Consider the following 144,179-nt stretch of genomic DNA (forward strand, 5'->3'; position numbering starts at 1 on the left):
ACATCAGTGAACACAGTGATGGCATGACACCCCAACAGAGCAGCACTTAGCTTTAATCAGTTTAACCTTGGGGGGAGGGGCTGAGCCTCGGCAGCCAAGGGCTGTGCCGTCCCAGGGACCGGAGTGATGGGGACTCTGAGGGCCTCAGCTGAGCCATCCTGGGAAGCTTTCATGCCCTCCGCAGCCCCTGAGGTCTGGCCGACAGTGACAGTGACCCTCAGCCAACGGTATCAGATACCGGGTTAGCACATCATCTGACCTACGTTTGATTCTCAGGAAAATCGTTGTTTTCCCTCGCGTTTTTTAGGTAAGGGAACTGAGGCTTGGACAGGTGGGCTGACTTGGTAAGTAGCAAGGAAGAGGCTGGTCTGGGAGCCAATCCAGCTCTTTGTGACCTTAAAGCCAGAGAGGTTTATTTATTCTCTGCCTTTATATCCATTACTGCATATGATTCACAGGTTCATATGTTTATGAGTAGATACTTTCATTATCTCCATTTTGTAGAGAGGGAAGCTGAGGCTCAGAGAAAGGGCATGATTTTTAAAAAAATTTTATTGAAGGGCATGATTCAACTGAGATCATCTGGCTAAAGGTAGAGCCAGGCTTGAACTCAGATGCCAAGTCTGACCTCTTTCTATAACAAGAAAGCATTTCCTTGCAATTCAGGTGTCTATGCAGTGCGTTTGGCTCTCCTTCCCAATGTTAAAAGCTTCTAGGCTTCCACCTTGATTCGCTCGATGGGCTTTGGTATCATACAGACAGGTCTTGGCTTCAAATCCCAGCTCGGGCAAGTTGCTTAATGAGAAGTCAAACTAAATACATGAAAGGCATATCTATTCCATGGAGAAATAGTTTTTAAAAATCCAACTGGTCCAAAGAGCTGATTTCATGCCAGAAACTGGGCAAAGCATTTTCTATGTATTAATTTAATTCTCACAACAATCCTTTGATCTGGGTAGTGTTTTTATTCCCATTTCAATAGAATTCATAGATGTGGAAACTGAGGCACAGAGAGGTTAAGTGACTTGTCCAAGGTCACCCAGCTCCCATCTGCCAAGGCTGGAATTTGCAATCACACAGCTTGGTCGCAAAGCCTGTGCTCTCAGCCACCACGGCTTAAAATCATGCTGTGGAACTACATCCACTAGCATGGAAAACTCCATGAGCTCAGTTTACAAAGTAGGTTACAAATCAGCACAGATGCCCCTATTTATTTGAAGTTCGTATGTAACGCTACAGTTTTTGAGTGCTGACTATATGCTGGGTGCTACTAGAGTATACTGTTTAACTTAATCTTTCAAGCAGCCCTGCTAGGAGAGCGCTACCACGAACAGATTTAGATGCATAATTGAAGACTCAGAGGGGTCTGTCACCGGCTATGGTCACAGAGTCCTGAGAGTAGGAACTGGATTCAAACCCAGACACTCAGCCCCAGAATGCATCCACGTGGAGGCCACCACTGACTGATGCCCACAGAGCTCCTTCACCGTGGCCCGTGGCTGGTGGCTGTGGCCTGTGGGTGCACGTGTGGCTCTGTATTGTCCCTAGAGACTCATGCCCCTCCCCCACCCTGCTCCCACTTTTGCAAAGTGCTTTTCAAAATATTTAGCAACACACAGTAGGAAGATGGTGCTGGCCGCCCCACTGGGCTGATGCCGGGCTGGGGGCAGTGAGGGAGAATCTGGGGCAAAGGGAGGGATGCTCGGAGGGTTCAAAGCAATGCTCTTTGCCCACCTGCAGCTTTTCACTGCAGCCGTAGTTCTTCTCCCCCGAAAGCAGGCAGGTGCCAGGGTTTCCTGTATCTCCCCAGGAGCTGCCTCCAAGCTCTGATTCCCAAGCCCCTCCAGATGCAAAGCCCCAGGTGGGAAGACAGAATCTGGAAGATGCTGGGATCATGAACAGCTTCGGAGAAGCAGCAGAGGGGACATGGGGTGGGGGGCGTGGGCCGGCTCAGATGCCCGGCCCTCCATGTGCAGGCCAGATGCAGGACGGGAAACAGGAACCACATCAAAGTGGCAGGAGCCCCAGCCAGAGTGGGAGGGGGCCAAGGAAGTGTACAGCACGGCGATAAAAACCCAGGCCCTACAGAGCCACCACCGTCTGCGGGCACGGAGCCCAGGCCAGCAACAGGGACAGCAGTGATGTTGGCAGGTCCAGGACGGCACTGAGAACCCGGGCTCGTTGGTCAGCGGGTTCAGCACTGCAGCAAAGGGACCTGAGGGGCCATGCCCTGCAGAGGTTAGGAGCACGGGCTCTGGACCCAGAGGGCCTGGATGCAAATCACAGGTTGACCAGTCTCTAGGATTGTGGTGGTGATTGCACAACTCTGTGAATATATCAATACTAAAAATACTAAATTGTGTACTTTAAGTGGGTGACTTGTATGGATGTTATATTTAAAAGCTGCTTCATAAATTCCAAAGGGCTGGACAATGGCTGTTATGATGACGATCACAGCACAGTGCTCACATGCATGTGCACACACACTCACACCCACATGGACACATGGGCTGCCTGTGTGCCAGACCTGCGCTACTCCCCTGCTGGATTCTCCCCATTTATTCTTCACCTTTGGGAAAACACATCTGCTGCCAGGTCCTCCAGGGAGAGGTCCCGAATAAATACACCAACCAGGAGGAATCCCTCCTTCCCACTGAGGCTCTGGTGGGTCACATGATGTGGACTCTCTGGGCCCTCCCCAGGGCAGGGACAGCTTTCCGACCTTATCAGGAGGTGAACAGCTTTCTCGCCTTGGTTCAGGCTGCAGATGACAGAGGGCTGAGGACAGTGGTGCCCAGATGGGGGACTCCCCAGAGCAGTCAACATTCAAATAACGTTGTGGTGACTTAGGTGGGGCCATCTCCTCCTCTCTCTCTCTTTCTCCCTCTCTCTTCCCCAGTTTTTGTGTATGTCCATCTCTGACCTTCTGATCCTCTCCCTATCTCTCCCCGCTTCTCCCTTCATTAGCATGTTGATCACCTCATAGCTGTAAGATGGCAGCTGTGCGTCCAGACATCACATCCACGTTCCAGGCAGGAAGGAAAGGCAGAAGGAACATTAAGCAATGCCTCAAACTATTTTCCAGATATTTGTGACAGAGACACAAATCAATAAATATTTGAGTGCTCCTTCTTTTACCAAAGAATCCCAGAACCACCACAACTAAAGAGGATTATATATTTTGCTTGCTCCATTTTCTCCTTTTTTTCCTGCTCTAAATGGAGCGCCCAACCTGTTCCTGGGCTTCTGTGAAATAGACGTGGGAGAATAGTTAGAGGTAGAGGGATTGGCGAGGCAGGAGGCACAGGAAGGGGAGAGGGAGGGACTAATTCAGCTTGGGAAGTCTTGGCAGTTGTGACAGTCCTGGTCCTTCAGCCCTGTGTTTCCACCAAACCTGCACTTAGGCCACCCACAACTAGCATTTTAGTTCATTCATTCATTCTCTCACTCCCCCATTGATTCCCTCCCTCACTTCAGCAAGAACTAAGGGGCTCCTCAGATGGTGATGTGACTGCCTTGGACTTGTCAGCCTCCCTGTGAGACTGTGGGCTCTTTGAGTTTCTTTAAGACTGGGGGGTCCAGGGGACTTCCCTGGCGGTCCGGTGGTTAAGAATCCATGCTTCTAATGCAGGGGGCATGGGTTCGATCCCTGGCCAGGGAACTAAGATCCCACGTGCTGCACAGCGTGGCCTAAAAAAAAAAACAAAATTGGGAATCTAGTGGACTGCCTGTTCTTTAGACAAATGAAAGAATGCAGTGATGTGCCATGATGCTTTCCAGAGAAGGATCTTGGGTAAGAAAAGCTCAAATAATCAGAAATCTCTGGGCCAGAGGTGATGGAGATAATGAACATTGCTTTCTCCATGACCCCTTGATGTTGGAATCTTGCTGTGATACCCTGGTCTAGTTCTCCTCCACGGTCAGGACCCATGAAGCCTGACTGGACCTCCCCATAGCACCTGTGCTGTTACAGAGCCTTGAGTGATGGAGGCTGGTGGACATGCTTCCACATTGGCCGGGCTCCGCCCTCCCCCAGGATCTGCTGAGCAAGTCCTTGCTTGTTCCCCATTTGTTAATTCCCACCTTCAGAGTCAGGTGCGTCCCTCGAGAATGGCAAAATAAGCCTGATAATTACAGTAACAGCAATAATAACACCAGTCATTGTGCACTTATCATGTTCCAAACTATCATAACATGCTAAGCACATGGTATTTATTTTTCTTTTTAATCTTTTCTTTTTAATCTTCATACCAGCGTTATGCAGTACATGCTATAATTATACCCATTTTGCAGATAAGGAAACCGAGGCTCAGGGAGACCAGATAATACAGCCAATAAGTGGGTGGCACTGGGACTTAGCCACAGTGGTATCCACCATCAAGACACACACCTTGGTCCGCACGCTCCTACCTGCCCTCTAGCGTCTGCCTTGTGCTGGGCTTCCCTCCCTCTTTGTGTAAATTAACTTACTCTAATGTGTGGATGACTGCTAAGCTCAACTCATCATAAAAATATTTGCCTTTTAATTTTAAATGCTAGTTCATCCAAATGCATGCTTAGTTGGTGGAGTATAGCGTAGCACCGACCAAACAAAAAGGCACCTCCCGTATGCCTGTTCCCAGGGGACAGACTGGGGGTGCTGAGGAAGATCCGCCGACTCCCCTTCCATCTACAACCCCTGTTGCTGTAGAGACGGTGAGAACATCACCTCCAGCCCTGCCCTGTGTTGTGAGTAAGCCCTTCCAGGCTCTTCCAGGGAGACTGTTCCTCTCCAGCCCTAACGACCAGCCTGCTCTCTGCATTTCCAGGTCTTGTTTGGACTGGAACAATTTAAAGTCCTCTCTCATAATTATAGAGGTTGCGCAGGCGGGGGCTGCACCTCCGGGCGGCCACCAGACCTGCACGTCTCCGCTGCAGCCGGCAATTTCAGTAATGATAGTCATGCCTGCCGTTTATCTTTGGGGTTTCCAGAAATACAGGGACTTTTCCAGACACTTGTGAGTGTCTGTAACATGAGTGATTCGGTCCACGTCATTCTCTGAGGCTGTGAGGACCACCCCCTGGATGAGCCAGGGCACTTTCAGTGGCTGTTCAGGGAATACCAGACTCAGATGGGTTCAGACAATCGATGGGGTAAAGGAGACTCAGAAGCTACAGCTGGAGAAATTAGTTTTCCCAGGACTCAGGAATTTCCTGAGATGCAGGACTTTCAGTTTTATTTATTGATATTTAGTTTTAAATTTTTATTATTGAAGTATAGTTGATTTACAATGTTGGTTTACAATCTCTGCTGTACAGAGTGTACAGGTGACTCAGTAGGACTTTCAGTTTTAAAACCAAGAAATTCCTGGACAAACCAGGATAAGTTGGTTACCCTATTCCTGGTGAACCCAGGGAATTGAACATGTGTGTTTGTCTTTGCTCCATCCAGAGACCATGCTAAAAAGGTTAACAAATGAAGTTTTTTGGTGTTTTTTTAAAATTTATTTATTTATTTATTTATGGCTGCATTGGGTCTCCGTTACTGCACGTGGGCTTTCTCTAGTTGTGGTGAGCAGGAGCTACTCTTCGTTGCGGTGCGCAGGCTTCTCTTGTTGCGGAGCGTGGGCTCTAGGCACGCGGGCTTCAGTAGTTGTGGCTTGCGGGCTCTAGAGCGCGGGCTCAGTAGTTGTGGCACGTGGGCTGCTTAGTTGCTCCGCGGCATGTGGGATCTTCCCGGACCAGGGCTTGAACCCGTGTCTCCTGCATTGGCAGGCGGATTCTTAACCACTGTGCCACCAGGGAAGCCCACAGATGAAGTTTTAAATAAAGGTATAAACCTAAAGAACAATATGAATAGACGAGAGGACAACAGCAGTTGAAGGACACCCACAAAATATTTGAAAATGGAAGTCAAATGGATGGGGATGACCCACGTAGGCCAGCAGAAAGGCTGAATTCTAAGAAGCATGGCCCAGAAAATTAGGCTCCCTAATTCTAGCCCCTCTCTGGAAGGAGATGGGAGATCAACCCTGCAGAGATTAAACCTGAGACTCCAAAACCAGGGATGCCAGCACAGAGAAAGAGGGGCAACCCTGTTGCGAAAATGGTATTCTTAAGTGCAAGACAGTGTGAGAAATGGTGAGCCTCACGCTCCTCCCATCACGGGGACCACCTCCACATCAAAACCAGAAACCGCAACACACAAGCAGAAAACAACAGAACATAAGGAAACAAAGACAATGCAGAGAGAAGAAACATGCCTAAGAAAAAACCAAAAAACATGGCTAACATTATCACAGAGAGAAAAGATTGAATGGGTGAAACAAGAAGAAAGTGCTATCTAAAAATTTTTTTTCAGAGAAGGAAGAATGCACTCTTGTAAAGCTGTAAAAAGAGCGTCAGTAGAATAATTGAGAAATAAAGGTGAAGAAATACCCCCAAAACTTGGCATAAAAATATGGAGATGGAAAACTAGAAGTAAGAGATAAGAAAATTAGAGGCTCCATCCTGGGACCCAAATTCCAACTATACTTCCATAAAAAGAAATTATCATAGCATTAAAATTTTTCAGAAAATTGGAGATTAAAAAAGACACTTTGGGCTTCCCTGGTGGCGCAGTGGTCGAGAGTCCGCCTGCCGATGCAGGGGACACGGGTTCGTGCCCCGGTCCGGGAGGATCCCACATGCCACGGAGCGGCTGGGCCCGTGAGCCATGGCTGCTGAGCCTGCGCACCCGGAGCCTGTGCTCTGCAGCGGGAGAGGCCACAACAGTGAGAGGCCCACGTACCTCAAAAAAAAAAAAAAAAAAAAAGTTGCCTCCCTTGTATCTCATACCAGGCATCTCCTAGAGAACCTGTTTCAATCACACAGGAGTGTAAACCATGAAGGAGGAAAGCGCAGGATCCAGGAATTGGCGGCCCATCGCAGAAGGGAGGTGAGGGCAAGTCCCAGGATGTTGTGAGGGGAAGTCCCAGTGCTGCAGCAGGCCTGGAAGCCACTGACTGGGAACCAGGAGGAATAACTGAAAAATAATGAGCAAACAAAAATCACCCAATAGATTACCTGATATGTTCGTGCTGAGAAAAGTTTTAGAATTCTTTTGGAGGGTTGGAGAAAGACACATGATGGATACAAAGAAAACTAAGCAGATTATTTTCTTAAGGCAATTATAAACTCCAGGAAAAACAAAAGGTTGTGTCAGAAAGGAAATGATGTCATACCATACTACACTGGGTAGAGGTAAACAGTATTTACAAGGCCAGAATCACATAAACACTAAATGTTCATTTTGCCAAACATTTGGATCAATAGATCACGAGGATGTGGGATGTCTATATATGGAAGTGGTGTTAGGTTTTCAATTGTCGTTTTCCGTGAGAGGTCAATGGTTAATGTCTAAAACAGGAAATCAAGAAAGAACAGGGCGAGCATATTATTTAGAAATACAGAGGTTTATATGAGAAGAAAGGGCTAAAAGAGTAGAAAGAAAAGGTAGTTTCTTCTAGAAGGTACTAATGTCCAGATTTAAGGTGCCCATCAAGTACCCAGGACAATAAATTTCAAAATGATGAATATTGATCTGACTCCCCACTGGGAGTTGGAGCCAGTGCTGAAGAGGCGGGTAGAGCACAGCTGCTCTTTACTATAAACCTTGTGTTAGAGTTTAACTCTTTATGTACCTCTGCACAAATAGAAATTAAACTTAATGAGTAACAAAAGGATCGTTTTCTATGGGTAAAAAGAGGAATAAGAGGAATTGACTGGTATATACATTGGCAAAGCAAAGGGCGGTGGTACGGTGCTCAGCTTTCAAGCACAGCTGGATTTAGCAGCTCAAGTGACGTCACCAAGGGCTAGAGCAGCCAACTCAACCCACTTTGGGACGATCTCAGTTTTAGCACAGGGATGTCCACACTCCAGGGAAAGCTGTCTGTCCCAGGCACACCAGCACGGTTGGTCACCTTAGCAAGAGCCCAGTTTTTCTGTCTCTCTTCTCTGCCTTCCTCGGGGTCAGCATCTCGCTCAGATTCCCCAAGGTGTCCCCTCGAACATTTGTGTGGTCATCCCATGCCAGGTGCCCACCACTGTTAACTTGTTTTTTTTTAAAAAAACCCTCTTACTCCAATTTTATTTTAAATCTTCCTATTTTTTCATGTGTTTAAGTTTTTTGTTAAGCCTCCCACAAAACGTTTTTGGGAAGCAGTGCATCTATAAATCCTAAATAAATAATCACTCTCCTTCCCACAGCTGTCCTGGCGAGAGCAGCGTTCCCGGCAGAGCTGCCAGGCTTCTCGATGGGTCAGGACTGATGGAGCAAGTGAATTCTTTAGCCTGAATGATCGGGTTTGTTCCTCTAGACTGGTCAGTGAGCAGGACATTGCCAAGTCCCCTCTTCCTGCTGTGCCTGGTAAATGACCAAGGAGGTCACTTGTTTTGGTTTTAATTCACCCACATACAGGTTTGGGCAATAAGCTGTCTCCCCGGATTCTGGTTCAAGTTCTCACATGGTGGCCCCCACATTTGTGACGTTCAAGGCTTGGGGCAGACGCCAAAAGGAACAAGAAACAATCTTTGGTCTGTGGGAGTAGAATCATCTTGGTCTCCCCTTTCTTGGGCAGGGCGAGTGCCTTCACGGGTGGAATAGTGCCGGGAATGGGAGCAGGGTTTCGAGCAGGACAAGCCTGAGTTCAAATCTCCGCCCTTAGCTGTGTGACAGTGGCAAGTCGCTTAGTGTCTCTGGGCCAGAATCCTTTTCTCTGGTCCCCAAAGTGCAGGGGCCGTCACAGCACCTCCCTTACAGCATGGACTGGAACAGTGGGTGCAATTGCCCAGACCAGCTCCCGGCTCACAGGAGGTTTGCAGTGCACGAAGCAGCAGCTAGCAGAGACCTTTTCTCTTTTGCATCCCTGGTCCTGCCCCTGCCCTTAAATACTTTTGAGTGACTGTGAATCCCCCTCAAAAAATTAATTCAAACTAGCAAACTCAAAATTCAATTGAATGGCTCACCAGCATCCGTAAAGTGAAAACAAACAAAAAACCCCAGATATATCAAATGTAGGCGAGGATGGGGACTTCCCTGGTGGCGCAGAGGTTAAGAATCCGCCTGCCAATGCAGGGGACATGGGTTCGAGCCCTGGTCCGGGAAGATCCCACATGCCATGGAGCAACTAAGCCCATGAGCCACAACTACTAAGCCCTCATGCCACAACTACTGAAGCCCACGTACCTAGAGCCCATGCTCCACAACAAGAGAAGCCACTGCAATGAGAAGCCTGCACACCACAATGAAGAGTAGTCCCCGCTCGCCGCAACTAGAGAAAGCCCGTGTGTAGCAACAAAGACCCAACGCAGCCAAAAAAAAAAAAATATATATGTTGGTGAGGATGTAGCTTCAATCACCTTGGAGAGCAGTCTGGAAGAATAAGCTAGAACAGACATTTCACAGATCCTGTGACCCAGCTCCGCAAGTCCATTCCTAGGAGGAAACCCAGCAGAGACATGCATGGACATATGCAAGAGTGTTCACAGCAGCATTTTCTTATTAGACAGAAACTACCAAATGCCCATCAACAGTAGAATGAAGAAACAAATTTGCTATGTTCACATAATGGAATATTATACAGCAATGAAGAGGAAACAAACTACAACTAAACACAGCAAGATGGGTAAGTCTTATACTGTTTTGTTTGTATAACTTGCTAAAATAGGCAAAACCAACCTATGGAGTGAGAGTTGCATGCAGTGGTTACTCTGGGGGGCCGGGGTGATGACTAGAAGGGCAACTCTGGGGACCATGATGCTATTTTTTGATTTATTCCAGGTGCAGAAATTGTCACTCTGTGTTCACATTTTGCACATCCTGCATAGATATCATAGTTCAGTATAAAACTGAAAGTAACTACAGTCACATAATCTTGATCGTGTTTCCCGCATCTAAGGGCTGTGGGGACCAGGCTGATGGTGGCTCCCCAGCATCCTGTCTCAGCTGAAATGTCACCTCCTCTGAAAACCTGTCCCAAAGCAGCCATTGGCACCACCACAGCCCTGTGAATTCTCTACTGACCCTGTCACTGTCTCTCTCAGGGCTGCTTTCTCTGGCTGGTGGATGGTCACTTGCTGGTCTGGTGCCGATGGTTGATTGTGTCGTGCCTGCCTCGCCTCCCAGCCTGTGAGCACAGGAGAGCGGGATCCTGTCCATCTTCCTCCTGCTCTATGTCGTTTCCGTAACAGCGGCTGGCACAGAGCTGAAGGAGCCTTTGTGAGTGTTAGATGCTGAACGGACTAGTCAGATATCTGTCCACAGAACAGAGGAGTGGAACGTGCGTCATGGTTACATCCAGTGAGGGGGAGAACATTGGATTGATGGGTCATTTGTTACCTTTTCCCGTGTGCTGTTCTTTATTTCCAAATCTCTGATCAGGAATGACCAATGTTAGCCAAAGCAGCATTCTGAGGATGAGCCATAGGCGGCCAGAGACAGGCTTAAGGAATGACGCTGAAGACAACCACCCCGAAGCCGATGGCGGGGACGGAAGGTCACGGCTGGGCAAAGGCTGGGAAGAAATGCTGCCCAGATGAGTCTGCCCCGCACCCCACTGCTCACAGGCCCCACCTGGCTGAGGACACACGGGCAGGAGCAGCGGCAGGTCCGCGTACACATGTGACTCCCGGCGGGTGTCATGAACCAGGCGTGCCAGGCTGTGCCGCCACCGTCACGCCCGCGCACACAGGCCTCCAGCCTGCCGGACTATTTATACCCCTGGAATGTCACCAGGCCGCCGGGAAGCAAAGACCCTTGTAATGCATCAAGGCCACGGCCGCCGCCCAGTCTCAGCCCAGGGCATCTGAGAAGCCCCACTTGGTGTTATCAGCAGACCCCTCTGAAGATAAGGAGCCTCCGCTTGGCCCACTAATGGTGTTATTTTAGGGACCTCTCAGAAGGACAGGATGAGATGGAGGCCCGGGTCATCTGTCATCCTTCCCTTCATCAACACTCGAAACAAGAATGGAACAAAGACCAGTGCTTGTTTGGAGAGCTGGAGAGGCCACCGAGCCAGAAAATCATCCTCCCCAAAGACACCCGGGAAGGAATTTGCTCAGAGCGACACTCCATCCCCCTCAGAGCACCTCTGGGCGGCCCACCCACCCCCAGGCCAAGTGGGTTGCCAGGTGGAGGCGCAAAGCCGTTGCTCCCCAACTCTGGGCTGGACAAAAAGGGTAAGATGATTTCTGCTAAGACGTCCTGAAATAGAGAGATCTGGATCTGGATTTGGTTAGGAAGGGTCAGAGCTCAGATATGCAGTTTCTCTGTTGGCTTTAGCAACTGAAACCATTTTTAGTCAGCATTTCTATAACGTGATTAGGTTCTATGTGCACCATCAAGGGTCAAGGGCAAAGATGTGGGCCTCTGAGCAAATGCTGGCCACGTCTCCCCGCCCCGCCCCGCCCGCCGGACCTCCACCTTCACCGCCACCATCCCAGACCCCCACCCCAGCTCACACGCACAAACTTTTCTCGGGAATTATTCAGTCTGTTGCTCAGCGGCTTGTTTGTGCCATTAAATAAAGACACGAGTTTGGGAGAACATGGATCTCAGGCCAGAGTCATCATTCCTAAACTCCCCCAGCCCCTTCCTTTCCTAGAGCAGGAAAAGCAGAAAAGACCACAGGGTTTGGGATGAAACTCAGAGGGTCACTTCACGGCTCCATTAAAGCACACTCCTGGGTACACCTGAGAAAACGTCTCACAGATGATCCCGAAACGCTGCCCAGATGCCAACGGGGCCAATCAGGTGGAGCCAGCAGACACCCTGATCTAACCTTGATCGGAAAGGGCGAGGCCCAGGGGGCCAGGGTTAAAGCCCTCCCCAAGGCCCTTCAGCCACCAGGAGCAGAGCCCGCGTCCCCTGATTCCGGGCTTGTTAATAGCAATACAGGCATTTATTCATCAAACTGTGTCAAGGAAGCCCCGCTGTGCGTCAAGACTTGGGTTGGGCATGGGGACACCACAGCGACCAAAACAGACAAAATCCCTTTGTCCTCTGGAGACCAAGACGGACAACAGCCACATAAATAAGTAAAAACATTCAGTTTGTCAGGTGGCAATGAGCTTTACGGAGGGAAAGCAAGCAAGGAAGAGGACAGGGAGGGTGGGGGGTGGGGTGGAGTCACCAGGAGGCAGCAGAGGAAGGCTCAAGGACGAGGCAATTTGGGGAAAAGATCTGAAGGAGCTTAGGGAACAGCCTGCAGCCGTCTGGAGGAACTGCATTCCTGGCTGGGGGGCGCAGCAAGTGCAAAGGCCCTGAGGCAGGAGCGCACACCTGGGATGTGGAGACCAGCAAGGGGGGTGCTGCAGCTGGAACAGAGTGTGTGAGGGGAGGGACGGTAGAGTGGGGTGACGGAAGCTGATGCTGGCCCCCCGAAGATGGCCATGTCCTAATCCCTGGAACCTGCGAATGTTACCTTACGGAAGGTGACGTACGTTGGTCTGTATCAACCATTTTCATTCACAACACTTCTGACACCAAATATTGGCGGGGGGTGGGTGGTTTCTCCCCACACCAACCAGTTCTCCAAATCTCTGGATACCAACTGGGTGTCCTACAATTCAATTCAGTTCTGACACTATCCCCCTGGAGTTAGCACAGACCCTGAGTTTAAGGGCTCAGGCACCAATTGCAAATCCCAGGTTGTCACCTGCACTTTTGACCGACTGGCTATAAATCAGGGGTTTCCACACACCCCTCCTCAGGTTTGATAATTTGCTAGAACAGCTTACAGAACTCAAGAAGGCGCTTTACTTACTATTACCCGTTTATTATAAAGGATACAACGCAGGATCGGCCACGTGAAAGAGGTGCTCAGGGAAAAGTGCAGTGGGAGAAGGAGCCCGCGGCCCCCAGGCCTTCCCAACCGCCACCGTCCCTCACCTCCATGCAGTCACCAACCTGGAAGCTCTCCAAACCCTCCTTCAGGTCAGGGGTGGGCCTGAAGGTTTCGATCCTCCAATCACAGAGTTTCTTGGCTCAGTCAAGAGTCACCTCATTAGCATAAACTCAGGTAGGGTTGAAAGGAGCTAGTTATGAAAACTAGACAGTCCTAAAACTCCTATTCTTCCCAGCACTCAGGAAATTCCAAGGCGTCTAGCAGCTCTGTGCCAGGAATCAGAGACCAAAGACCAAATATTTATTTTTTATTACGTCCCGCCTTGCAAAAGGGACTTTGCAGATGGGATTGAGGATGTTGAGATGGGGAGATTTTCCTGGGTTGTGTGGGTGAGCCCGATGCAACCACAGGGTCCCTGGAAGACAGAGGGAGGAGGGCTGGACAGAGGGATGTGAAGAGACCTAAAGATGCTCCCCTGCGGGCCTTGGAGATGGTGAAGGGGCCAGCCCTCTTTAGACTTCAGACCTCTAGAACTCTAAAGCAAATTTGTGTTGCTTTAAGGCACTAAGTTTGTGGTACACTCAGCCCTCTGTATCCATGGGTTCAACCAGCCACAGATCAAAAATAGTCGGAAAAAAATTCCAGAAAGTTCCAAAAAGCAAAACTTGAACTTGCTGCATGCGGATAGCATGTACATTGTATTAGGTATTTTAAGTAATCTAGAGATGATTTAAAGTGTACGGAGGATGTGTGCAGGTTACACGCAAATACAGAGAGGGGTCCTGGACCCAATCCCCCGTAGAAAATGAGGCACGGCTGTAGTTTGTTACCGCGGTCACTGGTAACGGGGAACTTGGTCGGGGCGAGGGTCAGATCCTGTAGGTTCTTTTTGGTTCTTTTACTCTGAGCAGGGTGGGAGCCCGCGGGGGGCTTTGAGCAGAGAATCCTTGTTTAACAGCATCACTCGGCTGCCAAGGTGTGCTCTGCTTACATCATCTCATTTAATGCTCCCAACAACCCTAAGAGGTTATTATTGTTGTGCCCACTTTATAGAAGAGAAAACTGAGGCTTGAGGAGCTATGCAGTGTGCCCAAGGTCAATCAGCTCATAAGAGGCTCCAAGTTCATCCTTTAATGGGGCATACAAGGTCCTTTGTTTAGTGGCCCTGCTCGCTGTAGGAGTTTCCCCTCAACTGTCCCTAAAATAAACGCCCAGCTCTCTTCCCTCCCCCGTCACTGTCTCCTGCAGTTGCCTTTCCCAAGAGGCAGACACCACCAGAGGTCAGACTCCTGAGCGCCAATCCAGGGGCTGGACATCACTGGGGGGGTCGGGGGGGGTCTCTAGGAGGCCGGATGCGGGTGCTCCAACCCCATTTCCTTCCCTTCCTCAGCTGTGAGTTCTTAAGTAAGTGGACCCCACCCCTCAAAATCTCCCCATAACTCCCAGGCTTCCGTTGGCTTGATTTCAGTTTCCGTAATCCGGTGGTTCTCAACTGGGAGCGATTGTGCCTCCCAGGGGACATTTAGCAATATCTGGGGACATTAGTGGTTGTCACAAGAGGGGGATGCTACTGGAGGCTAGAGGGTGGCGGTCTACAATGCACAGGACGGCCCAACGGCAGAGAATGCCCGGCCCCAAACGCCGGTGGTGCCAAGGCTGAGAACCCCCTCACTTAGCCTCTTCCCATCACAGGTCTCCCGCTGGCCTTGGCTTTCTCCCCTGGGGTCTGTCCTCAGCTCCGTGGGCTCAGGGCCTCCTACCTGGGGTTTCTGCACACTTGGACCGCACACCTGGCTAACATCTCTTCGGCTGGTGCTAATCCTCCCCCCAGTGCTGGCCAGCGTCTGGTCTTTCCCTTGACCGTGCATTTGCTCGCCAGCTCTCTTTGCCATTGCACGCGTGCGCCATCCAAGAGAGGGGCGCCTCATCCCCCCACCCCCGTTCACAGCATACCCTCGGTGCCCAGAACACTGTCCGCAGCCCGTATATGTCCCACATGTCCTTGTTGAACAGGGAATGCGGCAGAGGACGTATCGGACCCTGGGCCTGACACCAAAGTTCTTGTTCTGTCCACTGGGCACAGGACTGGCTACGGAAGCTTCAGGACCTGGAGGAAACGCAGGGCCTTCTGGAGCACAGAGCCCCGGGTGACTGCCCAGGCCACATGCCCTCGTGGCGGGGGGGCGGGGGCGGGTAGCTGGCACCATTTTACAGCACTGGCTGCTGATGCTGGGACATGACTTGTGGCCACACTACAGTGCTCACAGCACTAAAGTAGGGCCAGCCCAGGGCCTGCGTTCCATAGAGTGGGGGGCTTGAGACCCTGCCCCACTCGGCCACCTCCTCCGTCACCAGAGAGCCGTGGCTGGGAGAGAGCTGTGGTGGGAAGGACTGAGTGCCAGGGAAGGCAGCGCTGTCCTCCTGGGCCAGGTGCACTTTGTCTTTGTCCCAACAGCTGTCGCAAATCCATAGTCTTTGGAGAGTTCTGTGTTTTTCCTCTTCTATTTTTATTTCCTCAAATCTAAGACCAAGAGAGGCTGGGGCCAGAGTCTCGAAGGGGTCTGAGCCAGGAGGACCCGATCCACAGGCAGCAGGGAAGCATGTCTAGGTCATGGTCAGTATCCCTAGAAGGGGTGGACGGGCTCCAACCTGAGTGCAGGGCTGGGGCCCCGAGAAGGACTGGGTCCTGGGAGGGAGGGTAGGAAGTTGCCCAAGGTCCCACAGCTAACAAAATAAGTTAGTTAGGCTTTGAGCTGGCGCTGATCCCAGGCCCCTTTGCCCAGCATGCGCTCCCTCTGTGGCACGAGGATTCACCTCCATCTCAAATAAATATGTGTAAGAGGGCGGCAGAGGTCTTCTCCCAGGGGAAGCGAGCGTGCTCTCAGCTGCCTCCGTGTGTGACCTTGACCGGGTGCCACTTCCCATCCCAAACACCAGGTAGAGGGGTTTGAGTGCTCACCCCACCTCCAGCCTCTGCAGATGGGAGACGGGAAAGGCTCATCTGGGGCAGGAAGACTAAAATGCCACGTCCTCCTTGAAGCCCTCCCTTATTCCCTTACCCACCCCCCAGCTCTTCCCATCAAGGCCTCTCCTGCTCTTAGCACGTCCTCTGACCCCACTGCAAAGTCCCTCTGGGGCCCTCAAAGCCTTTGCCTCGCTGACTTCATTCCTGCCTGACTCACTCTGCTCTGGCCACAAGGGCGGGCTTCCTTGCTGTTCCTCCAACCTGGCAAGCAAGTCCCACCTCAGGGCCTTTGCACATGCAAATCCTTCAGGCAGAAATGCTCTTCCCCATGGGCACCCCTATCGCTCCCCACTCAGAGCCCTTCCCTGACCATGCTTTCCAAGAGCCTCTCTGCGGACACCACCCACCCTTCCCTGGCTCACTCTTTCTTCCCAGCACTCATCACTAAATGGGTCACCCCTAGCCAGCTTGTCCATCAGGCACAGCAGACACCGTGCTCGGGAACCACGGTCCTTTAAGGAGCCCACAAAAAATATTTTAATATCTTTTGAAATGAGAAGATAAAAAAATATGATGAAGCCTGGTTAATATTCATCTCTATACCAACGCAATCATGAAGGAAAATCTGTATTATTTTATATGGAGGAAGAAGCCCACGCAGCCGTGGTGCGGTACCAGGTACTACTTGTTTCCTGTGCCCTCGAACATGTGCTTCCCTGAGCGGATGCTTTGCTCCTGTATCTCCAGCGCCCACAGCCTGGCACACAGAGGATGCACAAGGAACTAGTGAATGAGCAAATGAATGAATGAAGGCTTCTGGCCAAAGAGGAAGCCTGTGCAGCCCTCAGAGACACCTTTGCACCTGCGAAGGTCACTGTGGCTCAGCCATCCTTGTTTATGGTCTGCCCGCTCCTCCAGAGCTGACACGGCCCGGTACCCTGTGCTGCACCTGGCTGCAGCATGACTAGGTGAAGGCTCAGAACTGGGGAGAAGCTGGGCTGGGCTCCCAAGCCCCCTTCTAGTCGTGGCATGAGACAAGGAGCTGCGGTGCTCACACAGCAGCACGGACGGCAGCCAGGGGCATTGTGAGGACCGACAATGCTCTGCGAGGTCCCCAAACTCTGCAGCGGGAAAGCGGGGGCAAGGCCTCAGGAGTGGGACGTGTAGCTTCATGAGAGTGGGCTGAATGGTGTTGCCCCAAAAGATATGTCCACATCCTAATCCCTAGTACCTGGGAATGTGAACTTATTTGGAAAAAAGTTCTTTGCAGATGTAATTAAGGATCTCAAGGCGAGGAGATCATCCTGGATTATCTGGGTGAACCCTAAATCCAGGGACAAGTGTCCTTTTAAGAGACATGCAGAGGAAGGACATAGAAAAATGGAGAAGCCATGTGAAGGCAGTGGCAGAGATTGGAGAGGTGCAGCCACAAGCCAAGGCTGCCAGCAGCCACCAAAGGATGGAAAGTCCCTCCCCTGAAGCATCTGTAGGAAGTGTGGCCCCAATGACACCTTGAGTTTGGACTTACAGCCTCCAGAACTGTGAGGATGAATTTCTAGTTTTTTAAATCACTAGCTTGTACTTTGTGATGGCAGCCTCAGGAAATTAATACACTCAGCTTCTCCAAAAGATCTGGACAGAGGGAAGGACTCAGAATATACATGTGAGAATTTTCTAAGCAGATGGCCCCAGTGACCACTGCTGACCCTCCCAGGCTCCCAGCAAGGTCCACACACTACCGTCACCAAGCAATGAAGCAGAAATCAGAGGTCATGCAAGCTATACTGTACAGCAGGCAGGGCTGGCGGGCCCAGCCAGGGGGAAGCTACAAGTTCGGCAACACACTCACAGATGAAGGCCCTGAGCTGCTTGGAAGCAGGAGGGAGACCAAAAGCCTGAGCCTGTGGTCCAGGAACTTGGCATGGATTCAGGGATGGACGTAGGGAATTGGGGAAGGTCGTTTGGAGAGGAAGGGCTGGGGGCCGGGCATCCCCACATTTTGTGAGCAGACCCAGGAGACTCTAACTCAGGGGAGCATGGGATCGAGCCCAGGCTTTGGGTCCCAGTTCCAGGCCCAGCAATTATTAGCCGGTGACGTTGAGTAAACTCCTTCACTTCTTCAGGCCCTCTCAGCACGGCCAGCAATGACGTCAGACCAAGTGGTGGGAGCCGTGGTCCCTGACAGAGGTGCTCTGTGAGTGGGACAGGGAGAAGAGGCACCCGCGCAAAATGCTCCAAGGTAACAGTGAGCGAGAGAGGTGGGAACCAGGAGAGGGCAGGTGAAGGCCAAAGGCCAAAGGCCAAAGGCCACCTGCGGTGCTGCAGCCACAGACACGCCTGCCTACAGGGGTCCAGCTGGAAAGGGGAAAGTGAGCCAGACATGAACAAAAGGCTTCTCCTCTTCCCCCAGAGTGCGTGGCTCTTTCAGTCCATCCTTTACTTTCCTACTCTTAATAGAGACATGGGTACAAATCAATAAATACCTACAAGTTTTAAAACAGCAACTGACATTCGCACCTTCATGAGACAGACAATAGGGAGCAGTGGAGACTGTGGCAACAACTGCTCTCTGGCTCCAGCCGGGAGCTGCCATGCAGGAATGGGGCCCAGGGTGGCCAGATCTGCAGACTGCTCAAGGGAAGGCAGAATCTGAGGGTTTTTTTCACCCCAATCTTCTGAGTTTCAAGAATGTGTTGGCAACGAATTCAACCATGCAGGAGGAATAAGATACGTCTACAGGCTGCATCTGGCCCTCTGGTTTGCAGCTCTGGTCTTCAGCCTGGAAACAGAACAAAAGCTAGATCACGCATCAGGACAATGACAGGAGGGTTTGGAAATCACAGGGGCTGGAACTTGTTAGAAGCGGCTGCTTCATTTGAGGCAACAGGGCAAGAGCGAGCAGCCGGCCAGGGAATGGGCCCAGATCCTAACAACCATCAGGTGACCTCGGCGTGCGCTTCAAAGCGGAAAGGGACCCAAGACGCTGCTCCATGCTGCACGGCTGCGTGCTGCTGCATGCACAGCGGGCCCCTGGCTACCTTCACCAGGCCCGCTGTGGGCCATCTATGGCTCAAGCCGGGAGCCAGCAGCAGCCCCCAAGCTGCTGAAATAATCTGCACTGGACAGTGTTGGCTCCAGGGTCTGTGCCGCTTTAAAGTTTTGGGTGTACACTCCCCCTACCCCCACTACTATTTCTTTTTCTTTCTTGTGCCTCTATTTTATTGGGATGACTAAATCTTTCAACTATGTTAGCAGTAAACACAGCTAATTTACCCCCTGCCTCTTTGAAACAGCTGCTGACAGCTGCACTGTAATTCAATCAAGGATCTTTGTAGTTGAGCCTACCAAATTCACATTTGTTGTTTGGTTCCATCTCTCCTGCCCGGAGCCCCACACAGCTGCATCAAATATTGACGAGCGTCCCTCTCTCCCCAGGGCCTGAATGATAAACAGCGTGTTAACGGTGGAGGCCAAGGCAAAGAGTTCTCAGCACACCAAGGGAACTCCAATATCCAGGCGCTGAGAGAAAAAACAACACAGACATACACAGGCCCAAAACCAGAACCCTTTTTATTTTGTCTATTTATACAGCATTTTCTCTGAGGACTGCTCTATGCAATGGCTGAAGGTACATCGGTCTGACCATTAATAAATAGTCTTAAATAAGAAAATAAACAGGTTGGAGGGAAGCGAGTAAGCTCATCGTCCTGAACAAGAGATCGGAGAGGGTCTAAAATGAGCTTCAGACGGACATAAATAATTTCTTTGTTTAGTAACAACTATTTACATGCTTCAGTGTACAAATGATGCTAGCCAGATGTCGGCTGGGGTATATGTGGTGACATAACTTGTACCAAGAGGGAATCACAGCAAAATCCCCAGATCTGTCAACAGACAAAACAAAATGTAACAAAAACACCGACTCTTCCCCACTGACCAGGCAGAGTGAAGGCTGCAGCCCAAGCTACTGAAGAAGAAAACATAAAAGAAAATGAAAGCAGGGTCCCTGTGTTTCCAGGAACCAACTTAATCAACATGGAGAAGCAGTTTCCCACTAGACCAGATCCCAGGGGCCACAGGCCTCACCGGCATAACCCTGTTCTTTGTTCACAGAGAGCCTGGTCGTCTCCAAGGCTGCACTGCAGCTGGAGGCTGGGTGCACACCATTTAGGGGACCCACCAGCTAAGGCAAGGGAGGCTCATGCCCAGAGCCACGTCAGAAATGGCACCTTCGGGTCAGGACACTCTCCCGACAGCTTCTGGAGCCTTCTGTTTGAGATTCACATCTGCACACCCTGCATCCAGCAGACCTCCCACTGTGTCACCTTTCCCTTACTTCAAGGGGCCGATTCTTGCGCAGAGTCCTCAAAAAGGGGTCTGCGAACGAAAAGAGGTGACCACGGAGGCCCTCATCAGAGCCCAGACTCCAGGACGCTGCTATCGATGACCAAGGGAGGAGCTGGCTTGGGGGACTGACGGTCCTCCTGCCCACCCACCCCTGTTGAAGGCTAGCGTGCTTCTGAAAGTAGGGCTATGGTGGCCGGAACTCAGGATCAAGCTGCAAGTTCTGTCCTGAGCTGTCCGCCTCCATCTGCCAACCCTCACTGACTTCCTACCATGGGGAGTGTTGGAAAACCAATTCCAGGCGTCTGCCGGTGCTTCACATGCCTGTTTTAATTTCTGCCACCACGCACTCGGCTGAATGATGGACTATTTATTCTTCAAGGTCAACTCCAAGCAGACAATCTCCCCTCTCCCCTGCTGGCCAAATCTTGGCTTCTGGGTGAGTTTAGGTAAACAGTGGGCCTCGGCAAGCCTCAGAATGAAACCGGAATGGCACGGAGAGGGGGCCTCCCCTCCCTCCGCCGGCCACAGCTTCTGTTTATGAAATCAGAGTAAACCAAGAAATGGGGATAAATTGTTTAGGAAAATATATCTCTACCATCCTAACCATTTTCATTCATTCGTTTTATTGTGACATTTATTACAGGGACTTCCGCGTCAGTCTCCCTCTCGCACAGAGACGAACGTGCCCACCCCTGGCTGCGGCCCCTTCCCCCCCGCTGCTGGTGGCCGGGCTGAAGGGTGTCACCATTACCCCTGGGAATGAGTCGGTGCACAGCTGAGACTTCACAGCCAGCGATCGGGGCAATTTTTCTTGATATATGTTTTCCCTGTTAGGTTTTGCCTGCAGCAGCTTGTAGGATCTTGTCTGTAGGATGCCAACGAAAAACGGATCAAAAGCCATCTGCCTCTCAAACTCCTTAACACTCCTACAGCGCTGCAGTTGGAGAGAGGGACGGGAAGGCCTCGCGAAAGGCAGCTGGTCTGCGGGCTCCTCGTCGAGGTGGTGGGAGACGCTGGGCGGTGCGAGGCCCAGGATCTGGAAAAACGTGGCCCCGAAGCGTCTGACTTCCAGGAGGGGCTAGTGGCAACCACAGGCCCGGACAACCATGTTTCTGTATTTCTTCAGGATGACGTTGGAACTGTCATCGAAGTAGAGCACGGAAATGGCATTGAGCTGAGTCGGAGCACAGCAAGGCTTGGGCACCGTTTCCGGGTTGATGAAGTGCACCTGGAACACACACCAAAACGGTGGCAGTGGTGAGACCCGGTGAGTCACTCCTCCCTGGCCTCAGTATTTCTAAAAGGAACAGGTACTGCTTGGACAAAAGTCCCCGCAGGTGACACTCACCCGTCACTCCCAGTTCTAAGCGCTTGATGGGTAACTAACTCAGTTCTGGGGTTATTCTTGATTCACAGATGAGAGAAGCAAAGCATAGAGGGTCACACAGCACACGGCTAGGAAGACACTTGGGGCCAGGTGTTTGGGGGGGCTGTCCTGTGCACGGCAGGATGTTTGACAGCATCCCTGGGCTACACCCACTAGAAGTCGGAGGCACTCCACCCCACCCCCACACCGTGACAACTAAAAATGTCTCCAGACATTGTCAAATATCCCCTGGGAGGCAAAACTGCCCCAAGTGGAGAACCACTGGGCTAGACGAGGCTTGGCCCGCAGGCCGATCCCTGCTCCACCACCCGTTTTTATGAATAAAGTTTTATTGGCACACGGCCACGCCCATTCATCTACACAGCATCTGTGGCTGCTTCTGCTTCTGCATTACACAGCATCTATGGTAAAAAGGTACAGTACAGACTTTCAGCTCTCGAGGTTGAAAATATTTACTATCTGGCCCTTTCCAGAAAAAGGATGCTGACCTCTGGACCAGACCTGTCCTGTCCAAGAAAAATATCATGCAAACCACATGTGTAATTTAAAATGTTCTAGTAGCTACATTTTAAAAGGTGAAAAAGAAAGAGGTGAAATTAATTTAAACAGTATATTGACTCTAACCCCAGATCTCAAAAAAGTATCATTTCCACATATACTTAGCCTAAGAAATCATTAATGAGATATTTTACATTCTTTTATACTAAGTCTTCAAAACCCAGTGTGTATTTTGTAGTTGCAAAACATCTCGATGCAGACTGGCCACGTTTCAGGTACTCAAGAGCCACACATTTCAAGTACTCAAGGGCCACCACATGAAAGTGGTTACTGTATTGGATGGTGTGAGTCGAGTATATTAGACTCTTCTGCATCTTGAGCAATAAAAATGAGAGGAAAAGAATTTGGGCAAACACTTGGGTGGACGTCAGCAAGAAAGGAGAAGGTCCAGAAGGTAAGAATGCAGAAAGAAGTCAGCCAGTTGCCCAGGTTTATTGTTCCTTCTGGCTCGTGGGCTCCTACGCACCTTACAGGTGGTGGGGCTCGGGGACAAACAAATTCAAACGTCGGCAGGGGCCACGCAAGTGCCATGGAGGACCAAACTGGGCCAGGAGTCAGACCATAGGGGACAGTGAGGACTGGGGCAAACCAAAGGGAGATGGACACAAGATGCCCAAAGCCAGTGCGATCAGATGTGCCGAGTGCTCAGGACAGGCCAGCTGTCAGTCCTGTTTTTTTTTTTTTTATGAGAAACTTCCAGGTTTCCAACACACCACGTGGGCCAACCGAAAACCCTGTGGATGACCCTCTACCCCCAAGCCCCAGTCTATGACCTCCCACATAGTTCAGTGCGCTTTTTAAACTGTTTTTTATGTTTAATCTCAAACCTTACAAATCTAAACCTTCCCCCATCTCCTCCACCCTTGAATAACGTTTAAGCGAATCCCAGATGTTAGCTCACTTCTCTGTATTTCACTAGGACTCTCTAGAAAGCAAGGATTCACCTCCTTTTCAAACATGACCTTCGTTTCAGAATAATCAAAGGGCTCATTCTGATCCTAGAGCTTTCTGGTGAATTGCAGATGGAGAGGGTGTCACAGGGCGGCCGGGCTTCTGCTCCGTGGGCCATGAAGGCAGGGCTCAAAGAAGGGTGGAGGTGTGCTCCTGGCAGCCTGGGAGACACCCCCGTCACTCTGGTCCTCGGAGCAGGACAGAACAGGGGGACACTGGCACAAGGGACAAGTTCAGGCCAAGGAACAGGCTGGGGTGACTATTCATTTCCAGCCTGAAGACCTTCAGTCCTGAATAGGGCTTCAGAGTTTACTGCTGTGGGAGCGGGGGTCCTGGCAAAGCAATGCTTAAAAAAAGAGGCCTTCCCTCAAAGGGCAGAGCCTGATCCAAATAAACGGAACAGGGGAGCGAGAAGTAACACACGGGGCAGGGACAGGGAAGAGGGAGGCAGGTTACTAAGCAAAAGAAGCACAAAGCTCTGCAACAAACAGACCCGCGGTACAGAGGAGATGGGCCTGGGTAGTGAGCTCTCCATCACTAGAAGCATTCAAGCCAGAGAGGATGACCAGTTGTCAGGGAAGGCCCAGATAATGTTCATAGCAAGGAGGAAGATAACCAACGTCTCTGAACCTCAGATTCTAAGCTAAAGAACAAAGTCTCTAACTCGTATCACTCTTGTTGTTGGTGTAGTAAAAATAACATCTATTGAGTGTCCTCTGCGCTGGAGCTTTAATTGCATCATCACACCGAATCCTCCAATGACCCCGTGAAAGTTCAAAGAGCCCCACAGCTACCCCCTATCTCTCTATCCTATTATCCTGTTTGCCATCTTCCTGTCATTTCCCTCTCCCTGGAGTTCCTGCATTTGTTTACTTGACTGTTTCCTTGCCTGGAAAATGAGGCTCTGAGTGCAGGGACCACGTCTGTGATGTTCCCTGTATGCTGTTCCCTGCAGCGTCCCCAGCTGCCAGCGCAGGGTCTACATGTAGTAGATGCTCAATAAACACCGTTGAATGGCTGAACCACAAAGTTCAAGGCGAGGAGGCAAAGCCACGAGCTGTGGGAGGGGATGAGCCCTCAAGCCTACCCAACCTGGAGGAAGCCCAGACGTTGCAGGGCCTGTGGATGTGGATGCTGACAACCAGGAACAACGGTCGCCTGACAGAGGCAGGGCCAGGGCGACTGCCGTTAGGCACAGCAACCTTTACCCACGATACCTTTAGAAGCCCACGAAACTGTTCTAACTGCTTTTAAAATTAGGAGAAATAAATGCACTCTAGGGTTGAAGACACACACGAAGATTATAATGCATGTTATTAAATATAATTTTTAGTCTTGTTTTATGGAGGTAGGGCCCACGAAAGCAAAAGTGCCCTGGGCTCCTGAAAGCCATGACGTGGTCTTGGCCAGAGACCTGCTGTGGCCCCAGCTCGGAGACGCACGAGGCGGGATGTGGTGGCTCTGCTGCCCACACCCCGGCCGGCGCGCAGGCCACTCACCAGTGTCTGCACGATGGCATGGTTGGTGGCGTTCATGTAGGAGTTCAGAGGGAAGGCGCACTCCCCCTCGCAGTAGTAGGCGGCGTAGCCTTCGGGCGCTATGATCCAGTCCTGCGGGAGAGAGCGGAGGACGAGGCGGGGGCGGGCTCAGAACCTCGTGGAAAGTGGGAGCCGCAGGGTCCTGCCCTCTAGGCCGAAACATTCCTCCTGTGGGCCAGACTCCGAAGCTCCCAGAGGTCAAAGGCACGGCCCACCTCCTCCTGTGCAGCTGGGGCTCCTACAGAGGCAGCCTTTCATGGTCCCAACAGACTGCAGAGTGAGGGAAAGACCACCGGGGGCCGGGCTGAGCCCAGAATGAACACTTGCTCTTCATCGGAAGGTGGCATGGAGAGGGGTGATTAGGGTGGCATCAACCTGACCCCTACTAGGTGGTAACCCTTGGGCGGTTTGCTTTAAACACAGCCTCCAGGCCTCACTTCACCCACCCAGGAGAGAGATGACAGTATAGCCGACCCAGCACAGTGCCTGGTACACGTGTGCGACTCAGTCAAGGACGCACGTGGTCGGGTTAGCACAGAAATGTTGTGCTAGCAATACATAAACCCCTCAGGGACTCAAGTGCATTTGGGGGCTCTGTTCCAGCACTAGAACGTAAGCACGGCCTGGCACCTCTTAGACCACGGATGTTGTCATAAGAGTGAGGACAAAATCACAGGAGGACTCCAAGCCAGCTGTGTGCACAAGTGCCCTGGGGGTGTATCTGAGGACATGATGCCCTGGGAAGAATCTGGACCCTCCCACTGAACTACAAGCTCAATGAAGGGAGAAAACAAAACCAGTGGCCCTGATGGTCTTATGACAACACCCTGTCCGGGGCTATCTGGGCTCCATGAGGGCAGGCACATTGCTATGCCCAGGGCTGCACCTCTAGTGCCTAGAAAAGGGCCCAGAATGTCATAGATACTCATAAATAGTTGAGATACTCTTTCTCTAGGATTCATCCCCTGCCCTTTGCCGTGCTCCAGTCAAATGATTCCAGAGGGGCAGCCACAGTCCTAGGACATGATCCCAGCCCTAAAACAGCTGATTGGTTCAGGAACAAGCACCTGACCCGAGCTGGGCCAATCAGCACCTTCTCTGGGAATTGGAATCACAGACGAGGGAGGGAAGAGCAGACAGGGCAGAGGGTGGAAGGCCGCCCTCCAGGCAGCTGGATTCCAGCACACGGACTCAGCCATGTCTGAGAGAAGCAGTCAGTGCAGGATGGAAATGGGGTTCACATGGAGAATGAGGTTCAGAGTCCACATCGTTTGGGTTTCTGGTTCTAGCTTGAGTCTCAACCGTGTTTCTGCTCTTGGGTTTCATGAGGCATCCCTGGAGCCTCTAGTTAGGATGCGATGCTGGAGTCTCAAGAGATGAGAAACACGGCTCACTGCACATGTGGGACCCAGCCCCACCACCGGGGGAGCCCACACTAGAGGCCTCACACATCCAGGGCCGATCCAGCCACCGCCGCCCTTACCTGCCAGCCCAGGTCCCGGAAGCTGACGTACAGCTCGTGCTTCTTACAGGCCTGCCTCTGGTCGCTGCTGCTGTTTTCTGAGGAGCAGCACCGGGGAGAGGAAAAGGAAATACACACAGATTAGAGTTTCCTCAGTCTAACACAGTGGTGTGATCCCAAGCAAACTCTGAAAGCTGGAGGGTGACCTTCCTGACACAGAAGCCGTTCAAGCACCTGTAGCCTCAAAACTCATTTCCATCCCCAGCAAACGACCTCTGTAAGGGAGGTACCAATGCCCCCGTCTCTCTTACGCAGTCTTAGCTCTCAGCTCTCTCTGGATCCTTCTGTGGACACTGTTTTCTCTTGTTTGGATGCTGACATCTGCGTGGATTCCGTGTGGGAGTCCATCTCCATCCACATCCCACACACTGGCTGCAAGAGCCTGCTCAGAGGGGCTGCTTCCACTCAACCTCACCTTGTGAGGCCCGCCCGCCTCACGATGCTCAGCCCCGTGGAGCAGGCAGAAGGAGACGCGGACAGGGCCTGGGACAAAGCCCCACCATCGAGAAGAAATGAGAGGGCCAACAGTCAAGTCCCCCTGACCTTCCAGGAAAGCACAATACTGAGGTTTCCCTGAGGAACGAAAATGATGCACTGGGGTTTTCCAGAAGTATGTAAAGTTTGTAGGAACTTTGGGTTAGGAATTGAGCCCTTGTAAACATGTAGAAGTCTGTTTCTCTCTCTCTCTGTGTCTATGTCTCTCTCTGTCTCTGACACACACACACACACACACACACACACACAGCTGCTACTGCACAACCTTCCCTGAAGCCAGAAGCTAGAGGGATTCATTTTTTTTTCTTAACCACGACCTGTTCCTCCTCCGCCAAAAACTTCCCAGGGGCTTCCTATCAGCTTTTTTGAACATCCCCAATTGTACACGTATCTTTATATCTAGAGTTCAGGAAAGCAATTTTTTAAAATGTACAAACCAATGAGGAAAGGACACAATTGATTACGACAGAATTGCATGTGTCTTTCTAGGAGGGATTCTGGCTCCTAGGAGACACTCAGCACTAGTGAGAGGATCTCAGTGAGGGGGGCACAGACTCGGGGGGAGGGAGCACCCACCTTCGGGTATCTCGGGCCCTCATCACCTTGGTGCCTGGTATGTCATTCATTCATTCATTCATTCATACAAATTGTTCATGTCTACAGGTTTGCAGATGCTGTTTTGGGCAGTGGAGCTACAAGTGTGAACAAAACAAAGCCCTGCCGCTGAGGGGCTGCTTATCTTCCAGCGAGAGAGGCAGCTAATGACCAAGTGAGGAAATGCCAATGACATTCCATCTAGATGAGCACCTGGCGGAGCCCAGGGAGGGGAAGGGGACGGGAGGGCGGGCTGAGGGGCCTGTGCCCTGGGCGCTCACCGGGGCCTGCCGAGGAGGTGATGTTCCTGTAAGAGCCAACGGAAGTGAGAGGGCGGGCCAGGGAGGAATCCAAGGGAGGAGGTTCCAGGATGAGGACGGAGCGGGATGGAGAGGAGGGTTAGGACGTCGGCAAGGACCAGGACAGGAGTGGCGGTTGGCAGAGGGACGGGCAGCAGGCACTAGAGCCTTCCAGCAATGAGGAGGCAGCGCTGGGGTCAGCGGCCGGCAGCGTGGAGGGGGGAGGTCTGCTTCGCTGGATGGAGCTCCACGGCTCGGGGGTGGGGAGGTTAGGGAGGGTGGAGCAGGAATGCGGAGTCCTGGGCGCCCCCTTCCCCACTGTGGGACCTAGCCTGAGGGCCTGGAGATAGAGAAAACCAGCTGCAGGGGTCGTGGGGCTGCTGGAGGGCCAGGCGGTCACTGATATACGAAGGTCAAGGTCAAGGGAACCATCAGAGGCGAGCCCAGGAGCCTCCCGGACCATTCACTGTGCCATAGGGAAGGCACAGGCACTGAGCGGAAATCCAGGGAGGCCTCCACGGCTGTGGCCGTGCCTGTGGCCCCAGGCGGCAACCCCACAAGGCTTCTTCCCCTCCTTCCCTGTAGGGAAGCAGAAGGTAGAAGGGAGGTGGGGGGAGCAGCCCTCAGCCCAGTGATGTTGTGTGAAGCAACCTGAACAAGACAAAGGTCTGAGCACGTTAGCCTAGGCCAGGCATGGGGCAAAGAAGCTGTGCGTGGAGGGCCAACACTGCTGGCTGTTTGTTGCCCTGAGTAAAGAAGGATCTGAAGCTCTGTGTGGGCTCAGTGAGAAGAATGTGCCAGGATTGATTAGCAATGTCTGCCATGAGCAGAGAAAGGGCGAGTAGGGACCTTACTGCCGCTTTTCCCAACCCTGTCTGCAAACAAAGCAATGATACGCGGCTTCATGTTGAAGCCCAGGGCCCAACAGACCACGGACAAGAGCAGCTCATGAAGCTAGTTGTGGGCATATCAGCATGGGGTGGGCCCTGGCCCTGCCATCAGGGACCTCAGACACCTGGGTCCTTCAGGCCTCCTTGGAATGTGGCTGCTCCAGGAAGAAGTGGTTGGAACTCCTATTTCACTCTGACCTCTTATGAGCAGAAAGACGAGGAAAGGGGAGAAAAGAGATGCTCAAGGAGTAGAATCCTAGGCCCCCTGTCCCTCCTGCCCTGCCCACCCATCCCAGGCCGCAGCAGGCAGGCAGGAGTGGAGAGGCTGCTGCTCATTCACCTCCACAAGCCCGGCCAGAGCAGCTGACAAGTCACAACCGGTGCTGGGACTCAGCTCCCACCCCCATGGGTCATCGGGTGAAAATGGCTAATGGCTAGGGAGTTGGGTCCAGTCGTGGATGAGAAGCAAGTGGAAGGGAGGCGAGGGACCCAGTTTCTCACCCCAAACCACACGGTCTGAAGAGCAGTTGAAGGCCTTTGCGGGGTGGGGCTGGCCTGCAGGACGTGTCTCTGCAGCACACAAGGGCTGCCACGGGAGAGAGGATTCTACTCGTGTGGCCCTGCAGCAGGATTCCCAGCTCATCACAGGAGGCAAAGCACTTCAACCGGGCATGTGTGTACAAACACACACTCAGAGATTCCGGTTTACTAAGCCTGCAGTGGGGCCCAGGCTTTGGTATTCTTTTAAAATTAAACTTCCAGGCAGGGTTTAGGTGAACTTCCAACAGGGCCAGGAAGTAGAAATCCAGAGCAAGGAAGTAGATCCCAGGCAAGGTAGAACAGCTGCCACGTGAGATAGTGAGAGCTCCGTCCTGTGGGGTTACGTAAGTGGAGACTGATGGGGGTCTGGTGAGGATGCAGTGGGGGAAGCTGAGTGTCTAATTTTAAGATTCTGAGACCAGTCCCTCCCTTTCACTACCTCGGTTAGACCGTCACACCTGACAGACCTCCGAGCCCCGCGAGTCTCTGTGGGGATGACGTTTGCTAGCTCTTCCTGCCTGATGGATAGAGAAAAGCCTCTCACAAATCTTCCTATTCCGACCCTCCCTGAGTGCCCCACCCTGCTCCCCACCATCCTCAGAGCAGCCAGCAGGAGCTTCTTATCAACCCCACCCCGAATCATAGCTGGAAACTCCGCAAAGGCTTCCAAATTTGCTTTGGATGAAATTCAAACTCAAGATGTGGCTCCCGAGAGGACACTTGACTGTGCTCACTCCCCAGCCCAGCCACATGGTCTGCCCCCCTCCACCCTGCCTCCCAGAGCTGCCACGAAAACCCCCTCCACCTGCAGGTCCCACTGCCTGCAGCGCTGGCCTCCAGCCCACCCGGCCTGGCCCCTGGGGCACCAGCTCGCCTCGGAGCTCTCAGCTGGCAAGTCTTCTCTGAACCACGCCCTTCTCTGAACCACGCCCTCAAGAGTCCCTCATCACCACGTTCCAACTCCCGGGCCTGGTGTCAGTGTGGCTGTGGATGATGGCAGCCTCCTGCCCATCCTGAATCATCTCTGCACCACAGCTGGGCTTTCACTGGTGAATCCCAGCCGCCAAGAGCCCAGCGCAGAGGAGGCTCCTCATACAAATGAAGAGATTCAGTTGGGTTTTAATTTGGGGGATCACAGATTCCCTTTGAGCAGCAGCCTAAAAAAGAATGGATGCACCTGCCAGAAAAGAATCTAAAGATTCTTTTAGATTCAAAAATCTCTGCACACAAACTCTGAAGCCACACGTACCCACTAGAATCCACCCAGCAGGATGCCCGGCTCTTGAAAACGTCACCGACCACAGTAACTGTAATTTTCTTTCTCCTCGAAAAGGAAAATGAACAGAAATTTCGAAACTGTCCAGGTAAGGCAGGAGAAGCCATTGACAATATAAGTGAATTTGCGGGTGGCGGCCCCTTTCCCACCTCGCCATCCCCCTTCTACACACCCCCATGTCCCCCTTCCAAGCTTCCTCCGACCAGCCCCAGGCCTCTCCCAGCTCACGATGAGCCCAGAGCCGGGACGGCTCCACGGGAAAATCGTACCAGCCATATTCAACAGGTGTTAAAATGTGCCATGAGTTTCAAATGCTTTTCACTAGAAGAAATAAAATTAAAGACGCAGCAAACTCCGCCCTTTTCCTCCTCCCCACTCCCCGGGCAGCAGCCTCCCTCCCTCCGGAGGCTGGTGTGAAGTCTTCCCTCCATTTATCTGTAGCTATTGTTTTGTCCGCTTAGAAATTTACATGATTGGCATCCTGTTATACTCATGTTTTGCTACTTGCATTTCGAAATGAATTTATGACACAATTTATACCCTGAAGATGGTGAGCTCTGGGGAGGAAGGGATTCTGTGGGTTGTGCTTCCTGCTGCCTTGGTTCCAGAACCATCTGTCAAGCACATGCGTGGATTCTGAGTCCCACCCCAGCTGGGGTCCCACTGGGGGCCCCCTGTGGGCTCCTCGGGGTGGGGGCGGGTGTTCATGTGTTAACCCTCCCGCCCCGAGGCGTACCTGCGACGTTGGCCACCCGCAGGGCTTCCTGGTTCTTGGGTGTCTTGGAGCGGTTCTGGCTGCGCTGCTTGCCCCCCGTGGAACGGGTGCTGCGGAGGTGGACCTCGGTGGCCTTGAAGAAGGCCACCATGAAGGGCTGCTTGTTCTGGGGCCCCTGCCGCCCGATCAGGCCTGCCAACTTGGGGTTGATGCTCTGCCCTAGACAGGAAGGAGTCAAATGCACAGAGGAGCGGTTACAGGAGAGGCGATTAGTGGGAAGGGCCGCACAGACGCCGTTTCATCCGAGGCTCACGATCCATCCGCGCGCCCACCCCTCGTCCATCGCAAGTGTGGCCTCAGCTCTGACCCTACGCCAGGTTGCTTTAGGAGCTTGGAACACGGTGGGAACCACAGAGAGAAAACTCCCTGGCCCCTGGGTGCGCCCACTGGTGGGGAAGGCGGCCAGGAAACACGCAGGGCAGGGAGCCCGTGGTGATACGTGTGTGGAGACAAACGGAGGAGGAGAGGGGTAGGACGCTGAGGTCTGCAGGAGGACTCCAGCGGGTGGAAGTTCCACTCGCATCTCATTGGCCAAATCAGGTCATGTGATCCGCCTGTATTCAAAGGGTGGGGTTAGTCCCGCTTGGTGCCCAGGGAGGTGGGAACAGTCACAAGCAGCCCCAGTGACTGCCATCTTCTTCGTGGAGGGACCTCTTGAGCAGAGAGGTGGGTAACAGCGAGGGAGGGAGCCACATGGATGTCAGGGAAGGGGGCACTGCAAAGGCAAAGGCCCGGAGGTGGCGGGGGGCAGTGAGAAAACTGGCCTCATCTTGGAGCAGAGACTAAGGGTGCGAGGGCCGGGGGAGTTCAGGGGGAAAGTGGTGGGCACAGCAGGGGGCAGAAGCAGCGCGGGGTCCTGGGGGCATCAGCAAGCCCTTTACCTTTATTCCGTTTACGCCCGCAAGTTCATGTCCACCCAGAACCTCAGGATGTGACCTTATTTGAAAATAGCATCTTTGTAGATGTAATTAGTTAAGATCATACTGGATTAAGGTGGTTCCTAATCCAATGACGGGTGTCCTTAGAAGGTCACGTGAAGACACGGAGATGCACACACACACACACACACACACACACACACACACACACACACACGGCAGCCGTGTGAAGACAGAGCCCAAGGAACACCGACGGCCACCAGAAGCTGGAAGAGGCCAGGAAGGACTCTTCCCTGGCGCCTTTGGAAGGAATGTGGCCCAGGACACCTTGGTTTTGGACTTGCAGCCTCCTGACTGTGACCGAATAAAGCTCTGCTGCTTTAAGTCCCAGGACACACACCCTGTCTGCATGAAGTGGAAACCACGGGGTGTTCGGCTGAGGAGTGGGCAGCTGGAATTGTTTGTAAAAGACCAACCCAGGCCACTGCTGGAGACGGAACTGCAGGGGGCGAGGCTGGAAGTGCGAGTCCGGGCAGAGGCGACGGAATAGTGCAGGAAGATGTGACAGGGACTGGACGGGGGCCAGTGAGGGCAGAGGCGGCCGGAAACCCTCAGACCCTCGATCGTTCGTTTTTAAGTCCATCTTTAGAATTTATTTTATTTTCACTGTCTTGTTTTGGAATAACTACGGATTCACAGGAAATTGTGATAAAAATGTACAGGGAGGCCCCATGTACCCTTCAGGAGGTGGGGAAACCCCGGCGGGGGGTAGGGGTGGGGAGAAGACCTGGGAACTGGAGGGAAGAGGACAAGACAGTGACTGAGCAGCTCCTGTCTGAAATCCCCACCGGACACACGAGGAAAACGGGCAGGGGACAGCAGGACATCCCAGCCCGGGCCTGGCTCCTGATCCAGGGGGAGAGACAGCCTAGGAGCCAAGACGCGCTCTGGCCCAGGGCCCGCCTTCCTGGGTTCACGCCCCACCTCTGCCACTCAACACACAGATGCTCCTCCCAGCAGAGCTCTGCACGCCGGAAGTGCTCACTAACCACCAGCTAAGGGCAGCGGTCCAGGCCGGAGTGGAGACTGGACGCATGCACCCCGGGGAGAGTGTGTAGCTGGACAAGCAGCGTGAGGACTGAGCCCAGATGCCCTGTCTCCACCTGAGAGATCTGGGGAATGCAGCAGAGGCTGTGCACGAGTGCCCGGCGGGGAAGGTTCTGGAAGAAGCTTGAACAGGAGGAAGGGGGATGCCGAGAGGATATGGGGCTCTGGGTTCTGGGGGAGAAGGCGGATGAAGCAGTCATAGCGTCCTATGCTCTGCGGGCAGGTCGAGTGTGACGGGGGCCTAGAACAGGCTACCAGCTCCAGCAATGATGAGACCATTGGCCAGTGTATACTTAGCATCACATCTGGTGGTGATAAGTATTCCAAAGGAAGGTAAAGCAAGAGGACAAAGAAAGCCCATCTCACTCATGACAAAACAGCTCAGAGAGGCTGAATAACTTTGCCCAAGGACACCCAGCTTGGAAGCAAGGAAGCTGAATCTGAACCCCGGTGAGGCTGCTTAACCACAACAAATATGGTGCCTGCAAGCTGGGTGAGAAGAGTCAGGTCAGCGAAAGCAGCGCTTCTGAAGGCCCTGGGCCCATCCACATCTGGAATCAGCTTCACTTGAAGCCCTCCAGACAGGCCAGATGTCCCGAACCCAGCCTCCCAAGGACCAGATCAGCATCAGGGGGTTCACTCTGGTTGTTTAACAACAAATGTTTAAAAGAGCGAGCTCTTCCACTCACCACTACTTTCTTTACCTTAGTCCCTTTTAATGCCGGCTTTCCTGCATTCTTTAGCGGGGTTTCCTCGAGTTCACCCACCTATAATTTGAATGATTCTATAAAAGAAACCATTAAAGCCGAGCCCTTAGGAATTGTGTCCCCCCTGGAAGGCTTTTAGGGCAAAATAAAAATGCCTCCCTGAAAACCTGATGCTGTTCCAGATCCAGTAAATCCAAGCACTGCGGGCAGTCGCTGTGCATCTGAGGGAGGGTGTCTGGCTCGCTCTGGCCACTGTCAGGACAGCCATGTCCAGGGATGCACAGCCTCAGCTGAGAAATGGGCAGTCAGAAAGGAAAGAAGAGGGTCTTCAGGGGTTGAAACCCACATCTGCCGCCGACCAGCCTGTGTGGGCTGAGAGAGGGGAAGTCACGTGCTGGGGCCTCCATTTCCTCATCTGTGAAATAGGGATGATGCCATTCGTCTCACCCATGCCCTCTTTTTCTTCCTACCCAACCCAATTTTTATTTAGGCAGCTGTGCCTTAGAGTGACTCCAGCCTGGCCACAGAGGGCAGGACCTGCGGTCTTATACGTGGCAACCAACCCTCCAGCTACAGCGACTGGTTCAGGAATGGGCACATGACCCAATTTAGTCAATGAATGGAGCACAGTTATCCTGGAAGTTTCCAAGTCCAGAGCAGCCCTCTCTTTCCCTGGACAGGATTGAGGGAGGAGGGATGGAGAGAGTCCCAGAAACAGCTACCATCTGGCAACCACGAGTAGACCACATTTCCACATGGAGCTGACCTGCTGGAAGGAAGAGTAGAGAGACAAACAGACACGTGACCTCTGGTGGTATCACTGAGCCACTGGATCACACCATTCCTGAAGCTGAATTCTTGCCCCAGCCAGCCAAACGAATAAACCCCTTTGATTGTTCAGTCCGAGTTGCCAGTTTAGGGTTGTCCTTGCCCCTTTTTTAGAGGCTGGAGAACTGGGGGACAGGGTAGCAAGCCATCTTGGGTCTGGTAGAGAGCAGGCACTCACAGGGTAGGTATGGATCATTCCCCTTCTATCACCAAGTATGAGAAAAGGTGAAAGCTTTCAAGGTAAAACTGACTGTCACCACAGCAGACATTCACCTTCAACAAAAAACAGGGATATGGAAAACTATAGTGAAATATCACTTCGCTCCCACTAAAATGGCTAAAATAAAGGCAGACAAAAGACAAGTATTGGTGAGGATGTGGAGAGAGTGGAACCCTATTACACTGTTGATGGGGTTATAAAAATGCCACAGATATTTTGGAAAACAGTTTGGCAATTCCTCAAAGAGTTAAACGGAGAGCTCTCATTCGACCCAGCAATTCCATCCCTAAGTACATACCCAAGAGAACTAAAAACATAGGTTCACGAGTGTTCACAGCAGCATTATTCATAATAGCCAGAACGTGGAAACAACCCAAGTGACCATTAGCTAATGAGTGGATAAACAAAACATGGTGTATCCACACAATGGAATATTATTCTCCATAAAAAGAAACGAAGTATGGATCCATGTTACAACATGTATGAACTTTGAAAACATTATGCTACGTGAAAGAAACCAGTCACAAAACATCCCATGTTGTATGAGTTCCAGAATAGGTAAATCCATAGAAACAGAAAGTAGATTAGTGGTTGCCAGGGCCCAGGAGAAGGAAGGGAATGGGGTGAGTGCTAATGGCTAGGAAGTCTCTTCTGGGGATGATGGAAATATTCTGGCATCGGATAGCGGGATGGCTGCACAACAAGGCGAATGTACTAAAAAGCACTAGACGGGGGCTTCCCTGGTGGCGCAGTGGTTGAGAGTCCACCTGCCGATGCAGGGGACACGGGTTCGTGCCCCGGTCCGGGAAGATCCCACATGCCATGGAGCGGCTGGGCCCGTGAGCCATGGCCGCTGAGCCTGCGTGTCTGGAGCCTGTGCTCCGCAATGGGAGAGGCCACAACAGGGAGAGGCCCGCGTACTGCGAAAAAAAAAAAAAAGCACTAGATGGTACACTTTAAGATGGTGAATTCCATGTATGTGAATTATATCTTAACTTTTGAAGTACATAAATTACAAAAAAAACAGGAGTAGGAATGACCCATCAACCACACCCCGGGGGATAGTGTTTGTTAATAAACAGTATAAGGATGTCCGTCATAGCGCCCGGCACTCTTGGGCTCCTGATGACCATTTACTAAATGAACAAACATCTCCTGTGCCAACAGTGGACCGAGAGCTCACAGCCCGGCCAACCCTCTCCGCGGCCCCATGGGGCAGACATCGTGATGTCACTTTTCAAAGAGGAACAAGGCTCCCGCGATAAAGGCCTTGCAGCGGGTCAGCGGTGGAGCCAGTATTCGAACCCTGTTCTGCTGGAAGCCAAAGTCTGAGTTCTCAGCTTCACACCAGTGTGTCCTGGGCTGCCCCATGTGCTAAAAAGGGGTCAAGGTTCCCCAACACAGGGTGGGAGCTGCATGTTAACTCGGAGGCTCCCCTGGCCCAGGACCACATCTCAAAGAGCCACCTGGAGGTGGAGAGGAGACAGCTTTCTCCCAGGCTGGTCTTCACCTCCCTGGTATTCCTTGAAAGGTCAACTATGCGACCACGGTCATTTGGAAGAATGTGGAATGAAGGACCCTGACCTGAGTTCGTGCCCCCGGCTTCCTCTTGGGGTGGGAGGGTTATAAAAACTCCGCCTGGTGTCTGCAACCGGAGCAAAATGCAGAGAAGAAAGTGGGCCCTGCTGCTCACAGCCCATTTGGGGTTCTAGAAGATGGACTGACCTCCCAGCCATCCCCGGGCACCGGGACTGGCTGCAGAATCTGCGGGTCCCAGCGCAAAGTGGAAATGCAGGACCTCTTGACCTAATGTTATTAAAAATCGCAAGACGGAGACAGCAGAGCATCAAACCAAGCATGGGGTCCTAGTACAGGGTCCTGTGCGGATCACACACCTGTCCCGTCATGCACGTATAGACACACGGAAACACGTGTGCGCAATTCCTCATAACTGGGATGTGTGTCCCTGCTGATTCACATAAACCTGGGTTGGGGGCAATGTACTGTGGGCATCTTTCCTCGTCAATGGAACACATGTTGATCTCGTCTCTTGCGGCCGCAGAGGGGCCTCACATCTGGAAATCCCTTTGCCTCACCCTCTTCCGTCCCAGGCTTGAACAAACAACTTGTTTATTCATTTAGCAGTTCAGTCAACAACGATTCATGAAGCCCCCTCTGTGTGCCAGGCACCGTGCCAGGTGCGGGTACAGCAGCGAACAGGGTGACAGCCCCCAGGAGCTGACCAGAGAGGGAGATGCGCTCACGGGCAAGGGGGTGCTGGTCAGGGGCTGGGTCATGCGGGGCCTCGGATCATGTTCTAGGTCTGGCAGGGGGACGTGGCCAGAGCTCTGTGATGAGAGGACCACTGGGGCTGGTGTGTGGCGAACAGATAGGGTGGGGAGAGAGGAAGCCGCGTGGAGGTCCAGAAACCAGCCCCCTCCCACCACGTCCTCCTCTGGACCCCCGTAACGCTCAGGGCGGCCTCTCGGGGCCCTGCACACACGTTGTCTTCCTCCAAAAGCTCAGCAACTCAGGGCAGGGATGGTCCCTTCACCCACCATCCCTGCACAGGTGAGAGTCTAAGACGGGGCCCAAAGCACGTTCACCAAGCAGGCGATCGCAAACACAGCCGGCCTCTCCACCTGGCACCGGGCGTTTGGACTGATGATCCTCTGGGGTGCCGTGGTGGGCACTGTAGGCTGTGCAGCAGCATCCCTGGCTGCTCCCAAAAATGCATCCCCAAAATGTTTCCCGACCTTGCCAAGTGTCCCTGGGAGGCAAAACGTCCCAGGTCGAGAGCCAGGTGTTACATAAACCCTTCCTAAAGTAAGCCAGGCAGCACAGACATGCAAAGATAAGTTACCGTGGTCAAGTTTTTCGCTGCGCAACCCACAGACAATGTGGTGCTTTATTAAGACAGGATAATTAAATGAGGGGGGCACAGGCATGAAATACCAACCAGCCACCTAAACAATTCACTCATCTACTTACAAATATTCCTGGCTCACATGCCCCGAGCCCAGCAAAGCTCTGCGCCCTGGGGGTTACCACGGGGACAAGACAGGTCCGGGCTCTCGTGGGACCGACAGGAGGAAGGGCTGCCAAGTGAGGAGCAGAACATGATACAGTGTGATTCCACATGGGAGAAAAGAAATGTGAGGCATATACCAACCTATGTGGATATGTATCTACATAAAGTTTATTTCTGTCTTAATACTCCCACAAAGGGCAGAGAAAGGTTACACTGGGGGAGAGGATGTGTGGGTTAGCTGAGAGAGGAATTCCTTTTCGTTTTATGCTGTTACAATATAAAGGCTTCACTTAGCACTTGCAAGTACTTGTTTTGATTATTTGTATTTAAACCTCCAGAGCAAGCCACACTGAATAGGGAGCCAGGCCAAACGTACTAGGCAGAGGGACTGAGGTGGGTGAATTCATTAATCTAGGCAGGAAGAAAAGATACACGTAATATTTTAACATAGGTCTGTATCTTCGAAAAAGATTTCTATTCTAGACAAGGATTAATAGGTTAGAAAAACCCTGAAGATTTGCTCAAGGATGGGATTAACCGATTTTGCAAATAAAAATACAGGATGCCCAGTTAAGTTTGAATTTCAGATAAATGAATAACGTTTGCAATATGTGGGACACGCTTATATTAAGCAATTATTTGTTGTTTATCTGAAATTCAAATTTAAGCGTGCATCTGTATTTTACCTGCCAAGAGGTGCTCCTTAAGTCAGGATAGAAAGCCTTTCCTGGCCTATGATGGTCACTGACCCGGCTATACTGTAGCAACCATGATGGGGTCTCCGGCCCACCCAACAAGTGGGTAACAACTCTGCTGATTTCTTCATCCTTAGGATTCATGGCTCGCCTCTAGCAGAGTGAGTGTTTTGCTTCTGTTCCTGTTTTTTGGCTTTTCTTAAATTTTAGTTTTCAAATTAACGTCTAGTAAAACTGGCTTTTATTTGGTATCCAGATCTGTCCGTTTTAATGAGTGTATTGGTTCATGTTAGCACCACTTCTCTCAGGATACAGAGCAGCTCCTGCATCCCAAAGAACTCCCTCGTGCTGCTTTACCTCAGTGCATCCAACCAGGGGTGAGCCCGCCCCCACCCAGGGGACATTGGCAACGTCTGGAGACATTTTTGGTTTTCACAACTTGGGGCAGGGGTGCTACTGGCATCAAGCGAGTGGAGGCCAGAGATGCTGCTAAACATCCTACAGTGCACAGGACGCACCCCGTCCCAACACACACGCAGAGCACGCCAACAGTGCCGAGGGGGAGAAACCCTGCTTTCTCAGTCACCCCCTCCCCGACTCCCTGACTCTCAATGACTAACCTGTTCTAATCCCTACAGCTTTGCATTTTCTAGACATTTCATATACATGGACGCACTCTTTTTCGTCGGCTTATTTCAACCCGCGTGTCTTTGAGATTCACTCGCGGTGCTGCATGTTTCACGGTCCACAGTGTGGATGCACAAAGTCTGGTGACCCAGTCACCTGCTGAAGGACACCCGGGCTGCTTCCAGTGTGCGTAAGCATGAACATCATGACAGACGTTCCCGTACAGGTTTCTGTGTGGACCCGCGAAGCTGAAACATTTACTGTCTGGCACTTTAGAGAAAGAGTTTGCTGACCTCTGCTCTAACCAACCCCAAATCCACTGAATTCTAGACTTGTAAAGAATACCATAAAATGTCCCAATGAGATAAGATGCCTTTACTGTCTATTATTTGCCAGTGAAAGTATTCCTTGCAGAGAGGGTTCTGCCCGTTGTTGGTTCACAGCGAAGATTATTGAGTGTGTGCTCTGTAACAGGCACTGTGCAAAGCCCACCCCCTGCACTGCTCTCGGGCAGGACTACTGGCCCCACATTTACAGACGGGGAAAGCTGGCTCGAGGCTACGAACTTGACCCCCAAAACTTTGCCGAGGGAAGGTGGATGGAAATGCAGAAAGGAGAGATTGCCCAGGCATGGATGTGGGCAGCCTATGGGGTAGGAAGGATCCACCGAGGCTCTGAGGGGAGGTCCTTCCCAGAGGCGAACCAGGTGGGCAGGGGTGTGGATACAGGACTCTGGGAAGTTGAGCTGAGGACAGGGTCGAGCCAGTGCATCAGGCCACCACTGGCAGGCCTGGGTGGCCCGGGCAGAAAGAGCATGCCCAGTCCAGAAGAGCCCCGGAGCAGGCAGGGAGCACAAATGGGGCCTCTTAGGGAAGGAGGGATGTAACTCGCCCACAGGGAGGGTGGCATCTTGGTTTTCTTGTGGTTTCTCTGTTTTCCAGGGCTAGAGCCATCGGATGCCCCTAGGAGGCCCACAGCATAAGAATGTTCCTTCTTAACTGGGCAAAACGCATTAATTCCAGCCACTTCTCCTGATGGACCAAGGCCTGAGTGACAAGTGAGAACGCAGTTAATACTTGTGACATCCACCTGGCCCAGTTACCCAAGGCCACCGCAGCCGCCACTGCCCACCGGCCCTGGAAGGTCCCATCCCAGCCTCTGGGTCACCAAGGCCTCTTCTTCGCTCTCTTGCTTCGGCTTCTGGACGAACAGGATGTGAAGCAATCGCGAGGGCGAAGGCACCTGGGAGCCAGCTGCGCCGTGGGCGGGATCGCTCACCGATCTCGGCTTTATGGGGCTTAGTCTCCGCAGCCTCCATGGGCGAAGGCTCGCTCCCGGGTCCCGTCTTCAGCTGCCGCCGCCGGCATCACACTTGCACGGCATACGCCCTCAATCCTTTAAATGCCTCACAATCCCGTTTGATCCCATCTGGGATGATCAAGAACAGGGATACGTGCTCTCGCGGGCCCCGGAGAGAAGCCCGAGGCCCTCTTTGCATGCAGACGTCCAGGATGTGCCTGTGTGAGCCCTTCTGGAGGGAGAGGAAGGGGCCCTCCTGGCCTTGGAGCTCCGGGGATGTCGAGCAGCCGCTGGGGGCCCCCAGCGAGGGAGTGTGAGGGGGGAACTGAGGCCCCCGGGTTGTCTTCTTGGATCGGAGAGCCAGGGCTGATGGACACCACGGGCCTCCTGAGCCGTCAAGTGATTTCTTCTGTGGACAAGGGAGAGGAGGAGGACCCTCTCAACGAGGACAAGACGTTGGAGTCCTCGCCTTGGGAACAAAGGACTAGGCGCTTCTGTATCTGCAAAGACGATGGAGTCTCCAGCCCAAAGCAGTCTTCCCCTCCCCGCCGCTTTGGGACGGGCAGCGGCACCAGAACACCGTGTGCGGGAAGCCCTCTGGAGCCGTCCTCGGAACCTCAGAACTTGTCTTCACGGTCTCATCCCTGACCTTTAGCATATGGTCCCTTCACCGTCTGCCTCCTCCTATGAGAATGTGAGCAAAAGCCTCGTCCTATCCAAGCTGTAGCCTCGGTGCCTGCAACAGTCCCGGGTCCATCATAGCTCCACACAAATGTTTGTTGAGTGAATGAATATGCTTTCAACATGGGCAAAAGGCTCTTGACTGTAGGAAACCGGTTCTGACCACCAGGTGCTGGGGCTGGGAGGGCTCAGCATTGCTCTGCAGGCTGGGATCCGTCAGGCACCGCGGCCAGACCCACAGCACTTTTAGTGGCCTGGGAAAACGTTATAACGTCTCTTAAAATCAGAAGAAAATACATGAACTTTTTAGTGTTGGAGAAAACGTTTTCATTTTTTATCCAGCCAGGATTATATTCATCGTTATACCAAGATGGTCATAAACCAAGTTTTAACATTTTTGAATGCAGGGAGGACCCCCTGGCCACTTCTGTGACGCTGGCTCCTCCAGTTAGCCCTGTGGGAAGCCCACTGTCTTCCGGGTCCTTTTTCAAACTCTCTTCCCAGGAAAGGGGATGTGGAGAGAAGAGCCAGGCAGAAACCGGGATGCTATAGGGTCCCAGGCTCTCTGTCTGGGTGGCCCAGCCGTGCACCCAGCAGGGGCCTGTTAATTACACACTGCCCCTCAAGGTGTGGCCGCTGGTGACCCCATGCCTCAAAAGGCTTTCCAGCAACGAGCAAGCCTGGACTCAGAACCTGCAGCGAAGCCCAGGTCTACCCTGGGAGCAGAGTGACTTTAGTCAAGTTGCTTGGCCTTCTCGGCCTCTGTCTCCTCACCTGTAAGACGCTGGCCATCACAAACGTGCTACCTGGGCAGGGTCAGTGTGAGAATTAAACACATCGATAACAGCAATAATAATATCTAACACTCACGAGCGTGGACAGGGTGCCGGCCCAGGGCTCAGCATTTTTACATGAATTCACTCTTTTCTTCCTCCCAGCCATAATTATGCCCGAGGAACAGATGAAGGGACAAGGCATCAGGAGGCCGGACCAGCCGCCCCAGATCACACGAGGCCGCCACGGGGAGCACCAAGCTACCGGGCACTGGAGTCGGTGCAGGAGCCGCCAGAATGTCCCCACTCTGGTCCCGGACCGGAACTGAGCACGGGGCCTGGCCAGCAGCAAGGGTGCGGCTCTCCCAGCACCGCCTACGCAGCCCCCTTGCCAGCTGGCGAGCCCTCCACACTAGGGTCAGGTCCCCTCTGCTCAGGTGCCTCTTCCCTCTCCCACTGATCTGGGGGTTCAGGGGGGCGCAGCCCGTGTGGCTTGGGAGGTGGAGGGGCTGCCTCTCCTCTTGTCCTCTGTACAAGGAAAGACAGCAGACGCCAGCCCTCCTTCCCGCGGCGTCCTGTCCTCGGAGATGAGACGAGCCTCCCTACTGGGCTCCTGACGAGCCCCAGGTGCCCGGGGAGTTTACGGGCTTCTCCCCACACAGGCTCGCTGGCTGGCGGAGGCCTCAGCTGCGCCGCCTTGCTCCACTCCGAGGGGTGACCAACAGGAGGGCCGCAGCTGGAGGAAGAGGGAACAGACACGCGCTTCCTGGGTGGTCTCAGGCAGCACGTGAGACCCGGTGAGCCGGGGCTCACCTCACGCCGCACCAAACAGCAGGAAAGAGGGTCTGTGACGTCTGTGCCTCACTAAGCAAGCTGGTCCGAATTGCTATCATCAGCATGCCCATTATATGGGTGGGGAAACTGAGGCCCCGGAGGTGACCTGGCTGCATATTCTGGCAGGTGCCCAGTGGCTGCAAGATGCTGTACCCTGACTCAGTGCCCCATCCCCTCCCCTCCCAGACAGGGCACTGGGAGCTGGGCACGGGTGCCACGCCCTGAAACCCTGTCTTCTCCAGGTGCTGTCGGAGTTTATGATAATGCTAGTAGGTGGTCCCAGGGCAGGGGCCAGGCTGTCCCTACAGGCGACGGAGGGCTGGCACACAGTACGTGTGCATCAGCCTGCCCATCAAATGCACCCCAGAATCCGTGGACTCCCCAGCAGGCCCTGCTGGTCTTTCACCTGTGTAGGCATCCAATGTGAAAAGGTTCTGACCCAGGTTTAGACCTGAATGGAGTTGGCCAGCCCAGGCACCATCTTATAAACAGGGTACCCCAAAACATGGAGCAGAGTGTTATCACTGGGCCGGACCCCAAGTTAGAAGGAGCCTGTGAGAAAAGGCAGATTCTTGGGCCCATCCTTGGGGAATCGCCATCAGTGGGTCTGGGGGTGGAGCCCGGGAATCTGTATGCTCAGTGTGCCACCCAGGGGGACTGTGATGGACAACATGTGGGAGAAACACCATGGAGGGAAACGATTTCCCAGGCAGGAGCCTGTGGTCTCAGAAATGCTGGGTTCACTTGCTTCTTATCTCATCCCCCAAAAGATGCAAAAACTCATACGCTCAGTTGGCCATTGACTACTTTCCTCCTCCCTGTCGGTCTGGGTGGGTGGTCCTTCCCTGACCCAGGAAACCAAACGAAACTTGCTGCGTCGGCGTGCACAGCACCTGGACAAGCCGGGTCTCAGGGCGGCAGCATCCATGCCCAGCCCCCAGGGCCCCATTTAGGAGGGGAGGAGATAGGGCATCAAGTCAGGGCATGGCGTCTAATCCTTACCCTGGCTCTAGGCAGCATCTTGCGGCCACGAGGCTACACTCCCCCCGGATGGAGAGGGGTCCCCAGGCCTCAGCACCTCTCAGGGGCCCCAGTTTCATCACCTGTCCCTCGGGGATGTTAATGATAGCATCTACCCCGCTGGTAATAGTGAGAATCACACGAGACAATGGCAGAAAGCACTTACTTTGCGCTTAGCAGCTACCACATGTTAAGCAATTAAGCTCTTCACTCGCATGAGCTCATCTAATCCTTTGCAACCACCCTGGGAGGTGGAAACTATTATTCACCCCATTTTCCAGATGGGGGACATTAAGTGACTCACCCTGCGTCATGTGGCTAGAAACAGCAGAGCTGGGACTTGAACCTGGGGAGTCTGGCCAGCTCCTGAGCCCAAGCCCATGTAACCATCAGGCTGTGCCACGTCAATAAACACTGAGCCTCAGCCACAGGTTGGGGGGAGCAGACGCTAGAGGCAAAAGGGGGACAAAGACCCTGACTGTGGGGGAGAAAGGGGATGGCAGGCCTGGGTTGAGTGTCACTTAAGAGAAAAACCAAACCTGTGCCACCCTGAGCCAGAAGGGCAGGCAGGATAAAGGAGCACATGACCCATTGGATCAAGTTGGCAGGTCAAGCCAATACCCACAAGTTCAGGGAAATGGTCACTCTGAAGAGGTCAATCAAGTCTCCCTTAGCCTCATTTGTGCCTCATCTCCACTATGTTCCACAGGGGCTTTTAAGGACAAACAAGAGTTGAATGATTCCATCGCCAAATAAGTTTGGAATTCTTCTATGCTGTATACCCTATCAGGAGATTCACAATGGACATCAGCAAAATAAAGGCTCTGATAAGTCCTGCAGTGAATCCTGTTTAGTTTATCCAACCTAGCATTTCTCGCACTTAACTGATTGTGACTCTTCACGGAACACAGTTTGAGAAATTCTGGTATAGAGCAGGCGTTGCAAATTCCTTCTGTAAATAGTATTTCTGAAAATGATATTTTCAGCTTTGTGGGCCATAGCGTCTCTGTTACAACTACTCAACTCTGCTGCTGCAGCACAAAAGCAGGACCAGGTGATACATAAACCAGTAAGTGTGACTGTGTACTAATAAAACTTTATTTATGGACACCAAAATGTGAATTTCCTATAATTCTATGTATCACAAAATATTCTTCTTTTTAAAATTTTTCTTAGCCATTTAAAATTTTGAAAACTATCCTTAGCTCACAGGCACCCCAAAACAGTCCGAAGGCTGACTTTGGTCCACCGTGCATAGTTTGCCAACCCAGTATAGAGCAAGGGGAAACTCCAGCATCTTCTAGGACCCCACTATAAAGTGTCAGGGGCATGGAAAGGGGAAGGATTGCGGGGGTGGGGAGCCTGGGGGAGGCCATCAGTAGAAAGAAGACCAGACTGGAAAGAAGACAAGTGTGGTCCTAAACTCTGTGGCCCCCTCCCACACAGCACGTGACCTTAGGCGGATAATTCTGGGGAAGAATTTATAAAATTTATTTACGTTTTCCAAATCCACTTGGCCAAACCCAGCATTAACCACCGTAAAAAGAAGAACTAAAAGCTGGAACAATATTTGCAGCTCAAATCACAAAGGGCAAAATGTCCCTAAAATATAAAGCAGAAAAAGACCGACGCCCTGTGTGAACAATGGGCAGAGGAGACAGAGGTTCCCAGGGAGGAAACTGCAAACGGCGTATTTGAGAAAGGGCTCAGCCTCGCACAGAGGAGAGAAAAGCAAAGCAAAACTACAAGATCCCACGCATCACCTATCGGATTAGCAAAGACAGGTACATTGGAGAGGTTGTCCCAACAAAGAAGGGGACACGGGTGCCTTCATGCACTGCCGGTGGGGGCGCAAATGGAAAGACCTCTCCGGAGGGTAAATTGGCAATACGGATCAAAACTACAAACAGGGACTTCCCTGGGGGTCCAGTGGGTAAGACTCCACGCTCCCAAAGCAGGGGGCCCGGGTTTGATCCCTGATCGGGGAATTAGATCCCACACGCGTGCCATAACGAAGAGCCTGCATGCCGCAACTAAAAGATCCTGTGTGCCGCCTAAACAAATAAATAAAATATTAAAAAAAAAAAAACTACAGACATGCCACTTTCAGGAATTGTTCCTAGACCTACACCTACTCAAGTGTCCAAGGACACGTGCGCTGAGGTTCTCCACTGCAGCCCTGTTTATAGGAGCGGAAGATGGAAAAACCCTCGATGTCCATCCCGGGTGGACTGGATGAGTTACTCTTGGTGGTAGTAAAACAACAAAAACAACGACAACTCCTCCTCCTTTCATTTAGGGCATGTGTATCATGAGCCGGGTCCTGTTCTCAGCCCTCACTACTCAAAGCACTGTCCAGGGACCAGCAGCCTCTGCATCACTCGGGGGCTGTTTGGACCACAGCCTCCCATCCGCCCCAGACCTGCTGAAACAGAATCTGCATTTTCACAAGAGTCCCAGGGAATTCCTTTGTACCTTAGGGCATTATTTTTAAAACTCTTCCTGTATTAACTCACTCGTTCTCAGAACAACCCAATAACCCAGGCTCTCTTATTACCCAAGGGTTGGAGATGAGGAGTGGAGGCTCTGGGACGTTAGCGAAGTTGTCCAAAAAGTCACACAGTGAGTGAGCGGCAGAGCTGCATCCACTCCACATGTACACGAAACCACAACAGCCTCTAAAGACTAAGGAAGCTCTTTAACAGCGGAAAAAAGACCAACCTCTGAGATACGTTGTCCGGTGAAAAAAGCAAAGCGAAGAACACTGTATATACTATGATAGTATTTGTGGGAGGAAAAAAAAAAAAGGAAAGCAGAATCTATATGTAATTGCTTAGATACCCAGAAGGCATCTCTGAACAGAAAGACACCCAATAATGTGGAGATAGCTGCCGCTGGGAGGTGGAACACAGCAGCTGGAGGAAGGAGGTCAGAGGGAAACTACTCACTGTTGCACACGGCTGTAACTTTTGAATTTTGAGCCAGGCACATGTATTACCTATTCTAAAATAATTCTTTTGTAAACTGGTGTAAGGAAGAGTTACCCACCCTAAAGGCATCCCCACTTAATAAGAAATACGCTTTGGGGAAGGAGAAATCGGCACAGCCGGGCCCACCCTAGTCCCGCACGTGATTTCCTGTCTGCCCTTCTCAGAAAAGATGGGGGCTTCCCTGGTGGCGCAGTGGTTGAGAGTCCGCCTGCCGATGCAGGGGACACAGGTTTGCGCCCCGGTCCGGGAAGATCCCACATGCTGCGGAGCGGCTGGGCCCGTGAGCCATGGCCGCTGAGCCTGCGCGTCCGGAGCCTGTGCTCCGCAACGGGAGAGGCCACAGCAGTGAGAGGCCCGCGTACCGCAAAAAAAAAAAAAAAAAAAAAAAAAAAGAAAAGATGGGCGTGGGGTGCGGGGGAGGGGCTGGGGGAGGGGCTGGGGGAGGGGCTGGGGTGGGTGGGTGGGGTGGGTGGGGTGGGTGGGGAGGGAGGGCGGACAGCGCATTCTCCAAGTATCTGGGACTCAGCACCACATTCAGTCTCCTAGAAGAGGGTTAATGCCTCGTATCAGTGCGGTGGTCCTTAACTGGGGCAACTGTGCCCCGCATGGGACACCTGGCAACATCTGGAGACATTTTTGGGGCGTCACAAGTGGAAGAGGCTATCTATCTATCTAGTGGGTAGAGGCCGGGGATACTGTTAAACATCCAACAATGCCCAGGACACCCCAGAATGTCCTGTGCCCTGAGTTTGAGGAGCCTGCATCAGCACGTTCTATGTTCGGGCATCATCGGAGGCTGAGCTAAAGTGCAGGTTCTGATGCCGCAGGCCTGGGATGGGCCAGAGAGTCTGCATTTCGAACAGGGGGAGGCCACCCATGCTGCTGTGAGCAACGAGGCCTCACCCAACCCAGCTCTGGCCAACTGTGTAATCATCTTATGCAAAAGGGGTAGGGACTGCTTTCATTTTGGATCAAAAAGCTGGACAGTGGGCTTCCCTGGTGGCACAGTGGTTGAGAGTCCGCCTGCCGATGCAGGGGACGCGGGTTCGTGCCCCAGTCCGGGAAGATCCCACATGCCGCGGAGCGGCTGGGCCCGTGAGCCATGGCCGCTGAGCCTGCGCTCCGCAACAGGAGGGGCCACAGCAGTGAGAGGCCCGCGTACCGCAAAAAAAAAAAAAAAAGCTGGACAGTAAGTACTGATGGGGGAGGGGGCAGGGGAAGCCTGGTCCTGATGGAGACCAGCACGTGGACTGTCGCGATCCTCCTCGGGTCCACGGCTGCGGGCCGCACCAGCACGAGCTGGGGTGGTGGCGGGGGCTTACCATCCAGAGTCTCCACCGAGAGCTGCAGGCCCAGGTTGTGCCGTGGGTTGACCACCCAGTGGTTGCTGGTGGCCGTGATGTCGAACACCAGCCAGCCCTCCTCTGAGGCCCAGAGGGTGCGGCTGTCGAGCAGAAACAGGTCCGACTCCCTGCAAGAGAGGAGAGAGACGCAGGCTCCGGGTCAGCAGGTCATGGTTCGGTCCCCCCGTCAGCCAGCCAGCCACTGATGGACAGGAGGACCTTGTGAGGCAGGGGAGCTGGCAGGAAGTCTGCCAGTCCCCCCAAAGTGGGTTCATCAGACCAAGATCCAGCCATGGAGATCCCATGTAGCAGCCATGGTGGGGAGACAGAGTGCAGAAGAGGTGTAAAGAGATATGTGCAGGAGACAGGGAGCTGCTACGAGACAGATGCACCCTTCAGATCCATTAGGGGGGATGCCAATGAGATAGAGCACAGGAAGGCAGCAATTACACAGCCTCCATGATGCCGGAAGTTTCAGGAAACAGAAGTCCCCTTTCGTTGGCTTATTCACCACTTGCCAGACGCTGTCCCCAGTGTAGTATGCACATTCTCATTCAGTTCTCACAACCCTAAGTTGTGGGAGTACTATCATCTCCGATGAATCCATGGTAAAACCATGACATGCCCAAGGTCATTTAGCCAGGAAGTTGCTAGCCTGGGGGTTTGAGCCCAGGCAGCTGAGCACCAGGGCAGACTCTCCTCATTTCCACACTATGCAACTTCTTCATGAGCCCAGCAAGTCTTAGGAGGTGGACCCCCATGCAGACTGACATCATTAATAGAGGGAGTCCTTTAATTCTCTCTTCCTCAGATTTGTAGTAGCAAAATGGGTAAAACCACAACTGACCTTGTAGTGGATGGAGGATGAATGGATGGAAGACGGATGGATGGATGGATAGATAGAATATGGATGGATGGATGGATGGAAGATGGATGGAAGGTTGATGGATGGATGGAAGATGGATGGATGGATGGATGGAAGATGGATGGATAGATGGATGGATGGATGGATTTTTACATTCCTAGGTAGTAGAATTCTAGTATGTAAGATATCTTAATGTCTCTTTTGTACTTTTAATGATAAGGATTCAAAGTTTAAATATTTTGAGTCCTTCGATAGTCAGTGAGGATACTTGAGCTCCTACACTGTACCAGGCTGTGGGTACAATGATGACCAGCACCCAACCAGCTCCTGCCCCAGGGTACTGACAGTCTCTATGGTACCTGGAGGCATCTAATTTTCCTGGGAATTAAGGTGAATTTTCTCTGCTCACACCTTATCAGATGTACCAACTACTGATTGAGCGCTTACCACCTGCCAAGCCCTGGGTTGAACCGCCTGCCCAGATCGTGTCACTGAGCTCCGACAATAACTGTCTGAGGTGGGTGATATTAACTGTACCACTGTGCAGGTCTCAGAACTGAGGCTCAGAAAGGCAAGGCTGTTTGTGCAGGGTTACACTGCTAGCACACAGCTGAGGCGGGACTGGAACCCCACCGGGCCCCCTGTGAGGCTTGCAACCTTACAAGAAGAGACGGTCTTCTGGACGCTGCCTTTGCTCAAGTGTAGCTGTCATCATTTCAGAGCCTTTGGCGAATTAAACCCATTGTATATAACTCACTAAGCCCTCGGCCGAAGCGAGCGGCAGATACCCGCTCCTTGAGATGAGGCACAATCTCCCTGTTGACCCCATCCCCCGCTCTCTCTCCTAAAAACTAGCGCTGGCCACCCTCTTCATCTTTCCTGTGTGGTCTGCAGGCCTCCAAGTTTGTGAGGTCTCTGTTGCATCATAACACATTAGACATTTACCAAGCATATTAAACTGTATAAGACTCAGAGAAGGCATGCATGCAGAAAACAAATTGGTAATGTTACCCAGTGTCTCAAATTTACTTTCACTCGGAACCCAGGGGAAATGCACTGGGAGATTAACAGGTCACTCAGAGAAGTCTACACAGGTTGGTGAACCAGGCTCAGAAGCAGACAGGAGCCAAGACAGGTGTGAGGGTGGAGGGCTGTCTCATCAAGGCACAGTTTCTGGGAGTCAGGGAATGAATTTGAGCTGTATTTCCCTCTTTGACTCTCTCCATCCAAAAGTCTGAGGGCGGAGGATCGAGTTGGCCTCGTCAAGTCCCTGCCCCACCCTTGGCCACGGGAGGGCTGGGCACTCCACGGTGATGGACAACATCACCAGGACCACAAGATGGAAACAGGGGTTATCCCCACCTCACGCCCCCCCAAATCCCACTTTTTAAGGGATACTCAGTAATCTCCGGAACCCAATTCAGAAAATGCTGAATTACATTACGCCACGCACGGGAACGAGATACGACTTCTGATCTTACGGCCAGCAGAACAGAGCCACACTACAAGACAGCGCATTGTCTCTTGACCAGCCAAACCGCAGTCCCTTGTGACTGTAGGACACTCGCTGCCTCTGTAATACAGAGAGATCAGAGGGGCAAGGACGTCTTTTTAGAGCCACAGAATATTTTGAGGACAGTGTTTGACTTTCATGGCCAAACTGAATTAAAATAACGAGACAGTCTTTCATGACCCGTTTACTTCTAATTCTTCCCAGTGCCTTTTCAGAGGTAGTTTCAGAACTGACTTGGGGGGACGTCCACACAGATTTTAAACTTCCAAACAAGAATTTCCACTGTCTTCATCTCCAATCTGCCTTGATGGCTTTCCTGGCTATGGAGATTTCCAAGACTGTCAACGAACCAGTTCGCTGCTCTTGATAATTAACAGATGAGAGAAGAAGCACCACTCCGAATCAAAACAATTCCCTCACTCGCTCAGGCTCCAGGGCCCCGGTAGGAAGCCTCTACACCACAGCACAGAAGTCACAGACCTGGGTGGCAACTTCGCTGGAAAATTACTTGCCAGAAAATGTGACCAGATATCTGGATAGGCCCTGATGGACAGTAAAACAATGAATAGCAACTTAGGGACTGGAATTGGGCCTTTGAACAGTGAACGCCTTGCCAAATGGTACTACACGTTCTCTTATTACAGCCGGGACACCGAGGGCCAGATGTTACAGGCGAGCGTTGACTCATCGTGAATCAACATGCGTGCGTGTGTGGACTCCCTCTCCTGAGCCCTAGTTCGCAGTTCGTTCCAGGCTTGCTGGGAAGAGCCGAACCTTCGTGGAAGGCATCTGGACAGGAAAGCCCTGTCGAGGCGGGAGGAGTGAGATGCTAACACAGACTCTGCTTTGAGACGGAAAGCCCAGCCCCAGGTTGGCCGCGTGAACGGGACAAGGGAGCAATTACCCAGCAGCCGCATCCAGACGGACGGCTGGGAACGTGGGAATGTCTCGCTGCCACCTCCAGCATCTTATTCGAACACAATGGTTCTTACAGCTGGGAGGAACCAACAAGCCCTTTGTGAAGTTTCTGTTTACCATGAACACACTGGCCTCCCTGACGAGCCCAGGTGACAGCAGAGGCAGCACGGCTTAGGGTGGGAGCCCCGGGGGACCTAAATGCACTCCTTGCCCTTTCCCACTGCTAAGAATCTAGGTACTTTCCATGCACCAGCTCCCTGATCTCCAACAGTCAGGTTATTGTTCCCATTTTATAGATGAGGGAAGTGAGGTTCAGAGAGGGGAAGCCCACTGCCCACATGGATAAACCTTCTAAGTGACAGAACCAGGATACAGCGCCGGAAGCGTGACCTGAGGACTTGGTACTTAAACCCCATCACCTCCTTAACTCACCCTCTGACCGAGGGACAAGAGACCCAGGAGGTTGTTCAATGCTGCACGATGCGTGTTATTGTCACAACATTGTGTGGAGTAGAGAAAATACTAGAGGGGGGATGACGTCCAGGTAGCAGGGAATAGAGAAGGCAAGTAGGGCAAGCTAGCTCATTCCAGGGCCTCACTTTCCTCCTCTGTAAAATGGAGAGAATGCCCTCTTCTTCAGCAGCTGGGGAAGCCGACTGAAGACTAGCCTAGTGACAAACTCCCAAGGCTCCTGGAGCATCGCTATAGTTACTACAAGTCATGTAAGTGCCGGTGTACAATCCCTGTTGGACGGTAGGAAATTCTGGGATGGGAACTTTATCTATCTTGGTCCCAGCCATTACATGACAGCCCAAGATCCATGGAACAACAGCCCACATATCCATTCAAACAATGTTCGCCTTGGACACCAACACTCATCAGACAAGTGTCTCCGAATGTTCGCAGTCGGGAGATTTTCTGCAAATATGGCCGTCAACAATTCCTCTCCTCCCTCCCCATATGCAGCCCTCTCATAAATCAGAGAGGTCTGCTCCACCTCTGACATCTGCGCTGACCACCTGACTTGTTGTGGACTCAGTGGCAGGGAGGCCCTGCCATGTCCGGGAGGAAGACAGAAGAGGCTTAGCAGATCTGCTTCTGCTGCCCACTGCACTGGCAACTCTGACTCTTCTGCGGGAGAGATGACATGGAAGGGGAAGGGGCACAGGCTGCGGAGGAGGGGGGTCTGTGAGGGGAGAGAGAGAAAAGCCAAGCCAGCCCTCAGCAGACATGCCGTCCAGGGTGCTCCAGCCCCAGCCGAGCTCTCAGCTTCATCAGGGACTACAGCAGACGCTACCAAGAGTAGAAAAACTGCCCAGCTGAGCCCTGCCCAAATTCCTGAGCAATTAAATGATTGTTGTTTTAGTCACTGCGTTGTTGGTGGTTTGTTCACCACAGAGATAGAACCCAAACAACAGTCACACTGTTTAGAACAGAAAAACCGAAAACAAACCATCTACTCAGAGGGACAGGTAAAAACAGAGGGTGTATCCAAGCGCTACACAGCTGTGTCAAAGGACCATATAAATCCATACTTCTTGACAAGAGGGAAACACGGTATTAAGTAAAAAGGTGTCATAAAACAGGATGTGTAGTATGCAAATTTCTGGGAAAATACAATATGCTAAGATTGGTTAAAAAAAAAAAGGAAATAGAATAAAAGGCCTTTCCCCACACCCAGATGGCTTTATACTGTATTTTTACCATATTATCAAGAGATAATTCCTTCTGGACTTCCCTGGTGGCGCAGTGGTTAAGAATCCGCCTGCCAATGCAGGGGACACGGGTTCGAGCCCTGGTTCGGGAAGATCCCACACGCCGCAGAACAACTAAGCCCGTGCACCACAACTACTGAGCTTGTGCTCTAGAGCCCTCGAGCCACAACTACTGAGCCCGTGTGCCACAGCTACTGAAGCCTGCGCACCTAGAGCCCGTGCTCCACAACAGGAGAAGCCACCGCAGTGAGAAGCCCGTGCACCGCATCAAAGAGTAGCCCTCGCTCACCGCAACTAGAGAAAGCCCGCATGCAGAAATGAAGACCCAACGCAGCCAAAAATAAAATATATACATAAATAAATAAATTTTTTTAAAAAGAGATAATTCCTTCTTATACAAATTGGTCAAGAAAATGGAAGAGGGCAAAGGAAGAACCTGTATTGTAAAGCTAGCATGTTATTGATTCCAAAGATGGATAAGACCAATTTGAACAGACATTTCTTTAAAGATATACAAATGGCCAGTGAACATATGAACAGAGGGTCAACATGATTAGCCACTAGGGAAATGCAAATCAGAACTACAGTAAGTTAATACGTCACAGCCAGCAGGATAGCTAAAACCAGAAACACAGACAATAGCAAGTGTTAGCCAGGATGTGGAGGAACTGGAACCTTCAGACACTGCGGGTGGGAATGTGAAATGGTGCAGTGAATTTGGGAAATAGAACAGCAGTTTGTTTTTTTTTTTTTGCGGTACGCGGGCCTCTCACTGTTGTGGCCTCTCCCGTTGCAGAGCACAGGCTCCGGACGCGCAGGCTCAGCGGCCATGGCTCACGGGTCCAGCTGCTCCGTGGCATGTGGGATCTTCCCAGACTGGGGCACGAACCCGTGTCCCCTGCATCGGCAGGCGGACTCTCAACTACTGCGCCACCAGGGAAGCCCACCACAACGGCAGTTTTTTAAGAGGTAAAACATAGAGTTACCATATGACCCAATAATTTTACTACCCAAGGGAAATGAAAATCCTATACATGAATGTTCATAGCAGCATTACTCATAAGAGCCCCCCAAAAATGGAAACAACTCATATATTCATCACATGATGAACAGATAAACAAAACATGGTAAGCCCATACCATGGAATACTAATTGGCAGTGAAAAGGAATGAAGCACTGACACATGCTACGACACGGGCAAACTTTGAAATCATTATGTTAAGTAAAAGAAGTCAGACACAAAGGACCACATATTGTGTGATTCCATTTATATGAAATGTCCAGAAGAAGCAAATCCACGGAGACTGAAGAGATGAGTAGCTGCCAATAGCCGAGGATGGGGAAAAATGAGGGGAGGCTGGCTGCTAATGCGTATGGAGTTTCCTTTGGGGTGGTGAATATCATCTAAGATTAAACAGGGTAACCTTAAATAGCACAGCTCTGAATATACTAAAGACCAATGAATAACACACTTTACAAGATTGAAATGGATGGTATGTGGAATATATCCCAATAAAGCTATATTTTAAGAGTGAATAAGCCCAAAATGTAGAGCACAGTGTCATGATGCTAACAACTTTTTTTAAGGTTAACACACCTATGCGTGGAAAGCCTAGATGCATATACTCTGAAGTCGCAGCAACAATCCCCCCTGAGGCTGTTTCTCGCCTCTACACACACACATCAATGTTGTCACAAGTCAGCAAGCACAATCTATTTCTGAAAGAAGTGAGATAGTACGGGGTCCACGTTGTTTCCATGTTTTACTGGGGACAGTCCTGCCCGTTCCTCCAGGCTCACACAGGCTGGGGAAAAACCTGGTCTTCCCCATACTCATGCTGCTTCCGATGAAAGAAACAGCAGGAGACCCAGAAGGCAGACTTCACCCCTCCTGAAACCCAGCCTCCCCCAAAGCTCTGCTCTCCGCGAGGCATGAACCGCCAGTGACCCCCAACTCCGTGGCAGAAGGGGTGTTAATATTTAACCACCGGCCTGGGGACACAGTGCTGCTGGGGCTTGCGGGCTCCTCCTCCCAGGGGCACCATGAGAGCGGCCGAAATCTAACCCATGGGGGAAGCAGGAGGAAGCCCACACCATCACCTAACCTAGTTTCCAGCATCTCAGCCCACCTTCCCCTGGAAAGTCCGACCACAACGGAAAAGTGGGTATTTTAAAATCTCCAACGTGGGAAGGTGGAAAGTCCTTTTTTTTTTTTTTTTTTGCCCTCTGGCTCCTTAGAGACTATTTAGAGACTGTGATCTCAAGGGCCTTCGCCCACGAGCCTCTCCCAGAGTAGTAAGAGCCCCACGCAGAGACGCCACCTGCTCCGACCAGGGCCTCAGAGACATTGTTAATGCTTTGCATACACTCAGCTCCCAGGGAAACAGCCCCGGGACTGAGATTGGAAGCCTGGGGGTTCCTCTGGCCCCTGGGGTTTTCCAGGCAGGAGTAGGACCCATGGGAGACAGATTCCAACGGGGTCACCCAGTGCCCATTGCCTGGTCACCTGGGACTGTCCCTGTCCAGTCTCAGGACCCAGTTTCACTCTCCTTTCCCCTGACCCTATAGCGCTGTAGAAAGGACACCGCCTTCCACCTGCCAGTGGGGCCCAGCAGTGCAGGGTCCTCACAGCCAAAAAGGACCTTGGAAATCTACTCCAGATGCCTTAATCTTCAGGCCGGAAGACCAGAGTCTGGTGCACAGGCTGCTGGTGGCTGCATGGGAATTAGAACCCAGTCCTGGGCCTCAGTCTAGGCCAGTGTGATGGAGGCCGAGACCCAGCTTGACTCCCTCTGGGATCCCTCAGACACAGCCCATCACTGACAGGGTGCAGACGCAGGCTGGGGTTCGGAAGGGCCACATTTGGAGTCACCCAAGGTCTCTCCAGGAGGCCTCGCTGGTGGCATGGGGCATCAGCACTGCAGCTCTGTATCCTGGGCACCCACTGTGCGCCAAGCCCTTGAGGGACATTCTGTCACCTAATCATTCCTCTTCCAACCAGGTAGACATAATTACAGCCCCTACTTCATAGATGAGACAACTGAGCTGCAGGGAAGTTAAGACAGCATCCTCAGCTAGTGACCGGCCGGCCCCCGACCGGAAGTGACATGAAGCACATGGGCCCATTCTTCACATCGGTGCCCCCAGCCAAGAATCCCTCCCTGAGGTTAGAGGAGGTGGAGAGGATCCAAGAGAGAATGTGGCTGGCCCAGTGCCAAGGTTCCCCCCAACGCCATCAGAAAAAGGGAAAAGAACTTGAGATTACGTGGTGTGCGGCATGATACCCCCCTCAAAGACATCCACGTCTAATCCCCAGAACCTGTGGATTACATGGCAAAAGGGGTTAAATCAAGGATTTTTGAGATGGGAGATGACCCTGGATTATCCAGGTGGGCCCCATGTAATTACAAGGGTCTTTATAAGTGAAAGAAGATGACGGGAGGGTCAGAGAAGGAGATGTCGGACAGAGCAGAGGGCCGAGTGATGTGACTGCTGGCGGGGGCCGCCAGCCGAGGGATTCAGGTGCCTCTAGAAGCTGGAAAAGTCAAGGAAACAGATTCTCCGCACAGTCTGCAGAAGGAAGGTAGCCCTGGGGACATCTCCCTCTTAGCCCAGCGAGACCCATTTCAGACTTCTGACCTCCAGAACTAAAAGCTAACAGATTTGTGTTAAGCTACTAAGTTTGCGGTGATTTGTTACAGCAGCCAGAAGAACGTAAGAATTTCCCTCCTGAAACACACTCTGAACACCTCCTATGTCTCAGGAGTTCTGCTGGGAACCAGAGGTACAAAGGCAGCCACAGACGGAGCTCTGGGTCCATGGGCCATGAGTGTGTCCCATAGTGAGGGCAAGTAAACCCTGACTAAGTGGAATGGAGGAGGGGAAGTGCCCTCTGGGTGAGCAAGACCAAGGAAAGCACTGGATTTGGGGGGGGGGGGTGAGGCTGTCCAGGGGGGACATTCCTTGGGAAGTGTCTCCTGAGGGAGGCCAGAGGGGTGAGCAAGGCCGATGCAGCCAAGAGGGGAGGAAGGGCATTCCAGCAGAGGGAACAGCATACGCAAAGCCTCATGAGAGAGGCTACCGTGGAGGGGGTGCAGGTACGTGGTGAGCACAGAGGCATGCGGCGGCACGGAGCTGCAGGGGGTCCTGGCCACGGGAAGGTTCAGATGCTGGGAGAACTGGGAGGCTGGGAAGAGTTTTAACCAGGGAGTGGAAATGACTGGCTTTGGGCAAACTCTCCCTCACCCCTGCTCTGACCCTCACCCTGTGGCTCTTTGGCAAACTGCATGGCTGGACATTTTATTTGAAAACTCCTGCATGTTGTAAACCGCTTCTGGGCCTCGAGAACATTCCTCAGAAGGCAGCGAGTGATGGAGAAGCCAGAGCTTTCCCAGGCTAACATGATGTCACGGAGCGGGGCAGTCATGGCGCTGCTAAGGCTGAGTCAGGCTGGGAAGCCAGCAGCCCGCTGTGCACCTGGAGACAGCCCAGCCTGCAAACACCAGCCCTGCAGGGAAGCCGGGAAGGAGATCAAAGGAGCCGGCAGAGGAAGTGGGGCGTGGCTGTCATGAGGCTCCAGGGTCAGGGAGGACCCAGCCCAGGTCCCGGAACCCCACCTGGGGCTTCAGGGAATGCCCCACCTTCTTCCAAGTCACCCAGACACCAGTCCCTGGTGTCCCCGGGGTGGGAAGATGAAGTCAGAGAGGTCCAAGGCTTTTTTTAAACACTTTTTTTTTTTTTTTTAAGGCTGTGCCTATCCAGGAAGACTAAAATTAAGTCATCTGGGGGAGAAAGGTGGAAAAACACACAAAGAAGCACAATATTCTCCTCCCGCAGCCAGAGCACGAGTCACCAGCCCACAGCTTCCCTGCCCCAGGACCATCTGTCTGTCTGTCTCTCCCTCCTGTCTTCCCTTCCCTATCCTCCACCTGGGCATTCACAGAAGGGTCAAGAACACCCCTGCCCAGGGTCCAAGAGGCCTGTGTCACTGGAGTCAGGGAGCAAATCAGCAGCCGTTAAGGCCTGGGTCTCAACCTGGCCGTCTGCAAGAGGAAGGATTTGGAGTTTATCAAGGTCTCAAAAATTGCTTCCCGGGCTTCCCTGGTGGCGCAGTGGTTAAGAATCTGCCTGCCAATGCAGGGGACACGGGTTCGAGCCCTGGTCGGGGAGATGCCACATGCCGCGGAGCAACGAAGCCCGTGTGCCACAACTACTGAGCCTGCAGTCTAGAACCCGCGAGCCACAACTACTGAGCCCGCACAGAACAACTACAGAAGCCTGCGCGCCTAGAGCCCGTGCTCCACAACAAGAGAAGCCACCGCAATGAGAAGCCCGTGCATCACAACGAAGAGTAGCCCCCGCTCGCCACAACTAGAGAAAGCCCACGTGCAGCAACAAAGACCCAACACAGGCAAAAATAAATAAATTAATTAATTTAAAAAAAAAAAAAAACAGCCTCCCATGAATAAGATGTCCAAGGGGGGAAAATGGCAGGGCTGAAAATCACAAAGGCTCTGTATTCAAGTAAGATCAGGAAGCACCACGTGATCACTGCTTCTTAAGAGATTTCATAATGCACATTCGCTCTTTAAAGGTTCTGAGAAATCCTGCTGCAAAGAAGTGTCTCCTCCAACCGTGGAGTGTGATTGCAGAGGCTCTCAAACTTGTGTGTGAAAGCAGATCACGGGGGCAGGAGGGGAAAGGGATGAAGTCTGGACGTAAAAATGGGATGCAGCTACCAGCAGGAGGAAACAGTCAGGAGGTCTAAGTGGAGCCCAGGATCCTCTTTGTGATGAAGTCGCCAGGGTGGTCCTTGGGTCACACTCTGGGGGGGTCAGGGATGTATGCATTACGACACAAGGCTTTGGGTCCTAGGAAAGCTGAAATCAAATCCCTGTGGAGTGACCCAGGGTAAGCCAACCTCTGTCCTTCAGGCTCTTTTGTTCGTAATGTGGGGATAACAATGAGGACTGTTCTAAGGATGCATCAACTGGGATGGTACAGTCGAGATGCCAGCACAGAGCTGAAGACTCAAGGCTGAAGGCTCCGGGGTGCAGCAGATTCACTCACAACCACATCATTCTCACTCTCGTTCGAGATGCAATGATCATAGAACAGGTCTGGCGTGGAGACGGCCCACCGAACCCTACGATACCTGAGAGGCAGGCCGGTGCTGTTGTCCCCTTGCACAGGTGGGAGACTGAGGCTCAGGGAAGCTGACAAATGCTCCCGAGGTGGAGGGAGAGCGGCCACCTGGAGGAACCTCAGAGCCTTCCTTCCACCCTCCTCCTCCCCGACTCCCTCTGTCCCCAGCAGCCGGCTAGGCTGTCAGAACCCCGATTCTGAACAGCTAACTGCCCTGCCCTAAACCCTTTATTAGGTCTTAGGATAAAAAAGCCAAAATTCACTAATGTGTTCCATGATAAGGGAGATGACATAACTGCCGGTCCAAACTGGGAAACTCTGGGGAGAGGAAGGAGGCACTATTAATTCCAGGTGGGCACATGGGGGCATTTAGTCACCCTCCCTACAGGCTCTGGGTGGTCTGGCCCCCCTCCCTCCCTGACACCTCCTCTCACTCCACTGTCCTTCCACCTGCCCCCCAGGGCCAGCCACTCCAGCCTCCTTTCATGCTGCCATCTATACCAGACTCTGGCCCACTCCAGGCCTTGGTACATGCTGTTCCCACTGCCTGGAAGACTGTTCCCTATCCTTTCGCCTCTGCCGTACCTGGGCATCCTGCAGCTCCTCAGGGAAGCTTCCACTGGCACCCTGATGGGTACGGCCTCGTTATACATCCTCGCAGTCTCTCCTTTCCAGCTCTCAAGCTAGAGTTTAAATGTGTTCATATGGCTCTTTGGCTTTTCCTCTTTCCCCAACACATTTTAAGCTCCTTATCAGCCAGAACCAGTCCTACTTTGCTCACCTCCGTCAGAGCCCCAGCACCTAGCAAACAACGTAGCACATAGTAGGTCTCAAATAGAAGACCTCTGAATGAATGTGCTGGTATCTTTGGAGTTTCTATCAGCCAAGGAGGTTTTCTGATATCACCCTCTGTAGTTTGTGTTATTAAAAAGGAAGAATGAATGTTTTTTCTAATGACTCAGGTGCTTCCAGAGATGGATTTGCCTCCAGTGCCCTGGGCCTCGGCCCACCATCCACCCTGTACCCACCGGGAGCCCCCTCCCAGGTCACGGGCACTAGGCTGCCTGGTCACACACACTGGTCCGTCCCCAGGCACCTCCACGCTCCCCACCTTCCACAGGTCCTGGCTAGGTAATCACAGGGTGGCCAAACCTCCCCCAGCCAACCCCCAGCTGGAGGCTGCCCAGCTGCCTGGGCTTCACCTCCTCCGTTTCTGTGCCCTTCAGCACTCTGTCAAGGTCAGCTCCTTGGTCTGCACCTGTCAGGAGAAACCAAGAGGACACAGACAGGCAGGGGGCTGCGGCTGGGAAGAAAGTCCATCTCAAGTTTACTTTGGGACCCAACTGTTGCTTCTCCTTACTGAAGAGCCCAAGGTTTGGGCTGCAGAATTTCCAGAACCCTGGAGACCTGGCATTCTGCTCACCCTGGGTGGGATCCATACAGAAACCAAACGATGAAAAGTGGGCCGCGCTGGAGATTTCAGTGCTCGGAGGTGAAACATAAAGGCCCCCGGGGTCGCCCCAGAACAACCAGGCCTTGTGGGGAGCACCACGGAGCTCTGAGGTGGGAAATCCCACGTGGCTGGGCAGCTGCCTGCATCTGGCATCGTGCAGGTGGGCGGCCGAGACGCCGAGGATGGGAGACTCATTCTTCGAGACTTTCCCCGGTTGCCCCATTTCCTCCAGCCTCCAGCTCCGGACCGAAATAGCACAAGGTAAATGCAGCCTCTTTCACGCACACTCAAGGAATAAACACACCAACACAAACCCAGTTTTTGTGCTGTGTCATCTTTCCTACTTTTTTTTTTTAAACAACCACAGGCTGTTTTAAGATTCCAAACCCAGACAAAGAAAAGTTAAGTGAACCAGGCAGACAAGGGAGAAAGGAAATGAACTCAGCAGTGGAGTCTGCAGACAGAAGCAAGTGTCGTGAGCACCACAGTCAAGGTTTTTGAAAACAAAGGCCAGATCCTCGATGCAGAGGCGGGAGGGGGTGTCTGAGACCGTGGAGTGGCGGCGGGAAGAGGCAAGGCTGAGGACACACCTGCTGTGCCAGGTGCCACAGCTGCCTTACGCTGGACCCTCGACGGCCTACCAGGTGCACACTCTCTCGTCCTCTGTCATATTCTGGGGCCCCCCAGGAGCAGATCCTGAGTCAAGGACTTGAATGCAAGTGGTTCGTCTGAAAAGTGACCCCAGGAACCACCTGCAGTGGGGCGGGAAGTGAGGCAGGGATGGAAAGGGGCCAAAACACGGAGCTGTGGGCATCTGGGGCTCACACCCGCTGGGCCCCCGGGGTGTTGCGTGAACACAGCTCAGCGTGGTGCTTCCTGGGTGCGAGGAGGCTGGGCTATATATCCACCTGCGATGGAAGGTGAGGGGCTTTGACCCTGCAGTGAGCTGCACACACTCCTGGGGCAGAGAAAGTCCTGGGCAGGAGAGGCCGGTGCTGAGCGGAAGCATCTCACGTGCGGCGCCAGTCAGCCATTGCAGTGAGGAGGGACGGAAGCCCTGTCCCAGGTCACAGCTGGCGAGGCCAACACGGCAGGAGTCGCCCACCCTTGGAGGCCAGACATGGGCTGCAGGAGAAATTGCAGGGACCCCACCCCCCACAATGGCCGGTAGGGGTGGGACCTGGGAGAGAAGACCCAGCACTGAAGGGGAAGCAGGTGGGCGGTCCCTCTTCCAGCCCAGGAATCAAGACCATGGACCTCACAGATTCTTCTCCTAGGAATTCAGGGTCACGGGGATGCACCCCGATCCGCTGCACGTGTAATGCCTGACAATGCAGGGCTCTGATGGAAAGCGCTGTCCAAGGAGAACCCCATTTCCTTCCCTCTGACAATGACAGACTCCCTTGCAGGCTGCTCGTTCTAACGCTCAGTCCTGCTCGAAAACCTGGCTCACAGACCAGCACTCCTACACTTCCGCAGCCTACAGGCCCAACCCTGGAGCCAAAGGTTGAACCCAAATCCCTAACCTCACATCAAGGGGAAATAAGAAGTCTGCTTTTGGACCCAAGTGTCATCTTTATTATTATTATTATTATTTTATTTTTATTTTTTTTGCGGTATGCAGGCCTCTCACTGTTGTGGCCTCTCCCGTTGCGGAGCACAGGCTCCAGACGCGCAGGCTCAGTAGTTGTGGCTCACGGGCCCAGCCGCTCCGCGGCATGTGGGATCTTCCCGGACCGGGGCACGAACCCGTGTCCCCTGCATCAGCAGGCGGACTCTCAACCACTGAGCCACCAGGGAAGCCCGCAAGTGTCATCTTTAAAGAGCCCCTAACTAGGTTCTGAGGAAGAGCCAAACAAATTTAAAATTCACCCCCTAAAAAGGTCTCATAATCTAGTTTCCGTTAAGAAGGAAAACCACAGGCTTTGTGCCAGGCACCAGAAGGGGGTGGTGTGCAATGGTCGAGAGCCCCAGAGGCCACAGGGCACACCAGGCTGAGGACCCAGCAATCCTGACCACCTGCGTCCAGGTTCAGAGGATGCGGGATATGAGTTGGAGTTTGAAAGAGGTAAGATTGAGACAGACGAAGCAACAGTGGGAGAGGATTATGTACAAACGCTCTGTCAAAAGCTGGTTGAGGGGCTTCCCTGGTGGTGCAGTGGTTAAGAATCCACCTGCCAATGCAGAGCACACAGGTTCGAGCCCTGGTCGGGGAAGATCCCACATGCTGCGGAGCAACTAAGCCCGTGCACCACAACAACTGAAGCCCAAGAGCCACAATTACAGAAGCCCGCGCACCTAGAGCCCATGCTCTGCAGCAAGAGAAGCCACCGCAATGAGAAGCCCGCGCACTGCAACGAAGAATAGCCCCCGCTTGCCGCAACTAGAGAAAACCTGCGCGCAGCAACGAAGACCCAATGCAGACAAAAACAAATAAATACATTTATTTATTAAAAAAAAAAAAGCTGGTTGACTGTCAAGGTCATCAGAAACAAGCAGAGCCTAAGAAACCCACAGGCAAGATGTGCCCAAGGAGACGTGATGACTAAATGTCATGTGATGTCCTGGATGGGGTCCTGGAGCAGAAGAAAGACACTGGGTAAAAACCAAGAAAATCTGGGTCAATTATTGACTTCACTTCATAATAATAATGCACCAACATGGGTTCCTTAACTATAGCAAATGCACCAAACTAATGTAAGAGGTTAAAAGGGGAGCCCGGGTACAGCGCGTATGGGAGCTCTGTGTGCCATCTAGTCAATGTTTCTGTGAATCTAAACCCATTCTGAAAAGTAAGATCTAGTAATAAAAAGTAAATTATATTTTTCTAAACTCTGGTTTCCAGGGGTGTGGAGGGATTAAACTAGAGTGAGAGGACTGAAGAGACAGGGAAGGGAGACCAGCTGGGGGAAAGCAGAGGCCAGAAAACAAGGTATCTCTGGAGAAAAGGGGTGTGTGCGAGAGCCAAGCTGGCTGGACCACAGGTCGTGTGTGTGTGTGTGTTGTGTGCCTGTGTGTCTGTGTATGTATACGTCTGTATGTGTATCTGTGTGTGTTGCGTGCCTGTGTGTCTCTGTGTGTTGTATGCCTGTGTGTCTCTGTGTATGTATACATCTGTATGTGTATCTGTGTGTGTTGTGTGCCTGTGTGTCTGTGTGTGAATACGTCTTTATGTGTATCTGTGTGTTGCGTGCCTGTGTGTCTCTCTGTGTGTGTATATGTCTGTATATGTATTTGTGTGTGTTGCATGCCTGTGTATCTCTGTGTGCCTGTGTGTCTCTGTGTGTGTATATGTTTGTATGTGTATCTGTGTGTGTTGCGTGCCTGTATCTCTGTGTATACGTCTGCATGTGTATCTGTGTGTTGCGTGCCTGTGTGTCTCTGTGTGTGTATACGTCTGTATGTGTATCTGTGTGTCTCTGTGTGTGTGTGTATACAGGCGGCAGCTGGAGGTGAGGCTGGAGCTGGACTGTGGAAGGTGTGCATCCCTGGACTAAAGCACTGGACTTTCAAGGCACAGATGAGAAGCATTCATATGTGTATAGACAGCAACAGATATTTATACCCAGGTCACTTGCAGGGCCAGCCTCATGGGCATGTGACCTGGGCAATCACCCAGGGGCCCACACATACGAGGTCTCCGTGCTTGGTTTAATGCCCTGCAGTCACTGCCTTGAAATCCTTAATGTATTTTTTTTCTTTGGCCGCACTGCATGGCATGTGGGATCCTACCCTGACCAGGGATCGAACCCGGCGCCCCCTGCAGTGGGAGCGCAGAGTCTTAACCACTGGACCACCAGGGAAGTCCCCTTTAATGCATTTTTAACAAGTAGTCCCACGTTTCCATTTTGCACTGGGTCTCACAAAGTATGTGACCAGTCCTGGGAGCTTCTTTTTAACAATTAATAATAATAATTACATACTGTATGATTCTAACTGTATGACATTCTGCAAAAAGTAAGTTTATGGAGACGGTAAGAAGATCAGTGGTTGCCAGGGGTTGGGGGGAGGGGAAGGAGGAACAGGCAGAGCACGGGGGGGTTTTACAGCAGTGAAAATGCTCTACATAAAGATACTGTGATGACGGACACATGCCATACACGTTTGTCCAAAGCCATAAAATGTACAGCAAGAGTCAATCCTGATGTAACCTAGGGACCCTGGGTGATAATGATGTGTCGATGGAGGTTCCTCAGTTGTGACAAACGTACCATCTCGTGTGGGATGTGGACGATGGGGCGGCTGTGCTCGTGTGGGGATGGGGGCTACAGGGGAAGTCTCTGTACCTTCCCTTCAATTTTGCTGTGGACCTGAAACTGCTCTAAAAAAAATCTTTTTAAAAAAGAAGAATAATAACAAAGACTTCTGGTCCCTACACCAGATTGGCTGGGGTTAAACACACGAATCTGTATTTTTCTCTTTAAACGTGGTCCCAGGGGGTCCTGACAACAGCTCAGCTTGGGCCCTCCCATCCCAGACCATGGGGCCGATGGACGCGTGTGAGCAGGTACGTGGCTGGAGCTTAGTGGGCTTTAGGGGGAGGATAGCAGTGAGCAAGGTGAATGGGAGGCAGGAAGGAGACAGGGTGGGGAGGGGCTCCCCTACTCAAGACTGGGTCAGGGCCAGCAGCACCCCCTCCGGCTTATCCACAAGCGCAGCATCTCAGATGCTTCTGCCTGGGCTCCCCGGCTCCCGGGGGCTTTCCCTCCCAGGCACCAGCACCTCTTCACCTGTGAACATCCAGGGTGGAAGTGCCCCTCCCCCTACCCAGGGGTCCCGCAGGAGACATGTGACAACGTCTGGAGACATTTTGGGTTGTCGCACCCTGGCAGTGCCATCTCACGAGCGGAGGCCAGGGAGGACGCTGAACACCCTATAGTGCACAGGGCAGCCCCAAATGTCCGTGATGCCAGGTTGAGAAACCTGCCTCAAACAGCACTGGCGGATGAGGAGATAGAAGCACTTCAGCTCCTTGACCCGTGAGTGGGGGGAGGGGTACGACTCACCTCCAGAAGTCTCTACAGGACGAGGGAGCCAAAGTCACCTTCCGTGGGGCTCTGCCTGGCACCACCCCTTTGCCTCGCTGCCTGTCTTTCCAGGCCCACTTCCCCATGCACCTGCTTTTTCTGGAAATGTTTTCTAATCGTGCACTTTCACACAGTCTTCATCTCAGGGTCTGACTTCAGGGAAGCCTGACCTGAGACCGGTGGCCAGCAGGCTTCACTCGATGGCAGCTTCACTCAACTAGCAGCAGCTGCCTCAGCTAGCGGAGCTGTACTGAGGATTCAGGCCAGGGCCCGGGTAGGCAGGAAGGAGCTCTGTGATCCATTAGCGATGCCTGCCCTGGGTCCCTGAGGGGGTGTGGTGGCATGCTCGCTGGACTGCAGGCCAGGCGTCAGCTTTCCTTCCTCCATTTTTGGAGTGGCAAAAGGCAAAGCCTTGGACATTGTGGAGAAAAGAAGAAAATGGTGCTGCTGGGGGCTGGCAATAGGAAGACAAAGGAAGGACCAGGGTCTGGAAGAACCTTGAGCATTTACCCAGATGCTGATCTCCAGCCTGAACTTGAAATAACCAAGGGCTTCCTTAACCATGGTTGACTCCTTTAAAACGTCCCTTTCCCGGTGAGCCTGCATTTCCCATCCTTACTGAGTTCACATCTGAGCAGGCACTTTTCTTCCCAGCTACAGATGACCCACTGCTCATGACCAAACTGAAAAATATTAATTCTCTCTGTCTCCTGCCAAAAAGGCTAAAGCAATTACGGGCCCTGATATGAAACACAGATGTTAATACATTTGGAAAAATAGACTCCTATGGACGAGCAGAGGTCCAAGTATGAAGTGCTTTTGGAATTAAAGCGCCAGGATCAAGTTATACAGCCAGCCCCCAATACTGAAGCTCATTCTTCCAAAATTCATTCCAGTGTAGGGAATCCGGGGCCATGGCACACACACTGACATGTCCCCTACTTGCAGACGAGAACCAATCCACCCTTGGGTACCCACTGGCACACAAGCTCAAAATAATATAATTATAATCATCACAGGGAAACTTCCCTGGGATTGAAAAGTATTATAATTACGGGCAATTTTCACTTTTTGGAAATTGGGCTCAGACGCTGAGGAAAGGTTGCGAACGAGGCGTTCTCGGGTTTCAGCTGTGGAGGAGAGAACACATTGGAAGGCTTGCTGGGCCCAAGGTGGGAGGTGTGGGAAGTGTGAGAGGAGGGCCGGCGCTCCCCCGGCCAGCAGGGACCTGTTTCACACAGCCTCGTACCAGCCCCAGTGCTTGGTGCTGAAACTCCTCTGTGCAAGACGCAGCCACAGTCTGTCAAGTCAGGAAGCCCACGGCTAGAAGGGCAGATCCTTCATGTACACGTGTTTTGCTGAGCACCTACTATATGCCAGGTTCGGGGTAGTAAGGATGCAACAGTGAGCAAAACACACCGGACGCCTGCCCTCATGGAGAGTTCGTCTCTGGCCCTGCTGCTGGGCCACCAGCACGGTCACCACGGCTCTCACTCAGACCTTTGCGGAAAAGCCCGATGAGGCTCATGGGGGGACCACGACCCACCCAAGCTCACGCAGCTTCCAAGTGGTGGAGTGGGAGGCAAATCCAATTGCCTCCAAAGCCCCTGGTCTTTACCAGCTGTCCACACAGCATCACTGGGGCAAGTGGGGCAGGTCTTCCATCTTCTCGGCCTCAGTTTCCTTGTGCAGAAAAATACGTTTCTCTCCTATTACCCGATTCCTAGGATTGCCATGAAGGGAAAAGGAAATGTGTATCCACCAGCCAAGGAGGAAAACCAGATGTGACTGGGGACAGATGCAAACTTCCTTTCCTTAACCCTAACCTGCTACTGTGCCTCAGTTTCCTTGTCTGTAAAATGGGGTGGGTGATGGTACCTCCCTCAGGGAGTTGTGATGGGAAGGACAGAGTGCTGCATACTGAGTGCTCTGAACAATCAGCTTTGTCATCGTCACCGTCAGCAAAGGCAGCCAACTCTTCTCTCAGTGCAGAGAACTGTTATCCACATGGGAGCGTGTATATTACATCGTGAATACGAAGGCATCTGCCAAGTGGACAAGATGTAAAGAAGCGGCCCTTTCTACAAGGCGGGTCTGTAAGGGGACTGACTCATGGGACATTTGGTCTCCTTGACCTTCACGGTCATTAAGCATTAAATCCATATGGAATGATGGGAACAAGGCAGACACAGAAGAAGGTCCTCATAAAGGCTCCCCAGCGTCATCATCTGTAATCTCCTCTCCAAAAGAGGCATCTAGGCTGCCATCCGCTCACCTTGGGGAATCCCACACTGGCGCTCACCAGCATCATCCACATCTCACGCACTCCCAGGAGGGGACGCAGGGCAGGAGTCTCCACCCGCGCTGAACGGATGACACAACTCCTGCAAGGTCCCGCAGATCCTCAAAGGAGCAGGAAAGGACAGGGATTAAGTCCACTCTGGGGACTTTAAAAAAACCCAGTGTCGGGCTTCCCTGGTGGCGCAGTGGTTGAGAGTCCGCCTGCCGATGCAGGGGACACGGATTCGTGCCCTGGTCCAGGAGGGTCCCACATGCTGTAGAGCGGCTGGGCCCGTGAGCCATGGCCGCTGAGCCTGTGCGTCCGGAGCCTGTGCTCCGCAACGGGAGAGGCCACAACAGTGAGAGGCCCGCGTACCGCAAAAAAAAAAAAAAAAAATAATAATAATAATAATAAACTAAAAAAAAACCCATTGTCAAGGCGATACCGGGACCCGTTACATCAGAATTCTGGGGGTGGGGCCCCAGCACCCGAAATTTTACTTAGTGCCTGGTTTTGAATTGCAGGGAGGGTGGGACCCTGGAGGGTCATTTGACCTCTCTGTGCCCCAATGACCACATCCACAGAACGGGAGAATATAGACGTCTCAAGGTCGTCGTGAGGACTTAGCGTGCGTGCAACCTGCAAGCACTTGATGCACAGAGTCTGTCACCACCGGCTCCCTGACCACCGCTCATATCTTCCCTGCGAAGCCAGTTTGGGGATAAATTACGGAAGGAAACAAAAGGCACCAAGATTTTAAAAAGCAACAAGGCCCACAATGGCCTTAGCACGCAGGACAGGAAACCAACAGACATGTGGACATTTGGTCCCGGGCTGCCGAGCAGGGCAACCCAACTGTGATTTGACTGGCATGACACGGGCTGGACACAGCAGATTGCCATCTGCTCAGTGGGGGGCCCGCTGGATGCAGGCTTTTTCCAGAGTGAGCCTGTTGGACACCTGAGTGGATCCCAAGGGGCCCTGGGTCCTGCTGAAGCCGCTCTGTGCTGGGATTTGGAGGGGGCCTGGGGGAAGGCAGCCAGAAGTGCCTGGGTGCCCTGGACCAAGCTGCCCTCCCTGGACCTTCCAGGACATTCCGGCCGTGCCTGGGCAGCCAGTGCTCCCTCCTTGCCCTCTGTGGAGCGGAACCAGAAACTCCCGAGAAAGCAGCTCAAAACCAGAGCTCACGCCCTGGGGCGGAGGTGTAGTGATGCAAGGTGAAAGCCAGGAGACTTGGAACCGGGCACGTAGGCCTTCCGTGGCAGCAGGAAGGCTCCAGGAGATTCCGGAAGCCTTCAGAACCAGAGCCCGCAGGACCTCCACCCTCAGCCTTCCCCTTCCCTGTGCCACTGAGACTGTAAATCAGGGCCTGGACCACACCTGGGGCTCAGTCCAATGGGAGAAAAACAGTGTTCTTGGAGAGACCAAGGCAGGAGGAGCTTGGGGGCCTGGGCTAGAAGAAACCTCTCCCCTTCTCTCTCCTGGGCGTGTAAGACGGCCCACAGGGGAGGGAGAAGAGAGAGCTCAGCCACCTGTTCTCAGACCTGGCTACACAGAGAATCACCCGGGAGTTCAGAAAATACTGAGGCCCAGCCACACCCCAGACCCTGATGTAGCCAGAGTCAGAAAAGCACCCCCAGGTGATTCTAATGCACAGCCAAGGGTGAGGACCACAGCTGGGGACTCACAGTCGCCCTGTTTGAGCCTGTTTTCTCCAGGGAAGGAAATCCGTACAAGCAAGAAGCACCAGGGTGCTGCCGTGGCCAGGAACACGAGCCCTGGACTCTAAGAGACCTGAGGCTAATTTCCGCCTCTGCCCCATTTGAGCTGTGAGATCTCAGGTAAGTTAATTCCCCTCTGAGCCTGTCTCTACACCTGTAAAATGGGGATATCAAGCCTTCACAGGGGACATGGGTTCGAGCCCTGGTCCGGGAAGATCCCACATGCCGCGGAGCAACTAAGCCCGTGTGCCACAACTACTGAGCCTGCGCGCCTAGAACCCGTGCTCTGCAACTAGAGAAGCCGCTGCAGTGAAAAGCCCGTGCACCGCAACAAGGAGCGGCCCCCACTCGCCACAGCTAGAGAAAGCCCGCGCGCAGCAACGAAGACCCAACACAGCCAAAAATAACTAAATAAAATAAATTTATTTAAAAAAAAAAAAGCAGTCTCGTTACCAAGTCCTTCACCTTTATCTGATGCGACAAAGACTTGGGCAGGGTCCAATGACCTGCCACCCTGAGGCCACCCTGGGGCATGGGGACCACAATGTCCCCACAATGGGAGGCCCCATCCACCCGGCACCTTCTCACCCGCTTCTGTGCATCGCATCCCCTGGGAGCTTGTCAGAAACACAGAAGCTCAGGCTGCAACCCAGCCACCTGACTTGGAACCTGCGTTTTCATCTGATGCCGGAGGAGCTGTGTCACTGAGCTGAGCTTTTAAAGGGTGAGGATGGCCCTGGGCTTGGGTCAGGGAAGGTCTGGATGAAGCTTCCTTCTTGAGAGAAGGCAGGAGCTGCAGCTGGCGTGCAAGTTCCTGGAGGGTGGGGACACTGGCTGAGGAGACCCGTGGCACCTCCTCTGTGCAGGGAGCTGGGAGCCCTGGGGCGGGGCTGCTGGCGGGGCTGCAGGTTACAAGGTCCCCACGTGGGCAGCACGGGCACAGCGCTGGCCTCCGCCCTCCTCAATGCCCGCGGCTGACTTGGGGTGAAGGGAACTGGCGATCAGCCCCTCAGCCCCCCTCCGGCCCGTCACGGGGACAGTTCCCTCTCCCTCAGAGTGACTCAGGCTACGGCTGATCCAATCTTGGCCCCAGAGACCACTCTGAGGTCACCCTCCTGGCAGCCAAGGTCCCTGAGACAGATCGAGGGACAGTTTTTATCCAGCTGTCAACTTCATCTCGACCTTGGCAGTGACTGACTCCCTGCAAGTGGGTTCTGCTGGCCCGCGGGCCCCAGGGTGTCTCACTGACCAGCTGGACCCCCTACCGGTGGGGCAGCCCTATAGGGAGAAAGCGTGGACCTGCGAGGAGAGGGCCGGGGCGGGGTGAGGCTGGAAAACGCCCAGCCTGAGTTCCACGAATGAAACCCGTTAGCTTGCAGGACGCCCACCTCAAACAGCCTCATCTTGAGCTGAAACCGGAGTTAGAGCCAAGGGGGACAGAAGTGGGACCAGCTCCTGGAAGCCGAGCCTTGACTGGCCAGCCCCTGACCCAGGGTTCCGAAAAGGAGGGCAAGACTCCAATCCCTTCGCCGCCCCCCACCCTCCCCAGCAAGGCCACTGGAGCCAAGGCCACCATCCCCAGACCTGCCTCTCGGCCCCCGCTCACCCCACAGCCGGCCAAGGGCGGCCTCTCCAGCTGCAAGTGGAGCCCAAAGGCCGTGGAAGCCCTCCAGCTCGGCTCGTTATCGGAATTTAATCTGGATTCCAAGAGATCAAGAGGAGTCTGTGGAAAGTGGCTGCCACAGGGGGAGTGATGCTGAGGCCGACCCAAAGCCAGCTAAGCCCCGGCACACCCAGGGCTTTCCTGGAGCTCAGGCAGAGAGGCTCGCCAGATGTCCCAGCTCCGAGCTCTGCGCAGCTGGGCGGTCGGTGTCAGGGAGGCCACGGCTCCCTTAGCAGAGGGAGCAGGGGGCCACACAGCAGGGCGGCGGGGGCGGGATCAGGACTCCTCTCGGGGTCAGATGAGCCAAAGGCCTTCTGCTTGAAGAGGATGCGTGGCCCAGGCTGTGGAAATGCAAACAAGCACTCCACCTCCAAGCAAGCTTAGGCCTCCACCCCCATCAGAAACGGCGAAATTAAGGGATTTATCACAGAGGGCAAAGGCAGTACCACCACGCAGACCTGGAGCCCTTCATTTTCCTAAGCAGGTCTCTGCATTCCCCGTGATGGTGGTGGTGATGGTGAGGATGGTGGTGATGGTGGCAGTGATGGTGATGATTCTAATAGCTGGTAAACCTTTATTGAGAGCTTACTATGTTCTAAGTAAGTATGTTAATTCCCTTTATCCTCACCACAGCCCTGGGAGGTAGATTCAGTTATTATCCCCATTGTATAGAGGAGGAAACTGAGGCTCTGAGGGGTTACTACTTCCCAAGGTCACACTGGTACATAATGTTGGGATGCGAATCTACACTCTTAAAAGCTGGGTTATCCCACCTGGGGAATAACATAATAGGATCATTTTGCTTTTGGATTCAAAAACAGAACCTACCCAGAAAAAAAAATCAGTAATTTTTTGGAAAAAATGTCAACCTTTTAACTCTTGGAGAATGAGGGCCTTGCTTCCTCCTTTCACGTATAGATAGGGGACTTCCCTGGTGGCGCAGTGGTTAAGAATCCGCCTGCCAAGGCAGGGGACACGGGTTGGGCCCTGGTCCGGGAAGATCCCACATGCTGTGGAGCAACGAAGCCCGTGCACCACAACTACCGAGCCTGTGTTCTAGAACCCACGAGACACAACTACTGAAGCCCGTGCGCCTAGAGCCTGTGCTCCGGAAGAGAAGCCGCCGCAATGAGAAGTCCGTGCACCGCAACAAAGAGTAGCCCCCGCTCGCCGCAACTAGAGAAAGCCCTTGCACAGCAACGAACACCCGGCGCAGCCAAAAATAATTAATTAATTAATTAATTAATTTTAAAAAAAAAGTATAGATAGGAAGTTTAGAAATCTAAAGCAAGCAGCCCCTTCCTGCCCTCCCGCTGCCTCTTGGTCCACTCTCTGCTCTGCTTTATACTTTGCACCTGCCATGTCCTCCTGCGTCTCCTCCTCTCTTTGAATGTGACCTCCTCGAGGGCTCAGACTGGGGTCTGGTCACGTCCACCATCGCCCAGCACAGCAGGTACTCAAACATTTGCTGGGGGAGACTCGGTCTCCCAGCAAAGCCCAAAGCCCCCCTGAGGCAGGAATTCCCAACGCTGGCCTGAGCGTCCCCAGAGATGGCCTGTGGCCAAGCTGCTCTTCGGGGCAACCTGCCACGCCGGCCACAGAGCCACTGACAGCTGTCCTGTCCCGCCTGTCCCTCTTCCAACCGCAGTGACTCAGGCCTTCTCCCCTCCCAGGACCTCTGGATCCACCCCATGGAGCTAAGGCAGGGCCGAGGAGGCAGCCACTTCAAACTGTTATGGGACCAGTGCCCACGAAGTCAGAAGGTTGACACAGGCAGGAGGTTGAGGGGCTGCCGGCAGGCGCTAGGGAAGCCAAAGGCTTGTGTTTCTTCTAAGTGAGGACGCAGTGGCTCACATCTGCACCAGCATCATCATCTCCCTTCTGTCCTTCTAACAAACATGCTTGTCTCCACCTTAGGACGGTGGCCCTTGCGGCTCCCCTGTGATACTCTCCCCGCACCTCATTTCCGTTCCTTCTAATCCTTCCAATATCCACAGCTCAACAGGCCGTCAAGGACCACCAGTCACCTTATCTGGCCAGTGGGCCTATTTATTTGCTTATTTGTTGACTGCCCGTCTTCACCCCCTATTATGGATGGAATTGTATCTCCTAGAAAGATGCGCTCAAGTCCTACCCCTGGTGTCTCTGAATGTGACCTAATTTGGAAATAGGGTCTTTATGAATATAATTAGTTAAGTAATAAAAAGTCATGCTGGAGCAGGGTGGCCCCTAAGCCAAGATGACTGGTCTCCTTATCAGAGGAGGAGAGAGGCACACAGAGAGGATGCCAGAGCCGTGTGACAACGGAGGTGGAGATGGGAGTGGCGCAGCTGAGCGCCAGGAACGCAATCGACGGCCAGCACCAGAAGCTGGAAGAGGCAGGAAGGATCCTCCCCTGCAAATTTCAGAAGGAGCACAGCCCCGCTGACACCCTGATTTCAGACTTCCGGCCCCCAGCACTGTCAGAGAGCACATTTCTATTGTTTCAAGCCACCCAGTGTGTGGTGCTTCGTGAGGGCAGGAAACCGGTACACCCCTCACACAGAGTTGAGATGAGGTCCCTGCCCCCGTGAGCCGGGCTGGTTTATCCCAGCGGTTTAGCAGCAGTGGTTGCATAAGCAAATGGCTGGGATCCCACGGGTCTCTCCAAATGCAGCGGCCTCTGCGCAGCCCACCAGCCCCGCGAGGGAGGCACGTGCATGCCACGCCCGTCTCGCCCGTTGCTGGGTCTCCACTGCTCCTCCCAGCGCGTGGAGTGGAGCGGGCGCGCACAGCAGGCGTGGGGCCGAGGGGTGGGGTGCCCCTCGCGTCAAGGGCGGGGCCTGAGGATGCTCCAGACACAAAGCAAGCTCCCACGCACGTGAGGGAGGGGCCCACATCAGCAGCATCCCAGCTGACCCCAGAGACCACCGGCCAGGGAGGGCGAATGCCTTCCTGCGTGGAGAACTTGGGGGAAGAGCTGCACAGGTGACACCAGCCAACCCTTCCTGTCCTGCTCAGCCAAAGCCCATCGGGGCAGCTACATTCCTGAGGTTAAACCTCTGGATGGAGGTTTCTGAGGCGGGTTTGGGGAGCCTGCCAGGAGGCCCTGGGGTGTGAGCAGGGCTTGGCTTTTGCACAAGTGGACCGATCGAGTGCTACTGACAAATAGCCTCTGGGTACCTGCCTCGCCCCCAGTTAGTCAGCCTTCACGAGAAAAAAGTCAAACATGTGCTCTTGTTCAAGAGTCTCGCGGGATCTGTCAGAGTACAGAGCAAACGTATGTTACCCTGGTGGACTGAACTCAATGCTTCTTATTGAAATTGGGTCTGGGGACCAGGGTCCAGCCCACCAGGGTGAAGTGGGGCACCTGAGTGCCTTTAGTAAGATTCGGAGGTGATTGCCAAGGCTGTCTGCTGCCCGCCCCCACTTCCGAGCCACACCCACATTCCAGAAAGGTGCCATCCCCTCAGGGAGGGTCTGCCATCCTCTCTAGCAGGGGCGCAGTACAGGGCAATGCATTCCAGCGGGGGCTCTAAAATGCAAATTTAATCCACACTGAGATGCCATGTGTCACCCATCAGACAGACTAAGATCAAAACAGTCCAATAAGAGCCCGTGCTGGGGAGCACATGGGGCCACAGGCCCCCTCTCTGTGGCTAGCAGAAGTATAAATTGACATAACCTCCGAAGGGAGCAGTTCAGCAAAATCTATCAGAGTCACCAGTGTATGTGCCCCCGGACCCCACAATTCTATTTCTAGAACTATATCCGACTGATAGACAAGCACATGTGTTATACGCCCCACCCACACCGTCTATAATTCGGAAAAATTAAGAATCCACCTTGTGCACGCAGGAAACTGGCTAAGTACCTTAGAGCACAACCCACACGATTGGAGACGTGTGGTGGTGAAAAGAACAAGGACGCCCCCGGGGAAGGGACATGGAAGGATGGTCAAGGTTTACTGTCAAGATGGTCAAGGTTTAGTGATAGAAGTACGTGCAGGAGAGACTCTATGACGAGATACCATTTGTGAAAAGATTTAAACGCACACATATATTTGCTGATTTGAGACAAGGCAAGAAACTGGGGGCAGAGGCAGTTAACGAAGGCAAAACACTGGGAACAGTCAAGAAAAGCTTGGTTTTCTTAGTATTTAAGATGACCTTCCAAATGACAGTGCTTGCCAAGCCAGGTGCTGAGAGTCGCTATGTCCCCAAATGTGCTACGAGGTCCCCTTTCCCGCTGAAGACTTTAGGACAGCCCAGCCGAAGGGGGCGTCCACGCCACCTTTCTTCCGTTATGAGGACTGGCAGGCGGTGCCGGTGGCAGTAAAAGTCCGACAGCCCGCAATGTCCAAAAACCCAGCCACCAGGCAGCACCGCCTCGGGACTGCAGGATGTCCCTGTTAGAAGTTCCAGCCCATTCTCTTAGCCTTCTCACCTCTCAGAGGACTTTGAAACGAAATGGAAGGGTCTCAAGAAATTAAAGTCCTTCAACACAAGCTTTTGGTTCCTGACCTCAAGATTCCTGGAAGGCTGAGAGTTCTCTGCCTGTTTATTTTTGATTTGGGGATTTTTATCCCTTAGCATTTTATTACAAATGGCCACTTTCACTGGTGGCCTGACATCACATGCTGGGTTTTAGTGATGGATGGGAGAGAGGCAGACCGTCAGAAACGCTTCTTACTCTTCCTCGTTCCCCCTAAACACAGGCTGACCCAGACTACCCATAACTACCCGCGGGGGCCACCCAATCCCAGGCTCACCTGGCTGTCCCCTATTCCTAACTCGATCTGCTGACGGTGAGAGTTTTAAGAGGTGGAGACATACACCATACACCATCTCTAAAAAACGATACTCCATCCAGGGCACGTGGCTGGTGCTCCACGGGGGGAGCGGTCATGACCAGTCTGGTCGCATTCTCTAGCCACCAGCTCCTCTGTAGCTGAAGAAGCTCAGGACCTCTCCCAGGCACCAGTACAGCACCCACCTGCCCAAGTGTTCCTGCAGCACCTGGTAAACGCTGATCCGGAACGTCTCGTTACTGAAGTGTTCCCGGATGTGGTCCTTGTAGATCCGGAATTCGGCTGCAGTCACCGCTTCCCCTTCTGGGATCTTGGAAAGATCAAACCGGAACTCCCGGTGGTGGTAGCGTGGGTGGAAGAACTCTTTGTCGTGTTCCACTGGAAAGGGGAGAAAACACACATCGGCACCAAAAGCTCATTAGTAGTGACTGGGGTTCACTCTCCCAGCTCAGAGCCCAAGCATCGTGCCTAAGCTCGATGGAGACTTGCCCAGAGCCGGTGACCCCTGGTGATGACTGCCCGTTCCAGGCTGCTCTGCAGCAGACTACAGGTCACAGGCTCAGACCCCGTGGTCACCTTGGACAATAAGAACAATAAACTCTGCATCAATTTGCTGGGGAGAGTGGGGTACCGACCAAGTCATCCCAGAGGCCCTGGACAGGCTTGGGTTCCGGGGACTCAGGCCTGGGCTCAAATCCAGACTCAGCCACTCCCTAGCTGGGTGGGCTTGGACAAGTGCCAGGTAAGCTATCCGGACCTCAGTTTCCTTATCTGAAAAATGGGAATAATAATCCTCCTTCATGGGTTGTTGTGAGAGTTAAGTGATCTAAGTCATATATATAGCTTAACCACTGGAAGGGATGGATAGCTGTGAGCTACAGTGTAGACAGCAACCTTACTATGCCTGTCATGGGTTACCTTAGGCCAGTGGTGCTCAGCCCTGGCTGCATGTGAGAATCACCATGGGAACTTTGAGAAAACATTGATGCCCTAGCCCAGTGGGGGCTGGTAAATGTTTAATAACTGGCTCTCTAGGACCCGATCTGTGGTGTTTGCCAATTTTCATCTTGGAAGATTTCAAGCTACCAAAGTGAAGTCACTGAAGACAGTGGTGGGCAGACTGGCACAAAGTGGGCTCCAGCACCTTGCCCCTCTTGGAACCAAATGAATCATTATCTTTGGGGAGGGGGCCCAGAAACCTGTACTTTTTAAAGCACCCCAGATGTCTCTAATAGCAGCCAGGGTTTACAAGCACAGCCTTAGACAAAAAGCAGAAAAAGAGGTGAATGGCAGCGTCTTGGCAGGGAGAGTGGGGGGTTTGGAAAAGGACTTCAGGACAAAACAAGGCAAAGGGACCAAGCCCTTCTCCCTTATACTGGCAGTGATACTAGACTAAGCCATTGTGTCCACTTCATAGACGGCGAACACCAAGATGGATATAAGTCCAAGAACAATGCTTCTGGGAGTGGACCCCTGGTTCCCAAGGATCATGCATCCTTTGGACTAACATGGAGCAGCAACGAAGGTGAGCATCATCAGTGTTGCAAAGATGCAGGATGGCCAAGCCCAGGTGGGCCTGTAGCATCTGCAGATACACTTCATCTCCTGGGAGATACAGCCCAATATCCACTTCCTGCCTCGGGGGTGGGGAACCAGAGAGACAGGGAGAGAGAGTGCAACCAGCTTGGCCAGAAGGGAGGAGAAACATGACCAGCGAGCTTCAGCTTTCTGAGCTTGAAAGCCCTCAGGCTGGGTGGGTTAGGGCTGCCACAGGTACAAGCAGGACGTGAATGCGTGAATGCCTTTGAGGAAGGAGGTTGACAGCACTGGCAGCCCAAAGGCCCTTTAAAAACCAAAAATCTGTTTTAAACCTTAATGATATGACTGGCCCAGGGCATTTCCACTTTGATTTATGGAGAAGATGAGGAGGCTGGGTCTACTGTGGCAGCCTCTACGAAGTGCCACCCACTGGGGATCAAGTGAGCCTCGGGAGGGGACCCCAGGGTAAGGGGGCCTCTGTCACTAGGGAAATGCCCCGGGACAGTCTTGGTCACCCTTCTAGCTCATTCAGCCCTCATGTCACCCTAGGAGGTGAGCCCAATGCCACGTTGGTAGGGGTAGGGGTGCACCTGAGACCCAAGAGGCTTGGTGTGGCCTCCCAGGGTCAGGGAGCTGGGGCTCAAACCGAGGTCCCACCCAACCCGAGGCCTTAACCACACATCTCAGTGGCAGTGCTGACAGCTCAGCAAGGGGAGTTCCTTTGCGTGTCTGTCAGAACGTTTTGACTGCATTACCACATACGTGTTGTACGTGCACAACCATAGGGGTGCAGTTCAGTGAACTGTCACAGTGAACCCACCGTGGGACCTTCTCCCAGATCAAGACACAGAACATCACCAGTGCCCCCTTCCGCTCCCCCCAGCTTCTCAAACCAGAGGTTAGTTTTGCTTGTTTCTGAACATTATAAACAGGGCATAACACAGTATCTATGCTTCTGCGCCAGGCTTCTTTCCCTCAACGGCGTCTGTGCGATTCATCCATGTTGCTGTGGACATTCATTCCTCCTCGCTGCTGTATAATATTCCACAGTTCGATGACAGCCCTGTTCTCGGATCCATCCCACAGGACACGGGCGTTTGGGTAGTTTCCAGTTTGGGGCTCTGAGAGCAGTGCTGCTGTGCACATCCGGGCACCTGTGTTTCCGGGGGGCGGGCACACCCAGAAGTGGAGCTGTGCGTGTGTGTTAGCGCGCCCGAGCACTTTTATGTACAGGGGGCGGGGGTGATGGAAGAAGACAAGTCTGTCCTGCCAAGGACATGGGCACAGTCTGGGGATGACTCCTGTTCTCCTCGGGTACTTTTCTGCAGGGGACTCTGGGTGGGGGGCTGAGGGGAGGCGACAACTCCTGGAGAGAATCCCTGCGCCCCAGCGAGCAGCCGGAGGGTGCACCCCTGACCCCCCACCCCTGAGCAAGCTCGCAGTGCACTCAGCTGCTTCGCCCCCGGCCCCAGCACCCCACCCAAGCCAAGGTCACCAGAGACCACCCACAACCAAATGGAAAGGACACCCTATGGTCACCATTTTGCTGGACCTCCAGGGAGCAGCAGCCAACATGTGGCTCTTCCAGCCTCGGCAAACCTTGCCTTTCTGCAGTGCCCTTCACTGCGAACACTTAGCTGTCTCCCGCCCACCCCACCCCACCCTTCTGGCCACTCCTTGAAACATCCCCTTAGATATTTCCATTTACAGGAGTTGACATGCAGCTAAGGAACATCAGGAGTGGCCCCCCACGCTGACAGACTACACAGACACAGTCTCCATTTCCAACCGTCTTCCCTTCTCCCTCAGCGGAGCCAAACCCCCCAAAGCCAGAAAGAACCCCTGAGGTGTGCGATGCTTCAATATTCAGCGAGCAAGCCTGCTTCGTGCCATTGTGCACAGGAGCCTTGGGCACAGTGCCTGGGACTCAGCGAGACCCCGACAGACCCCAGTCCCCCTGCTCCCAGCGCGGGGACAGACCACGTCTCACCACAGCTCCTACTGGCAAACACAGCCATCAACCCAAGCAGAGAATGGGACAGTGGACCCCCGATTTACAAATGAAGATGGCTGAAGAACCCAGAAGTGCAAAAAGGCACGTGCTCCGTGACGGTTCTCGCATTGAGCACTCTTGGCCATCACGTGATGGATCCAGGCGAGGCAGGATTGAGCCCCATTTGACAGATGAGGAAACTGAAGCTCAGGGAGGAAAGGTAACTTGCCCAAGGCCACAAGTTAGGTGAGTGCCTGAGCTCCGAAACCCCACTCTTGACCTTTACACTCCCTGGAGCCGGGTGGGCTGAGTTCAGACCTCAGCTGTGTGCCGCTTGTGGTCTTGGCCCAGTTACTTAACCTCTGTGCGTGTCCCCTTCCTCTAGGGATATAACACTGGTCCTTTCTCATAGGGAAGATCACAGGAGGCGGCACTTACAACAGTGCCTGGCAAATGGGAAGTAATTTGTATTGGTCATTTTTATAGGGCCTCTCAAACAATGAGCTGTAAGAGTGAGAGTCAGTACAGAAAAAATAATATGTGCATGTGGGTATTTACATAGTTCAGCTATGATAACTTTATTTGAAAAAAATTACAATAGATCAAAGAGAAAAGAAATGTTTGGATAGCATGACATTAACACAGGTACAATCACTAAAGTCACAGGCAATGAAGAAAGAAAACACTGATATATAATCACAAATATAGTTTGTTGCAGCAGGTGTATATGTAACTTTTTTTAACTGTGTAAGATAAAACGTACCTTAACTGCTAAGACAGTTAAGATATCAGGGTTATAAGGTTTCTTTTTTAAAAAAGGATAAATGGATAAAGTGTCCAACTAAATTTCTTGCAAACATTTACAGGCTCTTTGGCATGGCTTCCTAAGTGAATTTCTTTCATTAATCATTTTAAGACAATGAGAGGCATGAACCATGTCATTATTCTGTTCTTCCTGAAACCTACATAATCTTGTGATTTGTCAAAGAAAAAACAGTCATTTTTTAAAAAGAAGAGCAGCGACTCATTCAAAGTTCAAAGCAAATCCCAAATCTCCTCTTCCCAAGGTTTCCATTTTATATGGAAACCGCTCCACCGTGTGGAATCTACACCATTTCAGTCTCAAGATGGCATAACAGTCACCACTAAAGCAGATGGAAACATGCATGTATTTTAGGGAGAAAACTGTCTCCACACTTTGTTGTTGTTACATTACTGTAGTTGATAACCCCAGACTCGAGTTTTAAAATAAATGTCTAGAGTGATATCTCCCTGAGCCCATTAAGGAAAGCAACCTAAGGAAACCCAGAACCTAGGAAACCAGGTTTTTCTCCCACTGCCCTTTATATTCTAGAACACCACTGACTGAGAGAATTCACAGGAATGAACAAAGGACTTTCATCTTCAAAAGATTAAAAAAGTCCAAACCCCTGAGACCAAAAGCTAAGTCCAGGGCTTCCCTGGTGGCGCAGTGGTTGAGAGTCCGCCTGCCGATGCAGGGGACACGGGTTCGTGCCCCGGTCCGGGAAGATCCCACATGCTGCAGAGCGGCTGGGCCCGTGAGCCATGCCCGCTGAGCCTGCGCGTCCGGAGCCTGTTCTCCGCAACGGGAGAGGCCACAACAGTGAGAGGCCCGTGTACCGCAAAAAAAAAAAAAGAAAAAAAAAAGCTAAGTCCAAAGAAAATAGATTCCAGAAAAACCATCCTGACAGCAACCAGCTTCACGACTGTCCCCAAAGCCAATTCTGGTGTCCTTCTTTTACAAAAGCCTGAAATAATAACCCCAAAGCTGGCCCTGGGAGGGCAAATTTTGGGCTGGAGGGTGCCAATAAAGAGTAGAGGCAGGTGGAACAGGAGGCCACTGACCTGGGTATCCCCTCTCATGACCCTCTGACATGTCAGGCAAGACCTCTGCCCCACATACAGGTCAAGCCTGATCCCCAAGCATCACCCAAGAGCGTTTGCCTCCTCTCAGCACCTAGGGTTTCTCCTCCCATTTACAGTTACACAATATGTACAAGTGTGTCCGTCACTAAGTTAGGGTCCTCTGCACAAGTGGATTATGATAACCAAAGGCAGCTTGCCATGCGGACTCGCAGAGGGCAGCAGGCATTTAAAGGGTACCTAAGTGGGGCTTCCCTGGTGGCGCAGTGGTTAAGAATCCGCCTGCCAGTGCAGGGGACCCGGGTTTGAGCCCTGGTCTGGGAAGACCCCACATGCTGTGGACCAACTAAGCCCATGAGCCACAACAACTGAGCCCATGTGCTGCAACTACTGAAGCCCGCGCACCTAGAGCCTGTGCTCTGCAGCAATGAGAAGCCTGCACACCGCAACGAAGAGTAGCCCCTGCTCTCCACAACTAGAGAAAGCCCGGAGCGGCAACGAAGACCCAACGCAGCCAAAAATAAATAAAATTAGGGCTTCCCTGGTGGCGCAGTGGTTGAGAGTCCGCCTGCCGATGCAGGGGACGCGGGTTCGTGCCCCGGTCCGGGAGGATCCCACATGCTGCGGAGCGGCTGGGCCTGTGAGCCATGGCTGCTGAGCCTGCGCGTCCAGAGCCTGTGCTCCGTAACGGGAGAGGCCACAACAGTGAGAGGCCCGCGTAACGCAAAAAAAAATAAATAAATAAATAAATAAATAAATAAATAAAATTAAAAATAAAATAAATAAAGGGTACCTAGGTGGAGGTTTCCAGAGCCATGCTTTATAGAACTGTATTTAACACCCTAAAAATTAGGGGTATGCCCCCCCGATATACACATACTGATGGGCATACATGATAATACACAAAGAAAAATGAATACAATAAATTCTTATACACATGAGAAAAGAGCTATAGAAGATGCAGTATTTCTCCTGCTCCCTAAGGATTCATTCCGTGCTGAGGCACAGCTCACTGTGACGTCACCAGTAGGTGCCACGTTCACGCCATCTCTTCCTCTTGGAGAGCTTCATCGTGGCTCTTGCAATCAAGCCAAATGGTCCCAAGGGAGCTGCCATCTTGCCCCATGACCTACTTCTCCGGAGTTGAGGGACGGGAGGGAACAAGCCCCAAGCTGGGCCAAACACAAGATTGCTTTTATTTTTACTGGCACCTGGTGGGAAAGAGCCCCGTTTGTTTTCTCTGCCTTAAACCCTAAGGATGTAATGTGGCACCCTGGGCAGCCACACACCACCGCCGCGCAGAGAAAGCTGGCCGGTGAGAAAGAAGACTCCAGGCAAGCAGGACAGAGCTCAGAATTAAGGGGGAATAAGCCTTCCAGGCTCGACCCCCTGGCCTGGTGTTCCCATCCTTCCTGAAGTCTGAGGTTTCAGCTCTTCTAATTTGTGAGTCACGTGGAGACCCTTCAGACAAGTCCCATGTAAGCTAATTAGAGTCAGGTTGCTGTCCTTTGCAACCAAGGCAGTTCTGAGCAAAACAATCGAGCCCAATTATATACACACCCAGAAATGGATGGGCAGGAGACACACCCAGGTAATAGTGGGGATGCCCAGGTGGCCATGTGCCATGAAAGCTGCTTTCTTCAGACGTGGATAATTTCCAAGTATAAGATGACCCCCTGACCGAGCTCTGGGAACAGGGGCAATGACGTCTCGATCATGAGCCTCCAGCGCCCCGCCCAGCCTGATGCTTAGTAGGGCTCCATTCGTCTATTGGATTCAATATATTACTTCGCGTAATCCTCTACCAGTCTTTAAGTCAACTATTTTATTGATAACATACATGCAGTAAAGCACACAGATCCTACGTGTTCAGGAAGTCTGGTGAAATTTCTCAATGCAAACGCACCCAGAGCAGGACACGGCACATTCGTTACTAGCACCAAAGACACCCCCCCCGGGCCCCTCCCCAACACCAGCCCCGTGCTCAACCCCAAAGGTGACCGCCATCCGAACACCCAACACCACAGACTCACTGTGCCTGCCTGGGGCTTCCCCTACTGCCTGTGCTTCCTTCACTTCACTGTGTCCGCGCGCACCCTCTGTGGCTATGCGGAGCGGTCATTCACTCACTTCCACTGCCGTATTGGACCCCATTGTATGAATAGGCCACTGCTGATTTTTCTATGGGCATTTGGGGAGTTTCCAGTTTGGGACTCTTACGAAGCGGGCTACAATGAACATCCTTCCTTTTGGTGACCACAATTCTATTGGGGAAACACCTTGAAGCAGGACTGGGGATGGACAGAAGTCAAAGACTGGTCAAGGGCAAAAGCAGTTTGAAGAAGGGAAATCGAGAAGGGCTCCCCAGTGCTGGCTAGGAATGCCTCGTGGGCAATAATGATGCTAGTGGTGGATATAAGCACAGGAGGAAGAACTCCACAGGTGAAGGAGGAGGCAAGAAAACACGTGTGGATGCAGAAAGCTGAACCTGAGGTGACCTGTGGGAAATCCAAGTGGGAAATTTGACTGGACAATTGAATGTCCAGTTGGGGGCTGGTGAATTGCACATATGCATCTAGTCTTGTGGGAAAAATGCACATCCAATGAGAAAGATGAGCACCGCCTCGGACCACTGCTGGGGGGCTGTGGTGGGAGATGGAAAACACGACCACCGCAAGACCTCGGTCCAGGGGAAGGAACAGGACCAGAGACAGGCAAGATAAGATGACCAGATGGTAGCCAGAGTCAGATAACAGGGATGGGGAGACCGCACATGGGATTTGATCGTCGGCTGCTTAGAGACCCCAGGAAGGGGTGATGGTGGAGACAGCCGTGCAGAAAAGGCCAAGAGAGCAAGACCATGGCCAGTTGCAGAGGACAGACGTTTGCATCGTGGAGGGGGGACTGTCAGCCCGCACAAAGCTGCCTTCATTCCCTTCTTGAGCCGGTCTCCCGGCCAGGGCTAGGAAGACCTGACAAATAGTAGCAAGTTAATGGCCCAGCTAGCTGTTCCTTCCAAAATTTCATGGTTTTTAGAAAAAGCTTAGTTAACTTTCCAGACTCTGCGGTCCTCTCACTGTCCCCAAAAGATGCCGCCAAACTATGAGAGAGGACTAACTATTTTATAAGCAAAGTGACACTTTCCAAGTAAAAACTGCAAGTCCAGCATTAGAAGTCTGCTCTTGACTCAGCGTCCAGTTTCCCTGAGCTCAGACTGGACCACGAGCTCCAGTTATGGGCTGGGGGCAGACCCCTGAACGCCTTTCACGAGGCTCTGAGAACCGACCAAAGTCCAAACTATAACCAGAAACGAGAGCTGAGTTTTCAAAGACCCTTGACCTCTTAGGATCCTGTGGCCCAGCATTCCCCCACCCTGATTTCACTCTGAAACTTTCACCCCAGGCTCCTTCCTGTCCTACGGGGATACAATTCATCCAGAAGGTTCTGGCACACGCCAGAATTCACTGGAGCTGATGTTACCAAGGCTGCTGTCACTCGGCGATTTACGGCTCTGCTCCTTCAGGGACGTGAAATTTGATGATGGCTCTTCATTCATTCCAAGATTTACACGGCAAGATTAAGGAGCTTGAAAAAGCCGCCAGAGGCATGCCATAAATTGGGCGTCCTAGAGAACTGAAGAGACATACCGATGACCCTAACAGGATAATGTTCTCTTAATAACATGAGCGTTGATACACTGTGCTGCTCTTACAGAAGAAAGGAGACGGTCCTAAACAGAGAGAAGAGGAAAACTGCATCAAAGTCTAACATGATAAACACTGCCAAGAACATATTTCGGTGTCTCCTCACCCCCACTGTATTCATTCTACAAGTATTTCTTGACCACCCGCTCTGGGGGAAAGAGCCCTCTGTTGACCTGCTAGAGGTGAGAGGTGGATAAAAGCTCACTTGGATTGCACCTCTGTCACCTACCCAACCCCTGAGCTAGGTAACAGCCACCGTTTTAAAATTTTTATTTTTAATTGTGGTAAAAATACACACAACATAAAATCTGCCATCTTAACCATTTTAAGGTGTACAGTTCGGTCGCGTTCAGTCCATTCACGTGGCTGTGCAAGCAATACGCAGAACTCTTTTATTCTTGCAAGACTGAAACTCTGGCCCCATTACACACCTCCCCATTCTGCACCCACCCCAACCTCTGGCATCCACCAGTCTACTTTTGGTCTCTATGACTTTGACAGCTCTCTGTACCTCGTACAGTGGAATCACACAGTATTTATCCTTTTGTGGCTGGCTTCTTTCACTGTGCCCAATGTCTTCCAGGTTCATCTATGTTGTAGCATGCTTCAGAATTTGTTTCATTTTCAAGGCTGAATAATATTCTATTGTGTGGATACCCTAACGTTTTGTTTATGCAGTCATCTGTCAGGGAACACTTGGCCTGCTTCCACCTTTTGGCTCTTGTGAATAATGCAGTTACAGATATGGGTGTGCAAATCTCTCTTTGAAACCCTGCTTTCCATCCTTTTGGATATATGCCCAGAAATGGAATTCCTGGATCATATGGTACTTCTACTTTTAATCTTTTGAGGACTTATCATACTGTTTTCCATAGAGGCTGTACCATTTTACATTCCCACCAACAGCACACAGAAGTTCCAACTGGTCCACATTCTCTCACCCCAACACTTGTTATTTTCTGACGATTTGTTTTGTTTTGATAGCAGCCATCCTAACGATATGAGGAGGACGGGTACCATTATCAAAGCCCTCCCACTGGCCTGGATACCACATCACATGTGTCACACACACATCATTTCCTCGAATCCTTATAAAACCCCCACTCAGAAGTAAGCACGTACATTGTGTCCATTCTACAGATGAGGACACTGAGGCTCAGAGAGGTCAAGTCACTTGCCCACGGCCACACAGCTGGTTGAATGCTTCACCACTTGGCCACACTCTCTCCCTCATGCCGGGAGCCACCGCCAACCTCTTAGCCATGGAGACGATTAAATAAAGACATCCCTGAAGTATACACCAAGCTCTCAGCACACACGACGCAGTCACAACATTAATCTCCTTAAAAGCTAAACTCAGGGCTTCCCTTCGCTGGTGGCGCAGTGGTTTGAGAGTCCGCCTGCCGATGCAGGGGATACGGGTTCGTGCCCCGGTCCGGGAAAGATCCCACATGCCTCGGAGCGGCTGGGCCCGTGCGCCATGGCCGCTGAGCCTGCGCGTCCGGAGCCTGTGCTCCGCAGTGGGAGAGGCCACAACAGTGAGAGGCCCGCGTACCACACACACACAAAAAAAGCTAAACTCAGAGAGCGAGGACTCTGCATCCCACTCAGGTCCCCCTCTGGTTTGTAAATGCTGCTCCTGCTGGTGCTAGAGTCACCCCGAGGGAGGCTGACTGCTTCAAGGTGGTGTAGCCTCAACCCGTCTCCCCATCCTCCCTACCCAGCCCCCCAAATCAGGGGGCGGGGCCCCGCCCGGCAGAGGGCACACAAGCGGCATTGTCTCCCCTGAGCTGCCGCTTCAACTCTCGAACTTTCCACCAAATGCTTTGGCTGCCAGCAAGACCACCTGGAGCCCCAGCGCCGGGCGCTCCGAGAGGGTCTTCGGAGACACTGCCTCCTTGTTAGACGCAGGGGGCCGCGTCCCGAGCCGCGGGTGCGGAGGCGAGCCCGCTGGCGGCCAGGCGCTTTGTCATAAGCGTGGCAGCCGCGCAGATGTGGAGGGGGTGGAGCGGAGAATTGCTGCCCCGCGAGATTAAACACCCCGGCGTCAACATGTGTGCGCTGTTGCCGGAACAATGTTATCATTGTGAATTGAATGGACCAAAGGGTTTAGGGGATGGGGCGGGGAGTCGGAGAAAAGATGGGTTTAATTATCTCTAGGGCCAAAGCCAGTTGTTTGCCTAAAAAGCCCCAGACGCTGGTCGAGCTGAAAAGAAAAACAGGCTGTGAGCTTACATCAACCTTTCCGCCATAAATCGAGGCAGCCATCCTTCACCCAGGGGTACCCCGTCTCCCCAGAGCGGGACCTCTGGGTCCCCACCCCATCCTTAGCTAATTGAAAATGAGGGGAAAGAAAGGAAACTAGTTACTATTTCAGCTAAAATAGTGATTCTTAGCCAGGGGCACTTTTGTCCTTCCCTCCCCTCCCCAGGGGCTCTTGGGCAATGCCTGCATTCCTTTTTGTTTGTCACAGCTTAGGGAGCATGTGCTACTGGCGTCTGGTGGGTAACGGCCAGGACACTGCTAAACATCCTACAGTGCACAGGACAGCCCCCGACTACAGGGGGTGGTCCAGCCTCAACTGTCAACCACGCCGAGTTGAGAATCCGGGAGCTAACAGACACACAAGCCGCATGAGAGCCAGGCGGTTTCGGTCCCACCTGGGCTCTCAATCGGCTGGGTGGGACCCCGAGCTCCGTGGGCCTCAGTTCTTCCCTCAGTAACAAAGGAATGGATTTAATTGGTCTGAAGTTGCCTTTCACTTCTGTTAGGTTGTACCATAAAAAGTTGTGAAATTTCCACCAATTTTGACCTATATGTAGTTTGACCTAAACTTTGAATTCTGCATCTGCACGGTCCAGTAGGGCAGCCACTAACCGCATGTGTCTACTGAGCACTTGAAATGTGGCCGGTGTGGCAGTGTTTACATTTATTTCCATGTCATCAGTTTAAATGTGCCCAGGGGCGCCTGTACTGGACGGCAGATACAGAACATTTCCATCATCGGGGAACGTGCTATTGGACAGCGCTGCGCTGTAGCATCAGCGCGCTGGTTTCTGATAGCAGCATGACGACATAAAGAGCTTATCACAAACCAGGGTCCAAATACGTGTTCTCAGAGAGACGGGGAGGTTCTTCCTCAAAAACAGGTTCCCAGTGTGAGAAATTCCATGGAAGTAGGGAGAACTTAATCCCAGAGCTGTGGGAGAGGCCTGCGACGAACACTGGTGGCCCCTGGGCTCTCGGTTCCATCTGTAAAACAGGAATGACGACCCCTGCCCCAGTCACAGGGCCACCTGGGAGTCTGTCACTTGCTGAGTGACATCAGGCCGGGTAATCATAAGACCCAGCAAGTTCAAGGGCTCTGCTTCAGGCCCACCCGGCCCCGAGACCCCTTCCCCTCCACTGAGCCGGGCCGTTCAACTCCCTCCCAGCCACCCTTCCCCATTCATTTCTTTCCTAGGGCTTAAGGAAGTGACTGGTTGGCCCGCTGACCTGTTTATTAATCATCTTCTTTTCTAGGTTTTAACTCCCAGAGTAAGACCTGAGAGAAGGCAGGTACAGAACCTAAGAGGCTTGAACGTGGAGCCAGGCTGGCGGGGGAGTCCCGGCCCTGCCACCCACGGGGCGCTTGGGCAAGTTACTCCTCATCCGTCAAATGCGAGGATGATGAGAATAACACTGACTTCACTGGGTCGGTGTAGGATTAAAACAGACCAGGGATCCTCAAGCTCCGGCGTGTTCCAGAATCACCGGGGAGCCTGTTAAAACACAGACCACTGGACCGACTCCCAGTATTTGTAACATGGGAGATCTGGGGTGGGGCCCAAGAACTTGCACTTCTAACAGGTTGTCAGGAGATGCCGATGCCGCCGGTCCAGGGACCCCACTTTGAGAACCGCCAGAATAGAGCCCGTCCGTGGAGTCCTTGGTGTGCAGAAAAGTCTTGAACAATGTCAGCTCTGATTATTTTGTTGTTCTCCACTGTTCCATCCACCATACTCACTTGCCTGGCACTTGGCAGTTTCTCAAGTATCTCAGTGAACAATCTTTGGAAACTTTCCCCCCAGGTTCCCTTAGGAGGGCAGAAAAGCCCCTCTCGGTCTCACTCAGCTCTAGAAGCAGCAGGGAATTGGGGTTGAGATGGGGCCCTATGGCCTGGGTTCAGACTCGGACTCTGCCAATCACCAGCAGTGACTCAGGACAAGTTAACCCATCTCTGGGAGGCTTAGCTTCCCCTTCAATAAAGTGGGGACATGAAGAGGTCCCCAGTTATGGGGCCGTCATGAGAATTCAAGAAGACAGAGGCCAGCGATCATGGGACATGACAAGGACAAGCGCCAGGCCGGAGGAGGCCCCGGGAGCGGCCGGGGGTGGGAGAGGCAGTGCGGCAGCCCACGCGCCCCTCCCCAGGACAGGAGGGTGCCTGCTCAGACCTTCCCCCAAAGCAGCCAGAGACTCCTGGGTCAGCTGGGCAGGCACAGCTGGTTTAAGGTATTTTAGAAGCAAATCAAATCAAATGAGAATTTATAATCCTTCCTGAGGTCTGGGTTCCATCAACCTAAACTCATTAGGCTAGAGCAGTGCAGGTGCAGCTAAGGAAGAGATTGTTCTGCGTTTCCTTCATGCTGGACTCCCATCTCCCTTTCACAATAAGAGTCTTCTCTAAACCCCATACTTGGAGCAAAACACTCATCACAGAGGCATCAGCGTCCACTTCTGCAAATAGGACTGTAAGGAGATGCTCAGAAGCCGCCCCGGGGGCTTGCAGGGGGAAGTTTGGTGGAAACCAGCAAACTTCAAGACCCTCATTCATTTCACGCTCATATTGCAACAAACTGAACTTGACTTCCCAAGCTGAACTATCAAAACACCCTTAAAACTGCATTTTTGTCCCTTGAACCTATTTCTGGTAAGTGAAGGAGAATCCGAGGTCAAACCAAACAATGGTTCTGAAATTACAGTTTGGATTCTCTGTTGAATGTAACCGGCAGAGCGGCAAACAGATTTCCAAAGTGAGTCTCCTCTGGTTTACGTGAAAGAGGTCTAAATGGGGTCATCTTTCCAAATAATTGGAAATGATTGGTAGTGATTTAAGGGAACACTTGTACAATTAAATGGATAAAGTTTTAAAACAGGCAACACTAGTCTATGGCGTTAGAAGACAGGATGGCAGTCGTCCTTGGGTGAGGCTGTGAGGGGGCTTCTGGTAGCTGGTCACGTTCCGTTTTTTGTTCTGGGCACTGGTACCTGGGTGTGTTCACTTTGTGGAAATTCCTAACTGTTCTAGATTCGTGCACTGTTCTGTACACAAGTTAAACTTCAATAAACAGTTTTATTAACAATACGTATTGGCTGGCTTTATCCATCTCCAGTTGTACTCAAGAAGTATCTGTCACCATAGTCCCCCTATGGTAAGAGGTACAATTTTATACCAGCTGTTTGGGGAAAAGATACTAACACCTTTATCAATTTTAAGACATCTTGGTTTCAGAAGCATCAATAATCAAAGAAATGGGATATTATGCCTAAAGCACCTAATTGGGAAACGTGTATGTGGCATCCTACTGCCCTGACCTATGACCCTCCCGTTAGCAAGGCTGTTTATTCACCTGCTCCAAACCCATCCTTCAAGCCTGAGGAGCAGCTCGGGATCAAGTTTAAGAGGCAGGGCTCAGTAACTGGACCTCCAAATTCAAATACACTTTCTGGGCCAGCTACTTACTTCTCTGTGCTCAGTTTTCCCATCTCTAAAATAAGAAGAGGGGCTTCCCTGGTGGCGCAGTGGTTGAGAGTCCGCCTGCTGATGCAGGGGATGCGGGTTCGTGCCCCGGTCCGGGAAGATCCCACATTCCGCGGAGCAGCTGGGCCCGTGAGCCATGGCCGCGGAGCCTGTGCTCCACAACGGGAGAGGCCACAACAGTGAGAGGCACGCGTACCACAAAAATAAAATAAAATAAAATAAGGAGGATAGTAATAGCTCCCACCCGAAACAGCTGTTATGAGAATTAAATTAGTAATATAGGTAAAGAGGATAAAGGGTACTTAGCACATAGTAAGCCCCTCACAAATGTTAGCTACAAAGATTATTATTATTTTTATGGCTAACTTAGCGATAATTAGATCGTATACACACCCCCAACTCCCCAACCCAGCCACAAGGGGCCAAAGGCTGACTCTCAGAAACCTTATTTATGTAGCATGATCTACCTTCTAGACCCAACCGATTCATGAGTGAACATGTAATTCAAGCTAAGAGTCCCTCCCGAGGAATTTTATTTGGGTGCAGTAGCTCAACCAAGTCATCAAGAACTCAAGTTTCTTCTGTCTTTTTGCTCTGCCATCGCCTGCTCATTGATGCTCAGTCCTTAAGCTTGTTGCCTAATGGTCACAAGATGGCTGCCACAGCTCCAAACATCACATCTTCACAGAGCCACATTCAAGGTAAGAAAAGGGAGAAAAGGATAGACTGTTCTGTTTGTTCATCTGTCACTCATCAGGAAGCAAAATATTTTTCAGAACCATCTCCCGTCCCTTTCTACTCCCAGCAGATTTCCTCTGGTGCCTCACTGGTTAGAACACCATCCCATGTCTATTCCATCCTGCTAGGGAAGCTTGTAAGGCAAGTATGTGGCTAGCCAGAGAGCTGTGACTACAAGTTGCTGTGGGTGGCCATCTTTCTCCCAATAGGCAGGGTAGCAGAGGAATCCAGTGGGGCAGAGAGGTCAGAGGGAAGCTATTCAGTGAGGGACATGGAGAGAATAACCCCTGGACTCTCTAAGGACATTCTAGTTGCTGTTATGTCCTTTCCCAGGTCTTGGGGATGCATCGATTTCCTATTTATTCTCCTTAAACTAGTTTGAATATATTTTCTTGCCTGCAACCAAAAAATTCTGTTACATATAATTTTGTTCACACCAAACACACACTGCACAGAAACAACACCTGAAAACACCTTCTACCTCCTTTTCCACCGATCATCTCTTCCAACCAGTGGACCTAGGGATATACCCAGACCCTCTCACATCGGTCTCTCTTGGAAACAAGCAGAAGTAACCCATGTGCCCAGAACCCACTTACTGGAAAAAGTTCTTACAGGCTTTCAGGGTACAAACAAGGTTCTACTAGGATAGCAGGGCTTCTGTCCAAGTAGCTCTCCACCCTCGGCTTACCAACAAAGACACAAATTCTTAACATGCCTTGAGTATCTTGATCTGTTCATCCTCTACCCAGAGGGAAACAGGAGCCACCTGTCCCACAAGCAGAACTCAGACCAAGCCCAACCTGGCCTCTGTTTTCTTCCATGGGACAATGATTCTGACCTTTTCAGATCATTTGCAAGAAGTTTTGCCACTTGTCTAAGGAGATGGTGATAAAATAAAGATAGTTTTCAGCAGGCAACTGGCTGTTGGCCAGAATCCCACGCAGTCTTCAAAGTCAGGGCGAGAGGTATACCTACTCACAGGTTCGAGTTTAAAGAGAAACTGAAGTTTCTCCATGGGCTGCAGAGGGTCTGTTGAATTAATGCCAACAAGCAACCCAACTTCTGCATATATTCACGGCGGCACGCTATTATTTGGAGACTTTGGAAACCAGCTTAGGGTCCCCATTTATCTGGGCATAGTGAAGAGTTGAGTCAAATCACATGTGCAAATAACTTCTGTAAATCCACCTATACACTGCATCGGCAACAACGACAAAGAGGGAGAGAGAAACAACTTAGATTATTTGAATGTGGCTACATAACGGACACTTCCAATGCACTTTCCTTCCCCACGCTTTCCCTCCTACCGTGTGGGCCAGAAGCCAGTTTCATTCCCTTCCATCCTTCCTTGTAGCAAGATCTGGCCTTGTGAACCAGTTTGGGCCAGGGGACTTACAGAGAAGTCTTCTAGGGAATGTCTAGGAAGCCAGGAGACAGATAAGCAAGGAGAGCTCTTTGGACCCTTTCCCTTTCTCTTGCCTTGAACGTGAGATTATATGAAGATGTGATGTCTGGGGCTGTAGCAGCCATCCTGTAACCATGAGGTAACAGACATAAGGCATTTGAGGATGGTGAAGGCAAGGGGGAAAGCTCATGGATACCTGGATGATATTACTGACCTGCTACCCCAAACTTGGAATCACTTCGCAGAAGACTTGCTGTTATGGGAAATACTGACATGTTTTTAATGCTGAAGCCACTGTTAGGCAGGTATACTGTGACTTAGAACAAGTCCTAAATGAGACATCATTCCTCTCCACGGAAACAAGGAGCAGGCTTTGGGAGGTATATATCTTACAGCACTTCCTGTTCATGAGAGTGGTGCTAGTGTTTAAAAATAAGTATTTTCGGGGACTTCCCTGGTGGTCCAGTGGTTAAGAATCCACCTTCCACTACAGGGGATGCGGGTTTGATCCCTGATCGGGGAACTAAGAGCCCGCGTGCCGCAGGGCAACTAAGCCCATGAGCCACAACTAGAGAGAAGCCCGTGAGCCCCAACGAAAGATCCCGTGTGCTGCAACCAAGACTCAATGCAGCCAATAAATAAATAAATAAATATATCTATATATCTATATACCTATATATATATATCTATATCTATCTATCTATCTATCTATCTATCTATATATATATATATATAAGGTATTTTGGTATAATATGGCACTAAACTTAAGCCAACTGTTTCATCTCATGGGCCATGGAAGAAGTGGCAAACTACCCCAATGCTGGAAGAAAAACCAGCAGCAGGGACTTAGAGTGTGTCTATCTCCAACATGGCAGCTTCCTAAGGGATTCCAAGGGTAATTTTCACTCTGCTCAATTTCTGTCTGACCCACTGCCCCCACAAAGGGGCAAATGCAGCATCACACTGTTCTTAAAATGTCCAGGCCTCGTCAAAATCTATCTTGGGAGCTGAATAAATAATATAAATACGATTTTTCAAACGTGAAGCTACTTAGGAAAATGCAGGGTCTTAAATGTGAGGACCCAAGTTGGACCTGGAGAGGAACTTACGGGCGCCCCCAGTGAGGACGAATCAGAACATCAGGCCATAGCCATGTTTACAGAAGGACCTAAAAGAGATCCTGCAGCCAGACTGGGCTCCAGAGGCAGTACCAGGGGCAGCCCCTGTTTACTGAGAGATGGCTACCATCATCCCATTTAATCCCAGCTGCCCTGGGCCCTAAGCCACACCATATGAGAGGGGAACTGCTATGAACTAAATTGGGTCCCCCAAATTCATGTGTTGAACCCTAACCTCCAACAGGATGGTATTAGGAGGTGGGGCCTTTGGGAGGTGATCAGGTGTAGATGAGGTCATGAAGGGGTGGGATTAGTGCCCTTATAAAAAGAGGAAGAGCCTTGAGCCCTCTCCCCATCACGTGAGGACACAGCAAGAGGGCAGCCGTCTGCAAGCCAGAGAGAACAGAACCCAGCCACGCACGCGCCCTGATCTCGGACTTCCGGCCTCCAAAACTACGAGAAATAAACGTCTGATGTTTCAGCTACCCGGGAAATGGTGTTTTGTTGTGGGAGCCCAAGCTGACTGAGACAGAAGTGGGGTCCCAGAGCACTTGAACGCCCTCAGTCACCTGCATGAGGTCACACACCAGTGACCTGGGACTCAAAGCCAGACAGACCTGCTGTCCCCAAAGCTGGGCAAATGACTTGTCACCCCTGAGCCCCAGTTTCCTCACACATAAGAATAAATGTGGAAATCGTGCTATCTGAAGAATGACCGGCATGGATGGGTCCTCACTTCAGGTGGAGGTCAGTTGCCCATATCAAAACATGTCGGGCACAGGAAATGCTACTAAGTCTGACATACACAGAGTTCAGGAAAAAGAAAAAAGAGAGAGAGAGAAAAGGGTACAATTTTACTGTGAAATTTTTATTATTCATTTTTTTAAAGAGTAGGCCAGCCTATAGACAAGTGTCTAAATCTGAGGGGTTGTCTGTGCCCTAAGCTGGCGGACATACGGAGGGCTAGTCCTGAGGATCTGGAGTTTCCTTAAACCTCTGCATGGATAAACACAGATTATAATCAGCAAGAGGTAACTTTCTAGTATAACAGGACTCATAATAACAAAACCAGCTTCCTGGTTTGCCTCGTGCCCAGTCAACAGAGGCCAGCTTCCAGCTTCATCACGGGGCATCCTGGCTAAGGGAGGACCACCCTGACCCAAATCCCACAGCGCTCAGTTGGTGGGACACGTGCCCACGCCGCTCCCATCCCCAGAAGGTGCCAGGCGGTGCATCCCACTGCCCTACATGCCAGGGGGAGTGCACGGAGGACCTGCACAGGCAGGCCACCCCCAGAGGGGTCCGAGTTTGGGCCAGGCAAGTGACAGCATTGCTGCCGGCCACTAACGTTACGTATGGGGCACCAGCTGCCACGTGGGCACCATGCTCAGCTCTTCTCCCGCCACCGCGGGGGGGACGGATCCTCACAGCAGCCCAGGGGGCAGGCGCCAACACGAACCCAGAGGAGGAAATGGGGACCCAGAGTTTCATAACCTGCCCAAGGTCACAGAGCTAACAAGTAGCAGAGATGGGATTTAGACTCAGGTCCGACCCCAGAGCCAGTCTTAACTACCACCTGAGATGTTTTAGGACAATTTTTTTAAAAAGAGAACATGGGACGGGGCTGCTGGGATGAAGTAAATTTAGGAAAAGCTGTGCAGTCTACCTGATCACTTTGGTGGGAATTTGTGATGCACGACCCACATGAAAGATGCCAGGAAGTCTTCAGAGGTGCAATCTGTTTAACTAAGAGTTTGTTCAAACTCAGGGGAGGCCCTCCGACATCCGGGAAGAGAGAGGGTTGTCTATGTGTCACTGGACGTCTGCAGTGGACAGAGGGGTCAGATAAAACTCAGACTTTTTTACTACTTACCCTTCCCCAGGTAGAGGGTACAGGCAGTCTAAAGCAGGAGTCAGCAAACTTCTATAGCAGGCCAGACAATAAATATTCTAGGCTTTGGAGACCGCACCGTCTCTGCTGCAACCACTCAACTCCGTGGATGGAGCATGAAAGCAGCCACAGACAAGACGCAAACAAAACGAGTTCCGATAAAGCTTTATAGACACCGGAGTCTGAATTTCATCTCATTTTCACATCATGGAATATTCTTCTTTTATCACCCTTTTTGAAAAATGTAAAAGCCATTCTGGCTCACAGTCTGCACAAAAATCAGCGGGTCTCCCTGCTTTATTTATTGTAGCTCTGAGCTGCTGTGAGAAATGGAAAATGCAGCTTCCTTGCTCACCGCCCCTCCCCGCGGCAAGTTACCTGCTGGAGGGGAACAAGGTAAGAGAGAGGTCTGCCCTATTACCTCCTGAGAAGCTGGCGGAGGGAAATAAAGAGAGACCAGTTCTACGTGTGTGTTTAATACGTTTTTAGTATCATCGGGCAAAAGGTGCTGTAAAAATATTTGGGTTCCCGGGAGACAATGCCTGCTCTTGAGAGATTTGACCTCCTTTTCATGTCCAGGCTGTTTCAAATCCAGGCAGAGCTGGGTCCCCAGGAGAGGGCTCACGTTGTGATTGCACTCTGTCTTCCTTTCAACCGGAAAAAGATCCATCCATCCGAAAATGCCGCTTTCCCCGCTCACGGCCATGGGCCAACACGGGTTTGAAGCAAAGGCTCCCAAGTCAATTTCCAAGTTGGAGGAAAGTTACCCTCAACCAGTGGTTCTCCACCGGGGGCTCCTTTGCCCCTCAGGGCACATCTGGCTATGTCTGGAGACACTGTGGTTGTCAAACTGGAGGCCACTCCTGGCCGCTCATGCGTGGAGCTCAGGGATGCTCCTCAACATTCTACAGCGCCAGGATGCCCCCCCTGCAGAGAAGAGTCGGGCTGAAAATGTCAACAGTGCTGCGGGTGGGAAACCCTGCTGTACACCTACCTGAAAAGGCCACTTCCAAGTTCCTAGGGTGTTTGAGGCACATGAGACCCAGAGGTTTCTGGATCTCCTCTCCCATCCCCCCGCACCCTCCCCCCCCCAGTATATTAAGACAATTAGGAGCTCCGGGTTGGAGCAGGTATAAGGCAAGTGGCTTCATTTACTGTTTCCTCCTAAAGGAAATGACCAACGAGTGCCTCTACCCTATAAACGTTTACTAGCCCTGGAAGGTTCTGAGGCCCCACTGCCATTTTTAAGGGCTTCTCCCTCAACAAATGTTAGGTCAAGTGAGTCAGAAAATGGAACCTGAGAAGGGGGAAGAGGGTGGGGGGACATTTCACAAAGTTCAGGACCAAGAGGAAAACTGAAAGACCTAAAACGACCCCCTACCCTCTCTTCCTTGCTTATAAACGGAGGACTGCCTTACATGGGGTATCTCGTGAACCGAGGCAGCGAGAGTTTTAAAGGTCTCGGGACACTGCCGCGTGGGGTTTTCATTTGCTGGCTGAGGCCCCGTCATGTTAATGGGTCTGTGGATTGATGAGTTATTGGCCTTTGGGGCGTGATACCCTGAATACGCTCTAAGACGGGCTCCCTGGGGCCACACCACCAAGAGCCACCTCAGGGCTGAGCTTCCGGCCAAGACTCTCTTGTCTCCAGTAGGAGAGATTTCTGATTCATTGGTGCTTGGAAAAATGTAATTACAAAGAAGAATGCAGAGGAAAATGTAACTAATATCCAGGTACCCACAACTAAGAATTTGCAGGAGTTAATATCACGGTTGCTTCCTGTTTTTCCCATAAACTTTTTATTTTAGAATAACTTTATAGAAAAGTTGCAAAGACAGTATAAAGTTCCCGTGGACCCTCACCCAGCTTCCCCCACGGTTCACATCTTCCATAACCGTGGGACACGTGTCAAAAATAAGAATTTAATATCGATGGGTTACTGTTAACCAGACTCCTGATTTTTTTCAGATTGCACCAGTTTTTCCACTATTGCCCTTGTCCTGTTCCAAGATCCAGTCCAGGATATCACACTGCACTTCCGAATGGTTTCTTATTGTTAAAATAAAGGAAACTTGACCAGAACAGTTGGAATTTATTTAAAATTTCTCCCCAATCCCATCCCTTGCCTCCCTCCCCAAAGGCGGTTGGTGTGAGTCTTACCGCCGTGTTTCTATAGTGTTACCACACATATATGAGCCCACAAACGATACACAGTATTATCTGGTGCTCTTGTGTGTGTCTGTTTTGACACAACGACAAACGCTTACACCCTAAACATCCTCCTACAACTGGCTTTCTCCCTCTTGACATTCTGTTTGAGTCTAAGTTGATACATAAAAAAGAAATTCTTGCATCCCCTTCTGGTTTCTTGCACCTTTATAAATAAATTTATTACAAATTTATTTCTCCAATCCCCTGCTCATGGACATTTAGGCTGGTGGTGACTTGATGCTATTACAAACAATATGCAATATTTATTCCAGTACGTATGGTAAAAACCACCTCCATGATCTTTTCAATACAGCGTCTTGAGGTATCGCTATTAAAATACCAGTCCCTACCTGCCTCTGGAATTTTCCCATCAAGTGGGTGTGGGGTGCCTGCAGGAGCCCCAGTACATGGGCACTCGGGGCCCTTTGCCCTGTCGATAATTCTTAAGCCATAGAGACAGAGCAGAGGGGAGTTTCCACAAGCAGGATGGATAATGAAGGGGAAGGCGTGAGCTGCTTACCTTTGTCTTCCTCTTCAGAGCACAGAACCACAAAGTCAAGGTCAAGGGCTTGGAGGCTGTTCTGGTGGTCTCATCACCACTGCCCTTGTGCCCCGTCTCCCCCATTCACGCACCTCCACGGGGCCAGGAGGAAGAGTGAATGGGTTTACATTCAGCAAACCTGGTTTCAAATGCCAACCCCACCACTTCCTAGCTCTGCAAGTTCGGGGCCCTTCAGTCTCTTCCTCTTTAAAATGGGAATGATACGACTTGCTTTGCAGAACCTGAGAGAATTAAATAAGGAGCCTGATAAGGGAGGCTGTTATAAATCCATTAGTGCTACAGAAAGATCACAACCCTCCCACGTTATCACTGTGATTTACTTCAGTGATGCATTTAGATAATGAAGGAGTCTCTGAATTCAGTTTCTAGGTTCAGCCTTGCAAGATCCTGCCTGGACGAGGAAGTGCCTCTGAAGCCCAGGAAGAAAAAGCAAGACTTCATGACAAGACAGTCATCTGCACAGCCCAGACAAACACACCGGCTAGGGCAAGAGCCTCTTGAGCTGGGACCAGAGTCAGGCTCCTTAATTCTCTGGGTAGTGAACACGAGTGCAGCTGATGCGTGCTTTTGCTGAAAGACAAGTCCTAAAGAGGCGAGTCATTTTACAAGTGGGAATGGAGAGAAGTGGTTATTCTTGTTGAACCACGTGAATACCTCAGTGATCAGGAAGATTCTAGAAACACTGGTCTCCAAAATGGGGTGCAAGCACTTAGGGGAGGCAAGAGGGATCCACTGGGACATGGGGTGGGAAATATTATAATCGCAACTAAGTGAATTTCAAGACCTGATGGACGTCAGGGAAGGTGGGAATTTACTGGCTGAGCTTCAACAAACATCTCTGCATAACTGATGGATGAGATTGAAAAACACAGACCTTGTTTTCAGTAATGCAGCCAACAATTCACCTGTTCTATTTCCATCGTTTTACCCGGTGAGAGAGCCTTTGCCAACGACAGTGTGGTCGTCACGAATGCCACTTCCCAGGCTCTTTCTGGTGCTCCCCTTTCCAAGCTTGGGGTGGGACTGTCATCTCCTGCCACCTTGGGTCAGGTCTGACCATGTGATAGGCTGTGACCAATGAAGTGCAGGCAGAAGCGCCCGTGTAGCTTCCTGCTGGAAAGATGAAAAGCCCGTGCACAAGCCACACTGTCTTTCCCTTTGGGACCATAACTGGTGACATTCAAGAGGGCGGCAGCTCCATCGGCCTGGAGATCTGAACACCCTCCCGCCCGGCCAATGTGCAGAGTCCCCTGTCAACCCACGATGCAGCCATAACAAAAGAACAACAAAGCTCTGTGGTTTCAAGCTACCGAGATTGTGGGGTTCTTTGTGAACTCTTGATGCTGACTAGACGAAGGATCAAAATAATCAGAATTTAGGACCAGACCTTTAGCTCGCTGACCCCAAACTGTTGAACCATGAGCTGTGAAAGATCAAATTCCATCACACTGAAAATCTTAGGGATAGCAAAATTACATTTGTCTTGCTAATGAATAAAACTTATAATCTTTGCATTAATTACTAATGATGCATGAGTTAAAATGTGTATTAATGAACATTAGAATTTTGTATTTTTTTATCTTTAGTGCCTCCTACTTAAATTTCAATTTTAGTTTTTGTTTTATAAAGTGCACACCATCCTAAAACAGGAGTAGTTCTACGATCTATTTCTGTTTAGGGTGTGTACTCAAAGATTTCCTAGCAGGGATGCAAGATCAAAAAACACTTGAAGGGGCTTCCCTGGTGGCGCAGTGGTTGAGAGTCTGCCTGCCAATGCAGGGGACACGGGTTCGTGCCCCGGTCCGGGAAGAGCCCACATGCCGCGAAGCGGCTGGGCCCGTGAGCCATGGCCGCCGAGCCTGCGCGTCCGGAGCCTGTGCTCCGCAACGGGAGAGGCCACAGCAGTGAGAGGCCCGCGTACCGCAAAATAAAAAAACAAAAACAAAAACAAAACAAAACAAAAAACACTTGAAGACGATGCCGTGTAACATCCTCACCCCTTTCACGCACGCAAACTGCCAATGTCTGAGTACCTTCTGTGCCATGAGAATTCTGCAAGGCAGTGCTAGAACGGGACGGGGAGAATGTCTGAGAAAATAGTCAAGAAAAAGTCCTTTATCAAAGGCCAAAACACAAGCCATCGAAACCACAGAATAACCCGCCTGCCTTTGAGTGCATTGTGAAATTGCCGGGCAGATGAGCACTGGGACCATTCTAGGTGGATGGTCATGCTAACTGCTTGGATTCTTTTTTTTTCTTCAAACTACATGAAGGCAAGAGAGAGGCTGGCATTACAAGACGGTACAGGCCTAACTCCAATGTTTAAAAACATGCAAGTCCGCAATTTTGGAAACAATGCAGGTTTTTATTCACAGCCAAATTTAATTAAGCCAGGCAACAAAAGAGTGAAACTTGAAAGCTAATCTGGGAGATAAAGATGTGAAAGAATAACACGTGACCTCAAAGATGTGGGAACCTTAATACTCGCTAAGTCAGAGTTTTCTAACGGTACAGAAAGAGCTGAAGAGAATTTATGGGAAACCTTGAGTGAGAAAGCCCACCCCGAGACTCGGGCCCCAGAGACCTTCACCATCCTCTGGTCTCCAGAGGCTTCTAAAGGCACTGAATCCACTTGGGACTTTGTTATCCCAAACCCAGCTGGGAGAGCAGTGGTGGTGGGGGGGCAGTCTTGCACCTGCTCCCATAAAAAGTGGGGAAGTTGTGCTGGTCTGTTAATGAATGCTTTGGGCTTGTCACTCCCTTGAAGGAAAAGACAATTTGTACTTTGACCGCCTTCCAGGAAGGGGTGGGAAGAGAGATGTCAGTAATGCGAGTTTTTGAAATTAAAAGTTTTTATTTTGGAATAATTCTCGATTCAGAGAGAAGTTGCAAGGATAGTAGACAGTTCCTGTACACCCTTCATACAAGTTTTAGGTTCCCTAGTAGGAAAGTTTTTAAATAGCCATAGATGCTTAAAATCGAGAGAAAGTCAGCATTAGACTCTACTTATCCTCAAATTTCACTGATCTCTGAAGAGGAGGAAAATGCATGTGTCGTTGGGTGGGGGGGGATACACATATATACAAAGATATACATCTTTGGGGCCATTTTCTTCACATCTCTAAAACGACATGGGTGGCTTAATCTTGGTACTTTAAGATCAAGTACTTAAAAATGGAAATTTGGACTCTTATACCAAAGTGAAGAGTGATCTGGCCATCAAAATACAAGCAAGGTTTACCATTTATTGTGCACCTACTTGGTGCCCGACTCTACCCACGAGAGATATGATTTTGTCTTCGTGAGGGTCTGTGGAGGAGGGGATTCTTAACCAGATTTCTAAAACGAAGAAACAAACTCAGAGACGTTAAGTAACTTGCTCAAGGTCACACAGCTAATAGGCAACCATAGTGGAAACAGACACATGGGCTGAAGCTGTGTCTAAAGAGAATCAGTGTGGATGCCATTCTGTTCTCTCTTGCCAAGTCACACCCTCTGCTGTCACCGAGAACTTCCGTTACACGGCAGTGAAGCCCCCCAACCCCCCACTCCATATATCACCCAGAATTAGCTGCAAAGTGTCAGGAAACTTGGCCAGGCAGCCCCAAGCATCAGCGAGGGCTGGAAGCCTTCACCGTGAAGCCCTTTATAGAAAGCCGCAGTTGGCAGCCCTTGCTCCTGCATGGGAACAAATTAACATTGGCATTCCAAACACAGGAAAGGAAGGAAATTGGAAACACAGTTTATACTTGGCCAGCTCTTTGAAATACTGTACCATGCTACCGACATCAATTAATGAAAAGCAGGGTTGTGCTGAGAGGCCCTGGTTTGCAAATGCATTAACACACGTTAAACATGTTTGTACAGGAACCGGATTATAAGCACCCTGGCTCCAAAACAATAAAGCAATTTACCCTAAAACTGGTGCTCTTGGAGTTGTCATTAATTCAATCCACTCCACGCGGATCAGCAAAGGCTTTTCTCGGCTCCCAGCAATGCCTCCCGACACAAATGTTGAAAGGACGGCATCGCACATGCTACTCTGAGTTTCACATAAGTAAGTGTCAAGCTTCATGCACTGCTAATATGCCCCCAAATCATAAACACTCCACTTCGGAGAGCGGGGGAATCACACAGCGGCAGCCCTGGTATTCATCGGCACGGCCATTTCACATCGGGTTAGAGCAATTTTTCCCCGCAGAAGGTTAACTGGGAAATATCTGTTCCATATTAAGAAATACCAAGTCACATTTTTTGTCAAATATTATTTGTCAAATGCCATTTGCTGCAAAACCCAGATTTCAAGTGCAGCTGAACACACAGCTAATACCGAACGGTTCACATAATAGCTGTGGTTGTACATGGGATCATTTGCAGTGAAAGCACCCCCCTTCCTCTATAAACTGTTTCAGGAATTGGAAAGAAAAGCATCTGAAGCTCTGGAATAAATAAAGTACTGTGCCTCGAGCTGCCCAGTACAAAGGACCCAGCATGCTGGGAGAACAGACGCAAAACAACCAGAAAGGCAACTGCCGCTTCGCTTCACAATTTTGTAAGAACACTTAAAAGGTTTTACATCATGGGGGTGAATCGCAACATATCTGGCTTGCCAAGACAGAGTCGGCTAGTTTCTTGAAAGACCAGCCTCTTCACGCACTGCACCCACCGGTACAGGCACCTGCGGCCACATCCTGGGTCCAGGCGACAAACATCACTGATGTGGCCACCCTGTCCCCTCGCCCAGGTGACATCACCCCACGACTCCACATTGATCCGGGACCCATCAAGTCGGAGCACTTTGGGTGTGCAAAGCTAAATGTGTTATCATTTTTACCACAAATTAACAGTTTCTATGTAAATATTGGTGTTTCCTCACCCCACGAAGGCGAGAGGAGGCAAAATGGCACCGGCGCATTTGACTTAAACTAATTAAAAGCAGAGGGTCATGCAATTCAACGTATTGATTTTACCAGTGGGACTTAAATCTTTTATAATAAGTGTACACAGCTGCAGCGCTCTCCCACCGCCACGTTTTACAGGCTAATCCGTGCATTCCTTCTGACAATAACGTGACAGGTCCCACACATCCCTGCCTGTGCCCTAACCCTGTGACACTGCCAGAGTGCATTAAAGCAGGGGCCGGCCAAAAAGCAGCCGTGCCGACAGCCCCCAGCTAGGTCTGAAGAGTGATCGCCAAAGAATGAACGTGGCCAGCCACTTGGTGCAAAGGGCTCTCCATTCAAAATAGTCAGCTGGTGAAATGGATGGGCAGGCCGGGGAAGGGTGGAGACGGGGGGAGTGTTAGGACACTCTGATTCTTGCAATGGGCCAAATATGACCTTACCCAATAGGGGGAAAAAAAGATATTAAAGCGATAGGGGTGATCAATCAACTCAGATGAGGCTCTCCCTGGAATGAAGTCATCATCATCTCCGAGCTCAGTGGACATGTGATATTCGCTCACATCGCAGGCACGCTGGTGGTCAAGGGTTCGCGGGCCAGCTGTGTTTATCCCGGCAGACGCTTGACAGGCTACGACGCTACGGAAGGCCCCGACCCGGACCCGAAGCTCACAGGAGCTGCATCTCAGAAGCTGTTTCCTCTCTCTGTGCGTTCAGAGAAGCCCCCCCACTTCGCTTCCCTAGGCCTCCTCCCTCCTTACCCCTTCAAGGGCCGCCCCACAACCAAGTGACAACTCTGGAATAAACACCGAAACTGGCCACGCAAGCTGGCATCCAGGCTTCGGCCTTAACCTGCTCTGATTCCAGAAGGGAAATACAAAGACCCCCCCCCAAAGTTCAAACCTGGGTCACATATATCCTTGGGGGGAGAAGGCAGAAGATCTTTGATTTATATAAGCAGGAAAATGAGGTTTAAAAGAAGCGATGTTGAAAGGGTTACTAAAAACACAGCTGTTGGTGCACTCCTAGAGCGAAGACACTCTGCAGAAAGAGAGAAAGAAAGAAAGAAGGAGGGAAGGCTGTGTGACATCTATATTAACCTCTGGCTGCTCACCAGTGAGGGCCGGCACTCCAGTGCTGGAATGCGGGGCAGCCCCTTCCAAATTTTAACACAAGCCAGGTTACAGCTGCGAGCGCCTGCAGCCTGTGCTCCCCCGGCAAGCACTCCCTGAAGGAAATTTTTAAACTGTAACAGAATCTTTTTCTAATACTCTACAGTGGTAGGGCCTGTTCTGAAGGGGCAAGAGGAGAGATCTTAATGCCAAACACTTGTCAACAAAAAGGATCGCCAGATGGTATAAAATAAAAGTAAACCTGAACGGCTTTCTCCCAGCTCCTCGGCTACATTAACAAAAGCCACTTTTAGACACTGAACCCAATAAGGATAGGTTTCCCACTTCCCCTTTTTTTAATTTAGCTTCAAAGATTAAACAAATTTGGTTCCTTCGGAACCTGGACCAGAGATAAATGTGTATCGCACACCCCCAGTGCCAGGGGCTCCTTTAGAAGATCCCAAAAGGAGCTGCTGGATTTCTCCAAAGAAACAAAGGGGGGAGGGCAGCTATCTTCGGGATTCAGTCTGCAGAACTCACGTTGCCTGGGGACAGTTTAAGAGAGGGTAGCCTGTTTTGAATTCCAAACTTAAGTCTGCACAGAGGAGTTGGGGGCTTGCTAATCCAAACCAGTTTACAAATCTCGCCATTGAACTTAAGAGGCCCAGCCTGGGAAGATGTAAGTCTCCCTCCGGCAGCTCAGCCAGCATTACAGGGGCTTTATTGTACAGGCTGGTCTTTGTCACAAGGTGCGGTCTGAGGTCCTCATTCTCAGCACCTGGTTTTGTCATAAATTCTCCTCTAGTTCCCTCTCTAGTTTAGATCCCACTCAGCCTGGCCAAAAGCTTGAATTCTGAGGAGAACGACTTAGAGGAACAAAAACCAGTTTGGCTGCAGACGGAAGAATAAACGCACCAGCTCTGCAAAAGCCTTCAGACTTCAGGCCGAAGTCCCCCAGAGCACTGCAGGACAGCAGCGGTATGCAATGGGCGGGGGTGGTGGAAGGAGGAGGGGGCTTTGAGGGGAGGAGAGGGTGGTGGAGAAAGTCAGTCTCCCTTCAAGGTCTCCCCCAGGTCCCCTGCAAGGTAACAAGTAATCGCTGCATGGGAACAAACGACGTTTCTCTCACCCTTAGTAAAGTGTGAGACTCAACGCATCTTTAGAAAACTTTGTATGTTACAGGTCAGTATGATCTGCAATGCAAGGAAAAATCGTGTGCTTTTTCTCAGCTTGCAAGCAGGTCTCCTACATGCCCCCTCCAACCCCACTGCTACCCCCCAGCCCCTCCTGTGGCAAAAATCCCAGAACCCCACAAAATGGAAGGGACAGGCGGTTTATTCCCATGCTGCTGCCGAGCAGAAATTAAAGGGCAACCTTAGAAACATCTACGGGAAGAGTCTTGCCCAACTGCGGTCCAGGTCTTCACCCAACTAATTACCGAGAAAGTTTTAGGGACTGAGAAAGAAAGAAAACAAGGTCAGTGCACTCTGTTAAAAGCCACTCTGCCATCTAATTTGGAGTGATGCTCCAGAAAGCAAGACCTGAGAAAGTCAGGACTGTCCCACAAAGCCCAAAGCCAGCCTGACTGATTAAGAGGCTCAGACAAGCCGGTCTTTGTCCTTTCAAGATGAAAGAAATGGGACTAACGGGTTGAAAGGTGTGTGTACAGCCAGAGGAGGAAAACCACCCAGCTGTGGTCTTCCCAAACAAGTCCCAGCTTGCTCCCCCCTACCAAGGGGCAGCAAACAGCCCCGCCCCAAGTTTCCCAGAGGTGCCCAGTTGGCAACCTGGTCCTTTACTGGCATGGGAGGAGCCCGTGTCTGGCCACGCGGTTGGTCCATAAGCAGCAGGGTGCTTTCTGCACTGCATTTGCAGAGCCCTCCACAGAAGCCAGGGCTTACAAATACCTCTTTAATGACCTCAGCCAGGCTCTGAAGGCCGCCACTGGGACCTGCTGGCATTCACTGGGAGTCACAGGTATCCAACAGAACAGAAGATACCATAAATCCCCAGCCAGAGAGAGGGCCCTGGTTAACCCCTGGCTTCAGGGTGGATACAGAGCTCTGCTTTAATTAATTTATTTATATGTACGTATTTGGGACTTTTCTTTAGCTTCTAGTAGAGGTCACAAATACACATTGAAAAAAAAATCATACACCAAACTGCAGACAATGAAAAATCAGGCCAAAAAATCATACACCAAACTGCAGACAATGACAAATCAGGCCGCAGCTCCCAAATCCCTAAGGCCCCAGCCCCAGTTCGGCCCTGCCCCCATAAAATCTATTTCCAATCCATGGCGTCTTCCTCCAGTGGGAGAGCATGATATACAAGCACGTATGTAACCTCACTGATCTGCACCTTGCTTTTTTCCACCCCATACATCTTGGAGATTGTTCTAAATCAGGACATATGGAGCTGTCTCATTCTAACAGGCTGCCTAGTATAATTTAAACTTTCTTGAAGTCATTTTGGCATCTAAACCTCCCACCCCTTGCTCGCTGAAGCTCGTTTCACTATTTGATTTTGGGCTATTATTAAGGACAGACAATGGAGTCCCGGGGACTCCAGGGACCTTATCTGGCGCGGGAAGCATTAAGGTTGAGCCGCGCTTCCCGGCGCCCTCCATCCACGCCCCAGGTGCCCCGCGGGGGGCTTCAGGATCATTATTTCCCTGTTGACACAGCGCCGGTGGGCGTGAGTTTGCTGTCTTGACTTCGTTCGTATTTTCGCAGCAAGTGACACTTGTAGAATGAAAGCGGCTCGGGAAACAGCGCTATCGGGGCGTGTTATCTCAGAAACCAAATATTTGATCATGAGCCCTATAGCGCGCAGTCGGGGGTTAGTCTGAGCAAGTCTGGTGAATGTGCACAGATGGAGCGAGAGCACCACCCCCGCCGCAGCGCCAGCCTCCGATCCCCGGGGCCGTCGCGGATCCCGTCGGAAGCCGGGTCCCCTAGCCTCCCCCGGCGGCGTCTGCTGGGAGATCCCTCGCCACCCAATAGCCAGAAGCCCTGGTTTGCGCGCCACACGTGATAAACGCTGAAAATGGATTCTGCCAGTCCGGGACCTATCATTAAATATTTAAAATAGAAAGGTCGCAATGGCAACGTTTTTCCCCCAGCTCCAGCCAGGAGAGCTGAGAGGGAGAGGGGCGCCCAGTGGTCAGGAAAGGGGCCCCGAGGCGCTCGGGGCGCGCAGCACGCTACGGCGGGCGCACCGCGAGGGGACAGGTAGGGCTTGCCAGGGCGGGGAAGGGAGCGCAACGCCCGCGATGCCAGGGCCAGGCAGGGCAGAGAGGGGCTCAGAAAGGGCGGGAAGTCAGCTTCGCGGAGCAGGGCCCTTTAAATCCAGGTAGCGCGGGCCCAGCCGTACGGGCACAGCTCACATGACCGAGCCCCGCGCTTTGAACTGAGCCGCGGCCCGCCCGGCGCCTCCCGCCCCAGAGGTGCAGTCGCCGACTTAACCCAGAGAGGGCTTCAGACCGGTCCTTACTTCCCCCGAACTCCCACAGGCCAGATGAGCCCGGCTCGCCCTACCTGGGGCGCGCGCAGCTTGGGGTCCACTAAGGCAGGCGGGTGGGAGACCCTCGGCCAGGCACTGCCGTTTTGAAAACTACCGGGAGTGGAAAGATGGGCGGGCTGGATGTAAGACGCGGCGCCCTCCCGGTCCCAAAGCGACTCCTGGCCAAGACGCGCACCCCTCCCTCCCTCCTTCACTCACCGAGGTTGACGAAGCTCATGACCATGTCGGCGTCGGTGAGAAAGTGGCTGTCTTGCAGGCTGGCCAGAGGGGGGCCTTGGGTACTGAAGACGGCCTTGTAGGGGTAGGAGAAGCCCTGGCCGTCGGGCCCGCCGCCCTCCTCCACCGCCATGGCATTGTACAGGTCCAGCATGAACATGGGCGCCGAGTTGTGCTTGCCCTGGAGGTGGGGACGCGGGCGATGGGGCAAGCCCAAGATGGAGAGGATCTCGCGCTGCATCTCCCGCCGCTCCTGGCTGCGGAGGCGCCGGTGGATGAAGCTTGAGTGCACCTCGTTGTCCAGGCTGAAGTCGGCCAGGGCGGAGCGCAGCAGGAACAGGGGCGCCCAGAGCGCCACGAAGCTGTGGGGCGCCGCGGCGCGCAGCGAGCGCACGTGCATCGCGCCGGCTCTACGCGCGACCCGGGCTCCGGGCACCCGGCACCGGGGCCCGCGCCGCCCCAGGTGACGGAGCGGGGCAGGCGGCCGTCCACGCCGCTCGGTCACTTGCTGTAGACGGGCCCCTCTGCGCCCGCGCCGGACATGGCCCCTCCCCGGCCGGCTGCGCTCTGCCCGGACCCCCGCCCCCGGCTCGGCGCTGGCCCCGGGGCCCCTCGCCCCGCACTCGTCCGGGCGCACCGCGGGGCTCGGAAACCGGCTCGAGCGAGCGAGAGCGCGAGCAAAGAGGCGGGCGCGGGTGGGAGGAGCAGCCAGCAAACCTAGGAGCCGGGAGAGCGAGCGCCGGGGTGGCAGCGAGGCGGCGGGAGAGCGGGCGCTCCTTCCTTCGGCTCCTCTCGCGCTCTTGCTCTGGGGCGGCGGGGACCCACCCTCTTCCGAACGCCGGCGCCCAGAAGAAGGGCCCCAGGTCGCTCTCCCAGCCCTGCGCGCCCTTGATCGCACGAGAGGCCGCCTCGGGAGCCCCAGAGTGGTACGCGCTGGGGCCTGGGAGGAGGAGGAGGAGGGGGAGGAGGACGGGCTTCCGAGGGCCCCTCCCGCGTCGGCGGCCTCCCACCTGCCCTCGGCCCCGCCCTCCCCCCAGCGGCGCCCAATGGGTTCATTCATTCCTTCTAGTGCGCTCTGCAAATATTTACCCAGTGCCCACAGGGTGCCCAGCGCCGGGCCGGGCGCCGCGGGGATGCGGAGAGAGGAATCCGAGCCGGCCCTGCTTTCTCCGCACTCGTAGTCCGGGCAGGGAAGGAGGCCTGAGCGGCACCCATGGGATTTGCGCTGCGGTAGAACAAGCTGGGGGAGTGTGGAGGAAGCGCGGCGACACGAGAAGGCTTCCTGGCGGAGGTGGCACCCGAGCCCCTCTCGCCTTTTGCCCGCCCCCCCTTGCTCCAGACACGCGGATCCCTCCCCGAACTTGTGGCCAGCCTGTTCCTGCACTTGCCAGCCCTTCTGCCTGGAGCTGTCTCCCCTCCCAGTCTCCCTCCCCACCCCTGCCATCTGGCCAAGCCTCCACCTCCAGGTGCCACTCAGGTGCCACTTCCTCCCAGACCATCGGAGATAAGGTCCCTTCCCCTCCTCATCCCCGCGCACACCTGTTCTATTTTCCTTAACTCCTCCTCCCACCGTCTGGAATGACTGAGTTATTCGTGCCTTCTTTATTGCCTTGCCTTCCCACTGGAAACAGAGCTCCCTGGGGGCCGAGGTGGGACTCTCTCAGATGTCCTTGAGCCCAGGGCCTGGTAGCCACTGTGGCTGCACAGTCATTATTTGTTGAATGACTGAAATTGCGTGAGCTGGAGAATTCCTCCCTACCTCCCTTCCTTGGGGGCCCAACCACTCCTCAGCCTGAGACCAGATATCCCGGCCTGGCACTGCCTTTTTTTTAAAAAAATATTTATTTATTTTTAAATTTATCTATTTATTTTGGTTGCGCCGGGTCTTAGTTGCAGCACGGGGGATCTTTAGTTGTGGTGTGCAGACTTCTTAGTTGCGGCATGCGAACTCTTAGTTGCAGCATGCGGATTCTCAGTTGCAGTATGCACGCAGATGCGGAATCTAGTTCTCTGATCGGGGATCAAACCCGGGCCCCCTGCATTGGGAGCATGGAGTCTTACCCACTGGGCCACCAGGGAAGTCCCCCGGTCACTGTCTGACCTTCTCCACCAGCCCCTGCCTGGCCACACCTGAGGAGCGCACAGCTGGCCTTGCATCCAGTTCATCTCTGAGTGTCTGTGCCTGAGACCTCACCAGATGCTCCTGGCCTCCTTTCTTCCCTCCCCTCATTCATTCATCCCACGAATGACACTGAGCTGCCCACTTGGGGCCCAGCTCACACTGGACATGGCACACGGGCGCCCCAAACAACTCAGAACCTGCTATGGGACCTTGAGTAAACTACTGCTCTTCAGAGCCTCCGTTTCATTGTAAAACTGGGAGCAAAATAACACTTGACTCGGAGTGGCAGTGAGGACCATGATCAAGTTCAATCTTGCCTCCTCCCTTTCCTGCCCCAAGGAGGCAAACTCACAAACCAGTGGTTGCCAGATGATGGGCTAGATGAAGGGTGACCAGAGGGACTTTGGGATGAAAGGTGAAGGGCTGACTTTGGGCACAGGGGTGTCCTTTGGGGGGAGGGGTCTGGCTAAGCCTCACTTGGGGGAGGCAGAAGCTCCAGGGCTGGTAAAGAGGAACCTGATCTTCTGGAGTTTTCTGCAGCATAGGTGGTTCTGCCATGCAGCCTTTTGGGGGCTTCTGGACAAGATGGCAGCCTGAGGGTCCACATGGGTGGAGACAGGAGAGGCCAGAGGCCAGGTGAGGAGAAGAGAAATGCGAGGCTGTGGGTCCTAGCCATTTCAATCACATCCTGGCCCTGTTACACAGGCTCCAGGCTGTGAGGTGGAGCAGGTACTGGGCCCCCTGGCCCAGGGCTGGGCCTCTGCCCACCTGTCAATCAAGGCACTGTGAAAGCCCCCTCCACCTGCCTTCTTCCACTGACGCCTTCCTTCAACAAAGGTTTGTTGAGCACTTCCTGGGTGTCCCGCAGGGTGGGCTCCACGGGCATGTGACCCGGTAGGTGCCCAGGCCCCCACGCTCGCACCTGGCTTATTGCTCTGCTATTGCCACTTTGCAGCTCTTCATGATCTACGAATAAAGGGTCCCCGCTTTCATTTTGCACTGGGCCCTGCAAGTTATGTGGCCCATCCCAGTGCCAGCACAGTGCTGGGCTGGAGGGGACAGGAGAGAGTGAGCTCTCCCAGTGGCCTCCACCACGAAGCTGGCTTTCAGGCCAGGGGAGACAAAGAGGGAAGCTGACACATGGTTTAGGGGTGGGAGGGGAGGCCATGCTCAGCCATCGGTTCTCTCAGGCAGGATGCAGTGCGCTCATCTGCTGGAGCCAGGCCAAGCGGGGCGCGCAGGAGGGTCAAGGGGGAGAGCCCTGGGTGGGCACTGTGGAGGGTGAGAACCAACACAGGGACCTGCTGAGGCAGTCAGAGGGGCACTGGCTGGTCCAGCGTCCACCAGAGCGTATGCAACCCAGATCACGTCGGCCTGTGATAGAGTGAAGGAGTGAATGAACAGGGAGGGGTGGAGGGAGGTGGGCAGGGGATCTCCTGGCGGAGATGCCATTGACCTGAGTCCTGGAAGGATGAGGAAGACACGGCTTTGCCAGGGAGAGGCCTCCCAGGCAGGGAGAGCAGGAAGTGCAGCACAGGCCCTGCAGAGCGAGGAACGGCCGCCAGGCTCTGTCTCCCCAGGGCTGCCTGTGCCCCCGGGGCTGGCCTTCCGGGGGCAAAGCCGCTGCAACTGCTATGCCACCTCCAATGCCAGCTGAGATGAAGGAGGTTACTTTCTTCCAGTCTGAAAGACTACTCCTCTGCAGCAGCCTTCTCTGCTTTTTAATCCACTGTCAAATCTCTTGGGGGGGTGGGGGGGATTCTAACAAGCAAGTGAGGCTGGGGGTGGAGGCCGCAGGTATTGGTGCTACCAGTCTACATCTGAAAACAGCTGATTGGCCAGCGTCTGCGCTGTTCCCCCTCGGTCAGGGGAAGGCCCTGAAGCAAGGATTATGGTTTACCCTCCATGCATCTCACCTGAGCCTGGCACACAGCAGGCACTCAAGAAGTACCTGTTGAATGAAGAGCAGTAAGCACGGCCAGTACCTAAAGAGCACAGTGGATTGAGGGCTGACTGCGCAGGCACCAGGCTAGGGCATCTCGTGGAGCCCTCACCCCGGCCCCCTTGCTCTGGTATGCCATCTTTCCCCCTGCGAGATGGAGACGATATGCTTTCCATATCTGAGACCCGGAAGAGACCAGGTTCCCTCTGAACTCCCACCACCCCCTATTTAACCTTATTTTTCCTGTGATTCATGCCGGGGGTAGGGGGGCTCTTTATTTTCCCTGCTTCCTCCCTTAAAGGAGTCCCCCAGACTGCACCAGGCCCCCACTGAATGCTTGCTTGATTGCTGAATGAATGAATGCACTCATGCAAACAAGAATATCTGCCTGGAAGCACATCAGATGCTGGTTTGAGAGCAGAGGCCACCAGCAAAGGCTTCGAGATTGTTTAGAGAAAGACTTGGGTGGGAGCTGGCAGCCTGTGTTCACACCTCAGCCCTGCCACTTGCAGCCATGTACCAGGGACTTAACCTCTCTGTGCCTCAGTTCCCCCATCTGTATAATGGGGGGACAAATAGCACCTGTTTCCTAGGGTTGCTGGGAGGATTCAACTCATGTAAAGGACTTCGCACGGTGCCTGGGGCACAGAGAAAGCATCTGATAGATGTTAGTTACCATCTGGATGAAAAGGAAAATATGTTAACAGGAAAGCCTCCTAAGCTTAAAAATAACAACACAACTTTTCATGATGGTCTGCTTTTTGGCCAGACAGAGGAAAGCAATGTATCCTGACTAGGAGAGATCCAGGGCAGGGGCAGGAGGGCAGGAGAGAGCAGGGCAGAGAGGGAGAAGGGATCAGAGATGAAAGGGGGAGCCCCGCATTCCGCATTCCGATCCGTCTCATTGTCCCCCAGCTCCCACCCCCCACCCCGCCCCATGCCATCCGGGGCCCAGGAACTTCCCTGGGGCCTATCTCATTTCCCCAGCAGACAGCCCCCAGCCACCCGACCCCAGCTGTGGTTCCCCAAGCTGGGGCACCCAGCACTGGACTCCTGGGCCGTAACCCGATCTCCCCAATCTGCTCCACCCCAGGGCCAGCTTCTCCCAGATGAAAGATGGCCTGGAAATGTGAGGGGTGTTATTGTGTCTGGCCGGGCCTGGCCGAGTGTCCACAGCCCTCACTCGCCGGCCTCCCAGCACTGGGTAAGCAGTTTTCATTTCATACATCATCAGTCACATCTTGCTGAAGCGATTTTGACCAAGTCAGCATATGTCTCCAAAGCAATAAAAAGAAGAAAAGAATTCTGCTGACACGCACATTCAGCGGGAGATAGGGACCTCATCTTCATGGGCAGAACTCTTATACCATCTGCCCTGGAGGAAGCGCAGCAGGCCTGAGGGCTCCCTGGGGGCGCCCTATACAGCCAAGGGAGCCTGAGGGCTGCTCCCTCTGTCCACCCACCTAGCCAAGGCCTGATGACCTCGGCCTCAGACCCCAGTAGGGAATAGGGGCCGAGAGCCCTCTCATGCACAGGCTTTAAAATCCTTGTGTGCAAAGAGATCTACCCTAGAGAGGAAATGATTTTAGCACACCTATAATTCAATGTTGCTTTCCATGCAGATCTCTCATTGCACTGGAGATAAACTCATGCTTGCTCATGCTGGGACTTTCTCTGCACAATTTTTTAAACAGAGGAGTAAGATACTCAACAGTTTTTAATCAGTCTTAAATACACGTGGCAGTAGCCACCGCTCCAAATGGAAAACACAGGCAACAAAGACACACACACACACACACACACACACACACACACACACACCCCTCCAGAGAAAGCTGATGCCCAAGGAGGGATTTCCAGGGTCTCCCAAACAGCTAGTGGGAAGCTGCGGTTTTGTTTATTACTAGCATGGCTGTTAGTTCTTCCTCGATTGGAGGAAATCTGATTTGGTTTTGAGAACTTAACAATTCTCAATTCGGCTTTAGAGGGAGCCCTTTCCTCCCTCCCAGACATGAATAAGAGCTGCTGACAAGTCCAGGGCTTTCCCTTCTGCAAGGCACCTGCTAAGCCCAGTGCTGCCTTAGCTCATGTCACCCTCCAGCACAGAGGGACCTATTCTGCTTCTCAGACCGCGGGAAGGAGATCGAGACTCCGAGAGCGCCTTGCCCAGAGTCACACAGCTCATCTACGACGGAAACCTCATCCAAAGCCACATCCGTCTACACAGCCCAGACTCCTCACCGTATGGTGGTTTCATGATCTTTTCCCCCTTGCTTGATCCTAAAGCCACACTTCTCCATCCGGACTGTACACACACCCCTGGGGAGCTGTCAAAATGCAGATTCCCACACGGCCAGTCCCAGGGGTGCCTGAGATTCTGCACTTTGACCCAGTCCCCAGGGTGGACCGATGCTCCTGGTCTGAGGATTCTACACTGAGGGGCAAGGCTGTACATGTCTGAAGTTACAACTAACTTTCCTCTAAAGGGGGCCATGAGCACAGACATGCTGACAGGTGGCGAGGGACCCGGGGCCTAGATACAACAGGGGAGGGGTGGGGACCCAGGTGAACTGGAAACCACATTACCACGGGTGATGCCGTCCAGGAATTTGATCCCAATGTTACCAGAGAGTCCGAATTTTCAAGAGAAGCTGGAAGTTTGGGTTTATATGTGAAAACTCTCAATGTGCATTTGTTAGCAACTAATTCCATTTGTTTCTGAACTGTTAGACCAAAGAAAACCCATCTACCAGTCTGATTCAGGAACCCAGTTCGCTTCTGGCCTTATAAAGGGCTCTGCTGGATTTGAAGGACTAACCCAGCCTTCGCCTTGCCCCAAGCCAAACGACCACCAAGGCTGGGGCATTTCTAAGCAGCTCCATTTAATTCACTGTTCCAGCAACACTGAGTGAGAGGCGGGAAAAACAGAACCTGCCACTCCCTCGCCTCCAGGCAAAGTCAGACCCTCACCCTCTCCAGAGTCCGCTTCCCGCTGGCACTCCTGCTCTAACTGATTTTCTGATAAACTCACCCTCCCGCCCAGGTCAGAAAATTCACCCAGAAACATCAAAACTCAGAATTCTTTCTTTAGGAGCAAGAGTGTTGGTCATTGTTGCTTCCAAGCACCTCCCTCCTACCAGCTACATCTGAACCCTTTTTAAAAAAGATTTTTATTTATTTTTGTCTGTGTTGGGTCTTTTTTGCTGCGCACGGGCTTTCTCTAGTTGCAGTGAGCGGGGGCTACTCTTTGTTGCGGTGCGCGGGCTTCTCATTGCGGTGGCTTCTCTTGATGTGGAGCACGGGCTCTAGGCGCATGGGCTTCAGTAGTTGTGGTGCGTGGGCTCAGTAGTTGTGGCGCACGGGCTTAGTTGCTCTGTGGCATGTGGGATCTTCCCGGACCAGGGCTCGGACCCATGTTCCCTCCATTGGCAGACGGATTCTTAACCACTGAGCCACCAGGGAAGTCCCTGAACCTTTTCTTATGTTTGGGAGTTCCCCATCTTGAGAAGCAGCCCCTGCCCCCCCATCCCCAAATAGGAGCTGAACACCCTGACATGCACTGTCCCAGCCTGCTTTGCAGACAAAGCATTGGCATGTGACCAAGTCTCAGCCAGTCAGAGGCATCCACCCCAGAAGCTATTATCCTGCAGAGTATTTGGGGGCCATCTTCCCAGCTGCAGAGCCCCCAAGCCTGGTTCCCTGGCCTTTCTGGGCCTCCTGTAAGCCTCTCAAGATCCTTTGGTGAGCACTTTTTCTGCACCAGTTAGCCCCAGATGGTTTCTGTTGCCCACAGCTATGAACCCTGCAGAATACAGCCTCAGGGAGCTGGGAGGGACCATGGAAATCATGCTGATCTAAAGCTTACAGACCTTCTCTTTTTTTCAGCAGCTGAAACTTTTGGTCAAGAAGCTTTTCACAGATGCTCAACACAGAAAACAGAAACAGAGCTTCTCCGGTTCAATAGAGCAAGAAAGGGGTCTAGGGTTGCTATACTTAGCAAATAAAAATATAGGATGCCCAGTTAAATTTGAATTTCAGATAAACAAGGAATAATTTTTAGTTTAAGTATGTCCTGTGTTATTCGGGACATACTTATGCTGGAAGTTTATTTCTTTGCTTATTGAAAAAGATGTTTGATAGTTTAAGCCGTCGTATATTGAGTTTCCAGTAAGTTACAACCAAAGTCCTCCCAGTGTGTGGTTCATTTCCTTCATCCTGAAGGTAGAGAAATTGAGACCCAGAAGAAAACTGTGGCACTGAAAACCCTACAGCAAGTCAGGGCAGAGCTGGGATTCGAACGGGGGCTCCTGGCCTTCAGGGTCCTGGGAGCTCTTCACTGCCCCGCACCATGCTTCTCTCCGTCCCTGTTTTTTCTTCCTTCTCTTCCCTCCCTCACTCTCTTTCTGACCCCCCCCTTTTTTTTTTTAATTATTCTGTGTTCTACTTTGGGTTTTATCTTTATTATCTCCCCCTCCAGGCACAGCCTCACTCTAAACAGGTTAGTCCTGACTCATGTAAAAAGATAATTTGGGAAGATTAACAGATTTCAGCTCATCTATCACACGATGCGAAGATTAATGAGAGTTACATTAATGACACAGCTAACACTAATGAGTTACATTAATGACATTAATTGAGCACATTACAGATTATCTCTCTTTTTTTTTTTTTTTTTTTTTTTTTTGTGGTACGCGGGCCTCTCACTGTTGTGGCCTCTCCCGTTGCGGAGCACAGGCTCCGGATGCGCAGGCTCAGCAGCCATGGCTCACGGGCCCAGCCGCTCCGCGGCATATGGGATCCTCCCAGACCGGGGCACGAACCCGCATCCCCTGCATCGGCAGGCGGACTCTCAACCACTGCGCCACCAGGGAGGCCCTATCTCTCTTTTTTTTGGCCACGCCGCACTTCATGCTGGATCTTAGTTCCCCGACCAGTGAACGAACCCGTGCCCCCTGCCGTGGAAGCACCGAGTCTTAACCACTGGACCGCCAGGGAATTCCTATTACAGATTATCTTGAATGGCCCTGAAATTAGATGCCGCATCTCCCATTTCACAGATGAAGATATGGAGGCACCGACGTCAAAGACCTTGGCCAAGACCACATGGCTAGTGAAGGCCAAAGCCAGCATTCAAATCCCGGGCAGCCTGATTCTGACTCCCTTATTTCTTCCAGCCATACCTCTCCATAGAGCCAGCCCACAACTTTTATTTCCATAGCTCACACAATGACGGACCGCTGAGTAAGGTTGCCAGATTTAGCAACTAAAAATATAGGTCACCCAGTTAGATTTGAATTTCAGATACACATGACTAATTTTAAAATATAAATATGTCCCAAACTGTGTGGGACATGGTTATACTAAAACTTAGTCATTGTGTATCTGAAATTCAAATATAACTGGACATTTCGTATTTTATATCTGCCAATTCTACACTAAGGGGCTCTTCTGGGTAAAGCAAGAAGCATCAGTTGTGTCCTAGGTTCTGCCTTGTAGTAAAATGCCCACCTCAGGGCCTTTGCACTTGCTGCACCATCTGCCTGGAAGGCTCATCTGCCAATATCCACACGGCTCCCTCTTTCACCTCCTTCAAGTCTCTGCTCAAGGGACTTCCCTTGTGGCGCAGTGGTTAAGAATCCGCCTGCTAATGCAGGGGACACAGGTTCGAGCCCTGGTCTGGGAGGATCCCACATGCCACAGAGCAGCTGAGCCAGTGCACCACAACTACTGAGCCCACGTGCTGCAACTACTGAAGCCCGCAGGCCTAGAACCCATGCTCCGCAACAAAGAGAAGCCACCGCAATGAGAAGCCCGCGCACCGCAACGAAGAGTAGCTCCCACTCGCCGCAACTAGAGAAAGCCCGCACGTAGCGGCGAAGACCCAACGCGGACCAAAAAATAAATAAATTAATTTAATTTCATTAAAATAAAATTACAGAAATGGAAAAAATATTTTTAAAAAGTCTCTGCTCAAATGTCATTGAAGCCTTCCCCGCCCACCCTACCAGAATCAATCTCTCCCCACTCCTGCCTTCCTCTCCTCCTCTCAATGCTTTTTCTCTATAACACTTACCACCACCAGAAATATTATATAGTCACATGTTTATTGTTTCTCTCCCCCACTGGAATGTGGGTGCAGATTTTGGTCTGATTTGTTCACTAGAGCCCAGAAGAGCGTCTTGTATATAGTTGACACTCACAAATAATTGCTGAGTAAATGAATGTACTCGCTGAGAGCAATTCTTGGTTTCTGTCAGGAACACTGCCTGACTCAGAATCAGGAGCTGGGATTGTCACTGGTACCCTGTCCCCGAGGCACCATCCCTAATGTCACCTTATAGCCCAGCATCACAGGGGAGGTCAGGTGACAAAACCACCTCAACAGTACCTACAGATTAGAAAAGCCACATGTTCAAGTATTCGAGTGTGGTTTCCTTTTCTCATCCAAGGGCTTGTGCCCCCAGACAACTGAGTCCTGGAGACACAAACCCTAAAAGCCAACTTTTCCCATTTTTACCCAATGTTCTGAGTGTGTACAACCTGCCCGCCCCCAGCAGCACTGCAGACAAGAGTGTAAAGCACTTCCGTGTCAGATGGAAGGAAAACAGACTTACAGACATTCTTATCAACAATAGCTAAATAGTCTAGGTTTCCAGGCACTTTATCTGCGTGACCACATTTAATCGTCATAGCACTTTGGAAATCAGTATTCTGAAATCAGGCCTTTTTACAGATGAGGAAACTGAGGTTCAGAGAGAGTAGGCAGTTTTCCCAGGGTTTCACTACCACAAAGCAATAAAATCAAACATGAGCTCAGGTGGCCCGATATCAGGCTCTGAGCCCATTTCCTCACCTGTAAAACAGGTTTAATAACAGTACCACCTGGCTGGGATGTTGTGTGAAGTACCTGCATGACCCCGAGTGCCCACCACAGGCAACCCTGTCCCTTCTCTAGCCAGAGATGATTAGGCTAGAGGAGGCCACCTAAGGGCCACCATTCCATGCTGGCCAGAGTGATCAGTGACATGGCTTAGAGCAAGACACTAGCCAGGCTTATCAGATTCACTCTCTTGAGTATTCAAGTAGAAAATTCCAGGAAAATGAGGCTTACCATGAGAAAATGGGAGTGAGTCCAGGTCAGGAGGTAGAAAGTGAAGTGAACACAGCCATGATGGGCTGTGAGCAAGCCGGCATTGCAAAGGAGCTCAGGGCCTCCATGTCCAGAGCTACAGGTTGTGCACTACATTCCCTTGGATCACCATTCCCATCCTTGTCTGAGAGTGGTGACCTCTGGACTTGTGCAGTGTACACCCTGAGTGACTGTACCTGGCAGCCCTGAGGTTTTATTTATTCATGATTCATTCGCATATATGTATTTAGTTTCTACCATGTGGCAGTCTCTATACAGGCCCTGAGGTAGCAGCTGTGGAAAGACATTCAAAATTTCTTATATTCTAGTTGGGGGGGACAGACGAGAAACGAGTGAGTGAGAAGTTCCGAAAAGGAAAACAGAGACAAGAGAGAGGCTGAGGAAAATAAGAGGGGGAGACCTGTCTGGAAAGCAGATGTCTGAGAAGAAGTCAGGCATGTGACAAACAGGGAATAGTTGCTCCTGGTAGCGGCAACAGCCAGTGCAAAGGCCCTGAGGTGAATCTCAAGAGCATCTGGGCTGCTTAACTCCAGAAATAACTTCTAACTCCAGTTTTTCCTGGGGTCTGATGGTTCCCTGTGCCCAGATCCCCGGACACGAGTGTCTTTACGATACTAACATATTCCCTGGGTTGACTTAAACGGATGCCTAATTCTTAGAGCCAAGAGAACTCAGCCCAAACCAGCCTGGGCCTCTGTCCCCAAGCAGAGTTCAGACTCGGTGTTGCTGGGTGCTCATCCATTTCTCCTGGTCTGAAACTCAGCATCCTCACCAGCCAGACCCTGCCCAGCTGCGTCTGAAGACCGTGTTCCCAGTTAGCTATCTGCGGTTGCAAAGCCAGGAAGCGTGATGTTCCCAGACATCAAAGTGGTTACAAAGATTGCAGTCACCTCAGAGCCAGACCTTTTCCTGCAGCTGCTGTTTAGACACTGAGTCTGACATGTTTTCTTTAGACTCCGGCGAAGGGTAGAAGCTGCTGATGCCTCCAGCCACCCCCATCCCCACCGTAATCTGTGGCTCCCATGTCCCTCCATGTCTCTGGCACTATGGCCCTGATTTTGTTTTTATGGGGTAATATTCTTTGATTCCCAAATGCCTTGTGGGAATTTGCTGGGGCTGGGAGGTGGGAACCCGAGAAACAAAAGGATGATTTACAGTGGTTCAAAAGCATCATTATAACCAGAAAATTTAATTTACAGACTTTCGGTTCTTTCATTTCCATTTTTGAAAGAGGAAAAATAAATCCTTTGAGTGTGACCACACTGAGTCCCCCTTGCTTGGAGGTTAGTTCAAGGCATCTGTGTCTTCAGAAAGCCTTCTTGGCATTAAGCAATAAACAGGCCAAGGAGATAAAACCATCCTGTGTTTAAAAAGCTGGTCTGTCTCCGAGGCAGAATTTTTATAGATAAAACAACGGAATGTGACTCAGAGAAGTCATCTTGTAAAAATGGTCCCATGTGGACACAGATCTCTTCACTCAGGAAGTGAACCCTACAAGAGGCAGGAAGGTTTGGGGGGGATTTAGGTAATTCCCTACTTCTGGCTTCAAGAAGCTACCTCAAAGCCCCATTGCCCAGATGAGTTTGTATGTTGCAAATATTACCTCCACACCTCTGCTGTCTCATCACCTGGAATGCGCCATCTCTTTCTCCCTGGTCATCAAAATGTCCGCACGTGTCCTGTGGAAAAAGGAATTTCTGGTCAAGTAAGTTTAAGAAATGATGAGCTCAAGAAAGATAAACAGATTTCTTCACTGCGGGCCTCCTCGGTCTTTAATTAAAGTGCAGAGTTTCCCTGAGCTGTTACAGTAAGTCAGGGGGTCTATCAAGTCCCAGTGGTATCAGCCCGATCCAAGTGGTGCCGCTAAGAGGGAGCTCTGTCTGGGCTGTACTGGGGCTTACCGTGCTTTCTTCTCTGTGGCTTAGTTTCTCTCTGTCTCTCTCTTCTGATCCAGCATCTGTCTGAATGTTCATTTTTTCCTACCACAGACAAGCTTTCTTTGCATGGCAGGGGGTCTCAGCCACCGTAGTGTTAGCTGGTGACCCTGGGGGCGGGGGGGTGGGGATCCACTTCCAGGAGAGGATGTCTAGATCTTGGCTCACCTCGTGGACCAGTTAGTGGAGCACCTGGATTTCCTGACTTGGGTCACCTGACTGTCCCTGGGTCAGGGTGGGGATCAAGGCACTGAAAGCCTCACCAGAGACCCATGCCTGCTGTGGGGCAAGAGCAGTTCCTCCAAAATAAGGGGATGCTGTCACTAGAAAAAGCGGAGAAGGGATACCAGGTGGGTGAAAATGAAACAGCAGATACCAGCACCACCTTTGATCAAAGAATCCCCTTTCTTGGGCTTCTCTGGTGCAGTGGTTGAGAGTCCGCCTGCCGACGCTGGGGACGCGGGTTCGTGCCCCAGTCCGGGAAGATCCCACATGCCGCGGAGTGGCTAGGCCCGTGAGCCATGGCCGCTGAGCCTGCGCATCCGGAGCCTGTGCTCTGCAACGGGAGAGGTCACAACAGTGAGAGGCCTGCGTACCGCAAAAAAAAAAAAAGAATCCCCTTTCTGGTCAAGCATCCAGCTGAGCTGGGGTTTTGCAGACAGACAGACACCCTGGGGAACCAGAATTATCACTGCCACGTGGTCTCTCCATCCTCCAAATTGCAGCCCTGCTTGACTGCTGGCCGAACGTTAGGAGCGGACGCCTCGTGCCCATTGCTTTCTGAGGTCCCAGAGGCACACTGGATACCGTTGTTTTATACTTTCTGGGTCTAACTCGGGACCCTGCACAGTCAGTGCTCAATAAATACCTGCTTGACAGAGGAGATGCAGAGCCCCCTGCACTTTTTCTGCCACAGCCTAACTCACCTCGTTTCAGTGCAGCTCCTGGTCTCTTGTCCACCTCCCTCACTAAAACGGCAGAGTCCACCTGCCTTGAGCTCTGATGACAGTGCCTGGCATGTGGTCGGAGATGCTAATTAGGGGTGGATGTCATTTGCCAGTGGTTTTTGCTTGTGTGTTGGTTAGCTTTTCCCTGTCTTTGCTCCTACCCTGCACCTTAAACTCTTTTCTTCCTCTTCTTCAAGAGCAAGGGTTCATCCTTCTAGAGGTTCAGCCTGTTTGCATGCAGTAAATATTTATGGAGCCTAACTATGTGCCCAGCAGGCGCTCTCCTGAGAATGGTGGGTACAGGGTGAACAACAAGGACCAAATACAATTCCTGATTTGTTGAGCTTCTATCCTAATGGGGCTGTTAGACAGAAGACCCAGTAAGGCAGAGCGTGGGTTCAGAGAAAGACAAGAGTGCTACTTTAGCTACAGTAGTCAGGTAAACCCTCCTGGAGGACATGTGTCTGACCAGAGCCTGCTGAAGGCAGTGGGGAGGGAGCTGCTCACATCCCTATGGAAAAGCATTCTAGGTCAAGGGAACAGAAAGTGCAAGGGCCCTGAAGTAAGACATGCTTATGTGTTTAAGGCAGCCAGAGGTCTCTGTGGCTGGAGCATTAGGGAACAAAGTTGGAGGGTGGTCTTTGGCTAACGGTCAGCAAGGAACTGTGTCCTGTCAACAACCACATAAACTTGGAAGCAGGTCTTTCCACAGTTGAGCCTTCAGATGAGAACCCAGCCCTGGCCAATACCTTTACTGCAGTCCCACAAAGGACCCAGCTAGGCTAACAGAGACTCCTGACCCACAGAAACTAAAAGATAATAAACATGTGTTATTTTAAGTCACTAAGTCTGTAAGAATGTTGAACTGATTGGATTCTGGATTCCTTCTGAAGACAGATCAACAGGATTTCCAGATGGACTGGATGTAGGGCATGGGGGAAAGAGAGATTAAGGAGGATGTCAAGGTTTTTGGCCTGAATTACCAGGTAAAGGGTGGTGCCATGGACTGAGGTGGGGAACAGGGAGGAAGAAGAGGTTGGGGGGTGAGGGACCCTGTGAAGAGCTCTGCTTACTAAACTTAAAAAGGTACTGCATAGAAGGTGATGTGTTTGGGATGCGTTTGGCTGTAGGGAAACCCTGGCTGGTGTCTTAAATGATACAGCTATTATATGATCTCGAAGAACAAGAGGTAAGGAGGAAAATGGTTTTAGAATGGGCTCAGAAATTCAACAGAGTCACCAAGGACTCAGGCTGTCTCCATCTCCCTTCTCTGCCCTCCTCATTGGGTTGGCTTTTCTTTCTCTGACTTGTTACCTTAAGGTCACAAATGGCTGCCACAGATCCAGGTATTATGCCCTCACACAACCTGTGCCAAAGATAGAAGGGATTGGGCATGGGAACCTCTCCTCTGCCCCTCTCTCTTTTTATTGGGACTGAAGATTTTCCCAGAAGTCCCCAGTGGACCTCCCTTTCATCCCATTGGTCAGAGCAGGTCACAAGGCCACACCTGACTGCAAGGGAGGCTGGGAAAATAAGTACGAGGTTTAGCTCCTCTGCTGTTGTAAGAAGCAGGTGGAGAGGGACTGCTGGATGGACAAACAACAGTGATGCCATGGGAGTGTATTATTCAGGGTTCTCCAGAGAACCAGAACCAATATTTATCGATATTTATTGTAGGAATTGGCTCATGCAATGATGGAGGTCAAAAAGTCCCACAATCTACCCTCTGAAAGCTAAAGAAACAGGAACCCTGGTGGTGTAATTCAGTCCGAGTCTGAAGGCCTGAGAACTAGGAGTGAGGATGTCCAAGGGCAGGAGATGGATGTCCCAGCTCAGGCAGAGAGACTGAATTGGCACTTCCACCATATTTCACTCTATTCAGACCCTCAATGGATTGGATGATGCCCACCCCCACTGGTGAGGGTGATCATCTCTACCCAGTTGACCAACTCAAAAACTAATCTCTTCCAGAAACACTCTTACAGACACACCCAGAAATAATGTTTACCCAGCTGTCTGGGCATCTTTTAGCCCAGTCAAGTTGACACTTAAAATTAACCATCATATTGGGCAAGAAGTCTCCACCCCCAAGCCTCTACAAGCATGTGGTGGGTGAGTTGCAGGTACCAGTACCCAGGGGCACAGGGATGATTCAGATAGAGGTCAACTGTGTCTTTGGGGAAAGGAGAGAAACAGGCACAATGATGACAGCATGAAAAATACAAAGGCATTGCTCTTTCCACTTCTTTACCCAACCTCCTAAGTGCTCACTGAATTAAAGGGGGAAAAAGGCATTAAAATTGATACCATGACAAAACATGCCACCTTACCACCCTACCCATCACTCAAGATGCCCAAGAGGTCAAAGATTTCACTTCTGGCATTACCAACACTGAATATCAATCACTTATTAAATACTCACTATGCATCCAGAACTGGACTGGTAGGACTGCATGTGGCTGTATTAACAGAAACCTGCCCATAATGGCTTGACCAAAAGAGGGTGTGGTTTTTTCCCATACTGGAAGTGTACAGGTAGGAAGTCCAAGGTGGATGTAGCTTCTCAGAAAACACCACAAGTACCTTCCTCTTCTTAAGCTTCCTGCCCTGCTGTCCGAAGCCTGTGGTTTGCTTCCTCATGGTTTCAGTGTCCTCCCGGTTGCCCAGCTCCAGCCATCACATCAGCCTTCCAGGCAGGATGAACAGAAGAAGGAGGGGGACAAGGGGAAACAACAGCCTTTCCTGATAGCAACATATCTCATCCTCACATCTCATCAGCCATCGCAGGGCCACACAGCCATCCTTAGCTGCAACAGAGGCTAATCAGCGGGTATTTTTAACTGGCATCATGTTGGTTCTGGTAGAAAGGAAAGAGGGGAGAAGGGATACAGGGCCAGCAACCAGCAGCATCTGCCTCAGCACGTCACGGGCCTAACTCATTTCAGCCTCCCTACATCTCTGTGAGGTGCAGACTGTGCATCTAGTCTAGGGACTAGGTCAGGGGTCAGCAAACTATGGCCCACAGGCCACATTCAGTCACCTATTTTAGTTAATAAAGTTGTACTGGAACACAGTTACGCCAGTTGTTTACATATTATCTATGGCTGTTTTCATGCTACACCGCAGAGTTGAATAGCTGGGACGGAGACCATATGCTCTGCAGAGCCAAAAATAATTACAATCTGTAAACCACACTTTACAGAAAACGTTGACCGGCTCCTGAATTAAATCCTTGATTCTCAACGTGTGGTTGGTGGGCCAGTAGCACTGGCATCACTGGGAGCAGAACCTCAAGCCCACCCAGGCCTGCTGATCAGAACCTTCCACCTGCTCACCGTGGGAGCCTGCACAGTTTGCTGAGGCTTTCCGAGTCTCCATTCTCCCATCTGTAAAATGGGGAGACTTATTTCTCTCATTTATCTCCCCCATGTTGCCAGGAAGAGTCAGCGAGAAAATCCATGGAAAGTGCCCATCGTATGCTAATTACTTAAGAAATGGTGACTAAGGGACTTCCCTGGTGGCACAGTGGTTAAGAATCTGCTTGCCAATGCAGGGGACACAGGTTCGATCGCTGGCCCGGGAAGATTCCATATGCCGTGGAGCAAATAAACCCGTGCACCACAACTACTGAGCCTGCACTCTAGAGCCTGTGAGCCACAACTACTGAGCCCTCGTGCCACAACTACTGAGCCCTCATGCCAAAACTACTGAAGCCTGCGTGCCTAGAGCCCGTGCTCCGCAAGAGAAGCCACCGCAATGAGAAGCCCGCACACCACAATGAAGAGTAGCCCCTGCTTGCCACAACTAGAGGAAGCCCATGCACAGCAACAAAGACCCAACGCAGCCAAAAATAAATAGATAAAATAAATAATAATTTAAAAAAAAAGAAATGGTGACTAGGGCTTCCCTGGTGGCACAGTGGTTAAGAATCCGCCTGCCAGTGCAGGGGACAGGGGTTTGAGCCCTGGTCCGGGAAGATCCCACATGCCGCGGAGCAACAAAGCCCATGTGCCACAACTAATGAGCCTGCGCTCTAGAGCCCACGAGCCACAACTACTGAAGCCCACGCACCTAGAGCCCGTGCTCCACAACAAGAGAAGCCACCACAATGAGAAGCCCGCGCACCGCAACGAAGAGTAGCCCCCGCGTGCAGCAACAAAGACCCAATGCGGCCAAAAATAATCAATAAATACAATGAATAAATTTATTTAAAAAAAAAAGAAATGGTGACTAATCACAAGTACTGGTCTCATGACAGCCTCATAACCCTCACTGCCCCAGATGGGCACTTAGGAATTCCACGGGGGATAAAGAATGACAGGGGCCTGGACTCTGGGGCTGCTGGGCACCAGGAGAGAAACATAAGTGACATCCACTTGGCACTGAATTCCCTTTGGGGCTTTTATTCTACATCACACAGAAATGCTTCCACCCAGCCGTTCCCGTGTCGCTTTCTGGCTAGTTCTTTGATGTCTGCACCGGAGGGTCCTCCTCGGGCCTTAACAGACACATTTTCCCCCAAGTTGAGGCCCAAACAGTAAGACTTGTTCCTTTGACTCCTTTTGTTCAGAGCTACTCGTGAGCTGGGATGAAAATGGTTCTGAGCTGCATTAGGCCCTGCACAGCAAAAAGAGCCCACAACCCCACGAGCTGACCATTCTGGAAAAATCTGGACGAGGAAAGTCGAGGTCAAATAAGATGAGCTTCTGAACCTCGTCTCCCTAGGAATTTCATCTTTGCCAATAGAGAAAAAAATTGAATTAAAAACGAATTTTAGAAAACCAAAAATTTAAAAATAACCTCTTTTAAATGGTCTATTCCAAAGAATAGGCAGCACTGAGCTTCTTTTGTGTCCCAGAAAGCTGGCCACAAAAATTCCCATCCCCTCACGACACACAAGCAGCTCCACTTCGGGGCAATTCTCCCTGTTTCCGGACGGTTCAGGACGCTTACCACAAATGCCCCTACCTGTTTGGAACTTCTCAGCAGCAGAAAATCACTGACCACAAAGCTTCCAGGGCAGGCATTTAAAATCAACCCAAAGACACTCCCTTTCACATGCCTCTGCCTCTGTATACTTTTTCACATCAGGTTCCACACTGTTCCTCGCAGACAGGATGGGCATCCAAGCCAGGAATTCTTTTAAGGTGCCCTGTACGCATAAATATGATCACCTTGAGCTTGGGCAGGAAAAGGAGCACTCCAGTTACCAGGGGCTTTCGAAGGCTTTTAATAGGAAACATTTGTGCCAAATAAAAAGGCTTCTCCTTGCATTTTGCTTTCGTTGTAAATTATCTGCTCCAAAGATCCATCCAGAAATCTCTGTGGAGGGCGAACTAGGAGGCATGGCTGGATCCGGATTTGTGGCTTTACTGCAGATAGATTTTCAGCTGCTGCATCCAAACTGCAACCAGGGGGACAATAAGAACAGAACTTCTTTTGTTCTGATTAAACTGTTTTTAATGGTCCCTTCTAGGCTGGGCCTTAGTGGAAGTCTCAACAAGGCCACTCATTGAGCTGTCCTTGAAAGAGCCAAGGGGGGCAGAGTACCGGGGAACCGTTGGGAGGGGCTGGAGGCCCTTTGCTCAGCCTTGGTGGTCCTGCCGCAAAGGAGAACAGGGCTGTTTTATTTGTTGTCTAAAATGGAAAAGGGAAGGGGGCTGGTGTGAGGCAGACTGTCCCACAAATTTCCATAATTAGTGTCTGCAATGTGTTAGAGACTCAAACATGCGTGCACACACACACACACACACACATACACACAGTAACATCAAACGTCATCCCAGAGGGACAGGGGTTCCCAAAAGCTGAAAACCCAGGAGCTGGTAGAGTCAACGTACTAAGTGCAACATGTGTTTCCCTGGCCCGAGAACTCAGCCTGCATTGGGGGAGCCACATTCTGACCACTGTGCTTTCATGTGGAGGCCTCGGGGTCCCTTTGGTTCCTGCAGGATCTGACATAGAAGGGAAGAAACAGACTGAAATGTACCAGCCACTCACAGGTCACAACGTGCTGCCTGCTCAACACCCCTGTTAAAACCTGAGGTCCACCTGAGTGTCCTCTGAGGGTCTCCCAGGTGGACCTGAAGGATGCTGTGTCTAGGTAACAACAGGGACCAGAGAGACAAGAAACAAAAGGTGTGATTTATCCCTCCGAGAAAGTTTCCCCTCTTTTAATTATACATGTGCAAGTGAGATTTAATTGTGCTCATTTGTTCTTTTCTAAAGAACATACTTGGGCTCTCCCCACATCAGTGAAGTCTGGATCAGTCGTTCTCAGCCAGGGGTGAAGATTCTGCCCCCAGGGGACAGGTGTCAATGTCTGGGGACATTTTTATTCACAACTGCAGGGGGTGCTCCTGGCATCTGGTGGGTAGAGGCCAGGGATGCTGCTCACCGGCCTACAGTGCACAGGACAGGCCCACAGCAGAGAAGGAGCGGACCCAAATGTCCACAGTACCGAGGCTGAGAAACCCTGGGCTGAGAGACAGTGACCCAGATCCACGGCCAAGATTGCAAGGACCCGGATCGTCACTTAGTTAAAGGTTAGGAGAGATGGAATTGCTTTCTGACTGGGGCGGTGGGGAGGCACAGTTTCTCCCTCCCAGATGCATTCGAACAGGAAAGGGGACTGCTGCTCTTTGAAGCAAGGGCTTTGAGGTTAGTCTTTATTTGGCACTAAATCATCTTAAATTGCATGGGGAAATGGAATACAATTCAAGTTATATTACTAATCAATCTTCCAGTGGAATAAATCATGTGGAATGATATTCTATTAAATCTGTAAGTAATTAAAGGTCATGTGGACTTTGTGGGGAAAATTCTGGACTTTCATCAAGTTTCCCTCATGCTCACCCCCTCCCAAAAAAACACACCTGCTTCTATCACAGGGGACTGTCTGGAGGTAAACCATGCTTATTATGTGACATATTGATTTATTAATCACTTCCCTTTTGCTCCAAGAAGTCATGGGAAGGGGCTGATATCAGAGAACGCTGAACAGAGAAGACGGTGAAACTTAGGATCCAAATCTCGAGATTTGAGTCTCGGCCCGGCCAGCTGTGTGACCTTGAGCTACCTGCCCCTGCTCCCCCGAACCCTGGGTTTTCTCATCTATAAAAGGGGAATAAAAATAATTCCTTTCTCCTAGGGTTCTTACCAAGATTAAAATGAGATCCCGGATGCAAGCCGCTCTGCATACTCCCCAGCCCCTGGGAAGAGGTCAGGAGACGCTGGCTATCTTTCTGGTCCAGCTTTGGCCTTCTGCAGGTCCAGGGAAGCCTGGGGTAATGAGGTCCCCCCTGTGTTCCTGGGGCACCCCCCACCTCTCTACATCCACGTGATTATAGTAGCCATTAGGACGCTTGTGACTTGGAATCTGCCTTCCCCTCGAGGGTGTAAGCTGTACGAGAGCAGAGCCGGTCTGCCTCGGCGCCAGGCACAGGCACACAGCAAGCACTCAATCAATGCTTGTGAAATGAATGAACGGTGGACAACATTTGACCAATATCAAGAGCCTGGACCTCTAGTCCTCCCTCTGCAAGCTATTAGCTGTGGACTTGGAATAACAAAAACAACAGCCTTCTCTTTCTCTCTCACACACCTAGTCTATCAGCAGGTGCTGCCCCCTCTACCTTCAAGGTATATTCCAACTCCACCCACTTCTCACGTCTGCACCCAGACCCAGGCCGCCATCACCTCTGCCTGGATGATGGCCCTGGCCTCCTCCAGAAGCCCAGGCCACAGTTCATAGCTGCTCTGCCTTTCTGGCTGCCCTTACTATTCTTGCTCCATTCCAGATGTCCCAGCCACCCTGGCCTCCTCCAATATCAGCACCCAGACCACCCATCAGAAGAGCCTCTTCTACTCTGCAGTGTCACAAACTAAGGGTACTGCCCCTGAGTTAATCACTCTCAAAATTCATTTTAGTTAAGGTTCTTCAGGAATCTGATGACACTGATCCACAAAATGAGGCAACTCCTTCACACTATCCCCCTTGGTTTCAAAAGTTTCTTGACTCTTCCCTCCTCTCACATAGACTACTTTCTTGGTGACTAGAGGCCTTGGGGGTATTCTCTGTGGTCCCCACATAATTTTTCCTTTTATGGGTGGCTTTGAGGGTGGTAGCCAAGCGCAGACTGACTGAAATCTGAGCTTTGTCTTGCATCAAGATCCAACCGAGCATTTTCTTTTAATCTCATTTTAGCTCTTACAGACAACAATAACCAAAGCATTATATTGAATATATTTTGCTTTTTTTCTTATTAGTTTACATTTCCTGATGCATCCAGTGAACCAACTCCCTTGGAGTTGGATCCAACTCTGTTCCATGAGCAACTTTTATCTCTAGTAACTGACTGTAGCATTCCTGCTGTTCCACACCATGGGGGACCACGTGGCCACCCAGGAATCAAAAGTTCCTCATCCCCCACCCTTTCATCCTCTCTCTTCTCAAGCCACATGTTTCCATGAGCCAGGGCTGTTCTAACAAATCCCACTTCTGACACCAACTATATGCTCTGTTTCTACTCCCAACACTTCTGACACCAAATGTGTGTGTGGGTTTTCTCCTGCACCAACCAATTCTCCAACTCTCTGGATACCAATTGTGTATCCTACAATTCAATTTAATTCTGACACTAACGACCTGAAGTTAGACCCCACAGGTTAAGGGCTCAGTCCCAAAAGACTAACCTGACATTAGATATCAAACACGAGTCCTGGACCTCCTGCACTTCTGACCAACCAGCTATAAGCTGGGGGTTCCCATGACCCCTCTCCTCAGGTTCAGTAATTTGCTATAACTGTTCACAGAACTCAAGGACCACTTACATTTGCTGGTTTATTATAAAGGAGCTTCTGTCCCTGTGGAGTTGGAGTGCTCCATCCTCCCAGTGTGTGGATGTGTTCGCTAACACGGAAGCTCCCTGAATATCATCATTTAAGGTTTTTTATGGAAGTTTCATCACATAAGCATGATCAACTATTAACTCAATCTCCAGCCCCTCAGCCTTCCCCTGAGATGGGGAGCGGGGGTAGGGCTGAAAGTCCCAAGCTTCTCATCAAGATCCAGTCTTTCCGGTGACCAGTCCCCATCATGAAGCTATTCAGGGATCTGCCCAGAGTCGTCTCATTAGAGCAAAACATGTTCCTATCACAAAATTCCAAAGGCTTTAGGAGCTCTGTGTCAGGAACCAGAGCCAAACACCAAATACTATAACAAAAGATGCTCCTATCATCCTTATTACTCAGAAAATTCCAAAGGTTTTAAGAGTTTCCCATTATACGATAGCCTCTCCACCCCACCCCTTATCTTCCTTCCTGTTACTACCAGCATCTGTAATACTTTTTACTCATCTGCTGTATGTTGTCTTTCTCTCTCATAGGAGCAGGGACTTTATCTTCCTTATCACTGTATTCCCAATGCCTAGAACAGTGCCTGGCCCATTTTAAAAACTCAATAAATATTTATTGAATGAATATAAAGATTTTAAAAAAAATAACTGATGATTGATTAATTAATGATGAAGAGCTTGGGTTCGGAAGCCAGACTGGTGGAGTTCAAATTCTGGCTGCTCTACGTTCCACTGAATGTCCTAGGGTATGTGATTCTGGACACATGAGCCTCAGTTTCCTCATCCATAAAATGAGGAACAGTCGCATCCATCCCTGGGGTTGTCGCAGGATTAAGCGGGGTCCACACAGTACGTGCTGACTTAGCCCAGTGTTGGCATCTCAGAGACACTCAGCGACTACCTGTGGGATGACTTGATGACTGTATCGGTACAACACTTAACCACTTTCAAAACACTCCCATGCTCTTTCCTTTTTAACTGATTCAGGTAGAACCTTATGGAATTACTGATATTTGGCCATTTTTGACCTACCAAAAAAAAAAAAAAATGAGTTGTCTCAATACATAGGCAGAACAAGTATATTACTGATCCTGTTTTGCACATAAGTAAAATCATAGTCAAGCAAAAGCCAGGGACCTTTCCCCAGGCCACATAACGGGGAAACGCTGGAGCCAGTCTGAATTCAGAACTTCTGCTCGGTGTTCTAACTGGGACCCCGTGCGCCTTTAGAAGAAGTTGGCATATGGTGCCAAAGGAGCTTCAGAATCCCTTTGTTCTCTCCTGGGTGCAGGAAAGAGGCAACCGCCGAAACAGAGGTGCCGGCAAGGGGTGGGAGCAACAGGGGGAAGGCCTGGCAGGGACCACTTTCCAGCTGAGTGGGAAATGAGCTCATTCTGTGATAAGAAGAGATGTTCCCCCCACCCCCGCCCCGGGAGAGCCCCGTCCTCTAAAGCACATCTCACGGTTTCCTCTCTTCCCTCCCCCATCCCTCCCCCACCCCTCCTCCCTCCCTCTTTCCTTCCTTCCTTCCTCCCTTTCTTTCCTTCCTTCTTTCCCTCCTTCGTTTTTTAATTAAACAATGACGGGATTCCTTTCTAGCGGTTTCACAAGAGGTGAAATCACGTAGCAACCTTAATTATTTTCAACTTAATAACTTCCTGGGGTGGGGGGAGAGGCCAAGCCCCTGGTGGGTGAAATGCCTTGCTGGGTAAGCTGCTCAGAGGACGGCATTTGACCAAATACTTCTCATATTTTCCCTCTCCCCGGTAAGCGCCTTTGTTTGGAGTGAACCTTTTTTTCTCTTCGTGATAAACAGGAGTGACTACAGTTGACTACAATTTTTTCAGTTGGCTCTAGCTTCAAAGGTTTGCGGGTTTTGAATTCCAGGCTTTTAAATTACTTTTTTTTTTTTTTTTTTTGCTCTCAGACACACCTATAGTAGATAGTAGAAATATGAATTTCATCTTCAAATAAAAGAGAAACAGGGAGGTGTGTTTTGGGGAGTTGTTATCAATGGGGTCAGATCGGCGTGAACAGTTTCTAGTGATGGAAACCCTGTAGATCGCTGTAACCCTCTGAGGAATGACGGGTGTGGGGACAGAGGGGGCCATGTTGCCGGAGTCCAGCCCACCGCTGCCCAATTATCAGAGAAAACAAGTACTGAGCCGTGACCATGAGCCCCTCATGGAGATAAAAAGTCATGGAGCCTCAGACCACCCTAGGAGGTAGGTGCCAGGATTACCAATCGAGAAGCTGAGGCACAGAGAGGTTAAGCAACTTATGCTGGGTCACACAGCTCCATAGTGAAGCTGAACCTGAAAGTGGTTTGCCCCAAAGCCGGCCTGCCTCCCCAAAGTCACTCCTTGTACCAAAGGACTAACACTCTATGAGCAAGCAGCTATAAATCAAGACTAATAAAATACCTGCTTTGAAGTGCTGCTATAGTGATTCAATGAGATAAAGGGCATGAAATATTCTGGTACGTGATTCTTTAAGAAACATTTGCCCATTTCCTCCCTCTCCCAGCTGGCAGGATACACTTTTAAATACCAAAGACAAAGATTCAGACAGATTAGGGTTCAAACTGGGCACCCATCCTCTCCTGGCCATGTGATTTTGGGTGTCACTTAACCCTTTCTGAGCCTCAACAATCCTCATCTGGAAAATGGAGCTGATGGCAGAGCAGACCTCATGGGGCTGGGGTGAGAATCAAGGGAGAAAGACGAGGTGGTATTGGATAAATGTCATCTGTATTTTAAAAAAAACAGTAACAAGCTGGCAGAACTCCAGAGAAGGGCTGATCCTGGAGCGCACTGCCCAGATGGTGTCTTTGATGAACCAGGAATTTCATGACACAGCCTGAATATACCCCCAAAGATCCTTTATTCAGCATCCACTTGTGCCAGGCACTGTGCTACGCTCCACCCATGAACTGACCCAAGAGCTTTGCTATGATTCTTTCATTGAACCCTGGCAACAACCCTGGAACTAGGTCCAGGTGTCAGCTCCGTTTTACAGGCAAGGAAACTGAGGCTCAGAGAGAAGTGACTTCTTCAAGATCGCACAGTGAGAGCGGGGCGGAGGGAGAGTTTAAACCCAGGGCAGCCCACAGCACCCCTCCCGCTGCCTACCCCCAGCTCTTGGTCACTCCACTGTATCACTTTCTGCCATGTTTCTATTCATTAAAGGTTCATTATCCACTACTCTGTGTCAGCTGCTGAGTGACCTGACACTGGCATCAGACGGCACAGTCGTGACGTCCTTACCCAACCCCTCTGCTGTTTAGAAATGATTCAATAAGGAGCAGATTTGAGGGAAACCTCTGGGATTCTTTTTATAGCTACTTCCTTCCCAGTACAGCTTGCAGCGCCGCTGCCAGAGGTGAATGTGGGTCAGGGTGCTCAAAAAGACCCAAATCTCACAAAGCAGCTGGCCTGAGACCTGGGCAGATATGCCCCACACCCCACCCCAAGCAGAGTCGAAGCAAATCCCTGAATTCCTGGAGCCGCCGCCCCACTCCCCGCCCCCAGAGCGCAGGTCTGGTGGGATCTTCCAACCTCCTAGCTGGTGTCAGGAGACCAAGCCGTTCTTTGTCATGTTAATGAATCACGTTAACAGGGTGTTTTAACAGAAACATTCATCACCTTTTGTGCAACAAGGCTTTCCTTTTTTGTTCGACTTAAATGGTTAAGTAGGTAATAAACGCCTATCAGCTCCACCACTGCAGGCTGGTAATCCCCCCAAACCATAAATCATCCGAAGATTATTATTGTCCTGATAAATCAGCACTTGGAGGAAACTGGTAAGTCCGGGTTGGAGGCTGTCTGTCCAAAGGAGCAAGGAAGAAAAGCTGGGTTTTCTCTGAGATGTTGATCTGCTGACCAGTGCGGGTCTGGGAAAAGGAGGCCCCAGCTCCCCCGCCCACTGAGGCTGCGATGCCAGCCCAGCGATGGTCACGTCTCTCTCCCTGCAAAGCCCGCCCCCTTCTGTCAGTTACCGAAGGCCCTGCAGTGTGCCAGGCACTCTGCTAGGCCTGAGACAACAGAGAGAAGGAACCAGATGGCACGCTCGTCTGCCAGAACGAATGGTCTCCGGGGGAGCCGGCAAGGGTGCCCAGTGGCCCAGCGCCACTTAACCATGCACGGCTGGCACCAGGAAGGGGCTGGGTAAGGGCCCGGCTCAGGGGCCCTGGAGGTGGCGACGTTCATCTAGGAGGCTGGGCGGCTCTGATACACGGCCGTGGCCAGCCTGGGACCTGTTTCCTGGAACTCCCTTCTCTGCGGTGCCTGGGTAGGGGGTTGCACTCACTTCCTAGAGCTGCTATAACAAAGCACCCAAAACGTAGATGGCTTAAACTGACAGGAATTTATCACCTCGAAATTCTGGAGGCTAGAAGTCCAAAATCAAGGTATCAAATCAGGGCCAGAGCCTTTAGGGGAGGATCCTTCCTGGCCCCTGCCAGCTTCTGGCGGCTCCAGTGTTCTGGGCTTACGGCTGCACCCCTCCGGTCTCTCCTGCATCTTTACGTCGTCTTCCTTCCATGCATCTGTGTCCACCTTGCCCCCTCCCTTCAAGGACACCAGCCTTACTGGATTGGGAGCCCGCCTTACTCTAACAGGACTTCAGCTCACCACCGCATCTGATTACCAAATAGGATCTGCGTCGGCCCCATCTCCAAGTGGGGTCACGCGCTGAGACCCTGGGGGTTAGGACTTCAGCCTATCTTCTGGGGCGGACACAGTTCGACCCATAACAGGGGGCTGCCACTGGCCCCCCCGCTCCTGGCTCTTCCTGCAGGTCCTCCAGCTCCTGGGCCGGGCGTGTGTTCAGCTCCTTGGTGAAGGTCCCGGCTGCAGCAAGACACCCCCATCACCATGGTCAGAGGGGACAAGAACCAACACAGGTTCCGGTCCATCCTTGTGGGCTCCAGCTCATGCTTGTGGGTTCTGGCAGGTTCCTCCCCCATTGAACCTCCATTTTCCTGGTCTCACTGTCTGCCCTGCAGGTCCCAAGTGCCAGCGTCTGCCTGTGCCCCCTTGGACCCCCTCTCTGCTTCTGTGTTCCCCTCCTGCAGCTGCTCCTGCTGGGTCACAGGCCCAGGGAGCCAAAGACACCTGGCTGTTGAGCTCCCAGCGGCCCTTAGCCGATGACCGAGAGTCCAGCCCCTGCCTCCAGGTAGGCTGAGCTCCGAGTGTCACTCACACTCGGGACAGAACTCCCACCAGGCGGGGTCCTGAGCTTGGCATTCGGCACGCCTGGCAACCCCCCATGCTTGGCGTCTTCCCGCCCCGTCCAGCTGCCCTGGACACACATCCTCAGGAAGTCACGGGCATGTGAATCCGTGTCTCAGTGTCTGCTTCAAGGGGACTCAGTCTAAGGCAGAGACATTTAGCAAAATGGTTTCAAACAGCAGGTTACAGGTCAAACTGACTGTGTTAAAGGTTTGAGAAGCCAAAACCAGAAGGATCAATGAGCCAACGAGTGTGTGTTTTGAGCCATTTCTCCATCGGGCCATGCTCTGTATCGGTGGGGGCCACACGGGGCTGGAGGATGGACAAAGGAGAGACCCTGACCCACAGGTCCAATAGGTCCAGTCACACAGGTTGCCCTGCCCCGGGGACAGGAAATCAAGCCCAGTAGGACGGAGGAAAGGGTGCCTTTTCTTGTTAACATTTTGTTTTGGAAGTAATTTTAGACTTGCAGCAAAGTTGCAAACACCGTACAGAGGGTTCGGCACGCCCCTCACCCTGCTCCCCCTAACGCTAACATCCCACCTCATCGTGGTACAGGGGCGTCTCGTACAAATTCACACAAGGGTCCCCCTGGCTGGCAGGGACACTCTGCCCAGAGGGAGGGGTCACTCAAGGAAATTGCTGTTGCAGGAGGGGCTAACCCTACCCTGTCCCTGGGGCTGGGGTGAGGGGTGGTATTCTGGGCAGACAGACCAGCTTGTGCAAAGGTTCGGAGGAGAAAACATATGGTCAGTTGGGTGCAGCTGGAGGCTGGGGTGTGAGCGGAGGTGCGGGGATGCTCCAGGTGGAAGGACTGTCAGCCCCAGGTCCACCATACTGAGCAATCTGGCTTGATCTTAGATAGGGGGACACCTGGCGGTCTCTCAGGGCATCACCCGCACCCCAGAGCTTGCTGTCTTCACTCCGAGACAGAAAGAAAGAAAGAAAGTGGGTAGGTGAAGATGTGCCAAAGAGGAGACACAAAGAATCCACTGAGAAGCTGGGTACACAGGACCCGTTGCATGCGGTGGGGTCACATACTAGCTGGGGCAGCCATGGGCCTGCCTGACCAGTGCAGGAGTGACCTTGCCACCCTGAGGGCTTTGCCGGTCCCCTTGGGGCCCAAGCCATCCCCCCTCTCTTCCAAGCCATCCCCAGGCCTGGCACCTTCCTCCATCCGTCCACCCTCCCCGGTTAACTCTACCCCAATCTCCTCCCCGCGAGTGGCCGGGAAACAGCCTTGCCCTCTTCCTCCTGGAATTCCTGAGGGCAGCTCTGGCTCCACCCGTCAGCCTTGGGCTACCTTCCCTCAGAAATAAGTCTGTCTCCTCTCCGATAAGCCCTCAGGGGAGGTTTGGGCATCCAGGAGGCAAGGTGCTGATCTAATTAGCTGAGTAAAGCAATTGACAGGTGTGAGCGACTTAGTGGCCTCACCCAGAGGTGGACGCCTTCGGGCCCCAGAGGAGTCAAGACCACTGTGTGTGCTGGGGCGGCGGGACAGCGGATGGGGAGGGGCGCGGAGGTGGCCGCCCCAGGAGTGCTAGAAACTCCCACAAAGGACTCACGTGGTTGTTTCTGGAGGTGGAAGGTCACTCCCATCTACAACCTTTGCAGGGGTTCTCTGCCCCCACCCCATGCTCCTAACCCTGGGAAGAGTCTTGCCTTTTCATTCAGGAAACTCAGCCCAGCTCTGCACCCAAATCACTCCCAGCCGCCCCCAAAGACCTCCAAAGGCACTGTCACTGCCACAACCAACGACTCAAATCCACCGACGACGTGTGCAGGCAATGACTAGGGAGAGGGGTCACCTGGGGGGTCCAGGAAGCCCTTGGGTGGCCATGGATCTCTTAAGACCATTTGCACATAAATTGTCTTTAATTTGGAAATGAAACAGGCGTCATCATCCCCACTCCCCTTGTGCCAGCCGGTGACCTCCAGCAACCATGTAACCTCTGTGCCTTGTTCCCCCATCAGTAAAGTGGCGTAAGTTCCTGTTCCATGGGGTGCTTTTGAAGACTGCAGTGGGATGACACAGAGAGCGCCGATGAAGCTCTGGGTAAATGTGAGCTCTGGTTCTCAGTTCCTGACAGCAGGGCGTACTTAGAAACGATCTTTCTGGAGGTCAATATCGGAATATAGATAAAAATTTATTTATTTTATTTTTAAAACTTATTTATTTATTTTTATTTATTTATTTGGCTGCGTTGCGTCTTCGTTCCTGCGTGCGGGCTTTCTCTAGTTGCAGCGGGCAGGGGCTACTCTTCGTTGCGGTGCACGGGCTTCTCATTGCAGTGGCTTCTCTTGTTTCGGAGCACGGGCTCTAGGCACACGGACTTCAGTAGTTGCGGCACGCGGGCTCAGTAGTTGTGGCTCGCGGGCTCTAGAGCACAGGCTCAGTAGTTGTGGCGCACGGGCTTAGTTGCTCCGCGGCATGTGGGATCTTCCCGGACCAGGGCTTGAACCCGTGTTCCCTGCACCGGCAGGCGGATTCTTAACAACTACACCACCAGGGAAGTCCCTAGATCAAAATTTAAAACACAGTTCTTACTAGCTATGATCTCATATATACTTAACCTCTCTGTGATTCAGTTTCCACACATGTAAACGGGACTAATAGTGACTGTTTCAAAGATGGCTGTGAGGATTAAATTAATTAATAAATGGAAAGCACCTTAGACAATGCCTGGGACCTAGTAAGTGCTTGATTAATATTATCATGGTTATTTGACCTAGTGATTCTACTTTTCCGATTCGAATTCCAATGTTCAGTTTTATGATTCCTCAAGTGCCTCACAATACATGCATGAGGCTGTTTGTTCCAGCAGTATCTGTAACAGCGAAGAATTAGCAACCACCTAAATAGCTACCCATAGGGGAGGGAATAATATACTACAGATCATCCATACAACAGATTCTTTGCAGCTGTTAAAAAAGAATGTCTTGATTTAGACGGATGCCCAAGATGTCCCTAAAGTTAAAAAAAGGAGGTGATGAAATAATATGCAGGATGTTATCTCATTTTTGTTTAAAAAATATTGTCGGGGGCTTCCCTGGTGGCGCAGTGGTTGAGAGTCCGCCTGCCGATGCAGGGGACACGGGCTCGTGGCCCGGTCCGGGAAGATCCCACATGCCGCGGAGCGACTGGGCCCGTGAGCCATGGCCGCTGAGCCTGCGCGTCCGGAGCCTGTGCTCTGCAACGGGAGAGGCCACAACAGTGAGAGGCCTGCATACCGCAAAAAAAAAAAAAAAAAAAAAAAAAAAAAAAAAAAAAAAAAAAAAAAATATTGTCGGGATATGCAAAAAAAATTCTAAGAAAATTTTCACAGAATGCTGATTTCTGGGGAAAGGGATTTACTTTGACATTCATGTTTCAATATTTTTACGATAAGACTATATGGCTTTTATAATCTAAAAATAGTAATATAATAATAAAGAGACATTGAAATGCAGACGGCCGTCATTGCCCTCCTCAAAGGAGGCAGAGGCTGAGCTTCTAGGAGGTGGTGGGAACGGACCAGGCAAGAGCCTCGCTCTGGAAAGGGGGAGAGCAGGGCTCCAGGGGTCAAATTCCACTGCAGTGACCTGGAAAGGGCTGTCGCATATTTTGCAAAAGGAACGTCAGCGCATCAAGTGTGACTTTGACCTCGGAGATCCGAGGGCCAGCCCAGGAGATACTTGCTATTCAGAGATGCAGGAATGGGACATGCAGTGCCCTGTGTCAGCCAGCTCTGGCCACCTAGAGAGACCTCCGGGCTGCTCAGACCAGGGAGACCTTGGGCTCAGAACTGGCAGACCAGGTTCCTCCACTTTGGGATGTGGCTGCTTCAAGGTGGGAGAGGAAAGAGCAGACAGCAGGACAGAGGGACAAGGTGGTCACATTCCTCCCTTCCTTCCCTCTCCCTCGGACAGTCCTTCCCCTGCAACCATTCAGAATCCACTAGACGGCACAGAGCTGTCCAGGTCATAGGCATAACAGAGTGGGAGTTACTGTGGGCTTTCTGCGGGCAAGCACTCTGTGCTAAGCACTTTTCAAGGCTCATTTTATTTCCTCTCCTGAACAAGTCTGTGGGTTAGGTTATTATCTCCCTTGACACAGTCAAGAACCTAAGGCTCAGAGACTTGAATAATTTATCCCAAACCACACACATTGTAAACTGCGGAATTCACAAATTTGTAATGTGTGCGTCTATTTGTACATATTACAATTTTTACTACTTGTAAAAGCTGGAATTTAAACTCATATGTTGAAACCATCACACACACACACACACACACACACACACACACACACACACGCACAAACATGATAAATCAACCAACCAATATCCAAGAACGTCATTACTGGAAAGTTCTCTAGAGATTCAGTTCATTGTCTGACGAATATCGATTGAGCATCTTCTACATACAATGCACTGCTCACCTGTTCTAGTCTTGAGATGCCTGCTAGTACTTTGAATAGTTCCTGACTCCTAAAAGGACTTCAACCAGTGTTTTTGAATGAATGAATGAGTGAAGAAGTGAATGAACAAACGTGAATGACAACTTTTACATAGACTTTTAACACTGAAAAGCTACCCTAAAACTCCTGGGTCAAAAATCTGGTAGATGTACCCTCTGGATGAGTAGGGAAAGAGACAGACTTGTCCTAGAAGACTATGACAACACACAGTTCAAAAATCTAAACGAATGAATAAAATAACTCTCCACTCTAGTCCTATAACACCTCAGTGTATGAAACTTTAGCATTTATCTAAAAACTTTTCACAATAACTTTTAAAATTGGGCTGTCTTATACTAATGTCTGCGAGCAGGACAGGTAATGAGGAAAAGCAAGTTTAGTAAATGTTAGTTGTGGAACTTAGGCCACGGGGATACGGGCATTTGCTATCCACTTTTCTATAAAATCTATAAGATGTCAGCGGAAGTTGCTGGGTTCAGCGTCAGGAGAAACCTTTGAAGAGGACCAGCTGCCCTGGAAGCTACCCTTCTGCTCGTGCCCCTCATCCTCCTCCCTAAGGAGACTAAGGCTGGGATAATACGCCATGCTGGCCAGGCTCCCATATATGCTGCTGGTGGTACAATTCCTCTGGAGGGTCATCTGGGACTATCCATCAAAATTCCAAGTTCACATGCCCAGCCATGCCACTTCTAGGAACGAATCCTAGAGATCTCCCCTTGCACAGGAGCAAGACCATTTTTGTACATGGTTATTAAATGCAGTTCTCTTTGTAGCAGCAAAAGATCAATCACAATCTAAATATATCCAACAAGGGGGGCTAGTTATGACACATCCGCAAAGTGAATTTCTTCATGTGTTAAAATCAAGAGCTCTTCAGAAGATGGTTAGAAGGAAAAAAGCAAGAGGCAGAAAAGTGTGCATAATATTCTACCTTTTATGTTAAAATGGGGGGAATATATATTTGCATTGCCTTTTATCTATAAAAATATCTGGAAGGATAAACAATGAACTACTAATAGGGCTTTCCTGTTGGAATGGGAAATGGTAGACAGAGGGTTGGGTGGGAGGAAGACTTTTCACTGTTTACGTTTATACAGGTTTTGAATTTTAAACTGTATGAATGTAGCTATTCAAAGTGTTAAACAATTTTTAGAATTAAAAAAAAAATTTGGCCGCACCTCGCAGCATGCAGGATCTTAGTTCCCCGACCAGGGACTGAACCCGTGCCCCCTGGTATGGAAGCGCGGAGTCCTAGCCACTGGACCACCAGGGAAATCCCAAAGTGTTAAACAATCTTTAATTACTCTTGAAATTCTTTTAGGATAGCATAAAAACACCAAAAAACTTAAAATATCAAGTGTGGGGCTTCCCTGGTGGCGCAGTGGTTGAGAGTCCGCCTGCCAATGCAGGGGATACGGGTTCGTGCCCCGGTCCGGGAAGATCCCGCATGCCGTGGAGTGGCTGGGCTCGTGAGCCATGGCCGCTGAGCCTGCGCGTCCGGAGCCTGTGCTCCGCAATGGGAGAGGCCACAACAGTGAGAGGCCCGTGTACCGCAAAAAAGAAAAAAAAAAAAATCAAGTGTGGGTGAGAATATGGAGCAACTGGAAAGCTCATGCATTGCTGGCCTGAAAGCACAGTAGGTTGTACATTTTGGAAAACTTTGGGCAGCAACTACTAACGCTAAGCACATCCCTGCCCCACTCCGGGACCCAGCCACTCTCCCCGTGGCATGTACAGGAGCATGTGTGTCTATCCCCACAAAAGATAAGCACAGGACTGCCTAAAGCAGCTTTGTTCCTAAGAGCCGAGAACTGGAAACAACCCAAATGTCCATCAGAAATAGAATGGATAAATTATGGCATGTTCACACAGTAGAATACTACACGGCAATAAAAAATAAACCAGTACACAACACTGATGAATCCCACAGACATTATGCCAAGAAACAGAAGCCAGACACAGAAGAGAACGTGCTGTGCGAATCTATTTCCATAAAGTCCCAAAACTAATCTATGGTGAGAGTGCTGGGGGGACGAGGAGAGGTACTGCCGGGGAAGAGATCTGAGGAAGCACCTTGGGGGATGGAAGTGGTCCATATACGTGGAAAAATGTATCAAGCTGTGTACTAACAATGTGTGTAGTTAATATAAAAGTTGTAACTCAACTGAAATGAAAATCCCTCAGAACAGTTTGGCTGTTCCTCAAAAAGTTAAACATAGAGTTACCATATGACCCAGTGATTCCATTCCTAGGTATGTACACAAAATAACTGAAAACACATTCAATTCTGGATCCAAACAAACACTGGACACTAGTGTTCAGAGCAGCACTATTCACAATAGCCAAAAGGTGGAAACAACCCAAATGTCTATCAACTGATGGATGGATAAACAGATCGTGGAATATCCATACAATGGAATATTATTCAGCCACAAACAGGAATGAAGTACTGATACCTACTACAGCAGGGACGAACCTTGAGAATAATATGCTGAGTGAGAGAAGCCAGACACAAAAGATCATATGTTATATGATTCCAATTATATGAAATATCCAGAACTGGCAAATCTGTAGAGACAGAAAGTAGAGTTGTGGCTGCCAGAGGCTGGGGGAAGAGGGGAAATGGGGAGTGAGTGCCTAATGGGTGTGGGGTTTCTATCTGGAGTGACAAAATGTTCTGGAACTAAATAGTGGTGATGGATGCACAACACTGTGACTATGTTAAAGGCCACTGAATTGTTCACTTTAAAATAGTTACTTATGTTCCATGAATTTCATCTCAATTTTTTAAAAAGTAAACAAGCAAAAAAACTATGTAAAAAAAAATCTCTCCGGAACATACACTGGTGAAGACCCCATTTGCTGCATC

General features: G+C 51.5%; 1 protein-coding gene across 1 annotated transcript; it reads right to left on the reverse strand.

Moving 5' to 3' along the window:
* Positions 1–20,811: 20,811 nt before the first annotated feature.
* Positions 20,812–109,070, reverse strand: BMP7 (bone morphogenetic protein 7; the record flags this gene model as incomplete). Its single annotated transcript, XM_079719174.1, has 7 exons — positions 20,812–21,406; positions 24,574–24,684; positions 26,096–26,172; positions 30,965–31,162; positions 48,016–48,164; positions 76,311–76,503; positions 108,653–109,070. The coding sequence occupies 7 exons, from the start codon at positions 109,068–109,070 to the stop codon at positions 21,257–21,259; spliced, it is 1,296 nt and encodes a 431-aa protein (XP_079575300.1). The 3' UTR covers positions 20,812–21,256.
* Between the last annotated feature and the right edge of the window lie 35,109 nt (positions 109,071–144,179).

The sequence above is a fragment of the Hyperoodon ampullatus genome (assembly GCF_949752795.1).
Source record: "Hyperoodon ampullatus genome assembly, chromosome: 14".
NCBI lineage: Eukaryota > Metazoa > Chordata > Mammalia > Artiodactyla > Ziphiidae > Hyperoodon > Hyperoodon ampullatus.